Raw genomic sequence first — 137,707 nt, forward strand, 5'->3', positions numbered from 1 at the left:
CCGGGCAAGGACGGGGGCTTGTGAGAGACGGCGGGAAGGAGATCGTGTCTGAGGGGGTAGAGTGAGATCTGGACGTCAAGTTTTGGGTTGCACACGCTCCGAGGGCTGCAGCTACAGTGGGCAGAGGTGGGACTAGCTGCTGACCCAGACATGAAATAAGGAGGACGCCTGCCAAGTCCTCGGGAGTGGGATGGGAAATCAGTAGAGCGGCAGGTGGTGGCCAAATTAGAGAGTCTTTGCAAGTGAAGGAGTTTGGGCTTTGTCCTACGGACAGTTCAAGATTTTCAGTAGGGGAGTGGCAAGCTCAAAGCGAGGCCTGAGGAAGATGAACCTGGAAATTCTTTGCAGTCTGGCTACACACCAGGACTTGGAACTATAGATCCCGGAGATCGAGTGGGTCACGCCTGCGATGAGAACAAGGACCGCCAGGTGGGAAGGGATGTGCAGTTTGGCAGGTTCGACACCTAGCCAAGGCCCTGGTCCCCTTTACCTCCCCTCCACCAGGGGGTCAGCAAGCCGTATTTGAGTTCACAGTAAAAAGGCCTAGAGGATAAGGTGAGACCCATACTTCTGTTCCACCACGAACCTGTTCTGATTCTATAGTCCACACACTTCCCCGGGGACCCTTAAAGTGGTCGTCTGAAATTCTTTTATGCAGGGGACCAGCACTCCATGCCTGGAACCCAGCTAGTCCTTCATCTGTGCTATTTCCAACAGTGGTCTGGGTAACTCACACAGGGACCCAAGGGGCTCCAGAGGGGATGCTGGGGAGAATTTAGGTGAGTGGGGCAAAGACTCTGGCCTAAGAATCTCAGAGTCCAGCACTGAATTGAGGGCTCACCTAACTCAAAGTACGTAGTATGCAGAGCAGTCATGAGCTCAGGCAGACACGAGCTGTAATCTGAGGCCTACCACTAACTTGAAGATGAATTATTTAACCTCTCTGGTTGTCAGTTTCTCTGCCAGTAAAATGGGAATGATAATAGGACCCCCTTATGGGGTGTCACAAGGCTTGAATGAGGCAATTGACGCCTAGAGCTTAGCACAGAGTCCCACACAGAGTAGCTGAAAGATTGTAGCTCTATGATAATTTAGCAGATATTTCGTGGGTACCACTTTGGACCGAATTGATTCCCTTCCGAATGCGTATGTTGAAGCACTAACCTCCAACATGACTGTATTTGGGTGTTCGGGAGGTAATTAAGATTAAATGAGTTCAGAAGGATGGGGTCCTAATCCTATAGGGCTGGTGGCCTTATAAGAAGAGGAAGAGAGATATCTGTCTCTCTCCACGTACAGGTACTGAAGAAAGGCCACGAGGACAGTGAGAAGGCACCATCTGCAAGGTAGGAAGAGGCACCTTACCAGAACCCGACAATGCTGGCGCCCTGACCTTGGGCCTCCAGCCCTTGAAACTGTGAGAAATCAACCCCCACCCCTACCCAGTCTGTGATAGTTCATTACGGCAGCCCGAGCTGACTGAGACACCTACCATAAGCCAGTGCGGACTGGAGGCTGCAGCCTGGAGGGATGGGTAAGACAAATGTGGATTTGGAGAGGAGCAGGCAAAGTTGGGCAGGTCGGGGGCTCAAAGAGGAGGGGGGTTTCAGCAGGAGTGCCAGAAAAAGACTGTGCTTCTGGCAGCCTGCGAAGCTGGAACAGTCCAGGGAAGAGGTGATGCAGTGGGAGGTGGGGGAGAAGGCGGAGGGGCAGGGATGGTGGGTAGACATGCAGGGGTGGAGGGGCATTGAAGAAATGACTTTCACGAGGCTTTAGGAGCCGATGCAGTCAGGAAAATCCAGGGCTTCCTGAGACCAGGGGTTTCAGGGGAAGACATCAGAAGACGAAATTGGTCAGAAGATTCTGATGGGACTGAGGCCGGAAACAGCAGGGTGGGTATGTTTTTGTTTTTGGCACATCAGTGAGGACTGCTGGCTGCTGAGGCAAAGAAGAAGAGGAACAGAATACGAAGCTGGGAGGAGTTGCCACGTAATCTCTGTGGAAAGCGAGTGGCTGTTGGCAGAAAATGCATTTAGGAAATGCAGTCACAGGCCCTGCCAAGGAAGGGTTGTCATGACTCAGGCTTGGGAAGTGTTCGGAAGCGAGACAGAGGTTGGAGGCAGCCCAGGGGCCCGGGCAGTGGCCACCCCAGCACCAGTCAGCAGCAGCCAGGCAGAGAGCTGCTGTCTCTGGAGTTTGGCAAATGTGACCCCAGAGGCTGAAAACCAGAATGGGGTTGGTTGCTATGACAACATGGTTACCTTGGGGAGACCACTGGTGTGTCTTGCTGTATACACCAGGTACGGGCTTAGTTCCACAAAGATGCAAATCTGTAAGGGCCACCAAAAGGGCCACCAAAGCCCTTCACACCTCATGTTCAGCCCAGGAGACACACCCAAGCAGCTTTCTTGGAAAGGGACTGTTTACATTTTGTTAAAAATTCAAATCATATCTTAAATCCAAGGAGGACAGCTCATTTTTAAATGCCTACTGTGATGAAAGTCCAGAATCCTTTTGAAACGCAAGTCACGAAGGCCTGTTTTTTAAAGTCTATTTCAGAAGTGGGGTTTTTATCCATGTCGCTTTCTTCAGGATGGCTCCTCTGGGCTGACGGAAACAGTAAGCTCCGATTCTCCTGGGTACGGCAATTGCTGCAGCCACTTTAGAAAACAATATGGCACAATTAATCAAAACTGAAACTGTGCACCACCTTTGAACCTGAGTTGCTCTTCAGGGGGTATTTATATCACAGATACCCTGACTGCACAGACACCCAAAGACACGGCCACGTGTGTACACTGTGGCATGGTTTGTCATAGTAAATGCTGGAAACAATCTAAGTGTCCATCAACAGGAGACTGGTACCATGAATTATGCTATGGCATGGAATGGTATGCTGGCTTTAAAAAAAAATGTGGTAGGCACAAAAAACCACCACCACATGTTCAGAAATATTGTTAAAGTGAAATAAGCAAGGTGCACAGCAGGGTAAAAAGCAAAAAGGCCTTGCAAAAATACGGTTGTATATGCATAGAAGGTTTTGCAAGAATACACAAGAGGCTGGCCTGGGGGCAATGGGGTTAGGGGTCTGGGAGGGCAGCAAAATGTAGTTTCCATTGTGCTGGCTGAAGTTTTAATATGTATTACTTTCAATAAAAATTTTAAAAAGATCTCAGAGAAAAGTCATTCTCTTCCTTATGAGTCCCTAGGGATGTGTGTGTCTTTGGAGATGCTACCAGCCGTGTACATAAAGCCACGCTGTGCCACAGGATTTCATACACCCCTTCTAGAACCGGAGTTGGCTTGTTATTTGTTTAATTTTTATTATTATAGAAGTAGTGTGTGGTCATAAAGGAGTCTGGAAAAGTAGGAGGAAGGAAAAAAAAATGCCTGTAGAGATGCCACCTACCTCAGCACTTTTCATAATCAGTGATTTCCCAGGATACATTTTTTTTTCCATAGTTAGAATCAATATTTCTTATCGGTTTCCTGATATTTTTCTTTCTTTTTTCCTTTTCACTTACCATTGTATTATGACTATTTTCCTTAACAATCTTGGCAAAAGACACAAGTTATTTTTGTGGATGTGATTCTCCCTTACTTGATTCTTGCCAATGTCAAACCTAATTTTCCTTGTTCACCCGTCTGATTTTCCGGGATCTTCAGTGAAAGGGCAGAGTGGCTCATTGCCAGGCCTGTGGTAGTCACAGGACGTCCTTCAGCGCAATTATGGACTCCGTGGGACCTTGGACCCCTGGGGAAATCTCCTTCATCCCTGTTGGCATCGTTGCTATGGGAACATGAAAGTTGGGGCTCTGCAGAGCGTCACACCTGAACGCCTGGTGGAGGCTAGAGTTTGAGGCTCCCCCTGGTGGCGGGAATCACCAGGCTCAGAACCTGACCCATTTAGGTTATTTTTAGTCGGAGATAAAGAGGGCTTTATAGAATCCTGTCCTTTTTCAAACCAGGGTTGATAAGCCAATGGCGAGTATCACTGACCCTGGCAGTGTATTGGAGCCCACGGACGCTCTGCCCTGCAGGCACTGGTCTGGAGGGCCACTTCGGAGACCTGCCTTGTCCCAAGCGCCTACTTTGCACAAGGCATGTTACATAACGTCACAGAGTCGCAAACTGAGATTCAGACGCCAGATACTTGTGGCAGGTCTGGGACTGGGCCCCCGGTCTCGCATGTGTGTAATTCAAGGTCTGATTTGCAGAGATGTGGGGGGCACAGGGTGGGCGGGTTGTGAACTGAGACCTCACCCTCCCGCTCTTCAGGATGTTCCAGGCCTCAGTCTCAGGGACTACTGAACCAAATTGGAGCCACATTTGTGTCTGAAGGGGTCCAGGGAGGGACCTGGAGAGGCCAGCTCGAAGATGCCAGGAGCAGAAGTGGAACTGGGACTCAGTGCGAGGAAAAGTGAGGCGGGGGGATCCTGCCACATAAGCTCATTTCTTTAACACTGAAGGTTTGTCGGTTCTTCCTAGAACTTCTAGAGATGGCCCAGTGCCCATGACCTCATGCCTAGCAGCCCACCCTGGTGGTGCTCACTGCACTGACTTCCTAGAAATTTTCCTCCAGTGCCCAGGACTGGCCAGGGTTGGCAGTGCGGTTGGGTAGGCTGCCTCAGCCTGCACATGGGCCCACATGGGACATGACCCCACTTTTCCCCCTCAGCTGCTTTCTAACCCTCTGCCCTATGTGCGAGGTTGACCAGCTGCCCTCAAGGAGCCCTGGGACTCAAGCCCATGGGATCTTTCTGGAGCCGTAGGACTGGGTGTGATTCAAGGGAGAAGCTTGGGGAGTAGGTCATGCCTTCTGACCGGTGTGGTATTTCTTTTGTGCGATGGCACAAGATTGGGCTGCTGGGATGGTGCTGAGATGCTGATTTTAGATGGTTCTTACTGATACCGAGCACAAGACAAGTTCAGGGCTCTGGGCAACCAGCGATTCATGGCCAGTCCCTGGCCTTGAGCTGTGTGTGGGCCCCCAGGTCACCCCTCACCTGCAGCATTCCACCCATGGTGCTGCCTCTGTTCAATAGCACTAAGGATGGCAGAGATGGCGGTATGTGTTATTTACCCTCAGCAAGCCTGCCAGCAGTGCCTGGGCACTCATTCTACCCCCTCTGGAGGCTCCTGTCCAGCTGTCAGGCCACGTCTCCTTCAACGGCTCACAAGACCTTTGCTCTGCAATACCCATGGGCTCCTCCAATCAGCTCACATGAAGCCGTCCAGGATGACCGCAAGCAGGCCAGGTGTGGATGCCCGTTCCTTGAGAATGGGACCACTCTCATGTGTGCAAGGCAGGGGTGTGGTCATCAGTGAAAGAGAGCACTGTATAGCAATGCAGTGGTTATGGCCTAAAAATTTCAAGAGAAGCTGGTTAGAAGATGCGTTGTTCTCCGTTTATGCTACGAATGTCAGAACAGTAGCTTTAACATGACTAGAAAATCACTTACCGTTAACATTTGCTCACATGCTCTGGGCAAGACATGCATCTGTGTTTATCCGTGAAACAAAGAAACAACCTTCGAGGGAATTACCAGAAGTCGGTATTCATGGGTGGCATGAGTAATGGTGCCACGAACAACAAATAGATGGTGTGGGAAGGGGGCAGAGGCAAGAATGAACAGGTGCTGAAAAGCCACGACATTGTGAAAAATTGCAGCACTGTTGACTTCATCTCGCTGCACAAGATACGAAATCAGCCAGGAATAGTGTACTTGTCAGTAGAAAACAGGACCTGAACAGGAAGAGAGGACCTGGACATCACTTCATATGCACCAATTAGACATCGAAGATATGCGTACTAACCTCCTCTTTGTCCACTATTCTAAACCTTCTTTGATAAATCACTATACCTCAATGGATCCATCAATTTCATAACAGTTCTTAGTACATTGTTTTATAGATAAGGGCCCTGCAAAAAATATTTACCCGGCCCCCACCTGCCGTTAGAGCATCCCTGAGCTAGAAGTTGGGGTTTTCTGAGTGTGGGGGGCACAAGGGCAGGGGGACAAGGCAGCTGGCCATGTCAGATGGCTCCGGCAATTGGGTTGGGAGGGAAGTGAAGATGGGATGGGCCTTAAAAATGAAGGAAGCGAGTGGCATGTATGTGTTGTATATGTGTCATGTGTGTGTCAAAGGGAAATCACACTGGAGTCAAATGGCCAGGACAGTCCCACTGACCACCCCCAACTCTGCAGAGATGTGGGCCTTAGTGGGAACAGAGGTGTGAGAGAGGGAGGGTGGGAAGCTGGAAAGTGTGGGGGAAAGATGGTTATAAGGAAAGAGTCTTAGACGTGCTGCAGGGTCTCTAGGGATGCGTCGGTCAAGGTACGAAGGGGCCAGGATGTCGGATGGAGCCTCCTGAGGGCCCTGGAGTGACCCAGGGGCTTTGAGGCTGCGAGCAGGGTGGAAGTCGGTGCGGGTCAGCAGGGAAGCGAGGAGAAGGGTGCAAAGTGCATGATGGGAGCATCCAGGTGAGGTAAAGCTGAGGTGGGGGTGAGGGGCTGCTGGGGAGCAGGCAGACACAGGGTCCGACTGGTTTGGGGAAGGACAGAGCATGGAGGCCAGCGCTATGCCCACTGTGTCCCCACCCCTGCTGAGGGCCTGCCCAGAGGGCCCCTGATACAGGCTTGCTGAAGGTTTAAGAGTTTAGTCCTTGTTCAGTGGGAGGAGTGGGAAGGGGGCTTGGGAGGAACTGGCTTTGGGGAGGCAGAGTGAGGACTGGACTTCTCTGGGCTCACGTTTCCCAAAAGGAACTTCACCCGGAGTCCAGAGGAGGCCTGAAATGGGGGCCACACTCATTCCAGGCCTCAGAATCAGGACGGGGTCAGTGCACCCGGATGAGAGCACTTTGCTCACTCAGCATCAGCTGCATTGTGTGCTGCTGCAGGTGGGAGGTGCGGGGGCTCCTTGGCTCACGTGAGCTCCTTTAGGGGCGATTTTCCTTAAGGTAGAGGCCTGGCTTGGGCCCTGGAGGGATTCTGCTGTCATGTCCTCGGGGGCGAGGCCTGGGGTTGGGAGGCCACCCCCTGTGCAATAGGTCAGAACTTACCCCTTTACCTGGTGGGCCTGAGCCAAGGACTGAGGGCACCCAGTCTGGGGCCCAAGGGGCAGGTGCCCACTTTGGAGCCCTCAGAATCTGCTGGTCCTGGCTGGTGGCCCCATGGAGGCAGCTCCCCTTTGGGCTGTGGGCAAAGGCAGCCATGCCTGGCCGCCCCCGACTCTGCTGAGCTGTAGGACTCAGGAAGGAACATCATTCTTGGCCAGGTGGCCAGTGGGGATATGTGGGTTTCCCGAATGTTCTGTAAAGACCCAGAGGTGAAAATCCAGCCTTTATTCATGCTGCCATGGAGGATGTGTCATCCAGTTTCTTTCAGACCCACCAGGCCCTGAGAATGAGTGTAAAAGTGTCAGAGAGCTCCCATGTGGGCCCTCGGAGCCCTCAAGCGGTGTCACCCAAGGTCCTCCCAGCAGCCAGGGCTGTCTGGTGTCTGGATGGCCATGAGCCTCCAATGTGGAGAGGAGGGCTCAACTGTAACTCTCCCCTCCATTTTGCTCAGACCTGGGCCAGGCCTTAGCCCCAACTGAGAAGGTGTACCCCGAGCCTCTGTGCCTCGGGTATGTTGGGGGGAGGGCACACGGAGCTGAAAAGCCCTGGGGTAGGGCAAGAGGCTGAGGCACCTGTCCAGGAGGTGGCCATCCCACACGGGCATCGGGCCAGGCCTTGGAATGGCCGCTGCTCTGGACTGTCCACACCTGCCAGGCCACTCTTCAGAAGCCAGCCATGAGCCTCCTGACACCACAGGAGCTGCCAATTCCCCCAGGACTTGATCTGGCATTTGCCCCTCTGGGGACTGGGACTCATTAGAGGAAAGAAAAAGGTCAGGCGAGTGAGCAGGAGGGGGCGCAGGCTGTGGATGGGTGGTGGAGGACCGGGCGCTCCTGCGGCTGGGTCTCTGCAATGAGGAAGTTCTCTGCAGCTCGTTTCCTTTCCCTCGCTGAGCGCCTGAAACAGGAAGTCAGTCAGTGAGCTGGTGGCAGCAGCCCGGGCAACAGAGAGGGGACAGACGGCAAGTGGCTGTGCAGGGGCCTCACTCCCCTTGGTGGCGTGTCGGTCCTGGGGGTGGCCGCCGGTCCGGCCCGAGGAGGCCCACGCCCGCCATGGTCCCGTGCTGGAACCATGGCAACATTACCCGCTCCAAGGCAGAGGAGCTGCTCTCCAGGACGGGCAAGGATGGGAGCTTCCTCGTGCGTGCCAGCGAGTCCATCCCCCGGGCCTACGCGCTCTGTGTGCTGTAAGTATGCTGTTTTCCCCGCCCGGGCCCTCCGCCGGGGCCTGGCCTCTCCTGCCCGGGCACAGAGATGCGGAGGTGTCACTCAGAGAGGGGAGGCCAGCCTGGGCCTAGCCAGGGGCCCGGCCCTGAGGCGGGTGGTTTCGTGTCACAGGACAGAGTGACCTGCCTTGCCCACTGCCCGGGTTTGTTGGTGAGCCTAGGTGAGGGTTCCTGGGACTTGCAGGCCTGGGAGTTTGGGTGTTGCCATGTTAGAGCTCTCCAGAGCCACTCTGAGGCCTGGTCACACACCCCGGCTGCCCATAAGCTGTGGTGCCAGGGTGTCCTCAGGGCCTGGGGGTCAGGAGAAGCTCAGGGCTGCATGATGGTGGGTGTGTCAGAAAGCAGTTCGGTGTTGGTCAGATGCCCAGTGTGCAAATCCTCATGGAAGAGCAGATGTGGCAAGGGGGACTCTTCCCATGCCAGGTTTCAAGTCCCTGGAGGAAGCTGTTGTTGGGGGAACCATGAATATGGGGTGGGTTCACTGAAGAAAGGACTTTCAGTTCACCCAGAAGTGGCATCCTGGGCCGAGAGCAGAGGAAGTCACCACCACAGGCAGTTTCATCCTCACGACAACCTGCAGTGCGGGTCCTGTTATCACCCCACTTTGCAGATGAGGAGACTGAGGCGCAGACAGATTAAATGAGTGACAACAGTCAAATCCAAGGCCATCTGCTCCCAGAGGCTACCCCCAGACAACCAGACTTCTGCCACCCCACTCCTGCCCCTGTCAAGCCGAGTGTGAGGATAGATGCCAGGTGATAGCAAGAGAGCCAGAATGTTTACAAGGGCCAGCTGGCAATACTTAGAAAATAACTCAGGTTCACAGCTGGCCGGCTGGCTTGAGCTCTGACTGCGTCAGAGAGCCCACCTCCCAAGGCCAGCTTCCTGCACCGCCCCCACACGCCCCCACACACACACTCAGGGGAAGGGACACAGGCCTGGACTTCCCCACAGGCACTGCCCCCATGGGGACCCACCAACGGGGCTTTGGAAAGAGTAAGGAGATTCTGAGCCGACTCCACTCAGCCCAGGTGGATCTCTCCCCTGCCCCAGCGGGCCCTGCATCCAAGGCTGATTTTTTAGGGGTTTGCTGTATGCCAGCCTCCTGCTGAGCTTCCAGGGCCCCTGCTGGTTAACAGGCATGGCAGCCCTTTGGCCGGGCGCTGTGGCTGTGCTCAGGCTACACATACGGACGGAGGGTCCCTCTGACTCCAAACTGGGAGCAGCGTGGCCAGTCAGAGCCAGAGCTAGGACCAGAAGCCTTGGGAACCTCTCATCCGACGGCTCCTGAATTTGCAGGTGAACAGATGGAGCTCAGACAGCTGGAGGCCTTTGTCCACGCTGCCCGTTGGCTGGCAGCAAACTGGGATTCAGGCCTGGTTTCTGGAATTCACTCTCCCTTCCTCCCCTCGCCTGCACTTAGTTACTCTCAGGCCTGTGGCAGAGGGGCGTGGTCTGCACCTGAGGAAGGGGGCCCGTGCTGCCTGCAGATGTCCACCACCCTCTAGGCCCAGGCCTGGGCTCCTTGTCAGTCTCCCGTCCTCAAGGCCCTGACACCAGGGCCCCTTGGCCAGGCCTTCCGCCCCAGCCCAGGGCTCCCCTTTTCCTCCGCTCTGTGGGTGAAGCCACACTTCCTGCGGGCTCAGGAGCCACTGTAAGCTGGGGAATACCACAGACCACCAAACTTCCCCAAAACCTGGGCCACCTCATTTTGCTGCTACCCTTAATTTTGCTAATTAAGATTTAAAAACTCAGTGACAACTAACTGCCACCTTCCAACAGCTCATTTCATGAAAGAAAGCATCCTTTAACACCAAAGAGGCAAAAAATAATAATAATAAAAGCCATTCTTTTAAATCAACTAGATTTAACTTCCTGAAAAACAAACTCCACCAGCCTTAGTTTCTCTGTTCCCTGTGGACCAGTTGGTGGAAAGCTCGCCCCACACCGTCCATGGCCTGGTGTTGGGAATCCTGATGGAGGAGGAGCAGCTGGGCTTCCCTCCGTTTCAGAAGTGGCAGGCTTCAGCCCTCTGCTATCGCTCTGGAAGCCAGCCAGGTGCAGGGACCCTGCGTGGTGTGGCTCTGGTGTCAGGGCCGTTTAATAACCTTGCTCTAAAAGTGAGCCAGGACTGCTGAAGGAAGCCACAAAGACGCTCCCCTCTGCTCTGGAAATAGCCATATGGAAAAGACCTCGCAGCCCAGGGTGCCCACACCTTATCCTGCCTGGGCCCCAGGGGCCAGAGCTTCTTCCTGCTCCCCTCTGGTGAGTGAGGGGACAGCAGGAGTCCATCTGATGGTTTAGAGGCTGTGTGTGGAGCTCCAGGAACTAAATGTAGCTTCCTTGGACATGCTCAGGAATGAAGACAGGATTTGACTATTTAAATGGAACCAGGAAGGGGGGTGAGGGGGACACCAAAAGACAAGGCTGCAATTCAGTGCTGCCCAGGTGACTTGAGTACACATTCACCCCAGGCCTAGCAAACCCTCATTTCCTTCTCAAGAGTCAGCCCTACCACCTGCCACTGGGCAGGAAAGCTCAGATCTGTCCTTAGCCACTCAGAAGACTTGCTTTAGGGGGACCCTAGAGGACTGTCTTGGGGTACAGTGAACTGGAGGGAGAAGACCCCAGGCAGCTGACCACAGGGTTTGAGTGGGGTTGGGAACAGGCTGCAGAGGGGACGCCTATGATGGAGTCACAGAGAGGGCCTGGGAGGTCCAAAGATCCAGGAGGTGCAAAACGGTTTCCTGAGGTGTGAACCGGTGTGACATAATCCTCTTCTCTCCCTCCAATCTTTGTGCAAAGCTTCAGTCAAGTTGACACTGCTCATTAACTACTGTTGTGCAAATGCAAAGAAAAACACTTTTTCATATCAGGTATTAACAGAAAGGGGGTGGGAATGCTGGCACAGACAGTAGCCAGGAGCCAGAGCTGGAGAACCTCAGGTTCCTGAAATCTGGTTTCCATAAGAGTGTGTGCACGACCAGGAGGGAATGGAGGCCCCGAAAGCCGACGCAGTTAGTGGGTTCGTGGTATTCTGTATGTGAAGTGACTCATAACAAGCGCGGTGATGTCGAGTGTCTCCAGATTTCTGTGTCCGTGCCCAACACCCCAGAGCAGTTTTTCCATCCAAGGTTTCGCAAGCTTGCCTACCTGACAGGCTAAACTCACCTGTGCATAGATGTCACTGCTTCTCCACTGAATGGTCCCATCTCCTGGAGCGTGAACCCAAGCATGGTGATGAGATGTGGTCCTCCTAGCCAGGCCTTCCTCTTTGTTTGGCCCAGGGATGGAGTGAGAGGAGGTCCACTCTCCCTCCCTAATTCATGCCACCTGACGCAGTCCCTGGGGAGGCCCTCTGTGCTTGCCTAGGGCTGATGTGAGTTCTAGCATCTGCGAGACGCTGGCCTCCTTATGTCCACACAGCTTCCTCATTGGTGGAACGCCTACTTGTTGGGTGAACTTTCTTTACTGAGGTATACTTCACATCCCATAAAATCACTCCTGTACAGTGTACAATTCCGCGATGTTTAGTACATGCATAGCGCTGTACCACCATCACCACTAATTCCAGAACATTGTCATCGTCCCGCCCAGAAAACCCTGGCCCGTTACTGGTCACTCCCTCTTCTCCCTCCTCCCAACCCCTGGAAACCACTAGTCTACTTTCTGTCTCCAACCGTTTGCCTATTCTGGATGTTTCATATTACTGGAATCATACAATATGTGGCCTTTCGTGTCTGGCTTTTTCCACCTACCATAATGTTTTCAAGATTCATCCAGGTTGTAGCACAAATCATCCCTTTTTATGGCTGAATAATAATAGCCGATTGGATGGAGACACCACACTTTATTTGTCCGTTCATCAGTTGATGGACATTTGGGTTGTTTCTATGTTTTGGCTACTGTGAATATTCATATCCAAGTTCTTGTATGGACATATGTTGTCTGTTGTCTTGGGTGGAACCGCTGGGTCATATGGTAACTATGGTTCTCGTTCTGAGGACAGGTCGTACTGTTTTCCGCAGCAGCGGCAGTGTGTGAGGGTTCTCATTTTTCCATGTCCTCACCAACACTGGTTAGTATCTTTTGGATAATAACCATCCTAGTGGGTGTGAGCTGGCATCTTATTGTGACTTTGGTTTGCATTTCCCTAGTGATGAACGATGTTGAGCCTCTTTTCATGTGCTATTGGCCATTTGCACCTCTTCTTTGAAGAAATGTCTGTTGATATTCTTGGCCCGGGTAAAAAATTGGGCCATTTGTCTTTCTGTTGTTGTCACTGGATGATTGAGAGGATAAAATGGGAGAATGTGGGCAACGTGTATGACCCAGGGCGAACCCATGGTAAGCAGGTACTGAATGCTGGCCATTATTTTTTACAAGCTATAAAGTGAGCAGTGACATCTCAGAAGCAGAGGAGCCTAGGGCCCATCTGTGAAGAAAATTCCACAGAAGGAAAGAGGAGTGCAGAGGCAGTGTCACTTCTGGAACTTCCTGGAGGCCTGAAAGAGCCTTCCGGAGACCGTGAGCTGTCATGTGGGCCTCCTCAGAGGAAGTGCTCAAAGAGATGAGGCAGGAAGAGCACTTGAATGACGCACGAGTGGCCGGTGGCGGCCGGGGCCAGGGTTGAGTGCCTGGAAGCTGGAGGAAGAGCGGGGTCTGGAGCACGCCTGCTAGGAAGAACCACTAAATGAAACCAGATGGAAGGAAGATAAACTCGCATGAAACGGAGGCCGTCTTAAGCGCACGAGTTCCAGTTTAGGAGAAAGATACTGAGAGCACTAAAGCCCTAAGGCTCTGAGAAGGAGCACAGGGTGTGGATGAGGTAGGGGTCAGGCCCTGTGGCACTGGGGAGAAGCAGCCTGCACCCTCCCCTGTCATTCCTTGCTCCCTATAGTAGGAAACCATTGTATTTACAAGTACCAGGACCTGAGCAGTTTCGGTTCAATTACTTATTATAAATAACACCAGACAGGGTGATATATACCGGGGGTGCCAAAAAAATGTACACCAGTGGACACTTTGGTCAGCGTTGCTCAAGCAGTAGTTTGCTGTAATCAGAAGTGTCTGGACGCTGGTGGTAACCGCTTTGAGCACCTCTTGTAATTGCAGAAGTCAAACATGACTTGTATTCATCTTCTGTTATTTGTATATATTGAGTACTACAATTTTAATACAGTTTTCCTTTCTTAAAATGTGTATACATTTATTTGGCACACTCTGTATATGTATCATACACATATATGATATATATATATATACATAATCTCATATATATATGATCTCCATTTTAGGTATATAACCATATAATTTTTGTCAGCATTTTCTAGCTGCATTGGCATTTTCCCATTTAGTTAAAATTTCTTCCTAAGTATCATATTTAATGGATGCACAAATTTCTATTACACGATGGACCATAATTTGTGAAATATCAGACATTTAAGTTATTGACAGTATTTTGTTATTATAAATATGAAGGTGATGAACATCTTTCTGCAGAAACGTGACATTTCTGTTATAGATTCCCAGGGGTGGAATTACTGGGTCAGAGGATCCAGCATTTTTAAGGCTCGGGATACAGAATGACAAATTGCTTTCCACAAACTTTGTTCCAATTTATGCTCCCAGAAGCAGTACAAAAGAGTGCCCAGCTCATTCCAGTATCCCTAGTTTGAATATTTTCATTTTAAGAAAACATCATTCCGTTGCAAAGTAAAAGGTGGTCGCTTTCTGTTCAGCTTGATTTACATTTCTTGATTGCAGTCCTGGTAAATCTGTTTGACAAGGTTACTGTCCATCATTCCTCCTTTTGTGGATCATCTGTTCCATTGTCTTTGCCATTTTTCTTTTGAAGCTGCAGTTTTTTCAATCGATTTGCACGAATTCCTTATATCACATTTGTTGCAAATATTTTCACTGCAGTTTGTCTTTAAACATTGTGATTCTTTTTGACATCCAGAAACTGTAAATTTTTGTAAGGTCTATCAACCTTTTCCTTTTGTGATGTTTCCCCCTTCGCTTTTTGATTTCTCTGCACACAAAAATTCAATTCTGTTTCTTCCTGTGGAAGGCAGGCAGATTGGGACGGGGCATTTGGAGGTTCATGGACATGGGCCAAGGGTGACTCTGCTGTCCAAGCTCCAGCAGGTCACCTCATTTCACAAGGCCTTGTTTCCTCATCTGAAAACCAGGACTAAGAAGAATACTTACTTAGGAGTGTTGTTAGGTGGATGAAATAAAAAGTGTGTATCACGTGCTTAGCACAGGATTTGGCAAAAACAGATGGAGAGATTATAGGTTTCACTATAGGTTTGGTTGTTATTTTACATTGAACACATTAATCTTTCTGGAATTAATTTAATGAATGATGTAAGACAAAGATTTATGTGTAGTTTTCTTAAGTAACCATCTTTCTCAAAACCTCTTACTGAATAATTGATTTATTTTCCCTTTGTGACTCTTTTACCATATACTAAGTGTGTGTGTGTGTGTGTGTGAGTGTGTGTGAGTGTTTGTGTGTGAGAGAGTGTGTGTGTGTTTTAAGAGTTTATTTGAGCCAAACTGACAACATATGCCAGGGACCAAGATCTCAAATGCTCCTATAAAGTCTTATACATCTCTTTCTCGACTGTTTACCCCGTTCCATATATATCTGCCTTTCTTACACCAATATCATGCAAAGTGCATTACCACACTTTTATAAGCTGTTTTGTTTTAGGATTTCCATATCTATTCTTTTCAAATAATCTTTCAGGTGAAACCGATAATAATTTTGTCAGGTTTGAAAAAATACCATTGAGACTTTGATTAGAATTACATGAAGTCCATAATATAACTTCTGAGCACGGACATTTTAGTATTGTTCAGTGTTAATAAATATAGCTATCGCTATTATTTTAAATTTTGTAATTTTCTTCATATAGATCCTGTAAATTTCCTGTTATGCTACTTCTGATTATTTTGTAGTCTTATTACTGTTGTGAACAATATCTTTTGCCCTACAGTTACCCTTTCGTGGTAACTAATAACATACAAGGAAGTTATAGATTTTATATGTCATCTTTTTTTCTGTTACTTTATTCACTCTTCATTATTTCCAATTGTTTTGCATTTGCTTCTCTTGTGTTTTCTTGATAGACAATCATATCATGTACAAATTAGGATCAGTTTTTGGTCTCCTTTCCAAATACTTCTCTTATTCAGATTTCATAACTTATTGCATTGGCCAATATTGCTGAAATACTACAGTGGAGGATATTGGGAAGAGAAAATGTCTACCTCAGGGAGGAGGACTGTGAGAATCAAACATGACACGACCTGGAAAGGGCGTAGTGGTGCTAGGCATTGGGATGGTGATGCAGCCTGGGGCCAGCGACCATGAGAAGCCATTCCCGCTCCTGGACCTGAAGAGGCAGGAGACAGGGCTATGTCACTAGGCCATTGCCTTGAGCTGTGGTCTCCAGTGGAGGAACTCAGTCACTGCTGACCTGCGGTAGGCGGAGTGGGGTCGGGGGAACAAACACCTTCATCCCATCTTCTTAGCACTCTGCCCGTGCCTCCCATTGGCCAAACCTGGATGAAGCAACCCAGCAGCAGCCTCCTGGACACAAGACAGGTGGAGGTGGATAGAGAGTGAGTCTAGTTGGGGCACAAGCGGAGTGGGGGGCAGGGGGAGGTGTGGGGGAGGCAAAAGGGGAATGTCCAGCTCACTTGTATTTTTTTGGTTTCCTTTATTCTATTTGCCAGAGGGTTGCCCATTTAATTTTCTGCTTTTCAAGTGATGTGTTCTTAGATTTATTTACCTGTTCTGTGTTTTTACTTTTATACTAAAAAGTATTTGTACTTTCAGTAACCCCTGCTGTATGTATGGTTGAGGACAGAGATCCGCCCTTTATATTTCTCTTCTTTTCTCCCATTTAAAATCTGTCTTCTTCTGTACTGACTTTCTCGAGTTTGCCTTCTTCCTCATTACCTTTGTCCAGGATGTCAGCTCTTTACGGACTCTCTTGTGTTTAAGCCACCTCGAGAACTCCAGGTGTTTCATTTCTGATCAGTTTTCCTTGTCTCCTGTTGCTCAGTTTTCACAACTGATTTTCCCAGTTTCAGAGATGCAGTGGTCTCGTAAGTCTTACTGGTTTACAAAGCAGACTTCCCCAGAATGTCTTTTTTTCTCTTTTGCAGCGATTCTATGTACCATAGACGTAACACCTTTGAGTTGTTAGCAAAACAGTACTCCCTTCTTTTGGGTAGCGACACGTTTTCATAGGTCTGGTGATATTTCTTTTCTGTCAAAAGAACTTTCAGGAAAAATTGGATCAGATTCTTTTGGAAATCAGAGTGGGTTTCTACCCCAATCCTCTTCCCAAACAAAAAAGGACCAACAAGGATGGGGGTGCGAGCCCCCTAATCCAACATCCAGCTGATGGGGGTGAGGCTGTGCTCTGGTGCATGGATAGGTGGGCTTCCTCCCAGGGGCCTCATGCAAGGAATGACCCGCTGGACCCCCAGGCTGCTGCGGCGGAGTGTTCAGCAGGGCCCCTGCAGCAGTGTGGCTGCCTCAGCTCCACCTCTCACTTGGCCCGGATGCCTCCTCCTCTCTTTCTTCTGAGCTAAAGGCCTCTTTTAATTTATTCGTTTTCCGACTCTCTTTGGCTGGGATTCTTTGGGGTCTTGGTGGTGAATGGTGAACACCCTTGGTTCCTGGGGCTGACGTACATTTTCTCTTGCTTCTACATTGCTCAATGTAGAGTGCTTTTTTGAATGCAGTTTCCAGCCCTCGTTCTCCCACCTCATCTTGTCCAGAAGTCCACAATACTTAAGCAAGAAAACAAGAGAAAACATGTACAAACTTTAGAAATTAGGAATGATATATATAACATGTTACCAAGGGATTAAAAACAATTATAGGAGAATGCTAAGCTTATCAGCAGAGTGAGACAGAGACCCTGACGAGGTTTTTGAATTTTAGAGAATGGGCTCTCTCTCTCTCTCTCTCTCTCTCTCTCTCTCTGTTATTCTCTCTCTCTCTCTCTCTCTCTCTCTCTCATTCACCATGGTAAAACCTGTTTCTGGGCATGCTTATCTGTGTTTATTTGGCTAGGAATAGTCAAACAGAAATACTTTTTTTACTGAGGTATAGTTGACATGTGACATTATATTAGTTTCATGTTGTATGTTATACAACATAATGATTCACTATGTGTATACGTTGCAAGAATATCTAGTTAACATCCATCACCACACATAGTTACAAAAAAAAATTTATCTTGTCATGAGAACGTTTAAGATCTACTCTCTTAGCAACTTTCAAATATGCAGATACAGTATCATTAACTATAGTCACCATACATCCCCGTGACTTCTATGATATTTATCTGAGAGAATAAATAAAACATCACCATGTTTCTTCCTTCTTCCATTTGCTTGTCCTCTTACAGGGGAGTAAAACCGTATTAGGATTGATCTGGAAATGCCCTTCCCAGGGGAAGCATCTTCCTGCCTCTTCCTTTCCTCCTTGCTTACAGAGTGTGTGTAGGCGCCCGTTGTCACCAGTGCCGTCCATTGCCACATGGAAAGCTTGCTCTAAGCCCCACTTCCTTTGAGAGCGGTGCTCTCTCATTTGGTAGCAGAATACGCACTGCGGGCCTAGCACCATCTTACCCTGGGTCACCACGGGGAGTGTTCCTAGCACAACTCCCTGGAAATACCACCCAGTCATTGGAAGGAGTAGCCACTGAGGACCAGTGTTAGAATCTTACATTGTGATTGAATCACCACAGAGAGCTGGCAAGGGCTGCATGGGACCCACGGCCCCAGAGATCAATGAGCGTGTTGTCTGGAGCACGTTACAGTGCAGTAGTTGTCAGCGATGAGTGAGTTGTGAAATCTTCACTGTGAACATTTGCCATGTAAGATGGTGTGTGTGTGTTATGTATCTGTATATGCACAGGTATGTTTATGTACCCATGTGCGTTCTGCGTGTGTACAGGTATGTATATGCATATAAGACCAGAGGGACATGCAGCTGCCAGGGAGAGGGAAGGCTGAGTGAGGTGTCCCCACCCCCACCTCCCTGCTGAGCCCCCAGCACCCCATGGCATGCAGTTTGGAATAACTACTCTCCCATGGGTTGTGTGTGGCAGGGGAGGTGGCGATGGACACATTTTCCTTTGAAGATCTTAGCAGATTCAAGCCCAGGGACGACGTGTCTGCCCCATGCACTGGGGGTGCTGCCATGTTCCTGTCAAGGGCAAAGCGTTCTCTCGTCTTATTGCATTGCTTTTGAATTCTGATCTATTTAAGTAACATGGAGCTGTTTCTTTGTTTCAGTGTTTCTAGAACATCTTTGAAAAAGTCATAAAGGCTTCCTGTTCTGTGTGGCTGTCTCTGTCCCGCTCCATGTGACTGTGTTCTTTCTGTCTACAAGCTGATGTTTTGGCCCTGCTCAACCTCTTCCACAAATTCGCTGCCCTCAGCCAAATAAGAGACTGTCTGTGCTCTGTCCTCATTTGCATATCTGCTAAAGGAAGTGTCACCAGACCTCGCAGTGAACGCTAAGAGCACAGCAGGGTTCCAGCTATACTCAGGCACTTGTCTAGTAGGCTCTGCAAATGGGTTTTGAGGCTGGGTAATGGGGCTGCCATCTCTGTTTCCCAGGACATTGCCAGGAGGTGAAGTGGCACTGGACTAGAGAGTCACCCTTGTCATCTCTGGTAAAAGCCAATTGTGGTGTCAGTTCAGGCTCTGGAGAATAGGACAGGGAGTGGAAAGATGGGAATTAAATGGACGCGAGGAAGAGAGAAAAAGAGACTTTCCTACGAGAAATGAAGAGAAGTGTGGAAGTGAAATTCCCACAACGTTCTCCAAAACTTTCTTTAAATGTCCATTGATTCAAAAGCCATTAATGATTGTAAAATTGACCACATAAAACTGTAAAACTTCTATTGAGCTTAAAAAACAAACAAAAGTCCCCCCAAAATCAATAAACACTGTTAAAAATAAACAATTCGAAACTATATTATAGTGGATATCAGTCTTACACATAAATAGGCAAAAGATTTTTTAAAAATGTGAGGCCAAGACATGAAAAAGGAATTCACAGAAAAAGAAATACAAATAGTGAAACACATGAAAACATGTTCAATCTTTCTCATAAAGAAAGGCAAAGCAAGCTATAATTTTTCTTTCACCTCTCAGATTTGCAAAGATTAAAATGTCTGATAACAGCCAGTTGGCAGGGTGTGGGGAAGTCGACACTTTCATATCCGGTTAAGAGGAGAAAAAAGTGACACAACCTCATTAGAAGGCAACGGTTGGTCTCTATCAAAATATAAAGTGGACATGTCCTTTAGACCAGCTGCTCTCCTTCTAATGCTTGATCCATCAACACTAATCAACATCAGCAGAGATGGTGTATAATGTGTCCCGGCACTGCACTAAATGCTTTTCCTATGGTAATTCACTTAGTCTGCCCAACCACAGGGAGCTGTCACGTCAGCCCCATTTGTTGTCCCCATTTTACTGATGGGGAAACTAAAACTATGAACTTGCCAACATACACAAGATGAAGGAACAGAGATGTTCACGGCGGCACTATTTATAATAGTAAAAAGTTAAAAATAACTATCTGTCATCATCATGGCCAAATAAATGAGTGTACAACCTCAAGGTAGAACATGACTTAAGAAGGCCTCTAAGATATTTGTTTGGTCAAAAAAGCAAATTTCTAAACAGTGTATGTAGTATGATGTTATTTGCATTTAGAAAAGCACGCATATGTCAGTTTGTGTGCATGTTTTAAAGTCCTGGAATGATGTACAAAAGTAGTAAGTCTAAGAAATAGTAAATCTAAGAAGCGGGGAAAGGACACATTTGTTTTTCATTTTGTATCTTTGTCTATGGTCTTAAAATTTGTAAAGTCGTGTACAATTTTAAAATCTAGTTAAACAAAAACATATAAATGCTTCATGAAGTGCCAGGCGCACAGGAGGGGCTATAAATAAGTGAAATTTCTATAATGAAGCACTCATTGTCTTGGTCACAAACACAAGACAAGTGTCTGTGAGCTGGAGTGTGACCCCTGCCTACGGGTTCAGCAGGGCTGGGCAGGTTTTCGAGGTTCACGAGGATCCCGGATGGAGGAAATGGGGGGAGAGTATGGCGGGTGACAGAACAGACCAGCAGTTTCAGCTAAGAGTGTGAGACCCAGATAGCGTGCCTGGGAACTCCTTCTGCCTCTGGGTTCAGCAGCGGAGCCAAAGGACTTTTATGGTTGTCTGCTGCCGCCAGGCTCTCTGTGGGCGGGGTCACCAGCTGGACCACCCACCACTGGGCAGACTTGACAACTACCCTTCCTCTCAAAAGTTTTAGGAAAGTGAAAAGTAGCTCCTCCTTCTCCTCCTCACCGTGGGAATGGAAGGAAGGTGGAGCTTCTAGAAGGAGAAGAGAATCTAGGGCCCCAGTTTCTTCCTCGTTAGAAGCAACCCTAAGGCTCAGTGACCAGCTGCTGGGAAACTCCAGGTTTCTGACACGATGGTGGCTGACATTTGGGAGAATGAACCCAAGGGGCAAAGTCTTCAGGGGAGGAAGCCATAGGACTGAGGGTTGCTCAGCAGAAGGGAGACACCCCCCCAGAGCTGAACGAGCCTCACCTTGGCCATGGTGGCCGTCTGTGGCTGTGTCCAACACTCCTTTGGCATGTCCACACCTTGCTCAGCCCCCCTAGAGTCTTATTTCTATTGGAAACACCCCCTCTGTCTGTTCTTTTGGCCAACATGCCAGCCAGAGGTGGCAGAGGCCCTTCCAGCTGGCAGATTCCTTTAGATCAGACCACAACGCTGTCATGCGGTGGTGTGAATCACACCCCAAAAGAACCCACCCACGTTTTCCTGAGGTTCCCTGCATGCTCAGGGGGTGGGGAAAGGGGCAGGCTATGCCTCAGTCCAGGGCCACTTGATGTCAGAGCCAATGTCCGCCTCAGAACAGTTAGCTCCAAAGTTCAGAAACTTCACGCTCAGATTCCTCGAGCCATGTCAGGAACTCTTTTCATTTCAGCTACCAGAAAAATGTTCCTGCAGGGATTCTAATATCCTCTTTGGTCTGTTTCAGGTATCGGAATTGTGTTTACACTTACAGGATTCTGCCCAACGAAGACGATAAATTCACCGTCCAGGTAAGACCATTATAAACCTAGAAATACGACCCTGACTGGAGCCTATGTTGGCAGAGAAAGAGTGAAAAGAGGGAGAAGAGAAAAGCACATGCTCCAGCTGGCCCAGACAGAAAGTCCTGGCTGAGTTCATCTTTCTTCTGGAAGTGCACAGGTGGGGTGGCTTAGCGAGGAAACTGTGACCCTGCAAAGTGACCGTGCTCTGTGACGTGATAGAGCAGACATGCCAGACGTTATTTGTGCTCATGGGTGTGAAGAGGAAACGATGGTGAAGAGGAATGCTCAGAGATGAAGGAAAGTGACTGTGGCTCGTCTGTTAGTTTCTTCAGTGCACTCAGAAGAGTGAGAATCAATGGACCAGGAAAAAGAGAAGGAAGGGAACTTGCAGGAAAACAAACCATATTTTCTGGGGGGCTAGAAGTTTGCCCCAAGGATGGGCACAAAACAGTACCTTTCTATTTGTAGAAATTGGTTCCGTCAAAGGCGTGCTGCTCATGGTTTCAGATTGTATCACATACACTCCAAATGTGTAAAACTTGACATTAAAGAAAAACCACCTCACTAGTCCAAATCTGGGAAGACCACCCTATGCAGAGTTTGTGTGACAAACAGCACAGGCTTTGTGCCACCACAGTGCATGACAACTTAGTGATGTGGAGGCCAGGGCAGCTATTTTTATCTGGCTGCGTTAAGGGAGCACGGGGGACTGGGAAGAACAAAGGAGGCGACACACCCAGTGTCCTCACTGGGGGCAGAGGAGTCCTGCTCAGTTCTCTGGACCGTGGTGAGAGGCACTGGCAGGCGAGGTTCACCTATGTGGCAAGCAGAGCAGGCAGTAGAGACAGAGGTTGGGACACGATGTCACAGAGGAGCAGTGACCGGATCTGTGGGGTTTAGTTGAAAAGATAGTAGAAGTGGAAGGGGAGAGGTGTGGCACAATCTCTGATTCCAGAACCTGAAGGGATCGGTGCATTTTGTGCAGGACAGAGCTGGACTCAAGGGCAGAACAACAGGGAGGCCCCTGGGGCACAAGTCACTGGAAATATGTCAAGAGGGAGAAGTGATGGAGTAGAATGCCGCTGGGGAGACTAGTTATGGGGATCAAAGGAATCACTTCAGTGAACCATGGGGGACAGAGAGTAAGACCTTGAGGGGCATACTTCAGCCAACACAGGTGGTCACAAAGCTGTCTTGTCAGGAGGCTGGGGCTGTTTGCGGCAGGGCTTCAGTAGGAGATGCAAACTTGGGCTCAAGTGGAACCGCTCCACCCCACAGAGGTCAGGCTGGGTGTTGCTTCAGGCTTCTTGATCCCTCCCATACGTGAATCTGCACCAACATCTAAAAAATATCCATTTGAGTGTTTTTAGCTAGTCTGGGCCACCCACATGTCCCGGCCTGGTCGCCAGGAACAAATGTTGGCACACCTGGTACAAGACTGTACTTTGAAGTGCTTGGTGGCTGCTTATCATTAAAATGGTTGTCTCTCATGTGGGCTCCTCACCTGCCAGGGATGTGGCGGCCAGTGTGGGGCAGGCAGTCAGCCTCAACGCCCTTTACAGTTTTTTCCAATTCTAGTACTGCATGAACTTGCTGGCCTGGGTTGGCATCCTTGGTAGGCGGTTTGCTGAAAGGAGTCTGAACTCTCTTAAGTTAAAAGTTGGTCAATGCGTTTGATCTTTTTTCCCCTTGTGGTTTCTTGTATTCCTTCAAAGTGAAGAAGACTTTAAGTATGACTAGGCCTTAAGCTGGAAAAGACATGACTTTGTGGCTTCTTGTGAAGTTTGTACCCATGGCTTGTAGATGTATAGACTGTGTCTAGCGTCTGTCCCCTCTCACCTTCACACTCTTATCATTAAGAGTTGTGTTGTGGTATTGTGAAGTACTGGGGGTCCTACAGGTACCTCCAAGCTGCTGATTGTAAAGCAGCTTCAGAATCAGGGCGCATCATCAGGTTTGCGGGGGTCGTGAAGACCAGAAACTGACTTTGACTAACTCATGTAAGAGGTGGGCCTTTGTGAAGAAGCACAGGGCAAGGAAGGAGAAGGCCTGGGAACTGGGCCCAGAAGGGCTTGGAGCCCTACACCCCAGGTGCTACCTGCTACAACTCAGTCTTTCTCTGTGGGTCTGCTCTTCTCCCACTAACAGGCTCACTTCTCAGTTCCCAGTCCCAAGAGGGAATATCTGGTTGTCTCAGCCACCAACGGCTTTCTCTGCATGGGCCACTCATGGGCCACCTGTCTGTGTATAAATTGGCTGTGTTAGAACAGATGACTGCCCAGCACTCAGAGATGGGGGTAGAGGTATAGGGAGAGAGTGTGATTATCTGAGGCTCAAACTCAGCCGGGGCAGTAGGCAGGCAGGTTCACAGAAGAGCTGTGGCCCTGCTGGGCATGTCTGCTCCTGACCCCAACCGTGGGCCTGTGGCCTCCTTTATGGCCAAAATCAGGTAACCAGGTTATAGGTAGCTGTGGGGACTAGGCGGCCCAAGGAAGTTTCCACCCCTAAGATATGCCTTACTATAAAAATACAATACCTTACTAAAATAATGAGAGTAGATATTCACTGGGAGCAAATTAAAGCCAGCACAGTTAGATGAAGTCTGAGATCCAACAGAGCTCTAGCAGTTATTGACCACTTCTTATTTCCTCTTTTCATGTTGAGGCAAAACCTCATACTCTTTTCTGAGCTTACCCACAGTTTCTAAATAACTCATTCCTTACATCTCAGTCTCTTTAGTGCCACCAGAATATGAGGCTCCCAAAATAAGTATCTGGCCTGAAACATTGCCAAGTAAAGCACTGAGGGCTTTAATCGCTTTCTTATGTTAATTACCTTACCTCTTCTCTCTGGGGCTTTGGTCTTTTTGTCAGAACCAAAGAGCCACTGCCTCTTTGTTCTCTGCAGAGCAACCTTGTGAAGTCAGTCCACGGTTCGTGGGCCGTGACAGCCCCATTTTGGTCAGGAAGAGGAGTGATCCTGACACTTGGTGACTTTACTCTCTCTCCACCTTTTGCAAATTTATGAAAAATCAGAGATGAGAGGGAAGGATGTAAAGCATAACTTCATTCAACTCCCGTGTATTAAGTATGAATGTTGCCGAGGCCTGCAGAAGTTGGAGCTCACACCCAGTTCCCCAGACCTCCCCTTCTAAGCCTTCCTTCTTTGACCCCACAAAGTGTGTCCAAACCTGGCTGGGCACTGGATCCCCTGGGAAAGGATAGACTCTGCCCCAGGAAGACGAGGAGGCAGGGTGATGTCACCTCTCAAGGAGAGAGGCCTCTTTTCCTTTCTACAGTATAGATACCATTTGATCACAAGTGACATTTAGCCTTGTGGTAAATTATTGAGGTACCTGGAATATAGGCAGACCCCTCTGTTCCCAGCTGGTTCAAGTCCAGAATTTGCCAGCTGTGTGGCCTTGGGTGAGGACATAACTCTGCTGGAAAGTAGATGTCACACATGTGCCTCCCAGGGCATGTGTAAAACACCCAGGCCCGGTGGGTGGCCAGCCTGGGGGAACTGCTGTCCTCACCATCACTGTCTTTATTCTTTGTGAGAGGGAGCAGATATCAATCAAAATGATCACTCTGCTAACCAACATAAGTCAGTTCTGCTTCATAAGTCAGGTCAAGTGAAGGAGGAAAGGAAAAATGGGGGGAAATGAGACAGAAAAAGAGGGAGAAAGACAATGGAGGGAGAGGAGAGAAGGAAAGAACAAATGAAAGAGGGGAAAAGGAGACAGAGGGAAAGAGATAAGACAGAGGAAGAAAAAGGAAGGAAGAGGGAGGGGTAGTGGTGGGTGCGGGTCAGGGGCAGTTTTGACAGAAGATGAGATGGGAATAGGTGTGGGGCAAAGTGATGGCAGAGAAGGGGGAGGCAGGTGGTATTCTAGAAGATTCTAGGCAGTGCCTAGGGGTGGTGGGAAGGAGGACAGATATTGTAGTGACCAGGCTTCCTCAGCTCTGTGTTTCAGACTGTGGATTTCCATGTCTCAGTTACCTTAGCAGCCCATGGAATTGTTAAGTAGTTGTTCAACAGCTGCTCTGACCCCCACACCCTGAGAAACTTCTGGACCTGAGTCACAAGTCCTCAAGGGTGGGCAGCGCTCTGAGGGTTGTGTGAAGCCAGAGGAAGGCAGGTCGGCTCAGCCCCTCAGGCCTGAGGTTCCCGCCCCAAGAGAGTGGGTTTCTTGTAAAGCCCAAACTCCTTTCCTGACTTGGAAAGGGAAGTGACCCTGCACTAAGGAATGCTGAGTCCATAATTAGCTGTCTGGCTCCTACTGCCTTTTGAAATGACCCTCTTCCCTGGGAGATAAGGAGGCATTTGAGGCAGTGTAAGCAGTCCTGAGGGACCAACTTCAGCGTGAGTGAGGGGAGGCCACAGTGTTCATGAGTGGACTTGTCACATGACTGGCTGCCCCAAACCCAATGCCACAGTCAAGGTTAATGGGGCCCTTAGAGAAATGGGGCCCTGGAGTAAATGAGGCTCCATTCCTACAACCCCTCAACCCTTGCTCTTTTTCTGACATCCTTCCTACCAAGAAGGATAAAACGGAAAGTAAAAACCACCCCTGGTCCCCAGTCACGTCAGTATTCATTATGAACTTCCTGTCTTTTCTCATGGTTGAGACTGTATCCAGGATCCTGACTGTTTAAATCAAGACAAGAACACACACAAGTTTTAATGCAAGTTTAGTTGAAGAAGGAACTTGAAACTCTGCCTCATAGATGCTTTCAGTATTCTTTCCTGATTTAGAAGAAAAGTTCAGTAGCTGGAGTCATTCTGGTGAGAGACTGAGGACTCAGTTCCTGGTCCCTGATGGTGGCCATCACGTTACTCTGGGCAGTGTGGCTTTTGGAGAGGGAAAACAAAACAACTTTCTAAAAGCTGTTCCGTCACAAGTGTCCGGGTGGGTAAACGGTTTGGCCATTGTTATTACTCTCAGGAAGAGGGTGGCAGCTCTTATTGTTCTGAGTGGTCACCAAGTGAAGTAAAGATTCCGTCTCAGCCACCGGCTGAAGGATGTGGCTCTAACACACACTTCCTGACATTGCACAAGAGGGAACAGAAAAGGCCCAGGCGACAGAAGCCATGCAGGGCCAGGGGCACCCTGCAGGACGCTGTGGCCATGCCGAGAACGGTGGGCCCGGCGGGGATCCACAGTGTCCAAATGGTCCTTTTGTGTCATGACTGCCATCTTCTAGAAGCCTGCATTTTTATTTTATTTTATTATTTTATTATACTACCTGCCATAGCCCATGGACAGGTTTGTTTTCCAAGCTTCTGAGTATTTCAAAGCATCTTCCAGTTGCCGTTATATTCAAAAGGGAATTTGATGGAGATAACATTCTGGGGACCAAGTTTTCCTTCAAAATTCTACAGAGGTGTTGTTCCACTACCCTGAGAGAGTTAGTAATAAAATAGCCCCACTTACAAATCCAAGGCCAAGCTGGTACCAGTTCCATTATAAGGAACCAGATTTTTTTCTTTTTCTGATCTGAAGTTGGGGGGAATTCTTTTCTACCCCTGTCATCTTTCCTTTTGTTGATAGTTTCTGGAATGCATGCAGACTGTTCGCTTTGCAAACTTGGGTCTTTCTTTTGGTTCAGAAGACTTTCCTTCTGTTTGGTCTTTGAGGATGTTTTTATCCTAGCTCTTCTGGTTTCCATTTGTCATCTATACCTCTCAATGATTGTCTTTATTTTCTTCCCCTCCCCTTGGCCATCATGTCCCTGCTTCTTGTGCTCCGAGCCTCTGGTTCACCTTCTTTCAGGGCCCATTTCCTTTTTATGGCCCAAAGCAGAGCTTACCCAGGCCCACACCAGCTATGGTTGGTGGGTTTAGGCACGGGACTAGAATGCGAGTGTAACCAATGAGATGTGAAGGGAAGTGTTCTGTGGGGCTTCTGGCAAAGCTTTATTTGTCTTAGAAGGAGATGCAAGAATGAAGCGGTTCTTTTCCTACCTTTGGAAGCTGTCAGAGGATGCGATAGCTGGGGCTACTGTTGCCATCTTGTAACCAGGAGGGCAGGTAGCTGGAGAGTGAGGCGAATATGTAGGGGCGGGGCAGAAAGATGAAATAAATCTGGGTCCTCGATGATTCCACAGAATTAACTGAACAGAATTAACCAGGTTGGTCATTGCCCCACCTCCAGACTTCCTGTTTCTGAGATAATCGATTCTTTTTTGTTCAAGTAACTGAATTAGGGTTTTCTGTTACCTGCAGCTAAAAATATCCTAAGATATGACGGTTTAAACTATCCTAGGGGAATTTCAAAGCAGGAAATGAACATTTTAAATTGAATGTCAAGTTCCATTGCACCCAAAGCCCTGGTCTGACACACAGTCTCTGACTCTCCCTTCTCTGAGCTGTGTGTGGCCTGTCCCCCATTATTGGGACCCACTCCCACCCCTCCTGGACATTCCCTGTGACGTGTCTCCGTGTCAAACTTCCTGGGGTTCAATATCCCTTTCTCTAGCTCTAACCAGAAAAAGCACAAACACAATATTTTAACAATTGCTTGCTTATTGCAGAATGGTTTAGCTTCTCCTCTCAACTACACCCTTCAAGGTCAGGATCTAGGTCTAATCTTCAGATATGTAAGAGGCCAGTGAAATTTACCCAACAGAAGAGAATCTTTTCTCTAAGAAAATACCTCGCCCGAGAGGCCTTCCCTGATTACTCCATAAAAATATCTTCCTGACCCTCCTGTGGCCCTCTAACCCCTTACCCTGCTTGATTTTCTTCATGGCACTTGTAACTACCTGACTTTATATACTCATTACCGGATGTATTTATTGTCTGTCCTAGAACTGTTCCTGGCATCTGATGGGCACTGAATAAATATTTATTGAATGAATTAATTCCGGCTGCCCCTGTAAGAATCTAGAAAGAGCTGCATGTTTCCCTTAAAACTATGACTTGTGGCACTTATCATTTCAGTTGGGTCTCCATGGTGTTCACTGTATCTATTGATTCGTCGCTGTTGGTTTTGTTGCCTTGACCAATTCCCTCTGCATGCTGGGCAGGGTGCTCTGGTCCATAGTCTTGATTTTGCTGTCACTTTCTCCCATGTGGATTTTCATTTCGCTGGTGAGTTTTTCATTTGGGTGCAAGCCTGCCTCATCTGGCTGGTCTCCCTCTTTAAGCGGTCCAGTTCTCCATGGTCTTTCTTGTGGGTTTTCACTCCTGGGTCATAAATGCCTTGCCTTTTTGCATGAATGCGAGAAGGTCAGCGGCTTCCCCGGGTGTTTTACGAGTTCCTGCAGCAGCGTTTTCAGAGAAAGCTTCCTCCGGGTCTTATTCTCCCCAGCCTCCGTTTCCTCCTCTGAAATACTCGGATAACAGCAGTACTTCTCACATAAGGAATGTCCCAGAACCAAAGTGATGTTTTATGTGAAGCAGTTATGGGCAGTACCTGATACGTGACTCAATGGATGATCGCTTAACGATCAATGCCTGCTCACTGGGCTTGTGTCACCCCAGCTTTGAAGGACTGGGGAAGACTGAGGCAGGGGGTCAGGGCAGGGGCTGGTGCCTGGGGTCAGTAGGCAGCAATGACAGGGCCTTGAGGATGCCAGAGAGGTCAGAGGGAGGGTCTCATAACTCCCACTGGGGCCCACCTCATCATCCCTTTTCCCCACTGCTCCCACTTACCGAGCTCTTATTAAGAGCCAGACATTTGATATAAGTTCTTTAATCCTGCGAGGGGGGTATTCTCATTATTCTCATTTTAAAAACAAAGAAATTCAGGCTCAGATGGGAGGGATAACACTGTTTGCTTGGTTCATACTCATCAGTGACAGATTAAGGACGTCATTTGACTTGCCATGCTATGGCTTAAGGGTCAGGCCACTCTCCCCATCCTTGGCTTGGCCTGTTGTCATGGAGATGCCCAGCAGCCTGGGCCCCCAGCTGGAAGGTAAGCACCAAGCTGAGTCTGATGCTGCTGCCATGTTTGGATACTGGCCTTTGCCTCGCCAATCACCAAAGTGTGGCCCCAGCCGTGGAACCAGGTGGGAGTTATATGGCATTGGAGCCACTGACCTTCCTGAATAGGGCTTAAGATGACCCTACTTTTAAGCTGAGCCCGGTCAGGGTTATAGCCGTGTGCCCTGACCATATTCCTTGATGGTCAGCATGACTCAGCTCAGAGAATCCCCACAGCCATCTGTTCATTTTCTCATTCATTCAGCAAATACTAGTTGGGCCCTGGGTACAATAGTCAACCTCAAAACATAGTCCCTGCCTTCAAGGGACATTCAGTTGAGAAACCAAAGACAAGCAGTAATCAAGATTATCCCCTGAACGCCAGGTTTATATGGCTTGAAGTAGAGGTGTTTCAGGAAACTTTTACAGCAAAAGTAGCTCCCCTCAAAGGGGAGGAAACAAATGGTCCAGCCAATCCCTACAGAAAATCATCACTTCCCTGCTTCTGTGGCACCCCTAGCCATGGGGGTGGGCCTTGGTCCTGTGTCTGTCCCTCCCCCCCAGTGAGCTGTGGGTGCCAGGCAACAAGAATGAGGGTCTCATTTGCCTAGAGCCGGGCACAGGACAGAGGGTTTATGACCATTCACTGAGTGAAAGGCCCAACTGACTTGGCTGGAGAGTGTGCTTTTATTTACCTCTCAGTGCTCACGAAACCTTTCAAGTTTAACATTAAACCCCCAGTTCTTGGCAGAGGAGTACCCCATTTTGAGCAATCTCAGGGTAGAATAATCCAAATTTCTTCCCCAAATATTGAACTAATTGGTAGGCAATTGCTTAGTCATTTTTACAAGGAGATTCACCACAAGAGAGTCAGGAGTTCCCAAAGTCCCTTCATTTCAGCTGCTCTGACTGTCCAAGTCCAGAAATCCTGGGAGGCGACTGCCATCAGAGTGTCTGCCTGCTCTCCACCATATTTATGCTACCTCATGGCTTGGGAGAAAACAGTTCTGAAGTCTTGAAATGAAGAAATGTGTTTTCCAAAATCCAACGTCTCTGGCATATATACACTCTTAAAGCCCTAAGAAGAGGCCTTAGCACCTTATACTGCGACCAGGACAAGACATGAGGACATAGTCCTAGGTTTTAAAGAAGGAAACCAGACATTGAAACAAGTAGATTTAAAGGTTACTCAGAAGTCTGCAAGAAAGACCATTAGCTGCTGGGAAAACCAGACAGTAGAATAGGTCTCTCTTCCTGGGAAGGCATCCATCAGATAGTTCCTCCTATGAACATGAAGCTCCTCCCTGCCCCAGGACCTTTGCACTTGCTCTGACCTCTGCCTAGGACTCTGTATTCCCAGATCACCACGTGGCTGACTGCCCCGACGTTACTCCCAGGTCTCCCTCTCTAAAGTCATGCCCTGCTCCAATAGTCATTCTCCATAGTACTCCTGGTCTATTCTTGGTCACAGCACTTAACACCATCTGCAGCGGTATGCATCCCCTGTTGCTCCTGCCACCGGAGCGAATGACCACAAACATAGTGATTTAAAATCAGTAGAAATGTATTATCTTACAGCTCTGGGGATTGGAAGTCCGAAATGGGTTTCACTGAACTAAAATCAGGTGTTGGCAGGACTGTGGTCCTTCCTGGAGGCTCAAGGGCAAATCTGTTTTCTTGCCTTTTCCAGTTTCTAGGAGCCACCTGCATCCCTTGGCCCCGGCCCGTTTGTCCATCTTCAAAGCCAGCAATGGCTGGTCAAGGCTTTTTCACCAGGCCATCTCTCTGGTTGAGTCTCTCACCTCCTCTTTCCCTTATGAGGACCCTCAGGGTTTGATTGGGCCCCCTGAATAATTCAGGATAATCTTCCTATCTCAAGGTCAGTCTGTGACAACCTAATTCCCTCTGCATCTTGGTTCCCCAACTCCATGTCACATGAGGTCTTCACAGGTCGCAGGGATCAGGACGTGGACATCCTTGAGGGGTCATCGTGCTGCCCACCACAGCGACTATCTTGGTTCTTTATTGATTGCTTTGCAATCTCTCTCCACGAGGAGGCTGTAAGGCCCATTTTGCTCACCACTGTGTCTGTGGTGGCTCCTAGAAGAGCACCTAGCACATAGTAGGTGTTCAATAAATATTTGCTAAATGATTGAATGGAGGGATAACTTGTAATATGAACGAAAGAAGAAAGGTCTCCATTTCTTTACCTCTGAAAGGAGGGCAGTGGACTGGAGACTTCCAAATGCCTTCGTGCTTTAAAATGCTGATTCCTTCTGCAACCGTTCCTTCTGTAACAATGACACCAACAAATAGAGGCAGGTGTTCGGGGCGGCTGTTTCATGATCTGCTCTGCAGTGTTGGGGCACAGTGGGTGCAGAAGGGACTGGATCTAGGATGAAGTGAGGGCAGCAGGGGAGTTTGGGGGCGACCTGCAGAGTTCATCAAGGGGCTGCCCCAGGCTTCCTCTCCCCCAAGGCAGCTCCTCTCCAGGCTGAGGGCTCAGAGCTTGTCTGCCAGCTGTCATTTCTGTCTCCGCTGGAGTACCTCCAGAGTTTCACAATAAGAAAAGAAGCAAGTTAGAAAGCATTCCGGGGATATGTAATTAAGGATAAAAATATCCCTCAGGCTCCTGCAGTGGAGAAATGGAGAAGGTTTCTGTTCCTAGGACAACTGGAAAGAATGGCCAGCAAGGCTTTTCGTATTGATGAGCCTGGACAATTATAAACACATCTATGTCCCACAGTGCCCTACGCTGGGTGGTTCAGTTCTCGAAGGGGAGGGGTTTCGACTGTGCAGCATCCCAACTGCAGGGCCTTGGCTTGGGGTGAGAGAAAAGGGGAAATGGAAACAGTGAAGAAGATGAGCTTCCTTCTTTGCATGTGTCAGAGGGAAATGGCTCTTTGAAAGGCAAATGTTGAATGTTGGAGATGGCTAAGGACTTAGGGACTCCCAACAGGTCTCTCCCCACCCCAGTTTCCCTCCTCCTCTTCAATCTTGAGGCAGAGGGAGGTAGGCCTGGGAGCCCCAGGCCCATGACTGTCTCTGGCCCCCAGGTGCCCAGGCATGGCCCCCCCTTCCCATGTTCCTCAAACCCCTCAGGCCTCTGCACCCCTCAGCCCCACCCCGTGCTTTGCACCTGAAAAGATGTATTCCTGCTGGTGGTATGAGTGAACAAATGTTAACCCCATGATGAAAATGGTTGTACAGGAAGAAGCAGAAAGATCAAATAGCACATCCTGAGAGAAATGGGGAACTAGTCTGACTTCCGATCTGAATGCTGCTGAGGTCCTGTTCTTTTCATAGCCCGTCTGGGACCGTGAAATAACTCTCCGGGCTAACTTTTATTTTCTTTGTTTGTGTTAAGGAGGGTTACTGCAGATCAGTATTTGTTATCTCTGCTTTTTCCCTTAAGAAAATAGATAGTAAGTGAGGGTGCGGAAGTTCAAATTGAAAATATGAAATGGAAATCAAACCCCCTGACACCGAAACAGGCCTTGCTTCTTGGGAACCTGTCAATGTAAATGTATTTCTCTAAAATGTATCATTAAGACTGGTAATATATTTGGCATCTTAAAAATAGTCTTAAAGACTTCATGTTAAGCACTTGAGTGCTCACTGAGGCATTCTTTAAATGTCAACAGTCCTCTTATATTTGTGGGAGAAAAGATTTGCAAAATTTTAGCAAGAATAGTATCATGCCTGGTCGCTAGAGCGAACTTTGCACAATTTCAAGCATGCTATGATTTCCTTTAAAAGTCACCAAGTGAAGGTGGTCAAAAGGTACAAACGTCCCGTTATAAATTAAATTGTCCTGGGGGGTGTAACACATGGGGGCTATAGTTAAGGATACTGTCATGTATAATTCAAAGTTGCTGAGAGAGTAGATCTTAGAGGTTCTCATCACAAGAGAAAAAACTGTAATGATACGTGGTGATGGATGTCAGCTAGACTTACTGTGGTGATCATTTCATAATATGTACAAATACCAAATTATCACTATACACCGGAAGCTCATGGAGTATTATATCTCATTTTAAAAAATGTGAAAAACAGAAAGCTATGGGAAGTGTTGCCTAGGAGCAGATAATGGTAACGATATTAACAGTAGCATCATTGCTTTGAGTCCTTGTGTGGGACACAGCCCCCTGCTGCTATCAGTTCAGGCGGCTTTCAGGCCACACTCCCTTTGGCAGGAAAACCTGTCCTCAGTGGTGCCTCCTGAGTGCCCTTCTTATGTCCCCCACCCTGTTAGCCACCCCCTGGGGTCTGAGAAACAGGTGTTGCCCTGCTCCCCTCCCTGGCAGAGCTCAAGAGAATCTCTGAAGCTGGGCGGTGTGGCAGCCGCTGGCCACACATGTCGATCAAGCATCTGGCCTCCAGCTGGTCAGAATCGAGATGTGCAAAGTGTAAAACCCACATCAGGTTTCAGAGATTTAGTACAAGAAGGAATAGGAGGAGGGAGGGGAGGCGGGAGAAAGAATGTAATATATATCAATATTTTATTGCAGATTGAAACCTTAATATTTCAAATACATTGGATTCAATAAAATATATTTGTCAAATTAATTTCACCTGTTTTTCTAAAACTTAAAAAACATGGGGGCTCCTAGAAAAATTTCAATCACACCTGAGGCTCTCGTTATTTTTCTGCCAAATGGCATCGCTCTAGAGCAGGGGTGTCCAAACTTTTTTCAACGTTTTTCACCAAGGGCCATATGCGGTAAAATACACAAACAGCCGGGCCACTCACTCGAGGTGAAGTATGTATTGCCTCACCTGGTTTATTTAAGTAAACTAAATATATTTTTGGAATTTGCTGCGGGCCAATTAACAATGGATTGCGGGCCACAGTTTGGACACCCCTGCTCTAGAGCCTTGCCACTCAAAGTGTGGCCCACAGACCAGCAGCATCTGGGAGCCCGTTAGGACTGCAGAGGACCCGGCCCCACACCTACTGGCTCAGAACCAGCATTCAAACAAGCTCCTCGAGGGATGCGCTCACCCATGAAAGTCTGACGACCACGTGGCGGTGGGGAAGTGGCAGTAAGTCTCACACAAGATGGGAGGCAGTGCAAACAGGGGCAAAGAAGGCTCCAGAGGGCAAATCCATGCACACCTGTAGGGCCTGGGCCCCGTGACGAGTGCCCCCAGCAGGTCACATGGGGCAAAGATATATGTACTAGGACATTCACTGTGGCACTAGTTCAAATAGGGACCAACAAGAACCAGCAGAAAACCTAAATGTGATTAACAGGGAACTATTACATCCACTAAGCTTGGGCCAGTGGAAGTCTGTGCAGTTGTTTAACAAATTAGGGCAGTGATGTGTGTCGTCAGTTGGCAACATCTCCAAAATTAAAAAGAAGTTGTTGCAGGAGGATATTATAGTATGAGAGTTTGGGGGTTTGTTTGTTAGGGAGTAGATTATAGATACAGGGTAGCATATACATCAGAGTGGCAGGAAAGATAGCTCAGAGACTGTTAACTGCTGGGCGAAGACGGGGTTACCAATGAGAAAAGGGGGCTTCTCTTTTCCAATTTACACCCTTCGGTACTGTTTTCGTTTTTTAAAATCATGGCTGAGAGGTAACTTTTATAATCATAATTTTTTTCTGTTTTACACTTCGCCGTTTGTCTTCATTTTTTAAATTGTTATTATAGGAAATGGGATCGTCTCAGAAAATCTGGGGGTAAGCCTGCTGTAGTGTAGGGTCCCCCGTAGGAGTCCCAGCAGAGAAGAGTGGGAGAAGGGAGGTGGAGACCAGATTGAAAAGGGCTTGAATGCTCCTGGCCGGAGAGTTTGGCCTCTGTTCTGCACACAGCAGGGAGGATGGGGGGGGGGGAGTTGTTTGTTTGTTGTTGTTATTGTTTTTAATTGAGGTGAAATTCATACAACATAAAACTTCCTATGGTAAAGTGAGTGATTCCTGGCACTTAGCACATTCACAGTGTCTTGCCACCGCCACCTCTATCTAGTTCCCAAACATTTTCATCAGTCCAGAATCAAACCCCGTACCCATATGACAATAATTTTAAAGTTAGTTTTTTTTGTTTGTTTGTTTGTTTTTATTCCCTATGCCCCTCTGGGAAATGCATATGTGTTGAATTTAAATCCCCCAAGGCAAAAACTGAGGGGTGGGGGTGATTTTGGGGGGGGTTAAAAAATGTGTTAAGCCCTGTTTGTGGGGGCCACTGCTGTGTGGGTAGGGACAGGGCTCCCAAAGCAGCCCCCAGGCCAGGGATGCTGGTTCTCAGGTAGGAGCTCTTCTGGGTCAGGTACAGGCAGAGACCCGGGCATCAAGACCCTTGTTGGAGGAGCAACAGATTTGCTTACAACAGTTATACCTGTTTTCTTTCTTTCTCGTTTTCCTCTGTATTTTTTCTTTCTTTTTCAACCCAAGTGAAATATGAATATACTTTTTTTTTTTATTTATTGGGGTGACAATTGTTAGTAAAATTACATAGATTTCAGGTGTACAATTCTGTATTACATCATCTATAAATCCCATTGTGTGTTCACCACCCAGAGTCAGTTCTCCTTCTATCACCATATATTTGATCCCCCTTACCCTCATCTCCCACCCCCCAACCCCCTTACCCTCTGGTAACCACTAAACTATTGTCTGTGTCTATGAGTTTCTGTACAAATGAGAAACAGAATATACTTTTTAAAAGCGTTCAAACCAAACAGTAGCACAGAGTAGAAAGTGAAAGCCTGACCTCACCATCCCCACACCCCTCTTTCCTCCAAGGGGGTAACCACTGCCAGTGGTGTGGCATTTGCCATTTTTTGAGCATTTACATAGAGATATGAATCTATACAAATATATAGTTTTTAAAAAAATAAATAGGATAAACTATTCGTATTGCTCTACAGTTTTCTTTCTTTTCGTAGCAATTTGTCTTTGTGATCTATCCAAGTCAGCTCACATACCTTTGTGCTTTTTTGGGGGAAGGGAAGGCTATTTTATTTTGTAATAGAGATATAATTGACATATAACATTGTATTAGTTTCAAATTAGTGTAATGACTTGCCATAGTACATACTGTGAAAGGCTCATCACGATCAATTTAGTTAACCTCCATCACCACACAGAGTGACTTTTTATTTCCTTGTGATGAGAACTTTTAAGATGTACTCTTTCAGCAACTTCAAATATATACTACAGTATTGTTCACCATAGTTTTTTAACTGATGTGTTTTAACTTTGGGCTTAACTGTCATACTATACAGTTTACCATCCTCCTACGGATGGACATTTAGACAGTTTCCTTCTTTTTTCTTGTTATTACTACAAAAAAAAAAAAAAATGCTTACAATAAGCCAGGCTTGTGTGGGCCTCTGTGCACATGTGCAAGTTTTCTTCAAGATGAAATGTTACTAGGTTGAAGGAATGCGTATTTTTACTGAAGAGATAGCCACGTCACCCTGCCAGAAGCTTCTTCAAATGAGCCAACTCCCACCTGATGTCCCCACATGGTCTCAATACTGGATATGATCAGTGTCTTTGATGCTCGTCAAACAGTGGATGAAATATGCAACCTTAATATTTTATTTTGCATTTCCCTCATTAGAAATGTGGATAAGCATATTTTCATGCATGAGCTGGCCACTTGTACTTCTTTACCTGTGAATTGCCTATTTATTTTCTTTGTCAGTTTTTTCCCTTTTTGAAAACTCTTTCTGATTATATAAAAAGCTCTTCATATGTTTTCCATATTAATTTTTGGGTTTCTTTTGCTGGAAATATATTTCTCCCAGCCTGTCATTTTCCAAAATACCTTGTTTATGGTTCGTTTGTCATGTGGAAGTTTACAACTTTTATGTAGTCAAATGTTTTCATTTATGGAATCACTCATCTCAATATTATTCACTCAGGGAAAATATCAGTTTTTCCTAGCACTTTGATAATATGCTTTTACGTCTGGCTCTTTATTTATTTTTACATTTGGATAAAATAAGGAAATAGCCACACCACTAATGGAACAATCCATCCTTTTTCTATGGATTCAAAATGCCTTCACATCACACACTGACTTCCCACGTACGCCTAATCCAGTTTTGGACTCTTCGTTCCGTTCCACTGACTGACGGGCCTATTCTTGCCCCAGTTCCGTAATGTTTTCATGACTGTGGCTTTGCTGTGTGTGTTCTCATCCCGTAAACCAAGTTCCTATCTATTGTTCTTTATTCTTGGTGGTTTCCATGCATTTTCTTTTCCAGGTGAATTTTATAAGCAGCTTGTAAAATTCTCTAAAAATTCCACTTGGAATTTTTATGTAATTACCTTGAATTTATAGATTAACTAGAAGATCACTCATCTGCTTATAATATTGAGTCCTTCTGTTGGAGAACATGCATCTCTTTCCTTTTCTTCAGATTTTCTTCTGTATCTCTTATGCTGTCTTTCATGTTTTCTCCGTATAGTCTTACGTCTTCCCTGTTCTTGGGTGGGAAGTAGTTTTCACCACTTTGGTTAACAGAATCTGTCTTTGTCGTGATGTTTTCTGGATGGGTCTTGTTAGTGTCTGGGAAAGTGGTGACTTCTGAGCGGTGCTCGTATCTGTCTTTCTCAATGATCTCACCGGTTTTAATTGTTTTTTTGAATGTCTTCTTTTGGCTTCTCTAGGTACATGATCTTGTGGTCTGCAGATAGTGATAGGTTTGTCTCTTCTTTTCAATATGACTAATTTAGGGAGAGGGGAGTTGTTTGGGTTTGTTCTGTGCTGGCTGGGACCCACAGTGCAGTGACACAGATCAGTGGCAATGGCATTCATTGTTGTCTTGCTACTGGTTTCCGGGGATGTTTCTGCTCAGGAAGGAGGATGCAAATCAAAGACAAGGGGTAAAATGGGAGTGCCAAGAGGAGGGCGTCAGCCAAACTGGAATGCCAGAGTGGATGGGGAGCTGACAATATAGCCAATTGGTCAGTGCCCAACAGGGCGTTCTCTCTGACCCCACAGGGCGTGCTCTCTGACCCCACAGGGCGTGCTCTCTGACCTAACCCCTTGCTCCAGATCACAAAGCTGTGTTTCATTTTGGTCCTGCCTGTTGCCCAGCATGTTTGAGATGCCTCCTAACGTGGTGGCAGCCACACGTTGGCAAGCCCACTTCCTGGACCCTAACCTGAATCACTGATGTGAATGAGAGGGAGAACCCAACAGCACCAGAAACCTACACCCAGGCTGACGTGGTGTGTTCTCACCCTATCCCATATTCCTCCATGTGGTTCTCAACAAAAACTCTCAGGTGAATGTCACAAAATGCTTTGTTGAAATCTATGTAAATATTACATCAAAGATCAGAAGTAGCCCTTGCCTTCGATTTAGTGTTCTGTTTGCCTGACATATGTTTTAACAAATTATAAGCCAGTTAAAAGCATTTTTTAAAATTCAGAGCTTTTTATATAATATTCTGAATTTTCAGCTTCTCTTAAAATTTTTGAAGCTCTGATCACCTTCGACCTGCCTCATGATGATGTAACAGAGGTGAGTGGAAGTCACCTCCCTTTCTCATCGATGTGCCACAGTCCCCACCTCGCCTTATTGTCTCACTTCCAGCCTATTCCACTTATTTACATCACCTGGCTTCTGTAGGCATTTGAGCTGTGATATCTATCAGATTCAACAAATGATCCAATTCATTAGGCTAGCAAACATACACTGACCTTCTGCTATGAGAAGAAAATAAAAAGAACATGTTCCCCTGACTTGGTCTATTCCCAATAGACCCCTGCTGGTTCCTAGGCTCATGCCTTGCTTTGGCACATCTCACAAACCATACTCTTAGTGACCTGACCTAGAATCTCGCCTGGGATGGACGTGGTGCTCAGTGAACTGAGCTACAGAAGAACCTGTCTTCCCCGTTGTGAGCATTGCAGCTCCCCTGGCCCGCCCTCAGCCGTCTGGCCCCTTCCTTTTCACTCTTCCCCCAACTTGGGAGCAGCCCAGGGTTGAGCTCTCCTCTCCTGGGACGAGGCTTGGATTTTGCAGGACAGGTACAGTGGCACCCCCCTTTCTGCCTGGAGCTTCAGTCCCATGTTGTTGGGGTGCCTTTGCCACTTCCTCAGAGCAGCAGAGCTTGCAAACGGTGACTTTCAGTTCCTCTGAAGGGTACACTGTTTACCCAAGCTGCCTCCACTCTTGTTTACCCAAACCGAGCTTCTCTACCTCCAGAGGTCCAGGGTGAGCCCTGCAGGGGAGCTGGAGGGCTCAGAGTTGTCACAGTCTTGCCAACCAGACCACTTTGCTATTGTCCCTCTTCAGCTTCTGCAGTCTCAGACATCCCACCTACCCACAAAGGCAGGCTGGAAGCTGCCCGTTTTGCTCTGGGCCTTTGCCATCTTCATGTGAAAAAGGGTTTTTCTGCACTCAACAGTAATCCCCCTCGACATTTCCCCCAACGAATCATGAACCATCTTGTGTCAATGGTATTTTATTCCCAATCCAGTGTTGCTTCTAGAGACTGAGGCTGTGCAGAGAGAAAACCAAGTTTGCCTGTAAGAACTGAAGGGATGATTTTGCCCAAGTGGTAAATGTGGCTGGGCTACCTGCAGTGGCAAATACTTGACAACCAGTTCCTTCTCTGGGGAAGAAATCAAGGCCTGATTTGCAGTGGTTGCCAATTTCCATGGTGTAAATACTCTCACCATGGCTTCCACCATAGTGGCCACATTTAACAAGCAGCTACTGGGGTGCCAGAAAAATTGGGTTTTGAACTAGTACAGGTTGGCACAAGCTGGCATGAGCCAGCAGCAGCACACACTGGCCTGTGTATTATAAATTCATCCCTGTTGCTGCCCAGGTGGCTCGTTAGGAGTCTGGCATTAATAATCACCTTTGCTTCGCTTAGAGCCCTTTGAATCCCCAAACCCTTATCTGTAAATTATTTTAATCCCATTTTACCCATTCCTTTTTTTTTAAAAACCTATTACTTTTTATCACATTTGGGGAAGATATTTTTTCCTACTTAATTTCCCACTCCCCTGAGCATCAGTTGTTTTTTTTTATCTGACAGACAAGCACTGGTAATTATATTAGCATATTAAACCCACAACAGGTAGCCCATGATGAATGATTCTTCCTGACTGAGAGCCAGGCCCTGGACTTTATTAGCTCATGTAAACATCTGGCTGATGAGTCTTCGGAACTTCATTCATGGACACGGAACTTGGCTTAGTCTTACAGAGTTAAATGCCACACTCCAGGTCACACAACTACTTGGTGTTGGGGGTAGGGTTTGAATTTGTAGTTGACCTGATGTTTTCAAAATTAGTCACAAGCATTAAAAAATCTGAGATTTCATCTAAGAATCTGCATTTTTTACCTTCCCCTGAATATTCTGAAATTCTGACAACTCTAGGCGTTTGCTACCCCGTGGCGCTAAAGCTGGAGCTAAGTGGAAGCTGATCCCTATAAGGGGACGTTTTTCCAATGTGCCACAGTCTGCACCTCTCCGCAGTATCTCACACCTGCCTGCTTCAGTCATATCAGGCTTCAGATTCTGTGCTTGTACTTATGGGCCACACTGCTCTCTCACTACATGTTGCTTCCCCTTGCCCAGTCCTTCCCCACACTTGACCAAAGAAGAAACTAGACACAGAAGATTTCAGTAATTAATTCAAGTCAAATCAGAAAGGTCACAACAAGGTGAAGAACCCATCTTTCACAATCGGGCTCCATGACAAAACCGCAGTGCATTCTTGCTATAAAGTGAGGTCTTTACAAACTGTTTTAATCCCTCTATCCCTCTCCGGCATTTGCATAACCCTCCTTTAATAGGCAACTGTTTGAGAGTTGTCTTTTTATTTGGATAGGTTCTTTTGAAATGTTTATTGTTTCGTACTCACGTATTTTTAACTCACTGAAGTGATATTAGCTTTCATTCGTTTTCTACTTTCTTCATCAAAGGATCGTTTAAAAATTCTTCCATATTGCTGCATACACATAAGTCTTTGCTTCTGGCGTCTGCATGACACCCCTGTATGCCTTGACCACACTTTACCTGTCTCCTTTCCCGATGATGGGCACCCAGTGTCCCTCCAGAGCTCTGTCACCACAGATTTGTGATGACCATCCATCTAGGTGGCCCAATGTGAGCCCTAGCTATATGCTCAGGGGTGAAATTGCTGAGTCATAGGACATACACATATTTAATTTGTCTAAGTTGTGTCTGATTGCTCTCCAGAATAGCTGCACTAGTCTACACTCCTGGGATTCTTTGTTCAACACAGATATGGCAGGAGAAACGGGAGAGAGGGCTTTTAAATATGTAATATCCACTAGTAAGTAAGGCCCTTTGGATGGAGCTCAAAATAGGCTTGCCTCATACCAAGGTACCAGAACACACAGGTAGAGAACTGGAGGACAGCCACCTTTCAGTGTCCAGGAGCACAGAACTTAGAGTGAGGGACTTGATGTTCTGGTGCTGTCACTTCCGAAGCAAGTCATTTAGCCCTTCTGAGCCTCAGTTTCTTCATCTATAAAATGGGGAAACCAACAGAAATTTAAGTCGCATTGTTTGGATACTCAAAAAAATAGTAATACTTTCATTCATTCATGCTCAACACAGAGGTAAATACATGACACAGTTTGTCACCTAACTGCCGGGTAAATACATGACATGTGCCTAGTCTCATTGAGGGTGTCCTGTATCCCCTCTTGCTGGCTCAGGGAATCACAGGCCCAGTGGCCCAGCAACAGCGTAGGGATTTGAACCGGTCTGCGTAGAAGGTGAGGTAAGAGGTGTGCTGAGCCCAGGGGGGTGAGAGGAGGAGGGAGGAAGTAGGGAGGGAGCAAGGAGGGGTAGGAGGGGTCCTTATGGGCAGCCATGTTTGGGGGAGAAAGAGGAAGAGGAAGATAAGGGCTTCAGGGCTGATTGCTTCCTCCATAAAGTGGGGGTCCAAATTCTTGGCTGTTGGTGAGGGCTTGAGGGTCAATCCTTGGACCAGCTGTTGTGGGAGGGCTCAAGAAAGACAAGTGAAAGCACTGCTTTGAAGGTTGACCATCACAGGCCAAGTTCTTCTAGAAGCAGACCCTAAGTTTGGGTACTAGTACTTCATTAAAGAAAGGTTCCCAGGAGAACCCAGTAAGAGAGTGGGATGCAGGGGGAGGGCAGGAGAGAAGCCAAGCAAAGCTGCAGTTCCAGGTGACGTCTCAGACTCAGTCTGATCCTACAAGGAGCTCTGGAGTGTGAATTACACCTCCAGTATGTCCTGCATGGAGCAAAAAGCTGGGCTTTCGCACACACACACTTTGGGCGGGGCCCAGGGAACAGAGAGCTCCCCAGTTTCTCCTGTATCCTATTGTGAATGAGGTGGTTCCAGGACCCAAAGGAGGTCATCTGAGTTATAGGTCCAAGTCTTTACCAGAAAGCACAGAGCCCCCAGAAGAGAAGGGGGGTGGGAGCCTACAGCAATAAAGGGATCTACAGGAACTGGGTGGGATACCAACAGCATTCCGTATAAGGGCCTAACTGTAACCACAAATTTATATGAACACCCATATTTGGTACAAGCTGCTCCCTCTGCCTACTATATTTCCATTTCTCTTTGCCTGGCAACTGTTATCCATTCTTTGCATCTCAGTTTAAGTATTGCCTCTTTAACGAATAATTCCTGGACCTACCAGGCTATGCCCTTGCCTTACCCTCCCAAGGCACTGCACTTTGTATTTATTGACTTGTTTATTGTATCATGTCTTGCTTCTCTGCTAGACTGTGGGCAAAGCCTGGGTCTGTGTTGGTCTCTGCTGAATGACTGTGAGCGAATTTCAGGTGAGGTGCATGATAAGAGCTTAGTAACTATGTGTGGGCTGCCTGCTGGCCCAATGAACCCCCCAGCTCTTGTTTACTGCAACCCTGCTCAGATGCAGAAGGTGGATTGGGGCACTGATCTCAAATAGTGGCTTTGACAGGCAGGGCCTGCAGAAGTACAGGGAATGGAGGGTGCCATGGGGACTGGATCTCTGGTGGCTGCAGTGGGGTTCAGGCTCATCAGAAAGATGATGGGGTCCAGAGGGACCCAAAGGCCTGCACAGAAGATGAGATTGAAGGATGGTGGTCTCTGAGAGGCTGGAGAGCAGACATGGTGGGAATGAGGGCACAGAATTTGAAGATTTGTCCCTTGTGGCAAGTCCTGGTGATAAAACAAGCCATGTGGCATTGGACAAGTTACCTAATCTCATGGAGTTTCAGCTTCCTCATGGGCAAATTGAGAAAATTGTGTCATGAAGGTTCAATAAGAGGAAGACTCAGGAAAAGCTCATTTTTTGCTTCAAATTTGTATTTGTCAGTGTTTGCTGTGTAACAAGCACTCAGTAAGCTCTGTCGTTTCCAACAGTAAGCATTTATTTTTCTCTCCTGGGTCTGCAGGTCAACTGTGGTTGGGTGATCGAGGATGGGCTCTCCTAGACTCAGCTGGACTCAGCTGGACTCCAGGTTTCCGGTCAGGTCCAGGTCTGCTCCTCGGGTCTCTATTCTTGGTCCATATGGTCCCTGGGGCATCTCCTTTTATGACAGGTCACAGGGGCCCAGAAGAGGCAAGCATGAACCCAGAATGTCCATTAAACCTGGAGTTTAGAACTGGCACTTTGCCCACACTGCATAGGTCAAAACAAGTTGTATGGCCAAGCCCAACATCAGTGGAGCAAAGATGTAAATTTTTTGCACTGTAGTCCAAGATGTGGCAAGAAGCCATGAAGAGGGGGTGGCTGCAAAATTCTATAACAGGGAAGGCCCACTCTGCCACAGACTTCCTTCCTCCTGGGCCAGGCTTCTGTTTATGTGAACTTGTGGAGAAAGCACGGAAACCTTTTCCATAGTTAGCTCACAACCTCCCTGTGATGCTGGGTGTGATGCATAGTTTCTAGTTGTCAACTGTAACTCTACTAAAGGACACATCTTCTCCGGGGGTCTTCACTGTAGGCCTAAGGTCCCCAGATCAGGGTTCCACTATCCAAACACACAGACCACATGCTGACGGGGCATTGTCATCCCCGGTCCCCTTGCCCCCTTGCTCTCGAGACACCACTGGGAGACCTGAATGCATCTCAGAGTGTCATTTCAGTACCAGCCAGAGGTGTGAGTTTCCCAGCCTCCAGTGTGCAGGTCCTTTGATGTGAGAAGTTCAAAGCATTTTATAAGCTATTCAGGTCTGCGAGGGGAGCACAGGACTTACTCCCACTGCACAGGCATTGGGGAGCAAAAGGCAGAGATTTGGGGCCTCACAATCTCAACATCCCAGTGGGGGTCCCAGCTCACAGGTGATAAAGCAAACTAGCCCGGGGAGAGTCTGGGAGTTGACCTGGCAGGGGGTTTCCCCAGTGGAAGACTATATGAGGCAGGGCTGCTGGCTGCTGGCTCTGTTGGGGCGGGGTAAAGAGTAGGGTTAAAAAGCCTAAGGAAGGAGCGTGGGTTCTGAGAATCGGGGCGGGATGTGGATTTAGAAATGAGTGCAGAGTGATGCCAAGTTGTTCCTGGAAGTCTGCCCAAAACAAGGCAAAGGAAAATCTGAAGAATCCAGCTTCTGGAAGTGAGGGCTGGTGGGAGACCCCAGCTTGCTGGCTGAGCATAAGACAGAGCCCACTCCGCCAGTCCGGGGCAGAAAGGGCCCAGTGTGCAGCCTGGTGGGAGTTAGGAGCAGCAGTGTCCCGCTGCAGACGGCTAGTGTGTGGGGCCGGGCCGGCTTGGCAGTTTCTGCGTTCTTCCTTAAGTTTCAGGTCTCCTCTCAGCTACCATTTCACTCCCTTTTGCACATGAGACTCTGAATGAGCCCAGTGTCATCTTTCACCCTCTTCAAGCCCCCAGCTGTATGGTTTTGGGGACCCTGCCATGGAGCAGACCAGTAGAGATAGGATCATGCTCACAGATAGCAAATGCCAGCCTCCCCACCAGCACCACCGGCCACCACAGCACGGAGGGCAGGCCTGCTGCCACCCAGGATCCAAGCTCCTCCCACATGCTGGGTTTCACAACACCAAACCCAGCCCCCAGCACCAGGAGGCTTGAGTTTACAGGAGAATCTCTAACCATCTGGTTCCACCCTGAGTTGGCAGCTCCCTATGTTGTGGTGCTTGCTAACAGGTTGTGAAAGAATTCACAAGTCAGGTAGAAGTACAGAAGGAAGATTTATTAAAGTATGAGGAGGGTCGGCTGGGCAGAGTCTACTGGAAACTACTGCATGGAGTCTGTGTCTGAAGTTTTATATTTTCTAACCAGGATGTAAATTGCTTCGGCCTGTAATGGAATTTTCTGTTGAGTTCCTCTTTTTCCCTTGGGGTGGGGGGAGTAGTTAAACTGGTTATCATATGTTATGTAGATTTAAGTTGGGGCCAGGAGTAGATCCCATACAGATGCAAAATCTCTCCTAAGTCACAGGGCCTGCTTGGTGGAAGTAAACAGAACCATTGAAACTGCATAGTAATTGTATAGGAAGCAGAATCATTAACATTTGGTGGAAAGGAAGTAAAGAAAAAAAAGAAAGCTTTCAAAAAGTCCCAAGCTAAATTACACTTGTTAAATTATACCAGAGATCCAAATCTCAAAATAGAAGATTTAGTGCCACAATTACAACCCCCATCTTAACACCCTACATGCAGTACCTTACCTTCTGTCTAACTAGAAAGTCCACAGATCCCCACCCACCACCTCATCCTCTTTCTTGTCTTGAAATGTTCCCCTGGATGCTGCTCTCCTGACAATGTCTCTGACCACCCAGGCAAGTTGCTCAGCATCTCTGAGACTCAGTTTCCTCGTCTGTACACCAGAGCTATGGCACCCACCTGTGATGTTAAATGTAATATAAATTAGACAACATACTTAACACACCTGATCCAGGTTCAGTTTCTTCCATTTGGGGAGTGGGGTCCTCACCTGGGAAGGGCCAGAGCGGTTCCAGGAGACCCCGCAAAGGAACCCCTCCCTGACACAGGACACAATGGGATCGTGTTCTTGCCACCATGACCTATCATTTGTCCTTAGCGACTGATTCATGGGATCAATCACTGTTTCAAAACAAGACCTGAGGGAAGGTGAAGACCCTGCTCCCCTCGGCGTGGACAGCCCTCATTTCCCACCCATTTCCTCTGCCCTCCAAATGCCATTTACCGCTCACAGCCTTCCAGCCCGTGAACCCACAACCCCAGGCCATTTACTGCACACCAGGCCCTGCAGCCTGACTGCCAGAAAGCAGCCCTTTCGAAAGGTCCCACAGATAGTTCTGACACGTCCAGGAAGATCCCTCCATGTGTCTTCCACTGGCTGGCCAGCTGCCGGCACCGCACAGAGAGCATTGGTCCTTTCTCCTTCGTCAGCTCCTGCTTGTACAGGGCTGTGACGGGCATGACCAATGAAGAAGCTTCATGCTGTCCCTGTGTTCCATGAGAACACCAGGGTCCCTGTCCCTGCCTGGGGCTCTGTCCCAGGTGCCAAAAGCCCTGTCTACCAATCTGCCAGGTTCTGCTCCCCCCAAAGTTCATGCCGTCAGTCTCCATCTCTCATTCACCCCAGAACCTAAACCAAACTCAGGGGTGCTGGGAGAGAACAGAAGCTATGTCAACATCTACCCCGGTCCCCTGCCCTTCCTCCCCACCCCAGGCTTCCATCTTTCCAGCCACAAAACAGAACCTGCCCTGCTCATCCATGGAAAGGACCTTTGCAGGAGCCCAGCTTCAGAGCCATGGCAATGCCCAGTACACCTGATTTCCAACCCAGCCTGCACAACCTGTGTGATCAAAGTGAGGGCTCCCCCTCCCCTCTGGTCAGGCTCAAGAACAGTCACATCAACCCAGAAGCTGTACCCACTGGTCGGTGGCCTTGGGGCTGTGACCACCCCCTCACCTCGGTCCACTTGTACTTTGAGATTCCTTGTGGTTGTCTTTCTATTCTTGGTACGTGAGTGTTATTACAGTTATCGGAGCATCAGAGATGTTTCCAAGATGTCATTTTTGTACAGAAAGCTTTAGAGGGATATAGACTAGGAATGCTTTAGTAAAAACAAAAACAAAAACAAAAACAACCAGTTGCTTTTAGACAAGATGCCTTTTAAAACCATCTCCCTTTGGGCGTGTGCATGCACACATATGAATTAAATGAGCTAGGTTACATATACGTAAGCTAAGTTTTTAAAAACTTTTTTATTACAGTGTATAGCTCAAAAAAGTGTTTCCCAAAACCACCATCTAGATTAAATACAGATTATTTCCAACCTGTCTTTTTTTGTTTTTACTTTTTTTTTTTAAATAATTTCAGAATTATAGGAAAATTTCAAAAATAGTACAAAGAATCCCTGTATACCCTTCACTCACTTTCCCCAATCAACATTTCAGCATACTAAGTTTACTATTGTCTCTCATTATTATTATTATTTGTTTTTTAATTATTGGAGAGTTAGTTGCTGACAATGACCCATTATCCCTAAATATTTCAATCTGGTTTTCCTTAGACTTTGCTCAAATTTCTCCAATTGTCTTAATAATGCCCTTTATAGCAAGATATAAATGTAAAAGATTATATGTAATATACACATATAATCTCCCCTTCTGGAACAAAATTCAATCCAGGATCATATGTTACATATAATTATCACATCCCTTTAGCTGGGCACAGTTCCTTGTTTTTCATGACCATGGCATTTTTTAAGAGAATTGGCTAAATTTTATACAGTGTCCCTCGCCTTGGGGTTTTCAGGTGTTTCCACAGGATTGGGTCCAGGTGCTGCATTTTTGGCAGGAGTGCCATAAAAGTGTGTTCTCCGTGTACCTATCTCAGGAGGTACCGTGTTACTTTGTCCCATTACTACCAAAGTTAACTTTGTCGCTTCGGTCTGGTGCTGTCTGCCAGGTTCCTTCGTTGTAAAGCTGCCATTTTTCCCTTTAAAATTGTTCACTGTTTTCTGGGAAGATACTTTGAGATTGTGTAGATACCCCATTCCTCCACAAACACTCACACTCGTTGTAGTGTTTTTAGCATCCGTTGCTTCTTGCCCGAATCAGTTATTCATACGATGGTTGCCAAACAGTGGCTATTTCCATCATTCCTTCGACAGTTATTATTGGCATTTACTGTGCGAAAGAAATTTCCATTCCCATTTATTTATATCAGTACAGATTCATGAATTTACATTTTATCCAATGAATTGGAATTATTTTTATTATTCCTTGTAATGCTCAAATTGTGTCAGATGGTCTTTTCAACTGTCCTTGCAGCTGTCTCCTGCCTCCTGTATCCTTTTGACAAATCCTCATCATTGTTTGAAGATTTCCTTACTTTTGGGGGCAACAGATGTTCCAAGCCCACATACCTTTCCTGCCCCGACCCTGGAACCAGCCGTGTCTCCCTGGTTCTGGTCATGAAGAGTGTACTTAGGTGGGCTCATTGCCACTGGCGTGTCTTTGCTTCCAGGTCCTCTCAGCAGACAGAGCTGGGAAACGTGTGTGTGCAGATACACTCACACCTGCTTCAGCATTACCTGTAGAGAGTAAAATCCTGAGTTCACGCTGGAGCTTCCTCTCCAACCCGACACCTCAGAGTTCATTCTCGCCTAACTCCTTTCTCTGAGAGTGAGAAGCCCAGCTCCCATATCTCTGTAGATTTCATCATTTGTTCCTGTCCCCATGTGGAGCCAGTCTCCTGCTCTGTGGTCCCGGGATCCTGGCCAGGCCAGCTTCTAAGGCCCCCATCACCTCCTCACCCAGCTCACCATCTGCCTGCTGACCACCTCCTCGGCCCCAGCCCGCAAAATCCCACTGGCCCTGGCCGATTCAAAGGGAGAGCAGGGAAGGGAAGCAAACTGATAAATGTGTTTTAAAGAAGAAAGGAAAAGGGATGGGGAAGAGCTGATTGGCTTTTAAGGAGACACACCCTGGGGTTCATTCTAGGCCATATGGCTGAAGAGGGATTTCTGAACCTGAAGGTGCCTCCAGAGCTCTTCCCAAACCTGTCTGCCCTTCCCCCCACCATCGCTTGCTAAAGCTGCAGGTCTGGAATCCTCCTCCCTGGTATGTTAGCAAGTCTAGCAAGTGTCTGTCTGGCTGTTCTAATTCCAGCTCCATCCTGGCCCCTGTCCTTCCACTGCGCTTCCCCCATTCAAGCACCAGAGTGGGGTTGCCAGGGCCCCCAGCTTCCGCTTAAATTACTCTTAGCACAAAATCCAAAATCTGTGGGGCTCATCAGGCCCATGATCTGGTCTCCTTGCTTCTCCCATCTTCACTCAAGTTGGAGTCTAATTCTTAGGAAGAGGTGGGTGGTGGGGGGAGCTGGTTAAGGATTGAGAACAGTCCTGAGGGCAGAAGAAAAACCAAGGGAAGCATTTCAGGGGTTGGCAGAGGCAGGGCTGGGAGGAGGTGGGTGTGGCAGTGGGGAAGGGCCCGGAAGAGGCATCCAGCCCCTGCTAAGCTGATCTCTGAGTGGAAGAGACACTGCTGGGCCTCAGCTCTAGAACCTGGGAAGCAGGAGGTCATGTTCGGAACACAGACGGGGTCTGGACGGCCAAACTCCACACTACCCCTCACTCGTTCCATCAGTGTGGTGCTTCTGTGGATGTGGGGAGCCCAGGGCCTGGGGGGCTCCAAGGCGTGGACTGAACCCAGCCCCACCCTCACCTCCAGTATTCCAGCCGCCATGGGGAAATGGGGGGGGAAATGACACCAGCTACCCCACAACCCTCCCTGCCATTCTCTTCACAGCGGCCACCTCGTAATGTCACCCCACTTACGACCTACCTAGTGACTTTCTCATCGAACATGGAAAAAAGTGCTTTGCTATAGGGGGATCATGAGCGGGGGTTTTTCCCCCACTTCTTTTAAAACTTTACCATCATTTGTAAAATTTCCACAATGATTGTAGATGCTTATTCACTGTAAAGCGAAGGCTGGCAGAACCTTGAGGAGGGTGTCCATCGCCCCCCACACACACCCCCTCCCCGGGCTCCCTGTGTCGGCTTCCTCCTCTGAGGAACCTCTTTCGGTTCCCCAGTTGCAGGCAGCAGACAGTACTGAAGTTAAAATTACCCCCCGGGGAAGTTCCGCGTGTCCAGTGCTGCAGCCTCCCTGTCCCACTCCCCCGCTTCAGTGGGTGTCTGAAAGTCACAGCCCAAGAACTGTTTCTGGAAACAGGCCATTTCTCAGAGTGCACAGCCCTGAACCTCTAACACACGGGACATTCAGCTGTCTTTTGTTCTAAAGACCCCAGGGTTTCTTCTCTACCTCTGGGGCTGGAGGTGGCTCTCTCCCCTTGCTCTGTACCTTCCCCAGAAATGTGGTACCTGGGTCAGCTCCGGTGCCAAGTGATAGGGAGAAGGGGCCCCTCGCTGCAGAGCCCAGCCTAGCAATCCGCGTCTGTCTCCTTTTACAACTTTTCCATCCTGAGTTCCATTTCCTGCATGTGCCCTCTCCTCCGAAGAGCAGTGGGGCCTGTCGTTACCCCTGCAAGGGGCTTGGAGATCTAGATGAGGCTGAGCCAAACAGGGTCCCTTTCCTTCCAGGACTTATAAGCTTGTGGGAAGGCAGGCACATCTGGGCTTGGTAGGGAGCTGTCTGCAGGGCCTTTGTGAAAATGACCATGCTGGGCCGTGCCTGGAATGTTCCATAGACCTGGAGATTTTAAAAGGAGGCTGGAAAAGAGATAGGTATTTTGTTTCACAATCTGAACTAACCCCTACCACGTTGTTTTCTGCGTGACTTTTGGGGACAAACATTAAGTTCATGTCCATTCTGTCGATCCCACGAACCCCAAAGGGACATCTGCTAACAGGCCGACTTGACTAGGAAATGCTGCTCTTCGCTTGTTCACAATCAAGCTGACAGTCATGTACTCGAGGGATCCGCTCAAGACAAGGAAAGTGTTCCCTGTGGAAAGTTGCCAGGGAGCAGAAACCCAGGCATCTGTAGGCACTACCCTGGAGCGTGTCTGTCCCTGTGTGGGGCTCACGTTCACAGTGCACGGCTAACGTGGGGCTTCAGTGTTTTCTTCTTTGTTTCAAAATGACTTGATAAATCTCTTCAGGAAGCCAGTGGTTGCGGAATGAGGAACAAAGTCTGGAGGCCTTGACCGTTAAGGATCAAGGACAGCCCCCTTTCCAGCTGGGAAATGTGGCCGGTTCCGCTCCTGGTGTGAGAACAGACTGTGCTGTACATGCAGGACCAGCAGGCTGGCCTTCCCACTGCCTCCATCAATGGCTTGTCACCTTGGACTTGACGAGCTGAGTGGGTGCTGTGTGCTCCGAGCCCCTCCTTCCAGTTGGGTTTGGCCAATGGGAGGCACAGATAGGTGATGGGAGCGTAGAGGACCTCCTGCCCTGTGTTCCAGGTTTTGGGGGCCGCAGCTCCTGCCAGGGAGTCCTGTCTGGGTTCCCACGCTTACTCGTCCCCTGCGGCTGGTCCCACGGTGGTAACTGCTCTGCTGTTGCTAGGTCTGGGCTGTGGCAACCCTCTTACTTGTATCCCTATGTCCTGTCCATTAAATTCTCCCCAAGTTCCCCAGTTTAACAGGACATCTGCTTCCTTCCAGAACCTGATTGATATACCTGACAACCTTCTCAGACATTTTGTATTTTAAATTGTTGAAAAGGCACTGCCTTTGGCAGCTGTGCTCAGGGGCGAGGGGAGGGGTGCTCCCCTGCTGTCTACCCTCCCCCAAGCCATTTCTTTGTGCCCCACCTCCCAGTCCCAGACCCACATAGGGTGCTCCCTGGCCACCCCTCCTCCTGTTCCAAAGGCACAGCTGTCATCCTGACCCAAACACACAGGTCAGTCCAACCACTAATTGCCGAGCACCTCCGACAGCCAGGCGCAGTGGCACCATCTGGGGATACAACAGTAAGGAGGCCTGGCCCCTGACTCTGGGGTGTACAGCCAGGTGCATACGCCCTTGACCAGACCCCCACCCCACATGACCCCAGTGATCCCAGCAGCCTATGGTCCACCTGAAGGCCCGGACTCCCTACTTTCTTGGCTTTGACTTAGCAGGGTTCGTGAGGCACCCAGGTGTGGCTGCCCTTGGAGCAGACCCACCCCCTCGCTGGCCACACCAGGGCACCGCCCCAGCCTCCCATGTCACTCCCAACCCTGCTGGAGCCATAGGTACCTGACTTGAAGGTAGATAAGTCAAGATGGTCCAGCCGTGCTCAGCCCTAGACCCCGCTTGTTCACCAGCGTGGGTGGATTTTCCACCCTGTTTGCCCATTGGCCTCCTTTTCCACATGCGACGGGTACATGTGTCTTTAGCAAGAAAGGAGCTGGTAGCCCCAGGGGAGTAGTTAGATCTATGACCTCCAACCCCAAAGAGGGCACCTTCTCAATTCATTTTAAAATTACTGATATGATGGGGGTTATGATAACAGGGGTGAATCACAGGCACTCAGTGTTAGGAGCACGGGCGCTGTGCTCCCGCGAGACCAGGGAAGCCCGAGCCAGAGGGGGCGAGTCTGTGGTACTCATCCCTGTGTCCATCAACAGCCTGACAGAGCCTTTGCTCCCGTCCAGCTGTCCCAAGCTCCCTGCCCCACCCTGGAGCCCAGCTGCACCTTCCTCCCCACCTGGGGTTGCTGCTTCGCTCAGCATCTCCTTGGCTGGGTTCACAACACACAACACCCTGCCTCACTCTGTCTGCCTTTGTTTCGGTGCCAGAGGAAGGGAGAAGTCCAAGATGCCTTTGGGTTTCTGGCTGGGCCACTGGGGAGATGATCGTGCCATTCCTTGAGACAGGGAGCGCTGAGGAGTCATAGAGCAGGGAACTGGACAGGGAGGATAGACAGGATGTTGGGACACATTGGTTTGAGCTGTAGAGTACAGCACTGATGAGAAGGCAAGTCTCCTACTTGCAGTTCTCCCATCGGCCCTGATGCCTGTCACCCCCTCAAAGGGAACCAATAGGGGCTGGGCCTCGGCAGGGTGGGGTCTCAGCTAAGCAGGGCCTCAGCAAGAGAGCCTGGTGTCAAGGGACCTCCTCAAATTTCTTTCTGGAGCCATAGAGAAAAAGGAGACCTGGCCCCAGGGCATTTGAATAGTCCAGTAGAATTACCCAAAGGCTCCTCTGTTATCAGCAACAGAGATACAAATCAGGGAAGATTTTTGTGCTGACTCATTTTCTGGGCTTTGGAAAAACAGAAGTACAGCAAATGAAAAAATATAAAAATAAAAGCAAAACAATTGCTAGAATAGGTTTTTCCTCTGTTTAAAAATAAATGATTTGGGGGTGGGGGGGAAAGGGGAACAACTCCCCCCACCAAACTCTCTCTCTCTCTCTCTCTCTCTCTCTCTCTCAAAACATATTCTAAACTATTGAAAATAGATTTCTCGAGGTTGTGGGGCTACAGGTGATTTTTCTTTTTTAGTTCTGTATTTTCTAGTTTTTCCATAACAAAAATATATCACTTGTATAACAAAATACTTTAAAAAATAAAAGCTTTTTTGTGTTCTTTTTTGTTTTTTTAACTGAAAGGAAAGAAATCTTTAAAACTGTCCTATTTGTGCCTTTTGCAGACTGGCTCTTGGGGCTGCCAGTTACAGGATGTGAGGGTGTGGGCGTGGCCGGCAGACCGGTGTAGGAACCCAGGGCTTTTTCTGGATCTCGGTCACTCTGTCACCCGCGCTGCAGGTGGCCTTGGTGTCTGGGTGATGTCCCAGCCAGATCAACCATGCTTCTGTTTGGGGGTTCTGTCCTCAGGCATCCGAAGGCGTCCCCATGAGGTTCTTCACCAAGTTGGACCAGCTCATCGAGTTTTACAAGAAGGAGAACATGGGTCTGGTGACCCACCTACAATATCCTGTGCCACTGGAGGAGGAGGACGCAGGCGACGAGCCAGAAGAGGAGACAGGTAGGAGGGACAGGGGAAGGCAGGAGGCTGGCAGCTGCCCGGCATGAGAGGAACCTCTGGGACCCTGCCCTCTAAGCGCCATGGTGAAGAGGTCCTGGGGTGCTGGTCTCACCACAAGTGCTTATAGATTAGGTGGGTCCAATTATCAGAGGGAGAGAGTGTGACATCATGGCTAAGGACAAGTTAGGAACAGAGACTTGAGTCAGACCTGGGTTGGACTTCTTGCTCCTCAGCTTCTCAGTTGTGTGACTTTGGGTAAATTACTTCACTCTCTGAACCACACACTGACTTCTCTTAAAGAGACAGTAAAAATAATATCTACTCTCAGGTTCATCAAATGAGTCAATAAATGTAGAGCCCAGAGCTTAGTACACAGTAAGCGCTCAATAAATGCAGCGACCACTGTCATCAACCAAATAATTAGCTGCATTTCACTGTGACGAGGATAAAGGAGTAGGGAATCTTTGCACCTAACTGGAAGGATAAGCTAGGTGTTTCTTTGTATCATCATTAAAAGGAAAAAGTAGAGACCCTGAAAATTATGTGAGAGTCAGGCCTGCCCTTTAAGTGGTGGAGGGACACAGACCAACAGAACAAGTCCAGCAGAGACGGGCAGCTCAGCGGGGGAGCTCATGGGGGCGGGATGTGGCGGGGGATGAGGGGGGACTTCTTTTCCCCTTAAAATCTTCCTAAAAGAAAACCTGAGATTTGTAATTGAGCCTCTCAACTGGTCAGGGCTCCTAAATTCCAGGGCCTGGAAACAGCCAGGTCCCCCAGGTCACCCCCAAGGGAGGGCAGAGTAGACCAGAGACGCTGAGGTCCCTGGGCTGGCTCCCAGGCTGTCCCTGGCACGGTACCCTTATCATCCCACTCCGGTGGGCTGGCTTGTGGGCACCGCCCACCTTCCTGGAAACCCGCTTTGAGTGTTTGCAAAGCTCACCCGCTGCCCCAGAGCATGAGCTCTGAAGAGCAGCCTCCCCAGCCCTGTGGAGAAGGTTGGGGTGGGCAGAGGGCTTCAAAAGGACCGCAGTGTCATGGAGTCTGAGAGGGACCCAGGCGGGCCACGCCTCTTCTTGCCTCCCTCAACCCAGTAAGAGGTGCCCTCCGCTGTGAAATAACCAGAGCTGCCGTGTCCACGTGTGAGTGCAGGGCCACTCCCAGCGCCACGCCATGGCCACTTGTCCCCCAGGTGTCCCCCGTTGGCCTTGGCCTCATCCTGCAGAAGCGCCCTCCACACACGTGTCCTCACTTCCCTCGCATCCCAGCCCAGCTCTTCTGCCTCTCAGGGTGGCCACCTGGAGAAAGACCCCGGCACCTTCTGTAAGGGCTGGAAAGAGAAACCCAGTCTTGTGACTGCTGGCTCCACCGCACCAAATGAAGCTCGGGTCTTCTCAAGGCACTGCAGTCCCTACAAGGTTCAAAACAGGCTCGCAACCATCTAAGGAGCCAAAGTGGCCCGGCCAGGAGAGGAAGTGAAGGGCTCATCCTTTAAAGAGGACGCCCCCACGTAGTTAGCTCTGTGGCTGGGGCCATGGGGCAGCCATTTGGTACAGGAAGAGGCTCCGGCAGGAGGTTCTGGATTCAGGGCCTCAGGACCCTCACTCATTTGTGGTACTTGCAGGATGGAAGTCCTCCTAAAGGTGAATGGCAAGGAGTTTCACCTCTCAGCCCGAGTTCAAGTCATTTGTCATATTTCAGTTCTCTGGGTGAAGGGACATCCCTCTCTTTGATTTGTCTCTGAAGGGCTGGGGGGAGAGAGAAGGAAGGCAGAGGCTGGAGAGGAAGCAGAGAAAGGGGGATGAGGTGGGAGAGAGGAGCAGTGTGTCTGGGGCTGCCCGCTACCCGCCCCACTCCTGCTCTGGGGACCCGGCCTCTGCCTGGTCCAGGGCCCCTGGTTCAGCCCGCAAGCTGGCCATCCCGCTGAGCTGCCTAGTACTGCTGGCTCCACCTGCCCAAGGCCAGCAGCTCTGCCTGGGATGGCCATCTGACCCCAGATGTCAGGTGTTTGCTGAGCGCCTCAGTGGGACAAACTGCTAGTCCCCGGGGCCAAAGACCACTAAGACCAGGTCCCTGCCTCAGTGGCTCGCCGTCTAGTCAGGGAGTCAGTGAGGGAGTGGGGACTGAGGGACAGTGTGGCACAGATGGGTCTGTAACTGGGTACAGTGGCCGGGACCTCGCATGTCTGGCAGGGTCACTGCACAGAGGACACAGTTTCTCTCTATAGGTGGGCGATGTGGAGAAAAGCTAGCACTTAGCCCAAATGGCATTCCTGCTTTTCTCTTGGGTAGAAGGTGTCCCATCTCCACCTGAACTGCCACCGAGAAACATCCCTTTATCTGCTGGGCCATGTGAGGCCAAGGAAGTCCCTCTCGTGAGCGAGAATGTGAGAGTCGCCGAGGTCAGCCGGCCGAGCCTCTCGGAGACGTTGTTTCAGCGACTACAGAGCATGGACACCAGCGGGTGAGTCCCTACCTGGCGGGTCCCCTTAGAGGCCAGCCTCGGTGCCACAACACCCAGGCAGCTCCCTTTGGGCTCACTCCTGGAGGTATCCCTTCTACCCTAGAACTTGTTGCTGTGAAACCCACTGCCCTCCTGACGGTGTGTCTGTGCCCAGCTCACTGCACAGCTTCACGGCATGGTCCTGCTCAGAGGCTCCATCTCCGCCAGGCCCCACAGCATGGCAGGAGCTGGGGATGGAGTGGGGTACAGTTCTGTGCTCCAGACTTCAGGGGCCTGTGCTGAGATTCCCTTACCGGGGCCTGCCGTAAACTCAGACAGCATCTTTTCCCATCACACATACCTCCATTACCATGGCGTCTACGGGGTCAGGAGACCCAAGCAGAGGGGCTCCCTGCACTGCAGCCTGGACCAGCCACACAGTCCTTTCCTGCTCGGGGCCCCATTCAAAGGGGGCCCCCTTCCTCATCACCAGTAAATGGGTCAGAGCGATAGTTGCATGTGTGGTGTGGACTATGAGGTCTACACAGCGTGGTGCTCCTTTCTTTGTGGTGTGAGGTGTGCGATGCTATCGTTCTAACACTTGAAGTTGCACTCGCTCTGATCCAGGGTTCTCAGGATCTGGTCCCTTACGTGGTCCCATACAGGCTCCTGCTGGACCACACTGACAAAATTCTGTAGTTTCTTTGCCATCTGGTCCCGTTTGTCTCTTAGCAGTCCCGGCCCTTGCAAATCGGAGGCCCCGACTTTGAAGATAGTTCAGGGGGCTGGCTTCAGTAGGAAGGATGCCCCATGAGGGGAGCTTTGTCACCAGTGCCCAGCATGTCACCTAGCGTAGAGCAGGGACACACTACTATGTATGTGCCGAATGAATGAATAAGTGAGGAACTTCTTCCACGCATTAATAATTTAAAAACATTTTTGTTTCTATGTGAGAAAAAGGACCCCCAAAAACTTCCTTGTGGCAAGGCTGCTGAATCATCTCCAATTAGAAAGATCAATTTGAGGCAGCCAGAGCTCCTTACCTGCCATCTGCAGGTAAAGGAACCACCCGAAGGTATACACAAGCCACCCCGTTGCTAGGATACCCGGTGTTTTACATTTCTACCTTGACACATTCTCTGATTCAGCTCCAGGCCCACTGGGCTATGTTCTCCTCACACTCTGAGTTACTTGTGCTGTGTATCCACGGGCTAAATATCCAATGCTTTGAATATGTTGATATGCACATTATCCTAGTGACCCTGATATATGTGTCTAAATAACAAATGCTTATTAAAATATTCCGTGCAACGCCCATTGTTGAGTGTTCTTGAGTTTGCATTTCTCTCCAGATTAAATGCAGTGCACTCCTTGGGGAAACAGGCAAGGAAGCCCAATGGTGCCACCATCTGCCCATTCCTCCCGACTCTCCCACTCCAGGACCTCCTCTGTAGGGACAGGTATTCTCTTGGGCCACAGGGCCCAGGAGCTCAGGACAACATATACAGCCAAGCCTCTGTGCAGCATCTTAAGAGGGCTTGTAAGCAGGCGAGGCAGGCTCTCTCTGGTTTTTGCTTTTTAGCTAACATAGCAATGGAACTTAGATTTGGGGATGAGTAAATGGAGCATGGTGGATGGCCCATGGTGACACTTTGCTTATAAAATAGTTTTCTACATAGAAGACTGCCTTTAAATTATTCTTTATTATAAGACAAGCTGCACAGTCTTTTGTGCAAGTTAATTAGATCTATCAGTTAGGTCATAGTTAAAACAAGATAGCTGAGTAAAATTAACCTTCTCTGATAAACAGTTTACATCTTATGTCAACACTTTTCTACAACAAACATTTTAACAAATACAGCTTCCTATAACAAGAAGTCACGGCCTCAAAGTTACAAGTCAATAATCATTAGAACTATTAAAAATACATGTCTTAATGCTACTATAGGAGAGAATTTGCCCTTTTTAGTAAAATGAATTTAGGCAGAAATTGGATTTTTGTGATGTGAAGACTCAGAATAAGCATAGATTAAACCTAAGTGTTAGGACAACTCTTAACGTAAGGAATCGCTGACCTTGACCTCAGTAAATCAGGATGGCGAATTCACCCCTTCCTAATCTTAAGAGCAGTAGCTTTTCGTTATTCAAGGATCCTACAGAAAAAAACCTGTGACCTCTAGTTTCCACTTGATAATCTATCAAGGCTGAACAAAGATTTTTTTAAGGCTCGTAATAATTTTTCACACAGACAAATCAACGTCCTTAAGCCTAGTTTCCTCATTTGTGTGTGAAATAGGAATAATAATAATCTCTGTCTTGTAACATTGATTTTAGGGTTTAAGGGGAAAATGAGCATAAAGTGCTTAGCAGAGTGACTAGGATGGGATGTTATGCTCAGGAAATACTTGCTGTGATTAATTTTCATTATTATAGGAATCAAGATTCAAAAGTTATCCCGAAAAAAAAAAAGGAAGGGTGCTACATAGGAGATAGAATGTAGAGGTAGGCTCAGTCCCAGGTGAGGGCCGTGGTGCCATGCGGCCTGGGCTCTCCTCCGCTGGGTCACCATGTTCAGTGGACAAGCCCTGCCTGCAGTCCCATGGCATTGTTCATAAATTGAAGGGGCTGGACCAGACCCAGGAGGCTGAGGGCGGTGCACCTGGGCGGCCACCACCATCTCCCCACCCCCATCTCTCATCACAGAGACTTCCTCATGGAGCCTAGAATGACCTGGAACCTCCTTGACCCAGAGATCCAGGTCACCCTTGGCGGTGACTGTGCAGTTGGCATGTGAGCTAGAACCATTTACCATTCCTTGACTAGAGCCTCTCTCAGCCCTCAGCTCCTGTCTTCAGGAATAGATGAAGGAGGGAAACAAGTCCGCACTAGATTTTCCAAGCTGTTTCGTCTCCATTTTAAAGGATAAACATTTCCCAATCGCCAACCAGTATCGTTTCCTTCCAAACCCTGGCTTTGGAAATAAGCCTTCCTGGTGGGTGATGCGCAATCTGCCTTGCTGGACCCTTCAGTCTTGCTCCCACCTGCTTCTCTATCCTCTGGTGAGAACTAGAGAACCACACAGGTGTGTGGAAGTTCCCTCGAAGGACGTTGCCTCAGCCAGAGACTCTGAGAACGTGGATTTCTTCTTGTTACTATTGGTGTTTGTGGCCAAAGAAACAGGATAAACACGTTTTTATTTCTTTTTTTCCCCCAGGCTTCCAGAAGAGCATCTTAAAGCCATCCAGGATTATTTAAGCACTCAGCTCACCCTGGACTCTGATTTTGTGAAGACGGGCTCCTGCAATCTCCCTCATCTGAAGAAACTGACCTTGGTCCTATGCAAGGAACTCTATGGGTAATGGTGCCTGTAGGGGTGGGGGTGGGAGGGATGTGTTGGCTGAGCAAGAGAATCGGCTGTCAGAGTGGCCCCTGTACCCCACCTGGCTATTTCAACACCGCTGGTATACTCAGAATAATCACACAGTTGGCAGGAACTTAGAAATCTCTGTGGCTCTTTCGAGGTTTTGTTTTCATGGTATTTGAACTGTAGCGCTTTCCCCTCCTCCTCCCTCCCTCCCTCCCCTCCCTCCCTCCCTCCCTTCCCTTCCTTTCCCTTCCCAAGAAGTTAATTTGAAGCCAGTTGGTATGGGAAGAGGTGAGCAGGCGGACACTGCCAGCCCTTTCACACTTGCTCAGGAACCAGCATTTAAGACTTTTGGGGCTAGTCTTCCTTCTGGCTGCAGCCGGCAAATTCAACAAGCAAGTAGGGCACAAAGAGGAAATAAACTAGTCAGCCTCTTTTCTGTATGATGGTGATGGCCCAAGATATCCGGTGATGGCAAGTTTTTAATTGAGCAAATTCACCAAAACTTCAGTTTTCTGATATTGAATTCATTGAATGACCAATTGGAAAAAATTCCAATTTCATTTAGATGTTTTAATTTCACATTTTAATTTTATTAACGCAAAACTTAATTCCAAGTTTAATTACATTTTAACTGTTAAAAGTGGACATCGTCTACATTAAACATGTGCTTAAAAAAGAAAGATTCAGGCAGATATGCCATCTGAAAATTTAGTAGAAAAACAGTGTAAATGCCTTTTTAAAAGCTTGAAAAATAGAAAATAAAATTCAAAAACATCTGAAAGAAATCACGAGGAGCCACAACAATGCCATCATAAATGAAAGGTCAACATTTGGTAGGAAAAATAGCATTTCATGTGAGCGAGGTGGGTTTTTTGGCCTATACTATTCTGCGTTTTATTACAGATACCCCAATTTCAAAATTTTCCTATCAGATTCTCTGGTGCATACCCATCTTAGCTTAGTTGATATGCAAAAAAAGAGTCTTTCATCATCAGTAATCAAATTGAACTTTTCCTCTCAAAGACTCCTTAAAGTACAATCAATTTGGTTGGTAAATTTAACAAATAATTTCGTTGACAAATCGAGCACTCACCAAATTGGCCAGTCAGGTTTAATTTCACTGAATTGGCTTTCTACCAATGCGGTTTTGGCCAACCGGACCTAAGGCCATCATTTATAAATTCCCAGGGAGAGCTACTTTTCCATGTGACACTGTTGTTACAATCCATTTATCACCAGGGAAAACACATACGTGGCACTTTCTCTTTAAGAAACGTAACTTCAGGATGACTGGCAACAAGCTTTTATTTCTGCTCCAGTGGAGAGCCTGTGACATGCCACTTCCTTGCCCAGGAGGAAATTTACCGTTAAGTCTCTCCACTGAGCTTCCCCTTGTCACCCCACACATTGGCAGCATTCCCCAACACCTCATCGCTACCTGGACTTTCCTAGGATCTGAGTCACCCCACCTTATGGGGACAACAGCTTCCCCAACGTCCTCTCTGGTACATTGTACTAGTGGAAAAAGCTTCCTTTGACTTCTAGCTGTTCCACATCTTTTTTTACTGAATAGCTACCTTCCTGTTAGAATTAAAGATTCTGTGAGGTTCCCCCGTGCACGACTGTTTGTCTTCGCCATGATAGGCAAAGTGATAGCAGGCTTGGAGACTCGGTTAAGTGAAGGGTGGAATTTTAGAAAATCTTAGGAATAAATTATGTTTTCCATGCTCTCCACCCCCCAGCCCCCCCCAGCCCCCCTGCTGATGCTGTTCCAGGAAACTAACTACAAACTCATAGTTTTCAAACTGCTTTGGTTGGAACAGGTCATTCATTCATTCATTCATTCATTCATTCATTCAACAAGTATGTTTGGAGGGCCTCCTTTGAGCTCTGTTCTGGGTACTAGGGTATAGTAAGAAACACAACGCACAAGGTTCCTGCTTTTTTAGAGCTTGTTGCAGCTGACATCTTAGTAAGGAGCACAATAGGAGATTAAGTCTGTAAATACACAAGATAATTTTAGTAAGTGTCATGGCAAAATAAAATAGGAAAAAGTGATGGAAAGACATTGAGTATGTGTTTGTGGGGGGGCGTGTCAGTGTCCTTTGGGCGTCAAGGAGGCCTCTCTGAGGCAGTGACAGAGCTGAGACCTGGTGACAAGAGAGAGCTAGCCATCCAGTAATGTGGCAGAGGGGCGTCAAGTACAAAGGTCCTGAGGTAGAAATGAGGCTGGCCTGCAAGGAACAGAAAGAAAGTCTGTGTGGCTGGAGCGTGACGAGGGAAGGAAAGCATTAGGAGTGGAGGTCGGGGAAAGGCAGGCGTAGACGGCCAGATCCAGCAAATAAAACACTGAATGCCCAGTTCAGTCAGAATTTTAGATACACCACACATACTTTCTTAGTGTAAGTATATACCATGCAATATTGAGATATACTAGATTTTCCAATGTATATCTGAAATTCATTTTAACTGGGCGTCCTGTGCTATATTGAGCAAAGCTGGGCAGGAGCCACAGCATGTCTGCCTCACAAGGCCCTGCAAGAATTTTACAGGACTGGGGTGTGGTTCGAGCTGGGGCTGTGAAGAGTGGCTCTCAGGTGGCAGACCCAAAGCAGGGCACTGTGGACCTGCTGTGGCTGCGACATGATGGCCGCCCACGAGAAGGGAAGTGAGCGGAGGCAGGCATCTGTCTGTTTTGCTTCCTGTCGAGTCCCGAGGCTTAGACAGTGTCTGGCACCTGAGAATGGCAGATGGATGTTAGTTACATGATCCCAGGCCTTGGGGGTGCATGGGTGCTGAGAGCTGGTGTGACCTGGGACATGTGTCAATGGTAGAGCTGGCAGACCTGCTGCCTGGTTAGATGTGGGGTGAGGAGTAGACAAATCGAGGGTGACCCCTAGGTTTTTGGAGTGAGCGGCTGAGTGAATGGTGATGCCAGTTACAGAAAAGGTGAAAGTCAAGGGGGATTGAGTTGGGGGGTATCTTTCTCTCAGCTACCATTGGCTTGAGGTGCTATTAGACATGCCGCCAGCTGAGACGCCAACCGAGACGTTATTCTAGAAGTTAGAGCCCAGGAGACCTCAGGGTTAGAGGTATACATTTGGGACTCATCGGAATACAGTTGGCACTTAAAGCTGGGAGACAGTGGGGTACTGCAGGGAAAAGGGGACTCAGGGTGGACCTTTCGAGGTAGGGCACAGGAAGAGGAGCCGGGGACTGAGGATGGCACCAAAGACGACCAGGTCTGTTCACTCAGACCACTTGGCATGACAGCAACTCCCTAAATAGGATGATCACAGAGACTCAGCAGTGAGAAACGGTCCGAAGCTTCCTCTGCAGAAATGTTACCACGTCACCACGTGCATCTGAAACAAAGGCCTTTAGCAGAATGTAGGCTAAAGGAAGATTTAACCCGGAGTTAGGTTATCTAGAACCAGACAGAAACTTTTCCAGAGAAAACATAAAAAATAAACTCAGCAGCGTCTGGAAATATTTGGTAACCCTTAAAATGGAGAAACGAGAAGACATGCAAGTGGAATTTTAAAATAGGATGTCAAAGTGTGGAAATACTAAGTGAGGGCAGGGTAAAGATGTTAATAAACAAATAAACAAACCCAGAACAAAAATACGTCATCATCATTTTAACTGCTTCATTGGAGGCCATAAAAATAAACCCATAATTTTCAAATCAAATTTGAAAATCAAATCACAAAACAGAGCCGAGTATCAGGGAGGACTGAATAAGCACATGTAAAGAAGGTGTGATAAAAAGTTGATAGTCTTTGCAATGAGGGCATAGAGCTCAACTTATAGTGGGTGGAATAGGCTCTGGAGGAAGCCGGAAAAAATGATGCATAATTGATGACTAAATGTATAAAAGAAAAATTTTTCCCCAGGCTTTTAAAAGAGCTAAATTCAGGAATTGAGAGACATAAAGATCCAATTAACAGAACAACCAAATAAACACCTAAAACTCTTCTTAAATGTTTTCTAAACCACAAGAGAAAATGAATGCATGAAGTAAACACTTACTTTAATAAATTGCCATATTTAATATTATTCCTACTCCTTGATGATACAATAAAAATTCTGAGCCAGTATCTCCAAGGAGAAGACTACTGACCCGGGATTAACTCAACCTAGATGTCATTCAAGGGCACTGGGTGTCTTTGCAGATTAAAAAAAAAGAAAAATTGTGAAAATGTGTTAATTACATGCTTCTACTTCTAAGAGGATCCAAGAATTTTTTCCAAAAATTTTAGCATGCTGGTGATCCTAAAAATAAGAACCCAGCAGCTAACTGAGCAGCTGGATATAAGTACACCCAAAATGAAAGCATTCATTCTGTACTCCCAGAGCACAACATGCTGGAAATAGAAATAAATAACAGAACTAGCCACAACTACCCAACCATCTAGACATTTTTATTTATTTTTAAAAGATTTTTATTAAAATATAGCTAACACACAGTATTGTGTTAGTTCCAGGTATACTTTTTCTTAAACATTTTTATGAAAATATAGCTACTTGTAGACATTTTAAAATCATCTCCTAAACCACAGAAGAGTTAAGGAACTGACAGAATGTTTGCCCATCTGGGTTAGGTGTAGGGTACAAAGTACAGTAGGTTCTTGAACAACAACAACAAAAACCCACATATAACTTTTAAAGTAGTGAGTGAGAAACCAATTTAAAATGAGCAAATAATTGCTCACTAGTAAATACTAATGATAAATTTTTAACTAAGGTAAGCAAAAAATTACCGAGGAAAAGATGAAAAATAAAGAATTACAAATCATTTTATAATGGAATCCAGCCCACCTAGGATGAAAACAACAGAATGGAAAAAAATACTAGATTTAAAAAAAAAAAAAAAAGCAAAGCAATATATAGAGTTTATACCAAAGTATAAAAATACTAAAACAATTCCCAATAGAAAACTAATAAAGAACATGAACAGTTTATACAAATAGAAAGTAGTAGAAACCAACCTTGTAGAAAAATATTAATGACATTAGAAATTAAAGATAGGCAATTCAGTTCATCAATATTGAAATGTTATAACCACTAAAAGAGAGAGAGGAAAGAAAATAATAGAATTCAGACAGTACATCTGATGAACAGGCTTGAACAGTGCTGTGAACGTAAGAACATCCAAACCTGTAGAGATTAAACCATGAGTTTATTTGAACCAAACTGACAACAATTTGCCAGGAAGGAAAATCTCAATGGATTAAGAAAATACTCTGGAGAATGGCAGTTCTGCAGTTTATTTTATACGTTAGAGTCAAAGGAGGAGACATGAAATCCATTGGTGGTAGATTAAGGGGGAGGGAGAAAGCAAAGCGAGGGTGGGGGGGTGAGGATATCTCTGGGATTGGATAGAAAGTAAAATGGAGAGATAACATACTTTTTTTGCATTGGTGGGCACAGGATAGTTAACATTTTACAGCACCTAGAGGTGGTATTTGGGGAACATGACAAAAAGACGCGTTGGGTTGTGCGGTGAGGGGCCCGGAAAAAGGGATTACTCTGCTATTCCAAGGGCCTGTTATCTTAGATGCAAAAAGACAATAGGCAGGCTCACTTAAGTTAAAGATTGACCTTTGTCAAGGAAGCTACAGGCCAAGGATGTGGCTCCTGGCCATGACCAGCCTTTAGTTAGGGATTTTCTTGTTCAGACCATCCTATGTGGTTGATTTGGTCTCTGAGTTTGTAGGGCCTGCCATGTGTGGGCCTCCCCTGAATTTGTCAGGTTTAGAATGTGTCCCATTTTTCATGCACAGTGTCTATGGCGCTGTAACTGGTACCATCTCTCAAAGGCTTGGCAATATTGATCAAGAGCTTTAATCTCTGCTTATCCTAAAATTGCAATTGAAAATAAGAAAAGAAAAGCCATATGAACAAAGCTGTTCAGAGCAGCCTTTATTTATGGTCCCCAAGGTCTCAAAATAACCCAAATATCTAGCAATTGATTTGGGCACATTTCCCCCACAGACTATTTTGATACCATTAGAAAGTTAGCTATGTAAAAACATGAACAGTCTTTGGTGAAATAAGTGAAAAATAGAACTCAAAATTGTCTGCCACCGTGCTTAAAACAATAAAGCTGAGAAGGGAACAAAGAATCGATAAAGCCTGGTATTGGCATCCTCAATGGATGAGACCGTGGGAAATCTCTGTGGGCGTCCCTCTCAGCTGCTGGGAAGGGACTGGAACCTGAAAGCACTGACAGCCGGCACCGGAAGCCCCTGGGGCCCACATTTAAAATGCAGATTCCAGACCCAATCAGGTTGGGGCCCAGAAATTTGCATTTTTAACACTTGGTGTGTGTCTGTGAATCTTATCAAGAGTAAACTTTGGAATGGTGGATTGCTAAGTGATTTCAAAGTAGTTTTGTGATTCTAGATCCAAATTTTCTATGGGCCATGTATGGCTAAACAGGTAAATCGGGTCCACACACCACACTGCAGTTTGGTCCGGGGTGTGTGACCGGAAGGAGTGGGGGTCTGGGGGGGGGGCACGGGGGACCAGCACTGACAGTCCTGGGAGCTTGTGCTTCTGGGGAGGATTCTCGCCCTTGCCAGACGGGGCTCCAGACGGGGCCAGGGATGCCTCAGCCAGGTCCTCACTAATTCTTAACCTTTACGGTGTCCCCTGCCCACAGGGAAGTCGTCCGGACTCTCCCCTCCCTGGAGTCTCTGCAGAGGTTGTTTGACCAGCAACTCTCCCCAGGCCTCCGTCCACGGCCTCAGGTAAAGATTTTGGGGTTTGGGAGATGAATTTGATAAACTGGGGGTGGAGGTGGGGAAGAGGAACTATCGCGTGTTCCGAGGACTCCGAAAGGAGCCCCGCCCCCATCCCACTGCCTAATTTTGATTTGAGGAATAAAGATTTCAGGTTATTTCATCAGCAAAACTGCTTACTAGTGCTGAATAACCAGGCGAGGCAGGGCCTTTCCTATCCTTTCTCCTCCGAAACTGAAAGAAACACACAAAGTGCTAAATTCTTGATCCTGCCTCTTGCCCCAGGAAGTTAGGTGCCAGTGCCCCTCCTGCTCACCTGCTCACAGACACCTGCTTACAGCCTAGTTGGGGGTCAAGGCCAAGTTGTCTCCTGAGCCAGAGATCTGTGTAACAAGAGGCGTTATCATCAGCAGAGTTAAAAACAAGCAAAGGCTGTATCTCAAAGTACATGGAACCAACATAAGGGACAAAGGATTCATGTTTTTTTTTAAAAAATCTTCTGCAAGTAATTCAGTAAAAACAACGCAAATTTTAAAGTGGGGAAAGGATACACAGAAGGTTGTTTTCCTGGAGAACTGGGAATGGCCAATGTACACATGAAAAGATGTTCAACCTCATCTTGTTAGTAACCAGAAAATGACATTGAAAATCAGAAAGGCAAAACGTTGGCTGGTGAGGTCAGGGCTTGGCTGTGGGGACCAGGGACTCACGGGAGTAGGGGGCTCGCGGGAGTAGGGGGGTCTCGCCTCTCCTCATGGCTGGGAGTGGAAATGGGTTTTCCGAAAGCAATTTGGCCATTTGCATTGTTGGAGGGGGGGGAATCCCCCCCCCCTTCTAGCCTTTAGTTCTTAGGGCTGGACTAGTAATCAAATAATAAAAATTACGCAGACTGGATTAACAGGAGAAAAAGCAGTTTCATACGTGCGCACTGGAGAATCACAACATGATACTCTGATCATAAAACGAGGCTTAAAGAACTGACTGAAGTAGGCACCTCTTTATACTTTTTAGGCAGAGAATAGTTTGTGGGAAATTGACAAGACAAAGTCGCTACTCATTAGAAGGAATCTAAGCAGATGTGGGCTTGGGCAAGGCAGTAAGTTGCCACAGCTTGGGCTTGGGCAGTAAGTTGCTACAGCCGGGGCACGGCTTGTTGCACAGGCTTTCTCCCACTGGATTGTTTAAGTTTTGTGAAAAGGTGTCTCAGCCTCAGGAGCAGGGAGGGCTCCGATCACGTGGAGAGTCTTCTCCTGCTTTTAGGGGCACAGGGGAGAGTCAGGGCTCCTCCCGCTCCTGCTGCCTCTCAGGTGACCTTGGTTGGAAATGATCAAGAGGCCATTGTGGGATATGGGGGGGGCGACCTGCCCTGGGCCCCCCATGAACATGTTAAATGCACTATCCTTCAAGCAGTTCTATATGTAGGCAGTTGTCTTACAGACAAGATGTTGACACAGGTGTTTATTGTGGCTTTGTCTCTGAAAGCAAGAACATTGGAAACCAAACAGACACAGAGTTGTAGACTATGGGACAGAATTTTCTAAGGTGGATGCACTGATGTGGGAAGACCTCCAAGACATACTGTTGGGTGAAAATAAACAAAAACAATGGTATATAAACTATGACATAGAAATCGGAGCAGAAGGATTTATACCCAAAGGTCAACTCTGGTTACCATGTCGGGATTGGGGGGCCATGGAAGTGGGGAGAAGGGGGCTGGTCCAAGAGGAACTTTGGGTTTGACTATATTGTTTAATTGAGTTTTTTAGTGAGAAAATGTATGTATATTTTATGTGTACAACTTAAAAACTCATCAGAAAATGTGAGCTAATTTTGCTTTCCTCCAAGTGAATGAGGGGTTAATGTCCAGGAAAGAAAGAACAAATCTAGACAAAGCAAGGGCCCTGCCGGATACTACAGATTTAAATGGTTTGACTAGGAGACCACACACCTGAGTTTCTGAAGTAGATTTGAAGAGGGAGAAGCCCCAGAAGGCTAAGCTGACAGCAGTCACTGGGCCGGCTGCCCCGCCAGCCAGTGTTTGCAATTGGTGGCAGGACAGAGCAGCCAAGGAATGGAGGGTGGCTGTGGACGTGGAGATAGAGAAAGGGTTTTTGCTCTTACCTTCCCTATAAGACCCTGAGGCTCAAAGAAAAGCAGAAAATGGCATTCTTGATGCCTTCAGCTCACAAATGAAGGAGGGAGTCCTGATGCTGCCTGAGGTAAAGGACTGTGGCCCCTGGATCAGAAACATCTAGTTCAATCTGACTCACCTCACTGCTCCTTAGTTTCCTCATCTGTGAATTGGGGATAGTACTGTCCATTGCTGCAGGGTTCTGTGAAGGAGTAAATGACATTGCAATTCTAACCATCATTAGGCCCTTGCCCTTAGGTGGGCAACACAAGATGGGTACCCCCGGCCCCTCCGTGGAATTTATTTGAGAACTGCTGGGAGGTAACATTATCAACATGACTGCTGGCCTGAGGGTTGGGGAGAGCCTTGGATCTGCCCTGTGTGGTGAGAAAAGAGAGGTTCTTAACCTTGGAGCCCACATCCTCCTTTGAAAAGTTCAACTTTGAAAAGCCAAGTGAAAAACAGGGCCAGTTTATGTAAACCCGTAGGTGACACTCAAGACCAATGCACACACCTCTAGGCTGGGCTGTGAACTATGCCTCAAACTGCATTCTCATGACATTTGAGGCTGGATCGTTCTTTGTCGCGGGGCACTGTCCTGTGCACCGTAGGTTGTTCACGCATGCTGGCCTCTACCCACTGGATGCCATTAGTATACCCCAGTTGTGACAATCCCAAATGTCTGCAGACATTGTCAAATTGCCACCAGCTGAGAACCACTGGGCTAGATCTCCATTCAGATCTCAGGGGTGCACTAGCTGTGTGATCTTTGACAAGTTGACTCACCACTGACTCAGTTGCCCCATCTGCAGAACAAGGACTAGAAGAATCAATACATATGTGGAGTAGATGAGTGAATGCATTCAGAATATGCTCGGCACAGTGTAAGAATTCATCAGAGCGTCATATGCGTTCTGCTGAATAAGAGGCAAACAGACAAGGCTCCAGCATTGTTCTCATACCTTCTGTTCCAAGAACTCACTCCTGTTTGTCAGTAACTTAATTGATACTTTGTAAGTTTTTGCCACACCTGCCCCAAAAGACACAGATTCAGAGAGAGTGGGGGGGAGGAGACAGCAGCCTGCAATTGCCAGGTGACTGTCCAAGGTGGCAAGCAGGTAATTCCAAGTGTCCAAGAGGGAGAACAAAGGAACTTGAAATCTGTTATTTTTTCAGTCTTCTTTGAGAAAAACAACCCTCAGACAAGGGGATCCTGAACTGTCCCATGTACTACCAGCTTTTCTGCTCTTGCTGGAATCTCCACTCCTTTAAGCCTTTCCCCTGATCATAGTAGCCATAGACTACAAGCTTTATTAAGGAGCAAGGGCAAGTACTTGCCAAAATGTAGTCAGAGAAAGTGTTGACAGATCTGAACTGCTGTGATGACGATGGTGACAGTTGTGGTGGGGAGTGATGGGTGGTGGTTGGAGGTGATAGTGATGGTGCTGATGGAGGTGATAGTGGTCGTGGTGGGGGTGGGAATGGTGACGATGCTGCTGATGACAGAAGTGATGGCAGTGGCAGACGTGATGGTGGTTGGTGATGGCAGATGCACTATACTAAAGTGGCTGGGTCAAAAGCAAGCGTAGGTTGGCTGACGTTTTAAGCAAGGGGTTGAGTCGAGGGTCATCACCTGGTGGTGATAACCCTCATTCTATGCTGCTTGGTGTTCAAGTTAGTCATATGTATGTCTGGTTTTCTCATCCTGCTTCTGGAGGGCAGGGATGGTATCTTATTAACGCTATACCTCCAGCACCCGGCAGCGTGTCTGGTACGGAATAGTAGATGCTTTGTAAATGTTCGTTCTGTGCATAAATGCTTGAGATTATGGACTCAGTGCCGGGCCAACAGGATTCAAACTCTGCTATGCCATTTGCTAGCTGTGTGACTTCCGATAGGTAACTCTGGCTCTCTGGGTCTCATGCATGCATGGGACAACTTTACTGAGCATCTTCACTGGCGAGGCACTGTTCCAAGCACCAAGGTCGCAGCACTGAACACGGCCCTCATGGTCCCAATTCTCACGGAGCTTACATTCCAGCAGGGAAGCACACAATGAACAAATCAGTGATCACGGTGATTGACAGAAAACAAAGCAGGGGGATGTGATACAGATGACCTGGTGGCTGCCTTAGCGACATGGTCAGAGTAGACCTCTTTGTGGATCTGAGACCTGAGTGACGAGAGGGTGGCTTTCCCAGGTGAAATCCACATCTCTGGGGATTCCTCAGAAAGTACAGCTCAAGGCCATGGGCAGATCGGAAGTGAGGGTGAGAGTGGCTGGGGGCAGGGTTAGTTCATACAGTCGTACAGGACAGGGTGAGGAGTCTGGACAATTTTCTCCCAGCAGTGGGAAGCAACTAGACTGGGGTTTTAAGTTGTGGGATGGCTATATTTAGGAAGAGTAGGAGCAACGATGCTGTAGATACAGGAGGAGGGAAGGTAATTAATACAGAAGCCAATCCTAGAGTTTTGTATCAGGAACTGAGTAGATGAGGTGAGAGTTGCTGGGGCAGAAGCGGATTTAGAAAGAAGAAGAAATGGAGACTTCTTTTTTGGCCATAATTGTGAGATGATTGGTGATGTCCCTGATTTCCTTATCTGCGAAGGGGGATAATCATAGTGCTTACAGGGTTTTGGGGGATGAAATGAGATGAAACGTGGGAAGCGCCCAGCGTACCACCTCTCGGTGGCCTGTGCTCAGTGAATGCGTCCTTATTTGCTCATTTCTCAGGTGTGTGGTGAGGCCAATCCCATCAACATGGTGACCAAGCTCAGCCAACTGACAAGTCTGCTGTCCTCTATTGAAGATAAGGTACTTGGGGGGTCCTGCAGCTTCTCTTGGCTTCTCTGTGGTCCCCTCTCCATCAGAGAATGCCCAGGGGTGCAGACTCTGTGCTCCCTTTGCCTCTGTCCCAAAGGATGCCATCTTCCCTTCGCCTCCCAGCTCAAGGACCTTGTGCATTTGTGCCCACAGGTGAAAGCCTTGCTGCATGAAGGTCCCGAGTCTCCCCATCGGCGCTCCCTCATCCCTCCAGTTACTTTTGAGGTAAGTGGCTGTACCCTTGTGCTTCCCAGTTGGAGGCTGGGGGACATTCTGCCCCCTGTGGAAGGAGGGCTTTTGGCTCACCTGAACAAAGGCAAGGAGCCCAGCTGCCATGAATGGCGGTCAATGGAACCACCCATGACGACGCTTAAACATTAGAATGGGCGCCAGATGAATCTGTGGAACCTCCCTCACAGGGAGGCTCCCCAGGAAAGAGCTACTTGGCTCAAGATGCCTTAACCTTTGTTCTTCTCCAAACAGGGGCCGTGCGTGACATCAAATGGGCTCCCCCAAACTGGCTATATAGTGCCTGAAGGGAGGATGGGGAAAAAATACAACTCCCATGATTTCCCCTAGGGTGACTGAGTAGAAGCTCCAGGTTCTGGCCCAGAAATTTGTTTTTCTTAATTATCCTCGGAGATTCTTGTGTAGTCATCATAGCTTTGATCCCACATTCGGAAACACAGGACGAGACACCCCTTATAACCTCCCCCAAGGCCTTTCTAGCCCTGATGATAATTCTGTATTAGGCTATAGTTCCATCTTCTGAGCATGGCAATTGTCTTTTTCCTAATTATTATCAGTCATTGTTCAATTATGGGTTGTAGCAGGCCCAGGAACTGAAAAAGCTATGACCAAAATCCTGTCTGGAAGTAGTTGACACATCAGATTAATGCGCGTTGTCAAATTAAGCAGTAAATGAACCATTTGCCAGCAGTTATCATTTTCTCCATCACACCTCTTGGCAGATGGCTGCTGTGCACACAGTGCACTAGCTGGGCTCCTGCCCACATTGTAGTGATTTTGGGGAGCCGACAGTGGGACCGTGAGCATGAGGTCCTGGGGTGCGACCCAAGGGCTGCCCAGCCTCACAGACTAGAGGCTCACGGTTGGCACCACGAAAGCCTGGACAGAAGGGATGACCGACATCTCCCTCCTTTTCCCCTCCTTCCTCCCTCTTCTTCCTCCTCTTCCTCTTTCTCTTTGCAGGTGAAGGCAGAGTCTCTGGGGATTCCTCAGAAAGTACAGCTGAAAGTCGATGTTGAGACTGGGAAACTAATCATTAAGAAGTCCAAGGATGGTTCTGAGGACAAGTTCTACAGCCACAAGAAAAGTAAGAGCCCCTCACGCCCACCATGCTCTCACTGCTAGTGCCCTTACGGATGACCCGCCAGTAGCAGGCTGCTGGAGAAGCAGGTCTGGCCAGGGACATCCCAGCCGTGTGCTAGGACACCCGCCTGCCTATGGAAGCCCCACCCAGCTCTAGGGCCCACCTCTCATGACCCCGCCTACCTGAGGCCTACTCTGGCCTTCCGCCTCCTTCCTCTGAACCCTGGGGACATGTAGCAATTCTGTGATGCGTTCCTCCCCCCTAGATCTCCTCCAAGGGCCTGGCACAGGGCCCTCCACATGTAAGGGACGTGTCCCAAACCAGGCAGCATCTTTATTATAGTACAGACTGAGAGGCAGTTTCAAATGCCCGGGCTCTGCAACCAAAATCCCAGCTCCACCTCTTCGCTGCTGTGGACCTGGATACATCACATGACCGTTCTAGGCCCCAGTTTTCTCATCTGTAAAATGGGGATGATAAGGATGAAGGGAATAATCTCCATGTAAGGCTCCTTAGGAAAGAGCCTGGCATGTAGGAGCCACTCTGAGTACCTGAGGCTTTGCATTTTGCACCATCGAGTAAACTCACCAGTAAAAGGGGAATGTTCACACACCAGATGCTTGTGGAGAAGTTGCTTTGGGCAAGGCACGGGGATCCAGGACAAACAGATGGATGAGGCCCACGTGGAATTCACATCTGTAGCCCACGTGGAATTCACATTCCAGAGCATTGAGTGGCTAATACATGCTCAAATAAGTTTATCAATACGGTGATTTCAGCTCCTGATTAAGTGCTGTGAAGAAAACAGACAGGGTAATGGGGCAGACAGTAATGGGCGGGAGGCAGTGTAGAGGGCGCAGAGCCTTGAGTTGGCAGCCCCGCTGGGGAGGACGGCCAATGACAGCTGGGCAGTGTGGCCTGAGGTCAGTGGGAAGAGACACTCTGCAGGGAGGCTCCTGTAGGAGGGGCTTTGGATGGCAGCAGAGCAGAGGGTGAAAAGTGCAAAGATGGGGACCTGATATCTGCTGCCTGGACTGAGAGCCTGCCTGCCAGGGAGGGGACTGCTCCATGCCTCAGTTTCCGCATTTGCGCAATGAGGGTAACCAATGTATAATAACGTACTATTTTCTGAGCCTCATTTCCTTACTTAATCTTATCCTCACAAAGACTTTTTGAGGAAAGTAACTTTACAGATAAGGAAACTGTTTTACTTACTCTCGGTAACTCAGCTGGTAGGTGGCAAAGCTGTGACGTGTGGGGTCCTTAGTAGGTGCTCAATAAACGCTGCCATTGTTGTAATTTGGGTGGGAGGGGGAAGGCGCGTGCAGGGCTACGCGTCAAAAGGAAGGGCATGGGGCGCTAATCATAGTAGAAACCACCTGGGATGGAGTATCCCCCGGCTGGGAGGACAGTGGCAGGAGTTGCTTCGCTGTGGAACTGAGGACTTGCAGACAGCCTAGACCAAGTGGAAGAAAGATGGTGCTAAGAGGACCTCTGTGTGCCAGGCCTGGTTAACTCACAGTATTGGGTCCCCAGAGGGGCTGGCAGGCCAGGGGCCCAGGGAGGCCATGCAGTGTTGTGGGAAGCAGGGGGATGCCAGGGCCAGCCTGGGGCCATGGGGCCAGTGATCCCAGCAGAGGGGAGGAGAACACTTGGAGAAAGCACTTGAGTTTCCTGAGAGACCCCCCCAACTCCCTGGTTCTGGCTAATGGGTGTCAACACTTGCCCCCGAGTGGTTCTTTCCATGTGTAGCTAATAGGTTTACTCTGTGACACTTGACAAATGCTGTGGACTCTCCCCTCAGATAAAATCTCACCTTCACACAACAGTTTGTGTTCCATTTCAGGAGGGTTTCAGACGCCCTGAAGCCAAAGTCTGTCTGGTCTACAAACACTATTCTTCATTCTTCAGGGTCTCAAAATCCCTTGCAATGCATAACTACCAGGATGCCAGATTTAGCGAATAAAAATTCAGGATGCCCAGTTAAATTTGAATCTCAGATAAGCAACAAATTATTTTTTAGTATAAGTATGTCCTGTGCAATACTTGGAACTTACTTATAGTAACAATTTGCTCCTTTTCTGAAATCGAAATTGAACTGGGTAGCTTGTATTTTACCTGGCAACCCTGGGCATGAACAGCGTCTTTGGTCCTTAATAGAGTAGTTTGGGAATAGACAAAAAACGCCAGGACACAATATATCAAAGTGATTTTGTAGAGAGTAAAGGTAAATGTTTTTTTATGAAACTTGTGTTGGTGTTACACACACACGCAAATTTGTGTGCATGGGTCACCATGTAAAACATATTTTTCCTGGGGTCACAGGCAAAAAGTTTTTTTAAAAAGGCCATAAGACCCCGAGCTAGAGGCATTTCCTTTTTCCTACTGTTTGGAAGTGGAGGACTCTCATTTTTGTTAAAAGTCTGACATGTGGGATGGAATGTCCTGGAGGCAGGTTCTAGCCGGATGGAGACTACTGCTGATGGCCAGAGTGGAAAGTTGGGAAAATCCTGCTGCGTTAGCCTTGCCACACAGGTGCCCTGGAGGGAACCTGGGCTGCAGTTCCATGCTGTCGGCCCACTGTCACTGAGCCTTTGAGCTGGAGTGACCTTCCAACATTGTGCTGGGTCAGCAACACCAGCCCTGAAGCAGACACCTTGTGGCACGTCCCACACAGGGTCCAAGGCGCTAGCCACAGCCTTACCCCCTCAGAACACTCACCTGAGCTGTTCCTCAGATGGTAGATATTTGGCCCAATAGCCAAGCCCTACAATAATGCCCATTGCCTAGGAACCCCTAGCGTTAGATCTCCAGAAGGGTGGGAAGGGAGATTCTGTGCTCAGCACCGACTTGGTGTCAGATGCTGTGCTGGGCACAGTGGGACAGAGGGTAAGAGCACAGATGGGCTCAGGGGCTAGACTGCCCAGGTTCAAGTCTAGGCTCTGGCACTAGCTAGCTATAGCACGTTGGCCTGGTTTCTTAACCTTTCTGTGCCTCCATTTTCTCATCTGTGAAATGAGAATAGTAATAATAATGATGATGATGATGATATTAGATTTCTCAGAGGCTTGTCCTGGGGAGTAGGTGAGTTAATGCATGTGACAGCAGCTCACACGTGTCCAGCAGTGGCACTGGCCCCGTGGCAAAGTGTCCAGGCAGAGACCAGGGAAGGGAGGTCTGCCCCCTATGGGCCTGCCCCATCCTGCAACCTCCTGCTCCTGACTCCCACCTGGGGTGTGGCACCGAGGTCTGAGCGATACTCTCAGGGCAGCAGGTGGGTTGGGAGTGTGGGGACCAGCCCCGGGTAGGAGGTAGGGTGCAGTGAGCAAAAGAGCGTAGACAGCCCAGAGAGGTGTTAGAAGTCCAGCCTTGAGTCCCAGCTCAGCCACTTGTGACTTTGGTCTAATGTCCTCTCTCTGGTCCTCAGTTTACTCTTCTGACAAATGGGTATAGTAGCATACTGGAGGGCTGTTGTAAGTCTTAAATAGGTAAGCATTAAAGTATGTAGTTGTAGATGCCTGATCTCTGCACAGTACACCTGAAGCTGAACAATACTGACTGACAACTATAATTTTATATAAATATATATATATATATATATATATATATATATATACATACATATATATATATATGTATGTATACTTATATATTTGTATGTATATTGTTACAGGAAGCCGAGTACAGCATTAGGAATAGAGACAGTGGAAATGTATTGGCTCTGTGCGAGGGACAGTGGATAGGGGGAGGGGGGCTCACACAGTGTGAGGGATATAAATGATAAACGTCTAAGTTTTGCTTTGTCTTGTGCACCTGAAATTAATAAAAATTTTTTAAAAAAAAAAAAAAAAGTATGTAGTGCTTGGCCTCTAGTAGGTGCTCAATAAAACTGGCTGCTCCCTCCACCATCATTGTCATGATGATCCTTCCAACATAGCTGTGAGGAAGGCAGAATAGAGCAGCGAAGAGGATGGACCAGGAAATAAAGTCCCTAGACACTGGACCATGACAAGCTGTCATATTCATGCAGAGTTGAGGTCACAGTGTCGGGCAGGGCTGCTGTCCACTGCCAACTTGGGCAGGAGAGATGGGGACTCACTGAAGGTTTGAGCGGGAAAGGGCTGCGTTAAAAGTGATTAGTTCAGAGTTGATCTTATCTGTCGTGGAAAGTGAGTTACAACTGAAAGGGATGGACCCAACTTTGACAGGAAGAAACAGAAACCTAAGCTGAATGAAGAGATTGTCAAAGGGTGCCTGATTGCTCTAAAAAAAAACTTGAGGTTCCTGGGCTGAAAGAGATACCTCCCAGGGCTCTGAGAAGCACAGTGAACTCTTGCCAGTTTCATTCAATGCACATTTTCCTTCTGAGCATCTTCTATGGGCCAGCCCTGACTTATAGCCCTCTGTCAGAGAATTAGCAGGTTCGAAGGGAAAGCTGACATGTGAGCACATTAGGATGTGTCTGAGGCCAGGTGGGCCCTGGGGGAGGGCTGATTAGCTGTGCCGTGGGCTGGTGTAAGGAGGCTTTATACACAGAGATGGCTCTGTCTCTGAAGGAGTTCACCAAGCACAGGGCATGCGAGGTCCCTGGCACTGAGACAGTGGCATGTGCAAGGAATGGAGCAGGGTGCTAGGGAAGTCACATGTAACTTGTGGTCCTACAGGGAAGGGCAGAGGAGCATGGGGTCTCAGATGTGGGCAGGGCTTTGAATACCAAAGTCAGGGCTGGAGAGCACCGACGGGCTTACCACTAGAGGGGTGAATAGACACCTTCGTGCAATTATGGACAGTGGGGAAGGAAAGTTTCTGTCAGATCAGGGATGGGTGAAAGCCAAGCTGGAGATACGTGGCCCTGAGAAAACCCAGGTCCAGTCAGGAATGGACTATTACAGTGCGGGTTTGTGAGACCTTAAAAGAAAAGCATGGATGCCCAGAGCCTGGTGGCCTTGACTCTCTGAGGAATGCACCCACCTTGCTTCTCTCCTCCCTCCAGGCCAGTGGAGCCCAGCTCACCCCCCAGCTCACCCTCGGTCATGGCACCTGTCACACCAGAACACAATGACCTGTTCACAAGTTCCCTCCCCCAAAGTCGGCAGGGTCTTTACCTTACAGACCCCTGACCTGCGCAGGATGTGGTACCCAGCAGGGATTGCCAGTTGATGGAGGTGCTTGCAACGTGGCTTATAAATCCCTGGCCCCCCTCCCCCAAAATCGATTAACGCATGCTCCACAGAGGCCTAGAAGTGGATCTTTTGAAACTCATTTCTAAATTCCCAGAGTCTAGAACAGTGCTTGGTACAGAGTAAGTGATCAATAGATATGTACTGAGTCAATGAATGAATTAATGAGTGGATGCATTCCAGGCCACTGAAATAACACAGTTCACGTGGCTGCCTGTTTACGTGTCTTCTGTAACTGTCACTGAGAGGCAGTGTGTTGGGTAAATTGGTTTGATGTAGTGGATTCATGTCCTGGCTTCATGGCTTGATAATGGTGAGACCTTGAGTAAGTTACTTAACTACTCGAAGCCTCCATGTCCATGTCTATTAAATAGGGGTTCCTATGGGGCTGCTGTGGGGGCGAGTGGGATGAGGCACGTCCTTAGCCAGTCCTGGCCCACAGCTTCCAGTCACGGTTATTATTGCAACGTGCTGCCCACTAGGAGGAATGCTTTGGTGGCAGGTGTTGGAACTTCCTTGCCTCTTCCAGTCACCATATTTATTGGTAGCTTTGCCATCAAGGCTTTCTATGCATAGGAAAAGCCAGCTGCTGTCTGAGGAAATCATAATGTATTCACTCACTGAGCGGCTGCCACTCGTATGTGCCAGGTGCTGGGGATGCGGAAGTGAACAAGCCAGGGAGGTTACTGTCAAGTCACGGAGAAAACAAACAACTACACAAATATATATATATATATATATATATATATATATATATACACACACACCAGGAAAGAGTCAGGGGATGAACTCTAGGCTGGGAATTTGAATAGGATCATCTGACAGTAATGGAGAAGTGTCATTTGAGCTGACACCTGAGTGTATAGAAGCTGCTGGCTGTGCAAACACCAGGGAAAGAGGTGCCAAGGCAGGAGAAAGCTTGGTGTGGGAGAAGGCCAAGTGACTGGGACGTAGATGATGCAGAGACGGAGCACCAGTCACGGGGGCTTGGTGAGCTGAGCCACCGTTAGGAGGTTTCAAGAAGGGGAGTGGTGTGGTCCCACTTTAAAGTGAACTGTGGCTGCTGTGCTGAGAATAAATTATGTCCAGAGGTAGATGCAGCTGGGGGGACCAATTAGGAGGTAGATGCAGCTGGGGGGACCAATTAGGAGGCCATGGCAGTAGCCAGGCAAGAGATTGGTGGCTTGAGATGGGGAAAGGTAGACAGATCGGGAATGTTTTGGAGGTGAAACTGCTCATATCTGCTGATGGATGAGAGGAAGAGGAAAGAGGAACCAAAAAGAGCTTCTAGCTTTATTTAACTAAGTGTGGAAACAGGTGGGCCACTTACTGGCCCTGCTAAAACATTAATTCTGATCAAGCAAGATGTCACATCCTGGGGGCAACCACACAGTCTTGCAAATGGATGTCAAGGAAAACCAGAAATTCAAAGGGAAGGAGACCTGGCTGAATAGTGGCAGATTTGGGAAAGTCTTGGGACCTCCCAGGCGGACCTCCCAGTAGGAACCACAACATGGGATGTTTGCTGCTGACGGGAGGATGGGATTTCCGAGTACACAGGACGTGCATGGTGTCCCCTGGGTGGAACTTCCAGTCAAGATGGCAGCCAAACAGACACACTATCGTCAGCTCCCTTTCTAAAAGCAAAGCTCACAGGTCAAAGAAAATGAGAGAAAATGATGACAATAATATTCTGAATGCTGAAAAGCAGATGGGGGGGCGGCCGGATGGCTCAGTTGGTTAGAGCGCGAGCTCTGAACAACAAGGTTGCCAGTTCAACTCCCACATGGGATGGTGGGCTGCGCCCCCTGCAACTAAAGACTGAAAATGGCAACTGGACTTGGAGCTGAGCTGCGCCCTCCACAACTAGATTGAAGGACAACAACTTGGAGCTGAGGGGCCCTGGAGAAGCACACTGTTCCCCACTATCCCCCTACCCTCCCCCAAAAAAATTTTTTAGAAAAAGCAGACGGATAATGGTAACCAACTTATAGGAACCAAAAAAGCTGAGTTTTAAGCAAGTAGTTGGAAAAACTGAGACACCTGACTCATACCACAGAACCCACAAAGGGCGCAGGAATTGATAGCATCAGGGGCCCCTAGAAGTGGGGGTGAAGGTGGGGCTATCAGTGGCAGAATTGGATGAAAATCTGTTTAAAAAGAGTTAGACCCACCAGATTCCTCTCCACTCCACTTAGACCATGGTTGCCTCTTATTCATTCGGCAGAAGACTGGATGTTTAGTCTCCAAAAAAGGTAAAGGACTGGGGGACACCAGGCCTGGTGAGGGCAGGGGAAGCTGCTGGAAACAGAGGACTAAATAACGTCACTTTCTGAATGCTGAGACACAGCCTGCCTCCCTGCCTGACCCAGGATGCTGCCAGCCAGGCCCACACCCCGCAGGCAGGAGACTAGAAGATTCTTCTCTGGAGCACGTGACCATCAGAGGGGCAAAAATCTAAAGAAACTGCCATGAAGAGGTTTCCCTGTGAATCAGCCATGAGACCACTCAGCAGAGAAGCCCTGTTCAACAGGCCCCCTCTCTCACTGCCAAGTGAGAACTGGCAGCCAAGAATCACCAGACAATGGAGGGAAGCCTGGAATAGGACACATTCAGACTCAGGGCAAAAATGAGCAAAAAGACAAAAAACTTGGAGGAAACAATTTATGAAGGTTAAAAGTAATAGGCCCATGAAACAACAGAGTGCTGTTTTAAAAGGAGCATTCAGGAAACAAAATAAAAATGAAGAAGGAGGGAAGAAGAAGAGGAGGAAGTAGGAGAAAAGGAAAAGGACAACACGTGTGAAGTGCTGTCTGCCGGGGAAGCTCATAAAGGGCTCAGCACCCAGGGGTTTACTGGGGCTGGTCACGTGGCCACGCGCTGCCTGGCACGAACCCAAATCCCAGACTCCCAGGAGGAAAGCAGGTGTTCAGCCTATACCACACTGTTTGTACAGTGTAGGCACAGTGAGCCGCTTTCATCAGTCAGTCAATGCTGGGAACCCTCCCCAAATCCAAGTTCCAGATGCCAACCAAGGGCCGCCTCGCAAGCAGGCTTTCCAAGGACAGCAGGCAGGCCTGCCGTGGGACCTCCCTCCTGCAGGCGGATTCGCACAAGATGGCATTTCTCAGCAGCAGTGCCACACACTAGAATGAGCAAGGTCTCCAGAGTCTGAGGAAGATCACTGCAAACTCAACAGTTCTGTTAGTGAAGCATGAGGGGGGCGTTTTCAGACACACAAGGCCTCCAGAAACTTATCACCCATTCTCCCTTTCTTGAAAAGCTGCTAGAGATTTTGTTCCACCAAAAACTGGGGCATAGACCAAGAAAGAGAAAAACATGGGAGCCAATGCAAGAGAGACAGAGGCGAATGCGTTTCTGGATGATGTGGAAGGAAAACCTGAAGATAATGGCTGTGCATCAGCCCCAGAGGTCACCTGTCCAGAGAGGAGAAGACCCGGGGGCCCTGGGAGAGGCTCCCTCGGGATGATGAAACTGATAAACAGCTTGATCACATAGAAAAGAGAGTTACAAACTGAGAGAATTTGGACCAATGAAAAAACATGGCAATTATTAGCTCCAGGAAAAACAGAGGTGTATAGTATAAGGAAAGCAATCAGCTTGTCTGTCAATAGCATTTCCACAGTCATAATGAAAAAACACTGACCACTTACCTGGCCAAAATGATGGTATAATTATTGAGAGGATGATGGTGGGGGGGCAACATTATGCATTGGTGGGGGGAGGGTAAGGACGAGAGGGGGGACAGGCTGTATGTGTGAAAGACAGCTAAACCCTCATCTTCTATAGTGGGAAGTCAATATGTAATAGGAAATATTGAAAAACCTAAAACCAAAATCAGGACGTAAGCATGCTGTTTAGAGACACGGAATAAAATTCTAAAAGAATCCATTAAGAGAACTGGAAGTGGTTGCTTCTAGGAAGAAGAACATTGGAGGGAGCTGAGGTTGGGGGGTACTGTTATGTGTACAAATCTTGTAGAAAAATTGGAGCCTTTTTATCATTAATAGAAGTAAAAGAAAATTTTAGGTATAAAATGAAAGCAAAGAAAAAGAAGGAAACGAGGAAGAGAAAGAAAGGAAAGGAGGTAGAGGGGAGAGAGAGAGATAAAGAGAGGGAAAGGAGAGAGGGAAGCTAATGAAAAGACGGAAAGTCCTGCTGTCTCTGCTCTGGCCAGGCCACCTCTTGTTTCCAGGCAGCACCGTTCCCAAGCACGAGCCCCTCCCTGAAAGAACAGCCAGGAGCAAAGGGATCTGGGAGACCAGGCACCAATTTAGTGCTCAGCCTGGGGATGGGAAAGTCAGCCTTGTCGATAGGTGCCACAATATATATCAGAGACTCTATACATATTGGGTGACGAATGAATGAATGTGGGTGAATGAATAATTGAACTTCTGTTTCTCTTAAGTCCTGCAGCTCATCAAGTCTCAGAAGTTTCTGAACAAGTTGGTGATTTTGGTGGAAACAGAGAAGGAGAAGACCCTGCGAAAGGAATATGTTTTTGCTGACTCCAAAGTAAGTGACAACATGCTACTAAGATGGCCAAGAGGGACGTAAGGGACACGTGTTTTCTGAGGCTGGCTCTGTGCCTGGAAGCTTGCACCATTAGCTCACTCACTTCTCACAACCCACTTCCCACCTGGGAAAGCTGAGCCCGAAAAGGTGAGGGGACACGTTGCAGGCCAGCTGGGATTTGCGGAGCAGCAGCTCTGTTTTCCCCCTCTGCCACGCTGCCTGCTCGGGAGGGTACATCCTTTATCATCGTGTCTATGCAGCCCCCAGCCCCATTGGGAGGCCTTCAGCTTCTCTGGGCTGCCGTCGGAAGCCCTCTGGGGCACCCTGGAAGGGCAGTGCTCCCTCCCTTTCTATACTTTACTCACTCTGCAGAAATGAGACGCCCTGCCAGGATTGGCTCCTCGGGTAAGAGGAGGTGTGGGCTGATGGAAAGCTCGGGGTCTTTCGGTGTCCCAGTGGGCCTCTGTACAGCCAGAGCAGGGTTCTCTGTGACCTGATACCTTCTCTGATGTACCAACCAGGGGATGAAACCCACTCCCTTACTGTTTGTCCTCCAGTGTACGGTGTGTATGAGGCAGGGCACGAAGGGCTCCCACCACATCAGGTCGGCACGTGGCAAGGCTGGGGGACAAGGGCTCCCGGTTCACATTCACAGGGATAGCCCCCACCACCTGCCCTGTGGGCAAAGTGGCAGGGCTGGGCTGGTAGGAGGCCAGTGGGAGGCCTGGGGGTGCCCAGAACTGGCCAAGAGGGTGGGAAGGACTGGGAGGGATGATAGAGAAGGTGCTGGGAGAAACAAGGAAGTGGGGGCCAGACAGGTGATGGAAGGTGGAGCCTGGCCGGGCATCGTTCCAGACACAGGGACATAGGTCCAAAACTCAGTGTTGCCCATTGCTGCAAGCTCAGGATTGAGACTCAACAGTAAATGGAGGCACCAGATTTTGAGCCATCCCTAACGAAAGGCAGGTTTCCGGAAAGACAGCCATTCTAGAATCATCTTTGTGAGTTGGTTTCTTCAGAGGGGAGTTCTTGAGATTTGCAATTATTAGGATGAATCATATGAAATTGCCATCTTGGTAGGCCTGGAACAAGTAAATATTGGTAATTTCATATGGTATAATCCAAAATTTTTATGTATGTGTATTTACTATATTTGACTGTACGCTACAAGAGGCCGCATTGCTTTGTGCCCCACTGCGTACCCAGGACAACTAAATGAAGACTTCATATTAAAGAGGCTGTGACAGCCTTCATGTGTTCTTTCCTTTTCAATTAGTTTCTTTAAATTGTCTTTCATTAAACAAGTAATCTGTTCTCATTGGTGAAAAAGTTACAAATAAGCAAAAAATTTAAAATAGAAACACCCGTATACCACTAATAAACCTTAGATTATATAGTTCAGGATTAAAAGAAAAGTAAAAATGCGATGATGCTCTTCATAATGTTTTACCAATTGGCTGTTCATACTCAACACTATATTTTGACCATCTATTCTTGTTGATAGAGTATTTCTGCACCAAAATTTAAAAACCCTGCGGTGTTCTAGCATATGGATGACCCATAATATGATAATCAATTCATTTCCTAAGACTGGACATTAAGTTTGCATCTAATTTCTCCTGTTTGGAAACGTGTGCTGCAGTTCCCATGGTACGGTTGGGTCTTTGTTCGGTTCCTGAACATTTTCTTAGAGTCGGGTCCTTGCAGCAGAACGGCTGACTCACAGAGAAGCCACTTGCTTAGACTTTGGACACATATTCCCCGAGTGTCCTCCTGGAAGTTCGTACCGAATTGTGCCCCGTCAGTGTTCTTGAAGCTGATGAACCCTTTGAAAGGGTAAGGTGCAGGAAGGCAGAGGCCTTTCTGAGTCTGTCTGCCCTTGAACCCCTAGAAGAGAGAAGGCTTCTGCCAGCTCCTCCAGCAGATGAAGAACAAGCACTCGGAGCAGCCGGAGCCGGACATGATCACCATCTTCATCGGCACCTGGAACATGGGTAGGTGGGACCGCCTGCCATTGCCTCCCCTTGGGTTCCGCTTCCTGCCACAGGCATCCTCCAAGGGCAGGGCACACCTGTCTCCCCCACCCCCAGCCCTCAGCCCAGCGGCACAGCCTCCGTTCTAGGGAATTGCACCCTGTTCCTGAGACCCTGGGTGAAAGGAATGAGCTCTAGGACTCACACCTGCAGTGCCGCTGAAGTGGGTGACTTTGCACGTCTATGTTGGGAAGTTTGATGTAGAGAGTCTGAACATCTAGGTGAAGGGGCCTTGGGTACCTGCCAGCCTTAGGCAACTCACCTAGTGGCCCAGGCCTGCAGGAAGGTCTTTTCCCCTAAGCAGCATTGCCAGAGAGAGAGAGAGAGAGAGAGACAGAGAGAGAGACAGAGAGACAGAGAGAGAGAGAGAGGAGGATGCCCAATTTGATTTGAATTTCTTATAAACAAATAATGTTTTAGTTAGGTGTTTAGCTAGAAATAAATACACACACACTAAAAATACATTATGCTAAATGTATACATTATAATATTTACATACTAATACATGTTATATACTAAATATATAAATGCAATATACCAAATATATATTGTACTAAATAACTACTTAGTGTAACTATTCAGCTAGAAATAAATACTAAATACCAAATATATATTGTATTAAATATATGTACTATATACTTATACCAATATATGTTTATATACTAAATATAAATTATGCTAAGTAATTATTTAGTGTAAGTGTTCAGCTGGCAATGAAAAAATAAGTAGATACAGGCTATCCAGTTGAACTTGAATTTCAGGTAGACAGATATTACATAGGACATACTTATTCTAAAAATTATCTGTTGTTCATCTGAGATTTGAATTTAACTGGGTGTCTGTCTCCCCCACCTGGTCCTGAGCAGAGTCAGGGCCACCCCACTTCCGACACAGGGGATCTGGGAGGAAGCGGTTGAGCAGCAGCCACTCACTGAAAATGAAAACACAGTGTGTGACTCCTGGCCTGTCGGCTGAGTGGAGGGCGGGCCAGGCTTCTGGCGGGGAAGTCGAGAGCTCCTGACCCTGACTCCAGAAGCCGCCAGCCCCTCTCAGGCCGTCATGCCCAGGCAGTCCAGGGCCACGGCGGCCCTGCCGTAGTACTCTGGTTCACGTCCTGGTGTCCTTCCTCCCCGTCTGTCCCCTCCAGTGTTTCCTGTTGGCCCCCTGATCTCGCCGGCTCTCACACTCGGGGTCATGCGCATGGGCACGTGGCCCCTTTCCATGTTTTCCTCTGTGAGCGCAGAGGTCTAGATTTGACTGGGTCTGCTGAAGGCCGTCCTGTTGCACAACTGCAGGGGCGATCTTCACACAGAAGACAATGTGAGGGAGCCGGCGATGCCAGCGCAGGGTGGGAGGGTCTCCCCAGGCAGAGACCACCAGCGCAGGGTGGGAGGGTCTCCCCAGGCAGAGACCACCAGCCCCCAGTGTTCACCCTCCCACCGTGAGCCGCAGGGCAGCAGAACCCAGGGGTGGTCATAGTACTTCAGTTCTTGGCTTTCTGGCACTTGTGAGCCAAGAAGGTTACGTCTTTGGGGCAAGAGTTTCCTCAACCTTCCAGGGCGTTGAGAGGAGAGATAACTCTTTCATTGTGTCCTTATTGAGTTACTTCAACTCATTTTTCGAAATTGGAGTGGGACGTCTCTCCACACTCCTGTTTCTTTGCCTGACACCCTCACATCTCTCAGATCTTGGCCGAGATCTCTTGCAAGGAAGCCATTGTTGTCTCCCAACCATTGGCTAGAAACCCCGTCCTAAACCTGCCAACCTACTGGGCCATCTGACCACCAGAATGTAAAATCCTCAAAGAGTCTGTCTGAATTATTGATGTCACCCCAAAGACTAGCTGGTGTTTGACACCTTGTGCAACTACTTTCAGACACCACATGGAATCTTCTAGTGTTTCTAGTCTTTGAAACAACATTATCTTTAAAAAGAAGTGTAACTGACCTCTGACCCTGCCTGACACCCGGGGGGATAGTGGTACCTAGTTCTCCATCTAAGGTATTTTGTTGGGGGGCCTTAATGGTTGTCGTGACTGTGACTCCCCCCCACCCCAATGTTCCCCCCACCTCTGTTTTGCATTCTTCTGATGTACCAATGACTCACTTGGTGTTGGGTTTTGCTGTTGAAGGTAACGCCCCCCCTCCCAAGAAGATCACGTCCTGGTTTCTCTCCAAGGGGCAGGGAAAGACGCGGGATGACTCCGCTGATTACATCCCCCACGACATCTACGTGATCGGCACCCAGGAGGACCCCCTGGGAGAGAAGGAGTGGCTGGAGATACTCAGACACTCCCTGCAAGAAGTCACCAGCATGACTTTTAAAACAGTGAGCATCTGGCCACGGCCCTGGGTGGGACTCGGGGGCAGTGGACTTTGCAAAGCCAGCCACGAGCGTCTCAGAGGCAAGGGCGGGCTCGGCCTACGGGCTCTCAACTTCCAAACATGCGTACGTGCTCAGTGGTCCCCTCACTTCCAGGGCCGGAGAGGGGCACCTGTATTCAGGAATCGATGGGGTCCGTGGGCATTGCTGAAAAATCACCGGGGTCCTTCCTCACCCCTGCCTGTGCTTGTGGATCACCCTTCATCGAGCCTCGTCATCCTGGCTTTCGTCTTTAGGATACTTTGTCTCATCTGTGGGACATCCTTAGGAGCCCCCAAAGAGATTACAGACAGGGAACCCCACACCCGGGAGGTGAGGGCTGGGGTCAGGCACTGCGCCCTCGAGGGTCACAACAATGTCCTTCCCACCAGATTGCCATCCACACTCTCTGGAACATTCGCATTGTGGTACTGGCCAAGCCGGAGCACGAGAACCGGATCAGTCATATCTGCACCGACAACGTGAAGACGGGCATCGCCAACACACTGGGTGAGCAGGGAGTCTTCGCCACAGCACACTCCTGCGGACAGCCGCGCCCATCCGCCCCAACAGGGACGTCCCCGAATTGAAAACAGTCTCGTGTCCTGGGCACACCGGGTGGCTGTCCCCCCAGCTGAGACTCACCTGGGGTGACACCAGTGCTTCTGGGTACTGGCTGAAAGGCAGGTTCTGATACAGCAGGGCCGAGGTGGAGCCTGACAGTCTGTGTTTCCAGCAAGTGTCCGGTGTGTCGATGCCGCTGGTCCCTGGGCCCCACCTTGAGTGGCAGGGACCTAGGACTACAGACTTGCTGTCAAGGGCCAGAGAGTAAATACTCGAGGCTTTGTCAGTTCTCGTACCCGCTGATGACGCACAAAAGCAAACACAGACGTGTGGAATGAATGGGAAGGGCTGTTGTATAAAATTTTATTAACAACACAGGCTGTGGGCTCAATTTGGCCATTGGTGTAGGTCGCGGACCCCTGGTTTAGATCAAGAGCGACCCAGGTGGGATGTGAAACGCTGGTATCAGCTGTGAGCTTGTGGGACCAAGCAGGGTGCCTCAGAGTATTGAAATAAGAGTGGAAGACTGCATGAGTGTGTGAGTGTGAGTCTGTGTGGGTGTAACTGTGAGTGTGAGTGTGCAAGTCTGTATATGTGAGTCTGTCTGTGAGTGTGTGTGGCAGGTGCGCCCACACGGGCCGTGGGTGGTGGTGAGGGCGAGGCCAGTGGTTCTGGTGGTTTGGAGTCAGGGACGGGACAGTCTCAGAGATAACAGGAAATAGAAGGATTGCTACAACTGAACGTGAACGCTCTCTCAGCTTTTCTGCTGACAAACCGCACGCTGCCCGTGTCCACACCCACTGGTCCCTCCTTCCTTCCTGTTACAGTGGCTGCCCTGTTCTGAAGCCCACGCCCTTCGGCTGCTCAGGAACCTCCTCTGATCCTTGTTCCATCCCTGCCTGGGCCGCCCGCTGCCCCCACCGGGCCCCTCCCCCAGGACGCAGAGGGGATGATCCCCGAGGTCCTTCGGTGCATGCTCTACGCAGCCCCGTCCAGCCCAGACAGAACGGGAGCCTGTGGGTCATTTTAAATTTCCTTGTAGCCCCATGAAAGAAAGGAAAAGGAAACAGGTGAAGTCAGTTTTAATAGTACATTTTATCAGACCTCATACATTCAAAACACTACCATTTCAATAGGCGTTCGTAAAGAAAATTATGAGGTAGTGCACATTCTGCTTTTCTTACTGTGGCTGGTAATTCTGATGTGTCTTGTACACTTACAGCCCCTCTCATTTTGGACCAGCTGCATTTCACAGGCTCAATGAGTAGGCTTGCCGCTATTGTATTGGACCGAGCAGTACTCAGAATTCAGCACGTGCCAGAATTACCTAAATGGAGGTCGGCAAACTTTCTCTAAAAAGACAGATAGTAAATATTGTTGGCTTTGCAGCTCATGCGGTCTTTGTCACAGCTATGCAACTCTGTCTCTGAGTGTAGCTGTGTTCTGATAAAATGTTATTTATAGTTGTGAAACTTAAATTTTATATCATTTTACTGCGTCACAAAATATTCTTTTGATTTTTTTCCCACTATTTAAAAACGTGAAAACCATTTTAGCTGTCAGTGGGCCGGCGTTGGCCCACCCCTGACCTAGAGGACTTGTTAAAGACAGATCACCGTGCCCCACCCCCAAAGTTGCTGATTCAGCAGGTCAAGGTTGGGGCCTGAGAATGTGCACTTCCTACAAGTTCCCAGGTGACTGCTGCTGCTCCTGCTGGTCCAGGGAACACACTTGGAGAACCACTAGTCCAGGATTGAGTAAAACTGACCGAAAAAAAGGTGGTCTCGGTGTGGATTTTGGTATCACCGGGAACCTGGAGTTAGCTGGGTGGGAAGGAGGTCAGACCACCCGGCCCTGGCTCCTCCTGAATCTTCTTCCCAAGGCTTCTGGCTGCATCTCAGTTCCTGCCTGCTTGGCACGTGGAGTGACGGATAGCCCCTTTGCAGGGAGATGCCAGGATGGGTTCACCAGCAGCCTCCTCCCTGGGCCCTGTGGAGAACCCCAAGGCTGCGGGCCATTCATTCACCCTGTTTTCTTGGCCTGGAAGAATCTCAGTTCCTATTCCCTGGCACCTGTCCCATCTCCCTCCCCAAATGAAGCTGTCGAGCTTTCTTCCTTTGCCTCCACTTTCCCACACTTGCTTCTTCCACTCGTTAGTAATCACCGTGCCTCACCTTGATTTCCTGCCACTCAGCGGGTCTGCCTGGTACTCTGACTTCTTCCTTCTCCCTTCCCTTTAGGGAACAAGGGAGCTGTGGGTGTGTCATTCATGTTCAATGGAACTTCCTTGGGGTTTGTCAACAGCCACTTGACTTCCGGAAGCGAAAAGAAACTCAGGTAATGGCATTGATTCCTGGAAAGCCTGCATTGGGGTTGTTTATCCAGGCAGACCTCACACCCCCGACTAGACACCATAGTGACTGCTTGGCCCTGGGCTAGGACCCTGACCTGTTTGCCTCTCAGGGCTTTCCCCATCGCTTCATCAAAGGCAACTGCAGCACAGTGGTGACTCCCATGCATAGATCTTGTCTGAAGGACAGATGGACATTTCCTTGTGTCATTAACCTAATAGATGCCTAACTACCACTCCTTTCTAAAGGGAAAACCTCATCTGGAACACCCTTCACATCAAAGCCCATTTTACCTATTGGTGGCCTAGTCGTGAAGACAGCCATCTAGAATAGTCATGGCTCTGATTGCCTGCAGAGCAGATGTTCTCAGAGCCTGTGCCCTGTGTTCCCAGTTAAGCGTGAAAGGCCCTTTGCCCCACCTGCACATAAAGGTGCTTTGTTTCAGCAGGGCCCGGAGATTTGAGTTTCAGTTCCCCCCACACCCCCTCTGACTTCCTGCCACGGTGGAATGGGGAACCCTGTGCTAAGATGACTGCGTGGTCATTTAATTAGGCGAAACCAAAACTATATGAACATTCTCCGGTTTCTGGCTCTGGGAGACAAGAAACTGAGTCCGTTTAACATCACTCACCGCTTCACTCACCTCTTTTGGCTCGGGGATCTCAACTATCGTGTGGAGCTGCCCACCTGGGTAAGGAGCTGTCCACCTGGGGCTGGGGCTGCCCACCTGGGTGAGGGGCTGTCCACTTGGGTGAGGGGCTGCCCACCTGGGTGAGGGGCTGTCCACCTGGGGCTGGGGGTACCCACCTGGGTGAGGGACTGTCCACCTGGGTGAGGGGCTGCCCACCTGGGTGAGGGGCTGTCCACCTGGGGCGGGGGGTACCCACCTGGGTGAGGGACTGTCCACCTGGGTGGAGCTGTCCACCTGGGCAAGGAGCTGTCTGCATGGGGCTGGGCTGCCTGGGACAGGGGCTCACTTGAGTTAGCTCAGGGCAGAGGGTCATGGAGACACACAGACCAGGCTGAACCAAGGCAGCTACTTGCACTCTGGGACTCAACGCTGTTCCCATCACAGAAGGTTCATCCCTGCTCATGCCTAGTTCCCACCTGTCTGTCTTGGCTGCCCTTCCTCACCATCACTCTGGTCCTCCAGCTAGCCAATGACAGCCCCTTAGCCTGCCAGTCCCAGCTCTCAGAAAAGACTGAAGTCTGAGGAGATCAGATCAATTTTACTCCCCAAATCCTGGGTCACAGGCCAGCCTGAGGAAGACATTTTTTTTGGTATATTATATTGTTTTTATTGTTTTACCTCAAAGCATTGATTTAATTTTCGTTATTGTGTGTTTTTCAGTTCTAAAATTTCCATGTGGTTTTCTTTGTATCTTACTTTTTTTTGTTGTTGTTGTTGTTGAGAAGACATTCTTTAAGGGTGGATGCCCACCCATGGGCTAATGGGCAGCAGTCAGAGAAGCCATGTGGCACAGACACGGCCTCAGGGAGGGAGAAGCTTTCCCTGGGAAGGGAGAATGGACAGACGTGGCTGCTGGATGTGTCCAGAACCAGACATGGTTGTTTTCGGTGCTCCTGGAAGATGGGGCAGGGGCCAGGTGTGGGAGCAGAACCAAGCTCGTCTGCCCAGGGACCTTAGTTAACAGCCTGGTGTTTCCCCGTGTAACACGGATGTTGAATACTTTTGTGCTGCCATCCTGTGAGGGGAGAGGGAGGATGGCAAACATGGACCCACTTTTACAGAAGGCGAGGGCCCTGGGGCACAGTTAGGCTAAGGAAACAGCCTTGGGTCGGTTACAGATTGCTGACAGGCTGACAGAGCTGGGACTGAACCCAGATCTCCTGGCTCCACTTCCCAGATGTTTTCCCAGCTGTCCCACATCCCTCAGCCACCTTGGCCTCACTGCCATAGCAGCTCTGCAAATACTGAGGAGCTTAGGTCCCATTTGTGCCCATCTTGCCTCCCCACCACTCCCTCCCTCACAAAAGCTCCTCGGGGCAATTTTCCGTCTCTCCTGCCTGCTGAGCGGGCAGATGGGGGAGGAGTGGACAGGGACCCTTCACAGTCTAAGGGACTGCCATAGCCGTTCACTCACTAGGAGGTGGCCAGTTGCATTGGCCATAGCAGAGGTATAACGTAAGTCTTAGGAGAGAGGACTGCTGGCTTCCAAGGCCAGCGTATCCCATGGATGTCACACCGACTCTCTGGGTCCCAGCCCAGATCATGGAGGCCCAATGCCCTCAGATTTGGGGGTGGGGTTTCACATCCTTTCATGGCCTTCCAGCAGGCTGTCTCAGTTCCCACAGAGGGAGCGAGAGAGCAAGAGGGACAAACCTACCTACCTAACGAAGTATTATTGTAATAAAATGACTTTAAAAGACAGGGTAAAAAAAACAATGTCCCTTTGCAAATTTGGAACCGCCAGAAACGTATATTATCAGGCTGATGTTTCACTACTCTTGCAGGATTTTCTCTATAAAATGGTGGAGCCAAGAAGCACCCACCCGGCAGCCCATGGAGCGTCCAGGCTCTGTGGCAGCGTCCGGGGCTCTGGGACCCGGTGCAATGGGCAGCGGGTGGTGACGTGCCTCCTCATGTTGGTGAAGTGGGGGGTGTCTAACCAGTGGCCATGTCTTTGCTGCAGGAGGCAGAAGCTATAATCCAGAAGATTAAGCAGCAGCAGTACGCAGACCTGCTGTCCCACGACCAGCTGCTTATGGAGAGGAAAGAGCAGAGGGTTTTCCTGCACTTTGGTAAGGATTGCCGTCCTCTTCTCCGGGGCCCTCTCCAGCCATTGTTCTGCCTCCCCTGCTCCCCGAGTGTCCTCACCAGGGGAAGGATTATGCCTGGAGAAGGAAACATGACCAGATGTGAAATGTAGGGAATGAAAGCTGAAACCGGGGTTGTGTTTGGTTTCAGAGGAGGAAGAAATCACGTTCGCGCCCACCTACCGTTTTGAGAGACTGACTCGGGACAAATACGCCTACACTAAGCAGAAAGCCACGGGGGTGAGTCCTCTCCTTAAACACCCTCTCTGCCCTCCGGCTTCCCCCCACTGGCACATCTCACCTCTTGTGTCTGTTCCCATAAAGGCGAACAGAGTGACAAAGGAAAAGAGAGAAAGCTAGAAATCACACATTTATTGTGTCACAGAGCCAAAACCTCTTTTAAAGGGAGGCTGGGCAACCAGACTTGTACATTGCAAGGAGCTGGACTCATGACTCTTACGACATTTACCTTCTGTCCAGGTATTCTAAGACACTGAGAGGATTTCAAGCGTTATTTTCTTAACTGGGTTCTACAGCTCATTTGAAAAAAAAAAGTCCTGGGGTGAAATACACTTGCCAGTCTGCCAAGTGAATCATCATTAAACTAGCTTCTTTGCTGCAGGACTTACCAGAGCCTTTATGGGTTTATGTGCATTATAGTTCTCCGTGAGGAAATTCATGTCCCAAACTCAGCTGGTCACAATACCAGTTAATATCTTATGAGGACACTTGGTTGCAAAGAACAGTGTTTGGAGAAAGCTGCAATAAAGCGTGTCTTCACTCTTGTTCAGCAGATATTTACTGATGACCTGTAATGGGCTGGGCATGCTGCTAGGTGGTGGGAGATTAGAGGGGAGTGAGATATCTGCCCCCAAGGAGTTTATAGTAGGAAAGACAAGACAAATGCACCACAAACTGATACGAGAGAGAGAACATGGTGATGCCAGATGCAGTAAGGAGCGGTCAGACAAGGAACTGACCAGTGAGGGCGGGGAAAGATCAAGGGAGGCTTCTTAAAGAGAGGCCACTTGTGATACCTACAGGACAGCTTGGATTTCAACAAGCAGACTTGACAAGGGGTGAGGAGGGCTGATCCATTTCTGGTAGAAAGACTTGCTAGAGCAGATGCCGAGGCATGAAATTCTGGCATCTGTCACCTTCCAGTGGACCCAACTCAGGGAAGCCAGCCCTGTGGTGGGGTCCTGAGGGCCCGAATGCTAGAGTGGGGAATTTTCTAGGGCCACTAGAGTCCCAGGGAAATGGAGCATGGTTCACAATGCTGCCTGAGAGCCTTCTGGGCGTTACCTGGACTCCAGCAAGTGGAGAACCGGAAGTGGGAGAGAAAGGCCAAGTGTTGGGGAGATGCTAGAACAGAGCAGGACTTACAGAGAAAAAAAAGAAAAACCAACTGAGAGGAGGAGCCAAGACCCAGGACTGCTGCCATGAAGGAGGCTGAGACCCCCCCAGGGCAGGAAACCTTGTGAGGTATCCACTGGCTGCTAGCGGGGTCATCTGCTTTAAAGGCACTGTCAGGGCAGGTCCATGGGGACACATTTGGAAGTGGTTTGACTTGAGTATAAGGAGGAACAGACACACTAGGGCCTAAAATGGGAGAGGGGGAGGTCCTAGACTCCAGGTGGAAGCTTTAACCTGAAACTGAAAGAAAAGGAGAAAAGCAGGCTATAATAGTAGATCTGAGTGCTATTAATAAAAACTGGAAGATTAGAAGACAGGCTGGCTTAGAGCGGAAAGAAAGAGAGCTTGTTTTCAGACTTATTGCATAATATTAGTGGAAAATCTCAGAAAACATCCAGAAGGCAGTTGAAAATACTAGATTGATGCTAAAGAGACACACCAGAGCTGGGTCACCATTTGGTAGTTTTCCACACAGAGAAGACAAGCAGTGAGTATAGGATGAGAAGAGAACGATGGACAGATTTGGGGGTCATCTATTCAGACATGAGAGGAAGAGGCAGAGATAACAAAGGAGCCAGAAAAAGAGTCATTCTCAAGGGCAGCTAATGCTGAGAACTGCAAGGTTAAGAAGTGACCATTTCCTTGCTTCTGGGAAACCACACATGCACCTACCCCATGATTCAGCAATTCCACTTTGGTGGATACTTAGGAGAAATTAGTATGTTTGTTCACCAAAAGACAGATAGAGGAATGTTTATAACAGCTTTGTTCACAATGTCCGAAACCTGAAAACAGCCCTACTTCTGTCAACAGTAGAATAGATAAATGCATTATAATACATACAATGGAATACAACCGCAACAATACACAAAAGAACTTCTACAAGCAACAACATGGGTGAAAGAAGCCAGGCACAAAAGAATAGACAGTTGAACTTTGACCAACATGGGGGTTAGGGATGACCCCCCCATGCAATCAAAAATCCATGTATAACTTTTGACTCCCCAAAACTTAACTACTAATAGCCCACTGTTGACCAGAAATTTTTCTGATAACATAAACAATTGATTAGCACATATTTTGTGTTATATGTATTACATACTGTAGTCTTGCAATAAAGTAAGCTAGAGAAAAGAAAATGTTATTAAGGAAATCATAAGGAAGAGAAAATACATTTACAGTTCTGCTTGTAATTTTATTTATTTATTGAAAGAAAATCCACGTATAAGCGGACCCATGCAGTTCAAACCTGTGTTGTTCTAAGGGTCAACTCTATACTGAATGAGTCCATTTAAAAGTTCAAGAGTAGGCAAAATTAATCAATTTAATTGATTAATCAGTCACAATAGTGTTCACCTTTAGGAGATGGTAGAATTGACACGGAAGGGACATGAGGGAACCTTTTGGGATGATAGCAAATCCCTGTACTTGACCTGGGTAGTGGTTAAATGGACGTGTACAAGTATAAAAATTCTTTAAGCTATACCCTTAAGATTAGTACAGTTTACTGTATATAAGTTGTATCTCAAGTCTAAAAGAAGTAAATGGGCAGCCCAAAAGTAGAGGCAATGAAAATAAAACATTCTTGAAAGACAATTGGTAAAAAGTTGTTTGAATGATTGGATGGGTGAATGGGTGGATGGATGATGGATGGATGGATGGATGGGCGGGCAGGTGAGTAGATGAAAGTGTGAGTGGGTTGGTATGTGGTTGGACAGGTTGGTGGATGAATAAGTAGATGGATGGGTGGATGGATGGATAAGTAGACACGTGGATTGGCGGGTAAATGGGTTGGCGGGGGAGCCATAGTTGGAGTGTGTTATTAAAATGAGTAGCTGGTGAAGATAAGCAGAGACTGGGGAGAAAATACAGGTAGAAAGATTCATCTGAGTCAGAAAAAAAGTAAGAAAATGTAAAAATACAAGAGATTCTAAAACAGTGAGGAGGATAGGTAGGGGAACACAGCCGGGCAACACAGTCTGGCTCTGAAGCAGGAGTCCAGGACGTCTGGAAGTGTGGGGCATGGTGGTGGGGTTGGGATTGAGGCAAGAGAAAAGGTTTAAAGCCACCAATTGGGGAAATTCTATAAAGAACCAACAGCAGACGAATTCAAGGATTACCGAGGCCACGAGCTAATCTTCTACTGATATATTTTCTAAAAAGTAACAGGCATTTACAAAGTGTGTGACTTTCATTTGCAGATGAAGTACAACTTGCCCTCCTGGTGTGACCGAGTCCTCTGGAAGTCTTACCCCCTGGTGCATGTGGTGTGTCAGTCCTATGGTGAGTGGCATGTTGGGAGGTTCGACTGCCCTCAACTAAGGGGCTTCGGTCCATCCATCTGTAAAATGGGAGAGCTCCCTGCAGCCCTCGTCAGGTGACCTGAAGGAGTGGGTGCAGCCACTCCCATTTCAGGCAGCACCACATCTTCCAGTTTGGGAAACATTTGAATTATGGAGCGCTTTTTAAAAGAAATCCAGGTTTCTTTCTTTCAAAAAGAGTATCTTAGGTTTGAACCATATGGAAGTGGTGTTTTCATAGGTCAAAAAGAGTCAAATACTGGATATTCACATGGTTTCACCATATATATATATATATATATATATTGTAAGTACACACACATGGATTTGGGAGATTTAAAGGTAAACTGAGGTAAATTGATGAAAAAGGCATAATATGCAATATTAAAACACATAATTATAGAAAAGTTGTCAAAACAATTAAATAATTGTTGGCCCTGGCCATGTAAGATATGCTGAAGGGATTCTCAACGGCTTGAGAGCTTATTCTTAGAACCTACTTGGTAGTTCTCATTATTTGGAACCATTCTGCTCTGTGTATTTAAAAATTCACCCAGCAGAATTATTTGGAATACTTCACTGACTGAGAATTGTGGTATTATTTTTAAAACATTGCAAATTTCCAGATAATGACATCCAAAATTCACATGGTTTCACCTTATATATATTGTAAATACACACACAATGATTTGGGAAATTTAAAGGTAAATTGAGGTAAAGGTAATGGCATGCCCCTTATGTGACCAAGTTACAGGCCAGGGCCCCTGACAGGCTTCTCGTGACCCTGGCCTGACCCACATCTCAGGCCTCCAGCTCAGGGTGGGGGGGTGTGTGTCTTGCTGCTGCCCTTTGTGACTTCTACCCTCTCTCTCGGGATTGACACAGCCCCACATTGACTCAGGTCCTGTAAAGTTGGACTGATTTCCAGAGCTTTCCATCATGCCTGGCTCCTGCTGCCCCGAGGATAGTTTAAGGCATGCAGCCTGCACGCCCCTGGCCCCTGAGCTGTCTCACAGAAGTGACTTCACTCGACACACTTCACACACCTTTAGATGTGCGGAAAGGCAGCCGACCCCCAGAGCCAGAGCCAAAGAATTGTTCCACCTTCAGAACCTACAGAGGCCCGTATCCCACCCTCTGCCTGCAGCCCCTCCTCAGCCCCTCCACACCTGAACACTCCAGGTCCACGACCCCTACCTGGCCTGCACACTACAGCCATCACACCGGTCCTGCAACTTCCGCCAATTCTTATCCGTAGGAAGATCCCACTATCTGCCTCCTTCAGCCAGCTCTGAAGAGATTCAGGAGAAAGTGGTGGCCTGTAGCCTGGAGAGGGTTTGTAGCATCACTGCTTTTGAACTTAAACTTGGCATTCAAGATGGCTCCATAGTAGAGGGTTTTAGGACAAAGCAGGGCGATGGGTTTGGAAGTGGCATTGAGGAACAAGGCGTACACACCTTCCCCCAGTGTCTTCCAGGAAGGGCCAGGTTTGGAACATGAAGGGTAAGTTGAAGATGTAGGGAATTTTGCTACTATTTCACTGAGTGCCGGAGGGCACAGAAGGGTTTAATGAGCTATGGGTGGGCAAGAAATTGGAAAAGAAAAGGGAATGAATATCCGGAGCTCAGGAAATGGGGGTCAACTTCTGTCCTCTCCTGCTTCACACAGCGCCGGCCTCTCACTGACTTCTTCCTGTCCGGCTCCACATACGGCGTAGGCTGGTGCCCCTTCTGTTTTCTTCCCTTTCTCAGAGAAAGGATATCCTCCTCATTTGTGGGCTAAGCTTCTCACCTGGGCCCTTTACTCCATTCCTCCTCCTCCTGTGCTGTTTCTCCTTTGTCCATTAATGGTCGGTGTGTCCTGAAGTTTCCTCCTTGCCTCTTCTTGTCCTTCATGTTTTCCCTGTGGGGCCCAAATGTCCTCAGGGCTTTTGCTTCCACCTGGAGCCCTCAGGACTCCAAATCTGAAGATAAATCTCCAGCCCTGACAATCCAGCCAGACATCTCTACGCGCCTATATCAAAAGCACTTAGAACTCAGTATTTCTAGAACTGTGTTCCTTCTTTTACGCCCTCCAAACGTGCTCGGCCGCCTTCCCTTCTTGTCCAAACCCCAAGCTCCTTGAAAGAGTTGTCTACATTCATTCTCTATACTTGATCACCTTCCATTCTCTCCCAATTCTGTGAGTCATTATGGGATGGTGGGAGGGGCCATCTCTCTCACTGATGAACTCAGTGACCTTAAATCCCCCTCTCATCTATACAACAAGTACTTAGACCAGAAAACTCTCTAGAGTTCACACTCCACAATCTATTTAAAAACTTGTGAGTCTTTAGGAAAAACTAGTACAGGCACATTTCATCCATGGAGGAGACAGTGTCACACTTTTCACTGAGACTTTTGAGCGTGGTGGTGGAAGGTCAGTGGAACAATGGGTGCAAAACCTCTACCCTTCTGGAGGCTTCCATCAGAGTGAGTTGATTTCTGCCATGGGTTTTCCATCTTGGCTTGACCAGAAGAGTTTGTCCTTCTCTGCTCAGAAATGCTTTCCCTCCCCTGCAGGCAGCACCAGTGACATCATGACAAGTGACCACAGCCCTGTTTTCGCCACATTTGAGGCAGGAGTCACCTCCCAGTTTGTCTCCAAGAATGGTAAGTGGTGGGCAGTGTCCGTTCCTCCATTCTCCACAAAAACAGGAGGCCTTGGGCACTTGTATTCTGGTTGAGGCCATCAATTGTCTGCATTAGATGAAGGCTCATCCTTCCAGCAAGTCCACAGTCTGTCGATCACGTCCACATAACATTATGATTTCAGTCCAGAGCGTTTTCTTGCTCTCTTTGGCAAACGTGTCAGCTTGTTAAGCCTCAGTTTTAATACAGTCTTTAAAATGGGGTAAATGAGTGTCTTCTAAGGTGTGGCACCTCTGCCACCGAAGATGATTCTGGGTGGGACCTGGGTGACTATTTATTAGTAACGCATTTATTTTAATATGTTTTAAATTTGTCTCTTCTGTGTAAGGCAAGCAACACTGATTTTCCATTCAGTCTTGTGATAGGCCTTCTTAAATATATTTATTTAAGTTTGAAAAGTGAGTATTTAAAGAAAATATTAAGTCAGTATTAGTGCAGGTGTATGGTAGGCAGACGTGGTAACAATTGTGAAGATGGGATGTGGATGACGGAGTTTGGGGAAATGCTAGCGTAAATAATGATAATAGGTTTGCAGGTGATTTTTCGACTAATCCAGTTCAGCCCTGGTGGCAGGCCGCCGTATCTCAGCACAGGCCTGATGTTCTTTGTGGCATGTCCAGCTCTAGGCCCGGTGACCCGGGAGCCGTGTTGTCACCTTCTCTGCCCACCCCCCATGCCTGTGGTCAGCAGACAGTCCAGGCTCATTTGTGAAGGCTGAATGGGGGTCCCAATACAGGTTGGAAAAGCCTGTATTATTCTGTGTCATTGGCACTGTCGTGAACGTAGGTGAGGCTGGAACCGACTTCCTGGGACATGTCTCCATGCTGTTGGGTCTAACATCCATGGTCCCAGGAGTATGACCTCCCCTCTCCATGCAGTCATGACCCACCATCCTGTCTCCTTTCTAGCTCTGGCCACTGTGCCTTTCCAGAACCTTCCACCTTTTCCCCAGCTCCCACCCCCCCCCCCTTTTCTCTGAGTTTCTGCAGCGTTGATGGGTGGTCCACGCCATCACACCCTTGATGAGGACCCTTACCACATCCTCAGGGTCATGCTTGCCTTCCCTCCACTGGGACTGAGTTCACAAACACTGATGGCCTGGACGAAGCGTTGGTTGAACGTCTACCTAAGCAGAGCCTGGCCTAGGAGCTGTGGGGCTTAAAAGGAGAAAGGAAAGCTAAGTGAAATAAGCCAGGCAAAAAAACAAGTACTATATAGTATCACTTATATGTGGAATCTTTAAAAAAAAACAAAAAACAGAAAGGAAAAAAGATTTCATAGAAACAGAATGGAATGGGGGTTGCCAGGGACTGGGGAGCAGGGGCATTGAGGAGGTATAGGGAAGACACTAAAGGGGAGACACTTTCAGTTATACAGTGAGTGAGTTCAGGGGATCTAATATTCAGCAAGGTGACTATAAGTAATACTACAGTATTGCATACTTGAAATTTGCTGAGAGTAGATCTTAAGCATTCTCACTGCACCAAAAAAAACAAAAAACAAAAACAAAACAAAAAACCCAACACCCAGTTAACTATGGTAATTACTTCACAATGTGCATGTACACGCGTATCAAATTATTACGTTGTACACTTTAAATATATACAATTATGTTTGTCAGTTTTTCCTCAATATAGCTGGAAAAAAAGAAAGGACAGAAGGAAGGATGGGAAGGATAGAGGAAGGGAATGTCTGTGCTTGCTCTCAGGTGGCTCAGAATTTATGTGGAAGAACAGAATACCTGTTCAAAGCCAGCCTAAAGATGCTTGCCAAAGCGTCGTCTAAATGAATAGTGTTACGAGCAAATTAACTGAGTATGAAGCACGGAAGGAGCTTGGAGTAAGGAGAGGAGGTAACTGTGCCTGAGGAAGGAAGAGTAGGTATCCCTCAGGACCTGAGCTTAGAAATGAGATGGATTTGGGTATCGAGCAGCTGAGCCATTATACAAGCTCTCTTTGCTGGAACTAATGGGGAGACTGAGGCAGTGAACTTGAGGGTGTTGCCCGGGTCCATGCAGCTCTAACAAAGAGTAGCTCTTGACCCTTGAACTCTTGGGTCTTCCTGCTCTGCTCCCCACCAGCTTGTGATTTGTCAGAGAGGCTGCAACCATAGTGGAGATTTGCTCGATGGATTTCAGGGAAAACCTCCTTCTCCCAGACTCTCACCTTCCCTGGACCCCAAGAAGGAGCTCGCTGTTGGGGGCCTGATTTGAAATGCTCTGTCTCCAGGCACACTGTGGAAGGAATCTCTGTTCTCACCTGTTCCAGGCCCCGGGACTGTCGACAGCCAAGGGCAGATCGAGTTTCTCAGATGCTATGCCACCCTGAAGACCAAGTCGCAGACTAAATTCTACTTGGAGTTCCACTCGAGCTGCTTGGAGAGTACGTGGTTGTTGAACTTCCATTTGGTTGGGGCAGCCATGGCTCTTGCTCTGAATGCCTTTACACCGATGGTGCTTTGCCCCGTTTCTCCTCTCTGGGAAGGACTCATGGATGGCCCTCAAGGGGCGGAGTCAGAGAAGTGGGCCGCAAGTGGAGGTTCTCAGGGGGCACCCTGTTATGGTGCGCTGACCCCTCGCCCCTTGGAGGCGACAGGGCAGCTGGATCCTCTCCTTGCCCCTTAGGGCAGAGTGTAGCCCAGTTGAGGGTCCCCGCAAACTGGGACTCTGACTTAACCAGAGGGTCCTGGGTGAAGGTCCAGAGCTCCTGGAGGCCAGTGCCAGGCGCTGAGCAGTTGCTGGTAGCCACCTGGTCTTCCTCGGGGTCCTCTGCTCTTTCCTACACCCCAGGCATCTTTCCCAGGTGGTCTGGAGCATCCGGGAGCAAGCTAGAGATAGACAGCCTCCTCGCAGCCATCAGCAGTTAGCACAAACTATGTTCAGGAAACACTCTTTCTAGGTGACACTTCTAGGCATATTGTCTAAAGCTGTTCCATGGTGAGAAGGTCGCATGGTTTCTAGCTCTCCTCGCTGAGATGGTCTGGGTAGTGGTGGTGGTAGCGGGGATAGAACCACTCTACTAGAGGAGGTGACGGGATGATGGATGCTTCCAGACACTGGGAAGATGTGTGCCACCAGCTACATTGCCGCCCCACCCCACTTCCTTTGCCAACTCACGGGGGCTCAGTCCTGGTGACAGACCCACCTTCTCACAAAGGCTCTAGGTCCCAGTTCACCGAACAGGGGCAAAGCACTTCCAAAAATGATGAGGATTTTTGTGTGGGTGTTTTTAATAAACTATCGAGACATTTGCATACATTTCTATGGAAACAGCATATTAGGAATCTTAAATTAGCATTTCAAAAGGCTGCTGTCTTGAGTGGTGTGGGAGAGCTGTCATGTTTCCTAATTGCCTTACCTGCAAAGTGATGGTTTCTTTGTTGCCCGGTTTGTTGCAAAGAGGAGCCAAAAAGGAGGGGAGTCCCTGATTTTCCCAAAAATAACTAGACCGTGTTGGCAAATGACCCTCCCCTGCTGCAAAACAGATTCCCCACCAAGCCTGACTCCCAAACGATGCTGTGGTCCCTACAGAGTTAAGTGGCAGGAGAGTATCTTCACTGGTTGGGGTGGGACAGCCCTAGGAATCTTTTCTGCATGGTTCTCGTTCTGTTCTCTGAAACCAGCCTTCTTATCCTCCGACAGGTTTTGTCAAGAGTCAAGAAGGAGAAAATGAAGAAGGAAGTGAAGGGGAGTTGGTGGTGAAGTTTGGTGAGACTCTTCCAAAGGTAATTCACAAATAGGATGTCACCCAGCCAGCAGTGCTGGGCAGTGGCAGAGCTCCAGCCGGGCCTCCCCAGAGGCAGTCGGCATGCCAGGGGCCACATGCAGAAGAGGCTACACAGTCCTACCTACCTGGAGGACCAGCTCTCTTTCGAGGTGCTTTCTGGCACCCTTTCTGTGGTGGTTAATCATGGGCCTGTGCCTACTGACCCCAACATTCCTAAATGGATTTCACTTCCCATAATGGGTTGTGGAAGGGATCTAGAGGTCTCCTCGCCTGACCACACGACTTTACAAAGAAGGAAACTGAGGCAGATCCCAGAAAGGTTTATTCGTGGTCACCGGCTACAGCAACGGACCCAGGATCCACACACCAAGGCCTGGCTCCCCAGCAGTGCTCCTTCGCCTGGTCAGCCCCTGCTCGGAGGACCAAGTGAAGGAGTAGAGAGGACGCTATTGGCTCCCACACGCACTCTGTATGCGGACAGAACTTGACGTGGGCACGGTCCATGCGAGCAGAGGGTAGAATTGAAGATACGTCAGAAAACCTTGGTGGGGACACATTTTTCTTTATTGCAGAAAAAATGGTTTTTGACCTGGGACCCAGGACTGCTTTTGTGTTCAATTGATGTGTCTGGATGTCCATGCTGAGTACACAGTGGAGTAGGTCCCCGTTTCCTTGTCACATAACAAGGGAGGGGCACACGGAGAGGGGGTATAAGGCTGAGAAAACCGATCGCGGGGGGCGGTGGTTTCAGGGACTCTCCTGGCAGGTTCCCTTGGTGACACCTGATATGAGTTGTTTTTTGTTTGTTTTTCTAAAGATTTTATTGGGGAAGGGAAACAGGACTTTATTGGGGAACAGTGTGTACTTCCGGGATTTTTCCAAGTCAAGTTCTTGTCCTTTCAATCTTAGTTGTGGAGGGCGCAGCTCAGTTCCAGGTCCAGTTGCCCTTGTTAGTTGCAGGAGGCACAGCCCACCATCCCTTGCGGGAGTGAAACTGGCAACCTTGTGGTTGAGAGGACGCACTCCAACCAACTGAGCCATCCAGGAGCTCAGGGGCAGCTCAGCTCAAGGTGCTGTGTTCAATCTTTGTTGCGGGGGACGGAGCCCGCCATCCCTTGTGGGAGTTAAGGTGTTGAACCGGCAGCCTTGTGGTTGAGAGCCCACGCTCCAACCAACTGAGCCATCTGGCCACCTGGGAGCTGAGCGGTAGTAGCTCATTGACTTCATTCTAGTTGCAGAGGGCGCAGCTCGCTGGCCCATGTGGGAATCGAACCAGCAGCCCCGTTGCCCAGAGCTCGCTCTCTAACCAACTGAGCCACCCATCCGCCCTGATAGGAGTTTTAAAGGTGAAGGGACCCATCCTCTCCTAAAGCTGGGGTGGGACGCAGGCAGTCTTCAGGGGGCTGGGCTACCCACACTGGCCGTAATTGTTGATTGGAATCAACTCTTGGGATACACACATGAAGGCCATACCATTTCGGGAGCAGAGAGCTGTTTTCAGGCACCTGAATCCTGGTGGCTGAGCTCCAAGGTGACATCTCACCTTACCCACCCACCCCACCCTCCTGCTGCTCCTCCCTGGCTGCTCCCACACAGCACCCCAACAGCTAGTTCCTCCTTCAGTCAAGTGGGGAAAGGAACCAGCATCCCAGGCCCTGTAGCACCCCTGTCCTGTTCCCACATCCTAAGGACCGCCAAGACCTGCCTCTGTCCCGTCTACCCACTGCCACATTCCAGGCATCACCATCCCTCCTCTCGTCTGGCTGAGGCATCCTGAAGCCCGACGGATCTTTCTGAAACGCCCATCTGATCCTGGTGTACCCCTCTTTATCCAGTCAACTCCCTCATGTCTCGTGGGATGAGCCCAAGGTTCTCGGTGGCTCCCAGCCCCTTCTTGCCCTCCAGCCTCATCTGTCCCCACAGCACCTCAGGGGTTTGACTCCCTCCTGCTCCCTGACCCTCCACCCACCTCTGTCACTTTCTCCTCCCGCTTCACCCTCTAAAACCCCTTTGAGGCACCCTGACAGAGGCTCCCTCCAGCCACCCCCATCGTGGTGAGTGTGTTCCCCACAGACATTCCTGTTCAGCTATCAGTCACCTCACACACTGCTGCCTGGAAGGGTGGGGTCTTTCTGCATTCACAGGACCCCGGCTCCGGGTCTAACTTCAAGCCGGCCAACATTATAAGTCAGTGAACAGAGTGGTTGGTGCAGCTCTGGAACCCCAGAATGCCCCACAGCACTCAGTCATTTGTCCTGGAACTTTCTGAATAAAGATAGAGTCCATCCTGTAGGTCAACATGGCTCCAGGCCTGCAGCAGGGGTCTCTCAGTACCTGAGTGGGAAGGAAGGGGGCAGCCTGGAGCAGCGTGGGACCCTTTACTAGGCCCTTCTATGTTGGAGTCAGTGTGAGAAACAGCCTTAAGTTGTGCAAAAGTCACAAAGTTAGCCAGTACTGTTTGTGCATGGACTCGGCCTTCCATTGATGGGGTTTGGGTTCACCCTGCGTGCAAAGCCTGACGTACACCTGTGCTGAACCAGACCAGCAGGGCAGCCGGGAGCCAGCCATCCCTCGGTGTCACAGAAAGTCAGGGATACAGTTAGAATTTGGGGTCTGTGTCTGTCATTCACTGAGCCACCCTCTAGCAACCTGCAGGACACCTCAGGTCCACTTCCGCTGGTGGACACAGGCATTCTCCTGCCCAGATGGAGGGCAGCCTTGTGGCACCACCTTCAGTGCAGCCTCCGTCCTGGGAGGGGGCTGAGGAGAGAACTGCACTCTGCTCGGGGAGCCTGGGGTGAGAGTGGGGTGCATTCAGACCTGATTCCTAGTCCCATACATCATTTGCGTATCAGCCTGGTCTACTCCCAGGACCCTGAGGGCTGCAAAGGAGGGGAAGGGAGCTGGGGCACATGTGGGCTCAGGCCCTCTCCTGGGGTCTAGAGTGCAGTGTGACCTGGGGTGAGGGACAGGAAAGAAAGTTAACCCCACCTTGCTGGGTAGGGTGTACATAGGGGTTACTTCCTGTTCTCTGGGCATGAAAAGCAGAGGTTTAAATTTGTTTAATAACAACATCTATAGGCCTGTTTTCTCCAGCAGTCCCCTCACCTGGGCTGGCGGCCCTCACACGCCTGCCCCTGACTTGTCAGCTCTAACTCCGTGCCCTTCTCCTTACAGCTGAAGCCCATTATCTCTGACCCCGAGTACCTGCTGGACCAGCACATCCTCGTCAGCATTAAGTCCTCTGACAGCGACGAGTCCTACGGTACGTGTCCCCGGGCAGGTGCAGGTACCACCCCTGCTGGTAGCTGGCAGCCTCTGAGGTAAGGGAGGCGGCAGAGTCTCCGTCACAGAAAGCCTATCTGCCGCTCCTTTCTCCATCCCAGCGCTGCCAGAGGGCCCATTACTGGTGAGTCATCCTTCCCGCCCCATCGGGCTTCTGGGAGGAACAGCCAGCAGCCACTCCCAGAGGCCCTTCCACTCGCTTTTGAGTCTTTCCTGTGTCAGATTTGTGCCAGGTGCTTTGCAGACATTTTTTTAATTCTCACAAGATCTTATGAAGCAGATGCTATTCTCCCAATTAGTCAATGAATAAACTGAAGCTCAGAGAGGTTAAGTGACTTGCCCACATCACACAGGTAGGAACTGGCTGAGCCCTTATTTGAACCCAGGTCTTCCCAGCATTGCTCAGTGCTCAGGCCTATGTCTCTACAACTTTCCCACTAGAGAGAGACCGTCTTCTGTAACATCTTCAGCCGGTCCAGGGTGCCAACCCAATGTCAGTTCACCCTTGTACTTAGTACATTCAGTGTGGCTTGAGCATGGAGTGAAAGGGGCAGGTAGCCAGAGAGAGGATGAAGGCAGGAGCCAGATCAAGTAGCTTCCTACAAGCCAGGCTCGGGGTAAATACCTTATCCTGGGGCAGCAGGGAGCCATTAAAGAGTCAAGCTAGACAGTAATGTGGCCAGCTTTCCATCGATGATCAAGATGAGAGATGAAGGGGCCAGCGTGAAAGTAGTGACAGTAAAAATGGAGAGACAGGATAAAATTGAGAGGTGTGGAGAAGAGACATGGGAATTGGGGAAAATGGCGGTTGGGGACGGCCCTGCACTTCTGGTTTGAGTAGCTGAGCTAATGTTTCTGTTTCCTGATCTGGGTCAGCTGTGGTGAGGAGCAGGCACAGGAGGCTGACAAGGCACAGCCAGAGGGTGTGACGCTGGGGACACCGGCAGAGTTGGGTTGAGAAGAGGGCGTGGTTGTGATAGCAAAGGTGGCCAAGAGATCCAACAAAATAAAGACTGAACGGTGTCCCTTAGACAGAGTGACTTGGGGATCATCTGTGGACTCGGTGAGGTGGTATTTGCTGTTTTCGGTGTCAAAGTTTTAAACTTTTATGTCCTTTTATCTGTACGTCCTGTTTTGTCATTTCTTACATTGCTCCAAACCTTGGAAAGTTGTCATTTCCTCCAGCCATCAGATTAGTATTTAATTCTGTTTTTCTATTGGATTTTCTATGAATTCATTTTTTTTTTTTTACAACTACTGATCTATGTAGAGTTCATTTGCTGTAAATTTTAAGATGGTGTCCCAGATTGCTGAAGAGTTGTTCCTAAAGGTTCATTCAATGGTCCTTGCCGTGGCCGTGGCTCGGAAGGACTGCCTTTGAGCGGTAGCTCTGAATCTCCAGGAGGAATTCGCGATGTCTGTCCTGCGGAATGGCGAGGTCTTGACATGAGTATTATCCCTCCACCTCCCCAGGCGAGGGCTGCATTGCTCTACGTTTAGAGGCCACAGAAACTCCGCTCCCCATCTACACACCTCTCACCCATCACGGAGAGATGATGGGTCACTTCCGGGGGGAGATCAAGCTGCAGACCTCCCAGGGCAAGACGAGGGAGAAGCTCTACGGTAAGTGGGAATACCCCCCCTTCCCCCCAGCCCCACCCTGGTACCCTTTTCAGTGCTGTGGGGTTAGGTACAGGGGTGAGGTTCCTCTCAGCAAAGTCATTGAATATTCTGAGCACCAGGTATCAACCTTGTTTGGTAGATGGGGAAACGGAGGCACAGAGAAGGGAAGTGATTGGCTGAAGGTCATATACCTAGTAAGCAGCTAGCCCAAGGTGAAATGCAGGTTCACCCAGTGCTCAGCTGGAATTCATAAAGGTGATGGGGTCCCTCTTCTCACATGAACCATGAGATAGCAAACCTCACTGCATGTGGACAGTCTGGCAGCCTCAGCTCCTGGGAAGGCACTGGGCCATCAGGGCTGCTGCTTCTCGTGGCTGTGCCTCCCCTCTGCCCTGAGGGAGCTTCTTTCTGTAGCAGGACTGTGGGTTGGAGTGAGGGGCCTCAACACCTCTGCAACCATAAACCAGAGTCAGAAATGAAGGTGGGGTCCCAGCTGCCCCTTAAGCCCATAGAGGCTTTGCTATCAAATGCTCTGGTGGAGCCACCTTGTTATACTTGTTTTATGCAGAAATGTTTGCTTTTTTTGTCCCTTGTGGATCTCCAACAAGTTGGAAATGTCACACAAAATAACAACTCTGGATCACATATGCCAACTCTCCTCCCTCTGGAGCCATAGCAGACATAACTAATCAATCACTGAACTCGTATGAGGTCCCAGAATCTTGCTTAGCCTGCCTCCCGGGCAGCCGATATTCACTGTTCAGCTCTGGATGCCAGTGCAAACCTCTCATCCTGGCCCAGACTCTGGGTGCTGGGCCCTCACATGCTCTTTCCTGGCCCTGTCATTGCAGACTTTGTGAAGACTGAACGTGATGAGTCCAGTGCGCCCAAGTCCTTGAAGAGCTTCACCAGCCACGACCCCATGAAGCAGTGGGAACCTGCCAGCAGGTAGAGCTGGGGGGTTGTCAGGGTTTCACTACAAACTTGCTGACTTTGCAGGCTCAGGACCCAGGGGAGGGTAAGTGGAGCCCAGAGGAACCCAGGAGCTGGAGGGAAAGAAAGCTTGGCCTGAGAAGCACTGTCCTGCTTCCAGCTCTGCGGCTTCCGGCCACAAACCCATGGCCCTGGGCAGGAGGGGATGGGGGGAATTGGTGTGACTGTGACGAGGCCTGGGAGACTCCTTTATGTAGGAAATTTCAGTTCCGTTCAACAAACATGGGCTGAACACCTACTATGTGTCAGGTTCTAAAGAAACCAAGGCACATTAGATACAGTCCCTGACTTGGGAACTCACAGCCTGGAGAGAAAGGCCCAGTCCAGGAGAAAGCACCTGCAGAGATGACTCGTGGAATGGTCACTGTGTCTCCTGTAGGTGGGGGACATCAGCAGTCATGGCTCTGTGGCCAACAAACCCCATCCTGTTACTAAGAAAAAAATCACTGGGGAAAATGCACACAGGTTGCTCTTGGCAGAGACCGGACTAGGAGTAATCTGGACTGTGTAAGAATCTGTATTACTTGGAGTGAGCAGTCCCCTGTAACAGAGTCACCTCAGCATGCTGATAGAGTCTCAAGTCCCAAAATCCAGCCAGCAAGGGTTGTCAGGATCTCTGCCAGCTTCCTTGCTAAGGGAGCAAAACTATGCTAGTTCGCGAGCAAAATTCCAAGAGCCGCAGCAGAGCCCAGCGCACGCCTCTCCTCCTTCCGGCCCCCACTCTGCCTATCCATCCAGCCCTCGCTCACATGCCCACCCACCCCCTGGGAACACAGAAACTCCAGCCCTTTCCCTCGTCCAGCTTCTCATGGTTGTAGCTGTGGGCACCACGCTATTTCCTTTCCATCTTTCCCCCCCACTATTATCCTGTCAATGAAAGCATCGTAGCTTGGCTCCAGATTCAGGATCAGTGTAGGTCTACAAATTATTTCCCATCTGACTAGTGTTGGAGTTAGTATTTCTTAAGCAGGCATTGACAGATGGGTGAGAGATGTGCTCAGGACCAGGCAGAGCAGATGGGAGCAGGGAGGGTCCTTGTAACCTGTCCACTCAGAATGCTTCTTGTCAGTGCTCATGAGAGCACCAGCTTACACAGGATGACCCTTCTGCTGCTGAGGCGGCACTGTGTATGTCTCAGGGTCACCTCATTCAGGTCTGGCCCATCCTCTAGACAGCTTTAAGCTGACTCCCCCACATCCCAGGCTCCATCCTTGACCTCTGTGACTTCCACACTCATCTCCAAATACCAACATGGCTGTTTCCATCCTGATGACTCACATACATACACGCAAACTGACATGTCCCAGATGGAACTCTCCACTTACCCCCACCCTAGCCTGCCCACGCCCCACAGTCACTCGGCCCCACTGGCCTCGCAGCCTCCCATTTCACGCTCCCCACTTGCTCGTGGGGCCTTCAGACGGTTCCTGGGACAGTCAAGCCCCTGTCCTTTGCACTTACTCTTACCACTGTCTCCCTCCCTTCCTTATCTGCCTCCTCAGATAGGCCTTCTCTGACCACCCTCTGCCCAGTTGGTCCCAACCGTCCTGCTCGTCTCTCTCTGCCTCTTTTGTGACTCAGCACTGTATATATGCCGTGACTCTCAGTCACTGAACTTGTTTTATTTGTCTCTCCCACCAGATCTGGGTTCCATGAGAATGGAGATTATGGCTGCCTCATTCACAACCATATTTCTTCCCAGGGTCTGGTGTCTACTGGGCCCTCAGTAACTCTTTTGTTTTATGAATGAATGAATGATGAATGAATGAATCCACTGCCCAAAAATGAAGGACTGGGGGAGATCCTCAGGGGTCCTGAGAAGTATCAGAAGTCACCATCCTCAGGCTGGTCCTGAGCTGGAAGAAAGAAGGGAGACCTGAGGTGTGACTGTGTGTCTCTCCCACAGGGTCCCTCTCTGCAGTGGCTCCAGCATCACTGAAGTCATCAACCCCAACTACATGGGGGTGGGGCCCTTCGGGCACATGAAACAGGCCCTGTCCCCCGACCCTCAGCCCACAGCCTGGATCTATGACCAGCCACTCAAGGACTCCTCCCTGGGACCTGGAAGGGGAGAGAGCCCTCCAACACCACCCTCCCAACAGCCCATATCACCCAAAAAGTTCTCATCCTCAGCAGTGACCCGAGGCCCCTGCCCCAGGACACAGGAGTCGAGGTGAGCGTCCTCTGCCCCAAGACCTCTCCCTTCCCTGGGTTTTCACTGACGGGAAACCTGGCCCTAGAATGGAAACTTCAGTTCCTGACTCATCCTTGGGGCCTGGAACACAGTAGCCACTCGAGAAATACTTGTAGAATCTCCACCTCCTACCCTAGGGGTGTTAACGTCTAAGATTTCTTTTTAGAAGAAAAACTTAAAGATGCTACCACGAAGAATATCTTCCCATAAAAACTACATGTATTGAAAAACACTTTTCTGTAACAGTGAACCCTCCGGCCATCTTTCACTCCCTGGGGGCCCCCCGGCACAGGTGGGGATTTCTCTGTAGAAGACCCTCTCCAATGCTGGGCTCCCCTCTCCCTCCTCAGTCATGGGGTGCCTGTTCCCACGGGCAGCTTTCCCCTCTCTCCTGTTGAGGACAGTCAGAAAAAGACGCAGCTGAGGCTGGGCGAAGGGGGAGAGCAGCGGAGGGAAGGGGTTAGCCATGAAACTTCGGGAAAGGCCAGGATAACCTGAGAAAGGTGACCTGCGTCTAGAGCTGGTGCGGGCAGCCTGTGTCAGGAGGACGGAGACAGGGAGGAGCCCAGCCCAGGCAGCCAAAGCCACAGCCCCTTGTCACATGTGCAGCTGTCACCAAGCAAACACATTCGTGAACATCTCGTAGAAACGCAGCATAGGGAGCACTAGAAGTTTCTAGTAACCAGAGGCTGACAGATGGAAATTAGAAGTGCAGGGCCCATTAACAGTGATTGAAGATATGATTGAACGTGTCAGTAGCGTCCCCAGCTTGGTGGCTGTCTTTACTGTTTGTAATGACTTTGGGGGCTGCTCTCAGCCTCCCTTCCCTTTCATGAGATCTTAGGTTTCTCAGCAGTTTTTTTGTCACTTATTAGAAGCCAGAGAAGAGAGTGTTGTCGCTCATCTCCCCCCACTTCCAACCTTTCTGAGGGGCAGTTTTGTTCCTTAAGATTTTCTCTAAAAAAAAAGAAAAAGGAAAAGACACCATCCTCAGGCTGGTACTGACCTGGGAGAGAGAAGGGAGACCTGAGGTGGATAGATGAACAGAAGGAAGGAAAGGACGGAGGGAGGAGGATGTGATAGGACAACAGGACACGAGAAGGTTGGTCAGGGCAAGTAAATATGTCTGCCCCTGCGCTCAGCCCTATCTCTGTACCTCTAGTTTCACCGGTGACAGCTTCAGAATAGGACATCTGTAGGCCAGCGGCCCCCAGGGTGGCGTTCTAAGCTCACTGCTCACCAAGAAGGTGATCAGAGGCGAGCAGCTGCCAGCTCCCACCCCTGCCTGCAGCGCCCTTCGCTGCTCTCAACCCCTGGCTCAGCCTGAGCAATGGCTATGGAAAAGGGGGTGTCACCAGCACCCTCCGTGTCCTCCCACCATTGCCCCACACTCAAGTAGGATGACCAGCTGTTCTGGTTTGCCCAAGACTGTCCCTTTTTTGCACTAAGAATCTCACATCCTGGGAAACCCTTGAATCCTGGGCAAACCTGAACAGCTGGTCACCCTGGACTGAAGTTGTGTGGTTAGACAGAGGGTTCTGCTCAAATGGTGTTCGGTGTTTCGCTTCTTTAGAAAAGAACAGACTCCGGAATCTGGGAAGTGGGGTCCTTCTACCACAGGAATTAACTGTGCCCTAGATATCGGTTCACTTATTCTACAGCTGCGGCCTCCTATGGGAATTATTATTTTGGTCAGGGAAATGAGGCTTTTAAGATTTTGTGTGGTTTCCCCCGTCTCCCCTGCCCCCACCAAGATTTCTCCTAAGAGTGACAGCCGCCTCCATCGCTGCTCTTGTCCCAGGGGCGTGAGCTTCAGAATCACCAAAATGCAATCCAGAGCCTTGTTCCTGGCCCTGGCCCGAATTCTCTGAGGCGAACCCTCTCTTCCTACCTCAGTCATTGAGACTGGGCTGTCAGGTGTCCAACCACGCACTTTTCTTTTCTCTGTCTTGCCCCTCTGCATCAGAACTTCTGGCCAGTGCTGCTTGTACCCTCCTCCGCCTTCCTCCCTGGGCTGCCTCCTAGCAAAGGTTTTTGAGGATCCAGCTGGGGGTACAGAGGATGGCCTGTGGGGGAGAGGTGGCTTTCCAACGTCTCCTGCATTTCAGTTACACAACTGCTCCAGGTCTTTCCAGAGAATAATGATACAAAACTGAGTCTATAGTTAAGCCCCTGGGGGCACGTCCCTGAGGCTGGCCTCCCCAACACCCTATGTCATCTCGCCTCATTGGCACTTCCAAGGATGACATCTCTCCTCTGTCCCCTGAGCCCACGCCTCCTCCCCAAAGAGTCTATTCGCCTTGTCTGTTCAGCAACCGCAAGCAGTGTTTCAGCACACATTTCATTAGTAAGAGGTTTCACGACCTGAACAGTCCGTGGGTTCCAAGGGACACACGTTTTCTTCATAGCAGCCCCCGTTTTTGCAGAAAGCAGAACCTAGAACACCCCGTGGAGATGATGCTGTTGGCCAGAATGTAAAATGTGTGCCCATTCCTGGTTCTCATAATTTGCTCAGCAGAAAGTCACCTCAAGTAAGAGTTGTAATAAATGAGGAGACAGACGAACAGGCTCACGTCTCTACTCCGGCCCCTGACGTGGGGCTCCTCTGCCACACGTCAACAGGCCTATTTTCTTGCTGCTGGCTTGTTTCCCAGTGCTCGCATCGCTCCAGGTTCCCTCTGATTGCCAGCAAGACCACCGTTTTTTCCTTCCCACTGAGTGACCACGAGAGAAGCTGCACTCACCAGGAGCTCTCCAGGGAGAAGACTGTGGTTGCAAAGAATATTGTGTTCATCAGGAATGTTGGCCCCCTCAGCACAGATTTTGTCTGGTTCACAGTATCCTGTGTCTGGGGCACATGGGGGAGCTCCTACACATCTGTTAAATGGAGCTCCTTGACCTGGGACCCTCAAATAGCGTAGAAGGTCACTGAGGACATCTGGTCACCTGCAAGGTTTCTGTTCCCCTGAGAGTCAGCAGGATTTGCTCAAGAAAGCAGAGAGGCTGTGGGATTCTTGTGGGGGAAGCCAGGAAGGCAGGTCTGTTGGCAGCAGTGAAGGGCAGGGCTATGGAGGGCAGGCTCCTCTGGTGAGGACTGGTGGTGATTTGGATACTGGTGGTGCCATGGAAGCCCTGTCTTGCCTTCCGCACGCCCGCAAACGCTTTTGTGAATTCCCCTTGCTCACTAAGGTGCTGGTGTGAAGTTTTTTTTGTTTTTGTTTTTGTTTTAAGATTTTATTGGGGAAGAGGAACAGGACTTTATTGGGGAACAGTGTGTACTTCCAGGATTTTTTTCTTTTCCCAAGTCAAGTTTGTCCTTTCAATCTTAGTTGTGGAGGGTGCCGTTCAGCTTCAACTTGTTGTCCTTTCAGTCCTATCTGTGGAGGGCGCAGCTCAGCTCCAGGTCCAGTTGCCATTTTCTAGTTGCAGGGGGCACAGCCCACCATCCCTTGCGGGAGTCCAACCAGCAACCTTGTGGTTGAGAGGATGCGCTCCAACCAACTGAGCCATCTGGGAGCTCAGCAGCAGCCCAGCTCAAGGTGCCATGTTCAATCTTAGTTGCAGGGGGCACTGCCCACCATCCCTTGCAGGACTGGAGGAATCGAACTGGCAACCTTGTGGTTGAGAGCCCACTGGCCCATGTGGGAATTGAACCGGCAGCCTTCGGAGTTAGGAGCACGGAGCTCCAACCACCTGAGCCACCGGGCCGGCCCATGGTGTGAAGTTTTTAATGAAGGAAAGGGTCCGAGCAAGAACTGAGGTTACCTGTGTGCTTGTCCAACCTATGAGTAACACAGTACCTTCTGTCATTTTCAATTTTGTTTTTCATTGAGGTGAATTTCACGTAACATAAATTAATCGTTTTAAAGTGAACAATTCGGTGGCATGCAGTCCTTCACAATGTTGTACAATCAGCCCCTCCATCTAGTCCCACACATTTTTATCACCACAAAGAAAACCCTATCGGCATTGAGTAGTCATTGCCCACTTTTGTTTCTCCCTGTGTCTCCATTTCCCACGCTCCAGGCCCAGCGACTTGGGGAAGAATGTGGGGGAAGCTTCGCCTCAGGAGGACCTGAAGCCGACCAAGCCCGAGATGTTTGAGAACCCTCTGTACGGGTCTGTGAGTTCTTTCCCTAAGGTTCCCAGGAAAGAACAGGAATCCCCCAAAATGCTGAGGAAGGAGGCCCTGCTCTGCCAGGACCCAGGAATCTTGTCTCCCAGCATCCTACTCTCCAAAGCCCAGGAGGCTGAGGGCAGCCAGGGGACAGGCAAGTCGCTGCCCACACCTGCGTCCACAGCCACGCCCTTCCCCAGCCCCACACCGCGGCTCCGCTCCTTCACCTGCTCACCCTCTGAGGGCCGGCCTCCCGCAGGGGACAAGACCCAGGGGAAGCCCAAGGCCCCTGCCAGCTCCCAAGCCCCAGTGCCAGCCAAGAGGCCCATCAAGCCTTCCAGGTCCGAGCTGAGCCAGCAGGCCCCGCCCACCCCGGCCCAGCGGCCGCCCCTGCCGGTCAAGAGTCCGGCAGTCCTGCACCTGCAGCACTCCAAGGGCCGTGACTACCGTGACAACACCGAACTCCCCCACCACGGCAAGCACCGGCCTGAGGACATGCCGCTGGGCAGGGCCACTATGCAGGTGCGCTGGGGTGTGCGTAGGGGGGTGGAGGGGGGTGCATGTGTGTATGCATGTGTGTGAGAACCATGCCCAAGAATGCGTGTGCTCTTGTGTGATACAACCTGCCATGCCTAGGAGTGTGCTCAGGGGCACATGGGCTTGTATGAGTGGGTGAGTGTGCATGTGTGTGATGAAACAACCCAGCCCAGGAGTGGGTTCTGAGAAATAGTGGTTCTGGGAGCGGCTTCCTGAGGAGGGGCTGGAGTCTGGATTTGAGCCCAGGCCTCTCTATCCCCAGAGTCCCTGCTCCGACAATGAAAGGGTTAAAGGACGGCCTGTGGATAAACTGTCAGCCCTCCTGTGTCAGGCCCAAGGCTCCATAAATACAAAGCGCCCAGATCACTGACATTTCGTTATTATCATCATTAGTGTTAGTACTTAAACATTTCTCTGTATTTCAGTCTTCAGATGCAATGTCCCCTTCCTTTTTATAAAATAGATTTCTTTTTGAGCAAAACTAATAGTGCTAAGAAGAGACTCTGGAGCCAAACTCCTGGGTTTGAGTCCCCGCTCTCCCACTTCCTGGGTCTGTGCCTTGAGCTTGATATTCCTCTGTAAAAAAGGGGGCTATTAATGGGACCTGCCTCCTAGGTTTATAAGGAGGCTTGCATATTATTATGTATTATTACTATATGTTATAATTTATACGTAAATTATATAACACATTCATTTACATACTATATGTTATGATGCATACATATAACATCCATGCATATGGATTAGAATATATACGTATACTGTACTTAGAACTGTGTGTGGAGAATGCAGTGCTGACAGTCTTCTGTTCTCCTGCAGTGAGACCCCTGGTGAGCTGCCAGTGAGACGGGGCCAGAGGAGCAGCATGAAGCCACTTGGACCCTCTCCTGGGACTTCCTGTTGGCCCCTCCCACCCAGCTTCCTGTGCAGGGTTTTGTACTTTTCAGCAGAGGCCCAGCTTCTGTGTCGTCAGCAGAGTATGCTGGCTGCGAAACTGGGCCCTAAGGCTGAGGTTGGAAGGGAAAGTGTACCTGAATCATAACAAACAACTTGCACACCTAGGCCCCCAGCTTGATCTTGGTACTTGGCACCCAAGGGCTTTGTTCTGGTTGCCATTTTCAAGAAAGAAACTAAAGTGCTGATTTGCGGGTAGAGATATAAATAATAATAATGATAATATTAATAATAATAATAATAATAATGGCTGCATGTATCGAGCACGCACCACGTGCCAGGTACCTGCTAAGTGCTTTACGAGTATTGTGACATGAGTCTTCCTCAGCCAACCCAAACCACATTCCCAGACGCCCCAGTTCAAAACAGTATGTCCTGCGTGATTTGGGCAAAGCACTAAAAATTAAGGCCTGTGACCTGAAGTGAGACAGGGCTCAGCCTTTAGGGAGCTGAAGAGTGAATGTTAATTTAGGCTACAAGGAACCTGACCTTGTCGAGCTTCAGTGATGCAAACTGCTTTAGCTGAAGCCCCGAGGGTGCAGGCAGAGCTGCCTGGAGAGCAGGGCTCTCTCTGGGTCCTCTCAGTTCTTTAGTCTGAAAAAGAAGGAAAATCAGCTCCCACTCTTCAGGAGGGAGATCCACCTTCAGCCCGGGCTACAGATGCCCAGGCGGGAGCCAGGTCCCCCATAACCTCCATGAGGTGGGCAGCTACCACTAGGCCATGGGTTGAGCCGAGCCCCCCAACACTTATGTCATCATATTAATAGAAGAGTCTTTGCTCCCAAAAGCTGGGCTCTCCTGCCTGGGAGCCAGGGGCCTCTCAAAACTGCAGCCTTTTCTTTAAAAATCCTTAGCTTTGGGCCCTGATTCTTTCGTGACTAGGAGAATCGATGGATGATGTCTGTGTTGCTTTTTCACATAACAGAATTAATGTAGGAAGCCAAATCGTGAAGTGTGTGTGTAAGGCAAGAAAAATGGGTACGCACCCCACATCCCCTTGTGTGTCAGTCTGTGCAACCAATAAATTGTGCCTTTCTCACTCAGCTCCCATCTGTGTGACAATTTTTCCTGCTATTCAGCCATAAACACGCTTGTAGGCAGTCAGGGCCATACATCATCAGCCAGTGGACGGGAGAATACTGAGGTTGACGATGGTGATGGGCAAAGCATTGCTCTGACCTGAGGGGGCTGTAGAACCAGTTTGAAGTTGGGCATGGAACAGGAACGGCAGTAGACATCACACATGTTTGTGGGACTCCTGGCACCCTGCAGCCACCCAACTTCCTCCAGCGTCATCCCCTCGACCACCACCCCTCCTGTCGTGCAGCCACAAGTTCCTCCTGGCTTTTGTAAGCGTTCATTGCTAAGCTCCAGATAACAGACACATGTAAATAATCCCCAGGTCTTGGACCTCCAGCTCCCTGCATTCAGGGTCAACTTGTATCGTCCACGGGTCAGGGAGCAGTCCCCAGGGACAACCAGTGTGGGTGATGCTTGGCCCCACTTCCAGGGTGCCTTGGCCTGGGCTGCTGTCCCCACCAGTACCAGCTGCTGGGCCTCTGCTCTAGTTCAGACACCAGGCCTGGACTCCAGGCAGAGCTTGAGGGAGTGGTGTTCTCGGCAGCCACAGAGCACACCATTCACTGCCCTTCAGCAATGCCCTGTGAAGACTGCAGGGGCGGGGCTGAGAGCCCACAGCAAACTTGGCTCCTCCCCCTACAGGCTCACTTCCTGGTCCCCAGGCACCAGCCTTCTGACTTGATGTGGAGGGCCAATTGGAGACACAGAGACATCCCTTAGGCCAACCCCCCTACATCCATCACCCTACCTCCTGGGGGACCCAGTGGCTGCAGGTTGGGCTGGTGTGCTGCAAAGGAGAGCAAAGTGTTCAAGCTCCCACCCCCACCTAGAACGGTGTCCGGGCGCTCCCCAACACCTCTCGGGGTCCCCAGGAGAAATAAGTCAAAGAAAAGCAGTGTGGTTATTGTGTTCTGAGCATGATGAAGGTAGGCTAGGCGAAGTTGTGATGTTCAGTAGGTGAGGTGTAATAAATGCATTTCCTCTTTATTTTTTTAAATTTTAAATTTTTCTTTTATTGCGGAATATTAGAAAACTGTTTTTCCAGGACCCATCAATCGTTGCCCTTCAATCTAGTTGTGGAGAGCACAGCTCAGCTGCAAGTCCAGTCGCTGTTTTCAATCTCAGTTACAATCTTAGTTACAGGGGGCGCAGCCCACCATCCCATGCAGGAATTGAACCCACAACCTTGTTAACAGTTCCCGGTCTAACCAACTGAGCCATCTGACTGCCCACAAATTCATTTTCCGACTTACGATGTTTTCAATTCACGAAGGGTTTATCAGGATGCAGCCCCATCATAGATCGAGGAGCATCTATTAATACCTGTATTTTGTTTCAGCTAGCCTTCACCAACGGCTGTAACCAAGAAGGTGGATTTATCAACAAGTTTTTCTCACAAAAGTGCCCCCCACGCCGAAGATGAATTCTGCTGTCCCCTGAGACTGCAGAAGCCGCTGCAGTCACTTTTTTTAAAAAAGCAAACATTTCCTTCTTTGCATGCTTATATGAACACTGGTTGACAACAGCAAATTTTGCGCCAACAGGAAGGTGTTGTTATCGCAATGGATATTCTCTAATAATAGCTGCTTGCTGGGCACCCAGCATCTCCACCCCCAACACAGCCTGGAGGCCAGCTGCTGTGGCCTGAGGCATTTCGCAGGGATGGGTCAGCCTGTGGGCTCCTCCTCCCTCTCCTTCCTGGGTTTCCGTTCTTTTTCCATGCCATTTTTTCCACCACTATAGGAGGGAAATTAGTGAGTCACTCAGCAAAGCTCTCTCACAGCTACTTTCCTTAACTGCAGCCTACAGGTTCTCGTCTTCGCGGGTCCTTAAAATAGCTCCTTTATGTCCACAAACTAATTTCCATGGAGATCCAGCTGTCTGAAGGCCTAGAAGCTTCCTGCAAGGCAGCAACCCCAGCTCCCAGCCTTCACTCCAACTGAGAGAGACTTTGTAATGCAATCACAGGGTCTCACTCTCACTATCCCCCCTTCCCTCCAAGGTCCCTTTTGGGGAATCTGCATTGGCTGGAAAGAGCTCTGTCAGGCAATAGAGTCAGGACAATTGACTTTCCTGTCATTTTCTGTTTGAGTGGCTGGTCTGCGCTGGTCAGTTTCCTCTCAGGTTACAGTCTGGGTTCCTGAGTATTTTGATCCCAGGTGTGTACAGCCAGTGGGCTCCTTCGTCCCTTCAGCAATATATATATATATATATATATATATATATATATATATATATATATATATATATATAATCTGTGTGTGTATATCTGTGTTGATGGCATGTGCTGGGCCTTGGGGGTTAGCACCTTAATGAAGGGCACCACGGGGGGTTGGGGGGAGGGCAGGAGTGGTATATCCTGGGCTGTGGGGTCAGACAGAACGGGGTTTAAATATCTTGATTTTCATTTCCTAAAAATATGATCTCGTACCGGGCACTTAGCCTTTCTGAGCCTTGTCTATCAAATGGGGAGAAAGATGCCTTCTGCATGGCATGGTTGTGCGGATTTGGTGAGCTTGGCTCTGCAGAGACTCGGAGCCTGGCCGTTGTAGGCATTCACTGATCGTTGGTTCCTCCCTCTCCCTGGAGATGAGACTGTGGAAGGGCCTGCGGGATCCTCTACGCAGGAGAAGGGAAAAGGTCCAGGCGGCGAGGAGGGTGGCGTCTGAGCTGGGCCTTTAGGGAAGTAGGAATGTCCTGGGAGGAGGTGGGTGAAGGCCTCCCAGGTGTGGGCAAGACCATGAAACAAGCAAGATGGGAAACAAGGGGCAGGTTGAGACTGGGAAAGCCTTGAAGGCGCAGGACGCTGAGGGGCTAGTTGAGGCCAGGTGGGCTGGGTGAGGCCAATGGGCTAGTTGAAGCCACGGAGGAGCTAGTTGAGGCCAGAGGAAATAGTTGAGGCCAGAGGGACCTGTTGAGGCAGGGGTGGGTAATTGGATTGCTTTAGTTACACAGACTAGAGCTGCTCATATCCCCTGAGCCAATGGGAACAGACCTTGGGGACACGTAAGACGTCCTCGTGCAGGTACCCAGTCACACGTCACGGGGCAGTGATGACCAGTACTCCTTGCCATTAGGGACGTCTTGGCAGTCCCAATCACCAAATAGCAGCTCTGTGCCCCACAGCTGTTCTGGATCAGCTGTCCATATGAGACTCAGCTCCAGCACTCCGGTTTCTCCCACCACTGACTTCTTCCTACTTCCCTAAGCGAGTAAGTGACTCACAGTCCATGTTTTATCCTGCAGGGACGTGAGCAGACAGTGACATGCTGCTCATATGTTTAGGAAGGTCAAGAATAGGGTGAGGCAAGTGAGACACCCAGATGCAAAAGGTAAGGGACAGGCCCCTCAGGTGGCTGCCTGAACCCGCCATCTTGAATGGAGCATCCTGCTGCCTCACTTGCCTCACTGTCGCCCTGACCTGCCTAGCTGGGGGAGGAGGGACCACTGGATGCCAGGAGGAGCTGAATGACTGTGAATGACAGGCAGCAACAATGCTCTGCAGCCCTGGCAGGGGCCGCGGGAAGGAGAGAGAAGGGGAGAGGGGCAGACGCTGGAGGCCATCCTTCACATTATGTGGAATTGTGTTTTAGTGCATGGGATGTAAATTGAATTTTTCTGCCTAATTTTGAGCATATCCCTAGAAATTGTCTTACTTCAGTTGTTTTAAAATAGCGTTCAGTTTAGGCAGTGGCTACAAGCCCAGACTCTGGAGTTGGAGTCCTAAATGTGTCAAAAACATGCCAGGCTGCAGGCCAGGCTGTGAGGACCACGAAGAATAAGGCAATACCCCAGGCTTCAAGGAGAAGCAAACACACAGGTTAACCGTTATACTGTTGCATGGTGAGTGGTATGAGGACAAGAGACCCGTGCGATGAATTTCCTTCAAGTGTCAGCTATGAAAATGGATTATGAGTTAGTATTTAGAATGCTCATTACCATGGTGGTAAGGCTCTTGGGTTCTAGGGTCAGACTGCTTGGGTTTAGCTCCAAGCCCTACTGCTGACCCCACTGTATGACCTTGGTAAGTATTTAAGCTCACACTGACTCAGTTTCTCCATCTTTAAAAAAGAGACAGTAATCACATCAACTTCCCATGCACCCTGGTTTTTTAATTTGATATTAAGATTTAACTGGGCATCCTGTACTTTATCTGGTAACCCTAACTCTACTCCACCTACCTGAGGATCCAGGTGAAGGCTCCCTCCCCCACAGCTGGAGGACTGCTGGACTTCCACAGCTGGGAGGAGGCACTACATCTTTGAATCTATAAGGCCCAAGCTTACAGCAAGCAAAGAACAAGACAGTCAATAACACCAAGTGCAGACTGGACTCTAAGTTCTGGCTTCCCGTCAAAAAAGAACCAAGTAGAAGCTAATGGAGTGTTCGTTTTAGGGTAGAATTCTTAAACAGATGGAAATAGAGAAGTCAACATCCCCTGTCAACATTTCATTTAACTCAAAAATTACCTAACGTTAGTTTCCTATTAGCTGCATGATTTGAACACGTTATTTAACATCTCAAGGGAGATGTTAAATTAATTCTGTCTTCCGCCACGCTAACTACCTTTAAGAATAAACAGTCAATACTCTTCAGAGGAACCTAATGGATCTGAGGACCTACAATTTATTGTTCACAATACCCAGGATACAGTATCGTTTACAATTCTAGAATGTAACCCAAAATTGCTTAACATAAAAAGAATCTGTAAAACGTGACCCATTATAAGAGAAGAGATAAGCAACAGAGATCAACCCATTCTAGACATTGGAATTAGCAGACAAAGCTGTTACGGCTGTTATTATAACTACACCCAAGGACATAAAGAAAAATACTCCTGGGCTGGCCCGGTGGCTCAGGCGGTTAGAGCTCCATGCTCCTAACTCCAAAGGCTGCCGGTTCGATTCCCATATGGGCCAGTGGGCTCTCAACCACAAGGTTGCTAGTTCAATTCTTCGACTCCCGCAATGGATGGTGGGCAGCCTGCACCCCCTGCAACTAAGATTGAACACGGCACCTTGAGCTGAGCTGCCTCCCGGATGGCTCAGTTGGTTGGAGCGCATCCTCTCAACCATGAGGTTGCCGGTTCGACTCCCCAAAGGGATGGTGGGCTGCGCCCCCTGCAACTAGCAACGGCAATGACCTGGAGCTGAGCTGCGCCCTCCACAACTAAGATTGAAAGGACAACAACTTGACTTGGAAAAAAAGTCCTGGAAGTACACACTGTTCCCCAATAAAGTCCTGTTCCCCTTCCCCAATAAAATCTTTAAAAAAAAGAAAAAAGAAAAAGAAAAAAAAAAGAAAAATACTCCTGAAATAAAAAGAGAGGGAATCTCAGCAGTGGAACCAACATTTAAAAAGTCAACCCAGAATTCTAGTTCCAGTGAAAATATTCTTCAAGAATGAAGCTGAAATAGACATCTTCAGATAAAAGAAAAGTGAGAGAATGTCCTTCTATCCGATCTACTACAAAAAATGTACAGGAATCTGTTTAGGTTGGTGGGATATGACAACAGGTAGAAACTCAGCTCTTCAGGAAGAAATGAAAAGCATTGGAACTGGTAAATATATGGATAAATGTAAAAGACTCTTCCTCCTAATTTCTTTAAAATGTGATTATATAAAGAAATAATTATAACATTTTACTGTAGGATTTATAATTTATGTAGATGTAATACTTATGACAAGTGTAGCATAAGGATAGAGCAGGGTGGGAAATGCAGCGATATGATTAGAAGGTTTATACATTTTACATGAAGTGGAACAATATTAACTCTAAGTAGACTGTGCTATATTTAAAAAAAATGTATATTTTAATCTCTAGAGCAACCATTGAAGATGAGAATTCTTAAGGAGCTGTGCTTCTTCTAGTGGTCGGTGGTTCCACATCCCTATTTCCTGCAGATGCCTGGTCTTTTGACCCTTTTCTGTCCTATGCTGGTCCCTGCCCCAATTCCTTCATTCCACAAAACATCACCAATGAAAATTGGGGCAATGGATCATGACTAGAGAATATCACAGTCACAACTTACAAATAACTGCTGGATGGCTTTGTTCTTAAAATTCTTCAGTCACCTGACCACCAGAAATATCTCTCTGATGTCCTTTCTCTGGGGTCCACTGGCCCTGCCTCTGCTGAGAACTGTCCACAATCTTATCACTTTGTCCTACTGGGCAATGTGGTTCTCTGTCTCATTCAAAACTGTCCTGGCCATGCCTTTGAGGTCATCACTGCACAAGAGCCATGATGTTCTGTTACAAGATGTTCTGCTACAAAAAGTTTTCTCCCCGAAAAATTCCACTACCAGCTTTTTAACCATTTTTTTCCCTCACTTCTACATGTAGATACACCTTTGAGCTGTCTGCTGGCTCCCTTCTCTGTTAAACAGATCTATGAGCTCCCGCCCAAACTTGCCCAAACCATTTATCTAAGTTCTGGGCCACACAAGTACCTTAGAGGCTTGAAAACCTACCTCCGATGGCTATGGTACTGCAGAACCCCACTGGGGTCAATGTCCACTCCACATGGCTTATTCGCTCATCCAAAATATAAATGTATTAAGCCTTCCTAGATGCTAGATATACAGTGCTTGTCATAATATTACATACATAACTCTCCCTAAGAAGGGCGTTCCAGAAGGCTGCTAAGAGGATAAAATATTCTCTTCATACCATGTTTTCCCGAAAATAAGACCTAGATGGACCATCAGCTCTAATGTGTCTTTTGGAGCAAAAATTAATATAAGACCTGGTATTATATTATATTATATAAAACCCGGTCTTATGTTAAAATAAGACCAGGTCTTATTATTTTTGCTCCAAAAGACGCATTAGAGTTGATGGTCCAGCTAGGTCTTATTTTCTGGGAAACATGGTATCATCTCCTCATTATTGATAAATATTGGGTCACCATAAGGCCACCTTAAGAAATCCAAGTCAGACATGAAAAGATGCTCAACATCACTAATCAGAGAATTGCAAATTAAAACCACAATGACATACCACTTCAAACCTGTCAGAAAGGCTGTCATCAATAAATCAACAATCAAAAAAAGTGTTGGTGAGGCTGTGGAGAAGAGGGAACACTCGTACACTGTTGATGGGATTGCAAATTGCTGTAGCCACTATGGAAAACAGTATGGAGGTTCCTCAAAAAATTAAAAATAGAACTACCATATGAGCCAGAATCCACTTCTGGGTATTTATCCAAAGAATTCCAAAACAATAATTTGAAATGATTTTTTGCATGCCTATGTTCATTGCAGCATTATTTACAATAGCCAAGATATGGAAGCAACCTAGGTGTCCATTGATGGATGATTGGGTAATGAAGAGGTGGAGCATATGTACAATGGAATATTACTCGGCCATAAAAAGAATGAAATCTTACCATTTGCAACAATATGGATGGACCTAGAGGGTATTGTACTAAGTAAACTAAGTCAGACAGAGAAAGACAAATACCATATGATTTCACTTATATATGGATTCTAAAAAACCAAAAAATGAACAAACAAAACAGAAATGGACTCACAGACACAGAGAATTAACTGATGATTACCAGATGCGAGGGGGGTTAGGGGACATACAAAGATGTCCAGTGTATCCAAATGACTGGGTTACTTCGCAAATATACACACACATATACGTGAAAATATTTAATAGTAACAACCTACTCCCTCCCACCTTCCTTAGGGGGAAAGACTTTGTTGGTTCCATTGAGGAAATTGATAGAAGTGAAAGAGGCTAAGGAATTAAGAAGTACAAATTGGTAGTTACAAAATAGTTATGGGATGTAAAGTACAACATAGGGAATAAAGTCAATAATATGGTCATGACTACAAAAAAAAAAGAAACCTAATTCTGACTGTAAAAGCTTTGCTCCAGTCATCTATTGTTAGATAAAAAGCCACCCCCAAACTTAGTGGCTTAAAACAATGGTGACACTTATTTTGCTCAAAAATCTGCACCTAGGGCAGGGCTTGGCCCAGCTCCACTCACCTTCACTGGGTGGGCTTCAAGGCTGGAGGCAGAACCATTGCACTGTTCATTCATTCACAGGTCTGGTGGTTTCATGCTGGCTGTCAGCTGGGACAACCCTGCGGCCTGGCCTCTGAAGTCACACAGAATCACGTCTGCAGCGTTCTGTTTGAAGTAAGCCCACATTCCAGGGGAAGAGCAGTAGGCACCACCTTTTGATGGGAGACGTACACGTCAAAGAACTTGCAGACAAGTTTTAAAACCCCACAGCCTTGAAGAGAAACGTCAATCATAACTGACGGGTGGCAAGGAGAGGAGTCACACTACAAAATCCACAGCGGGCTTCTTTAAAATCCTCGTCATTTCTCTACCAAAAGCCATGTGTCCGCACTGCATGGCGGCCTGCTGCTCCCTACTCTCTCTGTCTCCTTCCCTCCCCTCTCCACGCACCTCTACACCCATTCTTCCTCACTTTCCTCTCTCTGTCCTAGCTCATGCAATCCCTTTTTTATCAAGTTAAATTTAGATTTTCACCTTTTCCCTTTCCCCATGGCCCATCTCCATCAATTTCCTCAGCGGAACCAACAAAGTCTTTCCTCCTAAGGAAGGTGGGAGGGGATACTCTTTAATATTACTCTTTAATATTTTCATGTATATGTGTGTGTATGTATGTATGTATGTACCCAAGGCAATGAGAGCTGGAGTCAAGAAGCTGCAGCTATAAAAGAAACCAAGAAAAGTAAGGAGGCAGGGAAGATGTGGGTTAAAGTTACCTTGACCTCCCACTTCTCCTGCCCTTTTATACCCAGCTGGTTCTTCCCATTGGCCAAACCCAGCCAGAGGCCAGAGGGCAAGGGAGCCCAGGAGGTGATACTGTCCATAGGGTAGGTCTCCCCACAGGATACACTGAGCAGGGCAAAGGAGGGTGGGCAAATGGAGAAAAAATAGCACAACTTCTTACAGAAATGAGTAAGATCACCTTCGGATGGCAACTCTTTCAAAATGCAGATACATTGGGAGTAAAAGATATTGGAGGAATCACATGTCCAAATAATTAAGAAAAACAGACATTAACAGCAACTGGCATGACAGCCATCTTTAATTACATGAGCTAATGAAGTAGGATTCCTGGCATGACTTACTCCAAAGTAATTTATATTTGGCTTAGAAAGCAGAATGGTTTTTATAACAGATTTTTCTAATTATGTTTTGCTTATGTTAGTATGAGGATTTGATGCCTCAAGTAAACACCACCTGATCACAAAGCAGGACGGCTTGGAAGTGCACTGAACACCAGGTGGGAGCCAGGCTGGGGGTCTGCCATTTGCCGCAGATGATACAAAAGTAAATGGAAGTTTTTGCTTTGGTTTCATGGGGCTGCTCTGCAACTGGTTTGTAAAGGGCAGCTATTGTATCTCGTGCTTCTTCTGGGTTCCTCAAAAATAATCACACTCAAACTTTGCTGTGCGTAAGCATCACCGGCAGAATGTGTGAGAATGCAGATTCCGCCAGAGTAACATTCTCTTGGTCTGGGTGCTGCCTAGGAAGCTGAATTTCAACAAGCATTCCAGATCTTTCTGATGCCAGAGGTCAGGGCCTCATATATGGGGAAATATTGTTCAAAAGGCTGGACACTCATTCATACACAAACGAGGCAAAGTAGTGTAATAGATGCAGTAGGGAAATGCTTTTGGGTCAGAGCTGGGTTCAAATGACCACTTCACCATTGATAAGTTGAGGCCAGTTACCTTCTCTGACTGTCATTTGCAAGAAGGGTCAACAATGCATGAAAGAGTACACTTAGAGGTAATAACTGAAGAGTGAAAACCATGATTAATACATAGTGGCACTCGCAATCTGTATCTAGAAGCTTCTTGAGCGAGGCTTTCTCAGGATGAGAGAGTTCTGGGAGTCCTACCTTCAAAGACCCATGAGGACGGCACCTGCCAGACGTGGGCTCTGATGCCCAGCGCTGGACCCTGCATTCATGGAGCGCTATCCTGAGATACTGGATCTCAGATATTTCAGAGTTTCTGAGGCTCACTCTTTCCTCGTTTCCACTCAAGAAATTATTATTCATCCTACGGCATATGGACAACAGGTTTCTTACCCATTCTCTCTTGCCGTTGGCATCATCCCATGCAACAGTATGGTGTTAACAAGAAAATATTAAAACTAGCCATCTTAAATTTTTGATTCTGTTTCATAATGTAGCATAATGAGAAGGAAAATCTTTCACAGAGTCCCAGTGGTGCAGAATCATTTAGAAACGATTCTAAATATAGACTCCCAGATGACAGAGGGGTTGTTTTATGTCATTCTGTGATTTCTTTTTCACAGCATGTTCTATGTGCTGGAATAAAAATGTTTAGTGAAGTCAGGATGCTAAATTGAAGCGAGCCTTCACTCTCTGTTCGTTGCAAAATGCATCTGTTACATTTAATTGGCTGTGCATCCTGGCATCAGACCCCGCAAGCAGCAAAACAAAAATCAGACTTCATAATGCAACAGTCTTGATTATGCCCAGAACTAACTACCACTCTGGGTCTTTCCTAATCATCTACTTAACCAGCTTGCATTGAATACATGTAAAAAGAGTTTCCAATTCCTCCTCTTAAATCATCCTAAATGGACATGAGTATGTGATAATAAGTGACTTGATATTTCACATAATATAATTACATATCCTAGATAATATATAATACGCTTCCAATATTTTGGTCAATAAATAGCCGATGAATACTGCTTGTTATGGGGAATAGATTTGAATTGCAAACTGTTCCGAGCAAACCATTCAAAACAGTTTCTTGAAACTTAGGTGCAAAGTCTATAGTAACTTGTCAGTGACTATAAATCTGAACTAGGTATCCATAGAACCACCCAAGGAGCCCACTTAGAAATTCAGGTTCTGGGGCCATCCACAGAGAGTCTAATTCAGTAGTTCTGAGGGTGGGGGAGAGGCGAAACCTGGGACAGGCGTTTTAAAGAACTCACCAGGCAATGCTGATGTAGCTTAGTTGGGGACGTTCTAATCCGTTTTTTCCTGGCGGTGTTCTTCCCTCACTTGTACCTGCCCTTCCCCTCACCTGTGAACAGACTCCCAACCCAGACACATTCTCTTAGCACTGGCCTGGAGGCAGGTGTGTATCTAGGATTAAGGAATGTTCTTTGAGCTCCTGAGCTTCTCTTGGACTGACCACATGACTATCTAATCACAAACAAGGTAAAATCGTGAAAATCCTATCTCAGGAATTGCTCAGAGAGGGTCTAATACTGGATGTCTTTGGGCCAAATAACAGTGCACTGTCATTTGTGTTCTTTTTTTATTTTTATTTTTTTTAAAGATTTTATTGGGGAAGGGGAACAGGACTTTATTGGGGAACAGTGTGTACTTCCAGGATTTTTTCCAAGTCAAGTTGTTGTCCTTTCAATCGTAGTTGTGGAGGGTGCATTTCAGCTCCAGGTCCAGTTGCCGTTGTTAGTTGCAGGGGGCACAGCCCACCATCCTTTGTGGGAGTCGATGAGTCGAACCAGCAACCTTGTGGTTGAGAGCCCACTGGCACACATGGGAATCGAACCGGCAGCCTTCGGAGTTAGGAGCGCGGAGCTCCCATCGCCTGAGCCACCAGACCGGCCTCTCATTTTTGTTCTTTACTTGATCCTCACCACACCAAGGTCGGGTCTTATTTTATAGCGGAAGAAACTGAGGTTCAGGGAAGCCGGGGCACTTAACAAAAGTCACACAAGAAAGGTGGAGAACCAGTCTCGGAGCTGTGTCTCCAATTTTCAAAGCTGTTCTTTCCAACAATTTATTAAGAGTTTGGTTTGGTTGTATTGCCAGGATATGTGGAGGTGGGGTAAGCCTTTTACATTAAAAAAAATTAACTAGTTACCTCTGAGAATTAATTTTCTGTACAAGAGGAGACCACTTTTGCATTCATAGAACAGCAGCTACACGGGAAATGATTAAAATGCTAAGAAAAGTCTCCCTCAGGCTTGATCTTCAGACCTTTTACAATGCTTCTATCTTATGGTTAGATATGAAAATAGAAAAGTAAGTTGAGACCTGATTTGCCCCTGGTTCTCAGACCCTCTGTCCCCCACCCAAGGACAGCCTGACTTTGCTCCCTGGAGCTGGGCCGGGCATTGTGGAACCTTTTTCCTCCCAAGACCAGAAACCAGATCTTCACAAACCTAATTCTAGAACTTTCAGAACTGACGTTTGTAGTTTGGATGGTTTTGCCATTTTGATGGACTGCTCAGAGTGCCAAGACAAATGACCACACTGTTCAGTTAGTTTCTGGTGCGAGTCCACTTCCTGGTTCACAGACGCTCATCTTTTCTGTGTCTTCACAATGGCAGAGTGAGGAGGAGGAAAGAAATATCTCTCCTCCTCTACTTAGGAAAGGATACCAACCACCAGTCAGATTAGGGCCCCATCCTTATGACCTCATTTAACTTTAATTATCTCCTATCTCTAAGTAGAGTCACATTGGGGGTTAGGGCTTCAGCATATGAATTGGATGGTGGGGGTGGGGGACACAATTCAGGCCATAGCAAATGGGTTCAGGAAAGCAGCTTTGGAAAGATGTACATGAATAGCTTTCCTAACTAAAGACAGAAAGTTCTGTCTCAGAAGGTACCCTTCTAAACCTTTTATGGAGAAACGGATGGTGTATCAGAAAGTCAACGTGTGCCATTACCAGCACTTGGGGGGCGGGGGGGGGGGGCAAAATAGTGTGGCTGCTGAATCTGGTTCCACAGCATCTGGAGTAGAATTATATGCCAATCTGTCTGTATGTATACAATTCCTGGGAGGCAGGCTTTAGCCACAATGGCTTTCCTGCTGGAGTTGGACAAATCAGGCAAGGTCTGGCCTTAGCGCTGCCTTAGGCTGGGCTCCTAAAAGCAGAGCCTGATGCTGGGATTCTTGGGCAAGCAATTTATTGGAGAAATGCTCTCTATCAGGGCATCAAGCTAGGTGTTGAGGGAGACAGGATATGTCAGGGGACTAAGTTGGGCATAACTGTAGTTTTTGGAGAAGTCTTGCCTCAGTCTGTCCCATGGGGGGCTCTGGAATGTACATCACATCACAGACAGTGTCCCATTGAGAGGCAAGAGCACAGGGCACCTTTGCCCACTCCCATCAGTCATTGGCCACCTCCCAGGCTTCTCTCGGCAGGGGGGCAGCTCCAGTGAGCCAAGGGGACAGGTGTGAGCATTCAGCAGCCAACACCCAGTACAACAGGGAGCCAGGCACACTGCTGCTGCGCAGGACTGGGGGCCCCACTGCACCTGCTGCAGAGCCTGCTGTAGCCCACCCCTGTCTGAGTGCTCTTTTCCCAGACACCCTCTTAGCTAACTCCCCCGCCTCCTTCAGGTCTCCCTGTCTCAGTGAGGTCTCTGCCAGCCCACTGTTGTGAACACTGAACCTCACCCCTCACCACGCCCTTGCTCTGCTCCACTTTTTCTTTTTGCCCATAGTTCTCATCACCTGCAGACAAACATAGTTTACTTCTTTAGCATGTTCAGTTTTTTTATGGCCTAACTCTCCCATTACCATGGAAGCTCTTTAAGGATGGAGGTATTGGTCTAGCCTTAGCACCTAGAATAGTGCCTGACATAAACTAGACAGTTATAAATGCTTGTTGAATTATTAATTAAGTCTCAAAGCGGTCCTGACCCATAGAAGGAGGAGATCAAGACCCGAAAGCAAAGATCACCATCTTCTTTTTTTAGAAGGCGCTAGCCAATCCATGAGGCCGTCTCGGGGCCTATCGGAGGGGTACCAACACTTCCAGGGATACATGGATAATATCATGTTGGGGTCCAAATGAGTGCAAAGTCGCCATTTTGCTCTATGTGGCTGCTCCAAGCTGTCCCGCCCAAAACAGGTGTGGTCCTGAGGACTCATGAGTTTTCCACTTGCCCTTCTAAGGTAACTTTGTCTTTACTTTCCCTCACAAGTCTCATCTGGGACCACTCCAACGATGACACCTTAGTTAGTAGAACTTCCCAAAGATAGGGAAACGCAAACGTATGGAAACACTCAGACGTGACAATGCTTCAAAAACACTAAAGTGAGGAATTTTCACAAATTCCTTAGAGGGTGCTTGTTATACTAATGTGAAGCTGAGTGACCAAGACGATACCCACATCCCATCTGCCTTACAGAGAAGGTGACTTAAACAAACCCTGAGAAAGAAAAATAATTTTTTAAATCATCTCTTCCGGGCCTACCCCTCAAACAATTCACAGGTAACTGTTTACTCCTTGCCTAGACAAAATATTCAAAGAATTAAGATAGATATCACCCAAAAGTGAATGAATGAGGAGTAAACAAATAGATAGGAAAATGTTTGATTTTACCAAAGAAATACAAGTTAAAACAACAGTTGGATACAGTTGTCATCTATCAAATGAGAAAGGTGTTTTTGGTTTTTTTTTCTAAATTGTACTACCAAAACTGGTGAAGATGTGGTTACAATGACCATTCTACACCATGGGTGGAAGTGTAAAGTGCTAAAGGTCAGCGGAAAGCTATATTTAGAGACTAGCTGTATTCAGAGACTTTGTTATTTTCCTAATCTTTGACTGAACAGAGTCAGAACACTGCTGGAACCCTAACCTACCCAAAATAATCTGAAATTCGGGGGAGAAGCCTTTTGAAACCAGCCATAGAGGTTTACAGTGGTACCACAATGGCAGGAAGGGGGAGGGACAGAAGTAGGTTACCTGGGTAAGCTGGTGATAGATTCCCTCAAAATTTTTCTTGGGTTTAACTTTCTATCACCAGGACAATGTTTTCTTTCTTAAACAAATCTAATAAGAAATTGTACTCCTGACGACAAATGTGTTTTCAGGTCCCTAAGACACTTTATAAATCCCCAGATAATTGTGTGATGAAAGGTCATTTGCTGTCAAAAACATATTGTATTCACTCAGGCTGAAATGCCGTTTGGACACGTTTTCTTCATTTAACTTGACTTTGCCCATGAGTCAGATAATGAATATGAACCCAGCATCAAAATATGCAAAGCATTTCACCTGGGACACAAATGCCGAATACGCCAGAGACAGACTTCAGGAAACATTGTGTGTGTGTGTGTGTGTGTGTGTGTGTGTGTACATGTATGCATGTGCATACATGGACAATTTTTGTCACATCTACCCTGTGGCCTAACAAATAAAATATTGGCATTGAGTTTCATAGTTGAAATTGATGATTTCATGTACTTTTGACAGTTGAATCATAATTCCAATAGTTCCCTTGCGCTTGGCTCTTATTAACCTGGAACCATGTGAATAACTATTTTCAGAGCAAATTGAACAAACCGTTGCTTCAATTTTAGGCCTTTGCAAAGACCAAATGTCAGCTTGATACCTCAGCAAAGAACCGTATCTCATGCCATGCAACATTTATTTATTTATTTATTTCCTTCCTTCCTTCCTTCCTTCCTTCCTTCCTTCCTTCCTTCCTTATTCACAGTCCCATCCCACTGCTACGTGCTTTCTACGGGGTTCTACTGCAGAGAGTGCTGTGTCGGTAAGACACCCTGCAGAGCTATTAATATCCCGTGAGTCATTTGAACAGTGCGTTTTGAAATGATGTCCCTTCACTTTCTGTTTAGTCAGGGAAAGAGAAAATAGTTCTAACATATGGCCACAGTATTTTCCAATATCCCAGGTCTATTCTAATATTTCTATTTGTGGCTTTGGACTTACTAATTTTTTTCTCCCACCAACAGATACTATTATTTAGAAGTTCATGAGATCTCAGATCAGAAAATTTCCCCAAGAAGTTGGAACATGGATTGCTGGCTAACACGAAAAGTGCGTGAGAAGAGCAGTGGGTTGCCCTCACCCATCTCATGAAGATTTTATAGTGGAAAACCCTGACTTAGTGACCAGCTGTGGGGGCACTGCCATTTTTGTCTGACCAGCCCTAGCCTTTTCTTGGGCTTTACTGCTGTATTACTCAGGATTCCTGGGTGGCAGGTGAAGATAAAAACCCAGTGCAAACCACCGTTAGTGAAACACAGGGACAGATGGGCTCAGGTAACCAGATGGGGAAGAGAGCAGGGCTGGGCTGCTTTCAGGAGTTACTGGACCCTGGGCCTCAACGCCACTGGGATTCTTGGTTTCTGGTCTCCTCTTCTCCCCATGTGTTTGCTCCATTTTTTTCGAATTAATCTTTCATGAGACATGGGAGGGAACATGGCCACTAGTAGATGAATATCCTCAGACTTTCTAACCCAAGGGCAAAGGGGCCACTCTCTCCTAGATCCAGTTTAAAAATTCCTGTGAAGGACAGTGGCAAGGGTTTCTATGCCCACGGCTGGGACCAATTTGTTGCCCAAAGGGACGTGGAAATACCGTGACAGTGGCCAGGAGAGTGGAATCTGTTAATAAAAGAATGGGGGGCTGGGCAGTCTGAATGAACATAAGATGTGTCCTACATCTCCTTTTCTGGAAAGTGTCCCTTCCCCTCTGTCTAGAGGGAAGCATCCTGGAAGAATGACGCCTTTGCCATATCAATTGTTAGACACTAATGCTAGTCTATCCGAGTCCTTTTCCAGGAATTTAGAGTGGGGGCTTGGAGAGGCCAGCTTGGCCCACAGCTTGCTTGAAATCTGAGGAGCTGTAGGAGGAGCCATTTCTTCACCATTAGGGTGGGAGGACTAGGAAACAGAAAGAGCGGGCAGCAAACAAGAGGGAAAGGAAGCAGCCATTTACAGAGAGATGCAGATGCAAAGGGCGGAGCATTCTGGTGGGATGTGTGCCCTGGTTCCAGCGATTCCCCTGTATCAAGTCACATCCTGGCTGCCAGGTCTGTGTAACACCCCATATCTACATAACGCCCCCTCCCCTTAAAGAAACTCAAATCGCACTTCTGTTGCTTGTAACCAAAAGCATTCTGATACTCCGTCTCATTCTAAAAAAGCCAGCCTCAACCCTGGCACTGCACAGTGGCACGGTTAAATGGGTGGGTTCGGGTACCAGTCTTCCTCAACTGAACCTGAGCTCTGACTCTTACTAACTTTGTGACATCAGACAAGTTACTTGACCTCTGTGTATCAGTTTCCTCATCTGTAAAGGGAAACATTAATAGTACTTGTAGTGTTGTGAGAATTAAGTTAATCCATGTAAAGCACAGTGCCTGGCATGTAAAAACCACTCAGTAGTCATTAGCTGTTATTCATAGTAGGAGAAGGCAATAGAGCCTGGGAGACAGTCTAGCCAGGGATCATATCCACCGCTTGCTGGATGTTGAAGACTCTGGCCACCATTCCAGACACTTGGCCTCCTTTAGCTACGGGGGATAACCAGCGCATCCTCTAAGAAAGCGGAATTTTACTCTGATGCTTGTCTTGGGGTATAAGGATAATACCTACCTCAGACGCTGTCGTTTTTAAAATCCGAGTGTCAACATATATGTGGAGAGGATGATGAAACCCACATGTGGTTTAATCTATGTGCACAGAGATTCTTTATAATGAAATGTTCCTGTTGTATTCATACGTATGCAAAGCCAATGACACTAGGAGAACAAAGAAAAGCAAGGGGTGAAAATGTCAAGTGACATAGGCCCTTAAAGGAGTATCACCACTGAGAGGCAATGTTTGGAGGAGTCATCGGTGTGTCTGAAATCTATGTTGGTCGGCATCTCGACTACCCTTTGGTTTACTCTAGCAGCTTCCAGTTTATACAGTAGGCAGTTAACAGTTAACTTAGTTTACTTTCACTTTTAACGATCTAATTTGGGGAAGAGCTAAACAGGAGTGAAAATAAAGAATTAAAGATCGAGAGTTTTTTTAAAACAAGAAATTATATTTAAAAACAAATAAAAGCAAGGGGAAAAAAGAAGAGAATCAAACCCCGTTGGCAGTCCTCTAGATGGCCCTTTTGTAGTTCCTGTTCCTTATACTTTTAAATAACGTGCATTCGAATCTCCCTTAATAAAGAGTGGGCTCCTTGAGGATCCAAGTCTGGGCTGGCTGTGTCTCCCAGCTGGCACAAGTGCTCACCCTGTGCCTGACCCACATGAGGACCCGACTGTTTGCACTTGCCAATTGAAGGATAAAGACTAAAAGGTATAGGACAAGAGGAAATAGGTCAATCATCTGAAGGTTGGACTTGAGTTCCTCAGAAATGGGGCATTGCTAGAGGATCTCACAGGTGAGATGTGTAGGCATTGATGGTGAAGGTGAAAATCTCCTGGAAGATTTTAGCCGTGGAAATTATGTTATATTAAATCTGCTCGTACTTTGCTTGAGTGAAACTAGACTTTCCACAAAGAATGTTCTTCGATGAGGGGTGTCTCTTCCACTCTTCCGGGAGCAAATTTGCGCTGCTTAACACACTGCTACAAGAATCTTGGGATAATTGACATTTATCTTGCATTCATTGTAGTCTATCAGAATCCATTTCATAGATGTCGCTTTCCAACAAAGCATGCAGAATCCTCTAATACTCATTATTTACCAGAATAAAAACTCTTTAAGAGTCATAATCTGGCTCCAGAATCTTCAGACAACCTTACTTCCTCCTTCTTCCTATTCCCCCTTCCCCCTTCACCCATTTCCCGCAAGGTCCTGGGATCACATGTAAGGCCTCTGCATCACTGACTTTGCTTTTCACCAGGATGTCCTCACTATTGGCTAATTTAGGAATTAATTACACATATTTTCAAATTATTCTCTGTTTTACGTATTCTAGTTGAGCCAAGCTGCACTGTCAGCTGAAACAGAGACTGGACAATGGAGGGCAGTGGTTAAAGGCACAGACATGAGAGTCAAACAACCTGTGTTTGAACCCAGGTCTTGCCACTCACTAGCCTGGTGTCCTCAGGCAAGTCACTTAACCTCTCTGTGCCTCAGAAGCCTCATCTGTAAATGAGGACGAAGATGCTAACAGTAGCTAACAATAGCTCTACTGAATAGGGTTGCTGGGAGGATTAAAATTGCTACAAAATGTGAAATTCTTAGAAGAATGCATGGCCCTTTGTGCTTAAGACGGTTCATGCTTATAAGTCATCTCTCACAGACCCTAGCAACCTGCTGTACAAATGGTTTTATCAATAAATACATGTTCACTTCTGTTAAATTTTTCTTGCATACGTAGTACATGTATCATGTATAACCATTAGAAAATACATGATATAGAAAATACATATAATAAAAATACCAGTAATGCCACTGCCCAGAGATAATACATTAGTATTTTCATATATTCTATTCATTAATTACACATTTACTGAGTACCTAATATGTGAAAGGTTTCACACTCTTGCTGGAGCTATAATGTTTGTAATAAATAGACATAGGTCTTGGAATTTACAGGCTAGTCGGGGGGGGGATACACACCTTAATCAAGTAACGATATAAATACATATGAAGCTGCAACTGTGGTAAACACTATAAAAGGGGGTACACGTGTAGTAGTGAGATCAGACCTCATTGTGAAGGTCTATCTGTTATTTGAAGGTTGTGAGGAAGTGACTACTGAGCTGGGATTCAACTCAAAGGCATTAACGCGGGGAATTCAGAAGGGAAGTGTGCCCAACAGAAGCACAGTGAGTCCAAAGGCCCTGCTGAGTGAGGGAGCAGAGAAGGGAATGAGAGGCCTACTGAGACTAGTGTGCAGGAGACGAAGCTGAGTTAGGGAGAGGGCAGACCTAACACAGCTTAGAATCCTTAGTTTAGAAATCACATTCGCTATTCATTCAACAACCTTTGCCTATGAGGAGCCAGGGACACACATACTTTACAAACATTGGATTAATACCATACATTGCTTTTATTACGAACATTTTTTTGAACACTAAATATACAGCATTTTAACTCTTATTGTTGAAAATATAGATTGTTTCCAACTGCCCACTATTATTACCAATACCATGACAGCAAC

General features: G+C 48.2%; 1 protein-coding gene across 3 annotated transcripts; it reads left to right on the forward strand.

Moving 5' to 3' along the window:
* The first annotated feature begins 8,021 nt into the window (after positions 1 to 8,021).
* INPP5D (inositol polyphosphate-5-phosphatase D) lies at positions 8,022 to 117,780 on the forward strand. 3 transcript variants are annotated; one of them, XM_019739749.2, is made up of 28 exons: positions 8,022 to 8,306; positions 21,456 to 21,519; positions 54,110 to 54,260; positions 56,549 to 56,720; positions 59,914 to 60,054; positions 66,734 to 66,821; positions 71,678 to 71,758; positions 71,921 to 71,992; positions 72,980 to 73,103; positions 82,710 to 82,816; positions 84,708 to 84,810; positions 86,981 to 87,177; positions 87,603 to 87,720; positions 90,015 to 90,111; positions 90,678 to 90,816; positions 92,780 to 92,888; positions 93,055 to 93,143; positions 96,521 to 96,602; positions 99,181 to 99,270; positions 101,538 to 101,690; positions 102,950 to 103,032; positions 106,212 to 106,299; positions 107,793 to 107,942; positions 108,794 to 108,890; positions 110,842 to 111,108; positions 115,156 to 115,400; positions 115,506 to 115,768; positions 116,603 to 117,780. In XM_019739749.2, exons 1-28 carry the CDS (start codon positions 8,173 to 8,175, stop codon positions 116,603 to 116,605), a joined length of 3,507 nt encoding a protein of 1,168 aa, XP_019595308.1. In that variant the 5' UTR covers positions 8,022 to 8,172; the 3' UTR covers positions 116,606 to 117,780. The 3 variants fall into 3 exon arrangements, with proteins under 3 accessions (XP_019595308.1, XP_019595310.2, XP_019595311.2); XM_019739751.2 differs by having other exon boundaries at positions 115,156 to 115,768; XM_019739752.2 differs by having other exon boundaries at positions 8,023 to 8,306; positions 101,577 to 101,690; positions 115,156 to 115,768.
* The last annotated feature ends 19,927 nt before the right edge of the window (positions 117,781 to 137,707 follow it).

This window comes from Rhinolophus sinicus, linkage group LG01 (genome assembly GCF_036562045.2).
Source record: "Rhinolophus sinicus isolate RSC01 linkage group LG01, ASM3656204v1, whole genome shotgun sequence".
Taxonomy (NCBI): domain Eukaryota; kingdom Metazoa; phylum Chordata; class Mammalia; order Chiroptera; family Rhinolophidae; genus Rhinolophus; species Rhinolophus sinicus.

What these genes read in the sequence shown, in the direction of transcription:
- INPP5D (XM_019739751.2), top strand. Translation starts at nt 8,173, where the DNA reads ATGGTCCCGTGCTGGAACCATGGCAACATTACCCGCTCCAAGGCAGAG. An exon ending in GGAAGCGAAAAGAAACTCAG is followed by an intron (nt 90,112 to 90,677) that starts GTAATGGCATTG and finishes TCATTTAATTAG; the next exon opens with GCGAAACCAAAACTATATGA. An exon ending in TTGGTGAGACTCTTCCAAAG is followed by an intron (nt 103,033 to 106,211) that starts GTAATTCACAAA and finishes TTCTCCTTACAG; the next exon opens with CTGAAGCCCATTATCTCTGA.